This window comes from Manihot esculenta, chromosome 14, assembly GCF_001659605.2.
Source record: "Manihot esculenta cultivar AM560-2 chromosome 14, M.esculenta_v8, whole genome shotgun sequence".
Lineage (NCBI taxonomy): Eukaryota > Viridiplantae > Streptophyta > Magnoliopsida > Malpighiales > Euphorbiaceae > Manihot > Manihot esculenta.
Genome location: NC_035174.2, coordinates 9,573,660 through 9,710,038, shown reverse-complemented (window position 1 = coordinate 9,710,038; position 136,379 = coordinate 9,573,660). Strand labels below are relative to the sequence as shown.

The 136,379-nt window shown below is 34.8% G+C and overlaps 7 protein-coding genes, 1 non-coding gene and 2 pseudogenes across 23 annotated transcripts; 5 read left to right on the top strand and 5 right to left on the bottom strand.

The window, feature by feature from the left end:
- Positions 1-4,031: 4,031 nt before the first annotated feature.
- LOC110600262 (homeobox-leucine zipper protein ATHB-14) lies at positions 4,032-11,713 on the top strand. The gene is made up of 18 exons (XM_021737070.2): positions 4,032-5,008; positions 6,942-7,101; positions 7,260-7,378; positions 7,473-7,563; positions 7,658-7,753; positions 7,855-7,968; positions 8,087-8,170; positions 8,272-8,427; positions 8,514-8,588; positions 8,679-8,785; positions 8,994-9,183; positions 9,370-9,558; positions 9,664-9,744; positions 9,832-9,966; positions 10,242-10,567; positions 10,888-10,999; positions 11,107-11,256; positions 11,342-11,713. Exons 1-18 carry the CDS (start codon positions 4,794-4,796, stop codon positions 11,486-11,488), a joined length of 2,547 nt encoding a protein of 848 aa, XP_021592762.1. The 5' UTR covers positions 4,032-4,793; the 3' UTR covers positions 11,489-11,713.
- Positions 11,714-15,900: 4,187 nt separating this feature from the next.
- Positions 15,901-15,972, top strand: TRNAW-CCA. Its single transcript has one exon. It is a non-coding gene; the product is annotated as a tRNA-Trp (tRNA).
- Positions 15,973-16,210: 238 nt separating this feature from the next.
- On the top strand, positions 16,211-20,202 carry LOC110599994 (kxDL motif-containing protein 1). Of its 2 annotated transcripts, none has more exons than XM_021736652.2 (3): positions 16,211-16,371; positions 16,547-16,699; positions 17,530-17,982. In XM_021736652.2, exons 1-3 carry the CDS (start codon positions 16,256-16,258, stop codon positions 17,636-17,638), a joined length of 378 nt encoding a protein of 125 aa, XP_021592344.1. In that variant the 5' UTR covers positions 16,211-16,255; the 3' UTR covers positions 17,639-17,982. The 2 variants fall into 2 exon arrangements, with proteins under 2 accessions (XP_021592344.1, XP_043806503.1); XM_043950568.1 differs by lacking the exon at positions 16,211-16,371 and adding an exon at positions 19,577-20,202 and having other exon boundaries at positions 17,565-19,451.
- A 926-nt stretch (positions 20,203-21,128) lies between these two features.
- LOC110630965 lies at positions 21,129-24,649 on the bottom strand (annotated as a pseudogene).
- A 1,771-nt stretch (positions 24,650-26,420) lies between these two features.
- LOC110599674 (30-kDa cleavage and polyadenylation specificity factor 30) lies at positions 26,421-39,871 on the bottom strand. 4 transcript variants are annotated; one of them, XM_021736199.2, is made up of 7 exons: positions 39,244-39,871; positions 38,096-38,521; positions 34,046-34,208; positions 33,743-33,853; positions 33,224-33,292; positions 30,247-30,333; positions 26,421-27,603 (listed from the first exon to the last, which is right to left on the bottom strand). In XM_021736199.2, the coding sequence occupies exons 1-7, from the start codon at positions 39,639-39,641 to the stop codon at positions 26,710-26,712; spliced, it is 2,148 nt and encodes a 715-aa protein (XP_021591891.1). In that variant the 5' UTR covers positions 39,642-39,871; the 3' UTR covers positions 26,421-26,709. The 4 variants fall into 4 exon arrangements, with proteins under 4 accessions (XP_021591891.1, XP_043806271.1, XP_043806270.1 ...); XM_043950336.1 differs by lacking the exon at positions 30,247-30,333; XM_043950335.1 differs by lacking the exon at positions 33,224-33,292.
- Positions 39,872-42,956: 3,085 nt separating this feature from the next.
- LOC110630711 (accelerated cell death 11) lies at positions 42,957-47,003 on the bottom strand. 2 transcript variants are annotated; one of them, XM_021778259.2, is made up of 4 exons: positions 46,671-46,999; positions 46,405-46,577; positions 43,839-43,984; positions 42,957-43,302 (listed from the first exon to the last, which is right to left on the bottom strand). In XM_021778259.2, exons 1-4 carry the CDS (start codon positions 46,860-46,862, stop codon positions 43,196-43,198), a joined length of 618 nt encoding a protein of 205 aa, XP_021633951.1. In that variant the 5' UTR covers positions 46,863-46,999; the 3' UTR covers positions 42,957-43,195. The 2 variants fall into 2 exon arrangements, with proteins under 2 accessions (XP_021633951.1, XP_043805941.1); XM_043950006.1 differs by lacking the exon at positions 42,957-43,302 and adding an exon at positions 43,322-43,441 and having other exon boundaries at positions 46,671-47,003.
- Positions 47,004-49,340: 2,337 nt separating this feature from the next.
- On the top strand, positions 49,341-101,695 carry LOC110630735 (187-kDa microtubule-associated protein AIR9). Of its 11 annotated transcripts, none has more exons than XM_021778289.2 (38): positions 49,341-49,912; positions 50,591-51,429; positions 52,554-52,625; positions 52,731-52,796; positions 52,984-53,055; positions 53,135-53,200; positions 53,319-53,381; positions 53,479-53,544; positions 54,270-54,369; positions 54,563-54,664; positions 55,659-55,888; positions 55,992-56,106; positions 56,519-56,639; positions 56,724-56,899; positions 71,582-71,717; positions 71,961-72,064; positions 72,170-72,217; positions 73,802-73,986; positions 74,191-74,308; positions 74,445-74,572; positions 75,186-75,354; positions 76,212-76,330; positions 76,560-76,728; positions 76,836-76,920; positions 77,015-77,088; positions 77,176-77,295; positions 78,164-78,359; positions 78,439-78,560; positions 78,993-79,200; positions 79,439-79,512; positions 90,041-90,179; positions 90,467-90,648; positions 91,346-91,501; positions 92,850-92,981; positions 98,531-98,589; positions 100,897-100,929; positions 101,022-101,153; positions 101,296-101,695. In XM_021778289.2, exons 2-38 carry the CDS (start codon positions 50,611-50,613, stop codon positions 101,470-101,472), a joined length of 5,133 nt encoding a protein of 1,710 aa, XP_021633981.1. In that variant the 5' UTR covers positions 49,341-49,912; positions 50,591-50,610; the 3' UTR covers positions 101,473-101,695. The 11 variants fall into 11 exon arrangements, with proteins under 11 accessions (XP_021633981.1, XP_021633983.1, XP_043806180.1 ...); XM_021778291.2 differs by having other exon boundaries at positions 50,569-51,429; XM_043950245.1 differs by having other exon boundaries at positions 50,132-51,429.
- A 48-nt stretch (positions 101,696-101,743) lies between these two features.
- Positions 101,744-104,008, bottom strand: LOC110630736 (cationic amino acid transporter 1). Its single transcript, XM_021778294.2, has 2 exons — positions 103,744-104,008; positions 101,744-103,667 (listed from the first exon to the last, which is right to left on the bottom strand). Exon 2 carries the CDS (start codon positions 103,658-103,660, stop codon positions 101,894-101,896), a length of 1,767 nt encoding a protein of 588 aa, XP_021633986.1. The 5' UTR covers positions 103,661-103,667; positions 103,744-104,008; the 3' UTR covers positions 101,744-101,893.
- A 5,526-nt stretch (positions 104,009-109,534) lies between these two features.
- Positions 109,535-111,526, bottom strand: LOC110600499 (secoisolariciresinol dehydrogenase). Its single transcript, XM_021737363.1, has 2 exons — positions 111,489-111,526; positions 109,535-110,318 (listed from the first exon to the last, which is right to left on the bottom strand). Exons 1-2 carry the CDS (start codon positions 111,524-111,526, stop codon positions 109,535-109,537), a joined length of 822 nt encoding a protein of 273 aa, XP_021593055.1.
- Positions 111,527-111,662: 136 nt separating this feature from the next.
- LOC110600498 lies at positions 111,663-117,511 on the top strand (annotated as a pseudogene).
- Positions 117,512-136,379: the final 18,868 nt, after the last annotated feature.

Below are 136,379 nucleotides of genomic sequence, written 5' to 3'. Positions count from 1 at the left end.
TTCATTATAAGCTCCATCTTTCTCTTAACTAATTACATATTAATTAATATAAAAAGGGTAATTAAGCATATATAGATATCTATCATGAAGCCTTCAAAACATATCAAAAATGGGTGTTTTAGGGTTTGCATTCACCAACTCCTAATTAATACTTTTTCTGAACAAACATGAAGATAATGTTTCTCTCTATTATCTCTCCATAAATATACAGACACATAGAAAAAGAAAAAGACAACAAAAATATACATATGGTGATGTTGTCATGGAGACAGCTAGGTGATTAAAGCCATCAAAGGCCTTAATTAACACCAATGTTGAATCTCACTCATCTCCAAGAAATCTTCTTCCTTTTTTTTTTTTTCATAAGGTTTTGACAAATAAAATTCATATACTTTAATACCACTCCTAATCATAGCATGTATAACATATTGTGCCATAATTAGTAGCAAAGATATCAAGATTTTGCCTCACATGAGAGATGGGATTCTTGCTATCTATCCTTATCTACCTTTACACCTCCTATCATGCATGGACCCCAACACCACTTCACAAAATCACAAGAACGAGAGAGAGAATGAGAAGAGAGAGAGGTGTAAAATGGAAGCAAAGCTAGCAAAGCAAAGGCTTGCAATGCTAGAGTGAGAAATGTGCATGGTGGGGTCAAAAAATAGGTTTTTTTAAAATTTTTTATGGGAGTGTAAACAATCTTTTGGTGCATGACAAAAAATGGGGTCACCTCTTTTCTCTACCCAATAAACCCAATTGGGTCCCTTTTGGAGATGAGAATGGAAAGAAACTTTCTTTCCTTCCCTCCTATCTCTCTCCCCCCATATGTATATATTTTGTGTTTGTGAGGAAAATTTTGCAAAATCAAGCAATGTGATATGTGGGAAACATGGGTGAGTGACCTGTCCCATTGGTGGGGTTTTACTGTCCAAAACCCTAATTTTTGTAGGTAATGAAAAATAAAACCACAAGCAAAGAAGAGAAGAGCCTCTCATCATATCACATTCACACATATAGCTATGGGAGACAAGAAGACACCAAGCAAGTCTGTGTAGCCATTGACTCCTTCCTCCTTGAGAGCCTCTCATCATAAGCCATTAATTATATATAAAAATTATATTTGCTCCTATAAATTAAATAGTTATAATGATTTTTTAAATGTATAAATATCATAATTAAATAATTTTTGCAGCCCAGGTATCATAGATGGGTGAGAAAAGCTATTGACTTTTTATATATCACAAAGGTTGACATTTGCCTGTAAAGTGTTTTTTATTTTTCATTTAGCATAAAGCATCCAAAGCTTTAAAACACTCTTTGAGAGGATGGATCCTCTTCTGTCTTGGTTTCTCTCTCTTGAATTCTTATGAATGAAGGGATGAAGCTAAGTGGGAAACACTCTCAATTGGAAACTAAAAGGAGTGCTTAATTGGTTGGTGCTGATCAGATCTACCTTAACACCAAAGTTCAAGTTTTCAGCTTTCAATTTTGAAACCCTAGTTCTTCTTTCATTATATCATAACTTTCTTAGACATTTAATTAAATTTTTATTTTATTTTTATTTTTAGATGTATATATAATCGAGGAATTATTATTATAATATTGTTTTCTTTACGTTTAATTAATTGATGAGAGATTTTTTTTAAAAATCTAATATACAGTGATAAAAACCCTAATTTAACAGAATCTTGTAACCCTAATTAGGATACACAATGTTGGAATGGTTTATTTTAACTTAAAAGTCTCATACTTTATATTTAATTATTATATTTTAATTTTTAATCTTATACGATAACTTTCTTTTTTTAAAAAAAATATTGTAATTATTGTCTTTTCTTAAAATAATTTGAATAATTGAAGATAAAAATCTAAATATTTAGATTTAATTACAATTATACCTAAAATTTTAAACTAAGAATTAAGATATTTAAGTTTAAGTTTACTCATAATTATAGTAAAAATTTTAAATTAAGAATTAGAATAATAAAATTTTGATTATAACTGTGATTAAATATAAAAATTTATTAGACTCTATTTTCATATTTTGTTTTAATGATAAATAGTTATTCCGCATTCACAAATAATTTAGTGGTAAGTATATCTGAGTAAATTTAAAAGGTTTTAGATTTTACTCTCTTAATATTTAATTCTCAGTTTTAAAGAAAAAAAAGGCTATTCCATTAGCTCAAAATTTTTTATTTTTTAAAAAATACTATTTAATTTATATAGTAAGTTGAAATTAATTAATTAATTTATGTGTTTTAAAAAATATAAAAATAATTTTAAAAATTTAAAAATTTAATTAAATATTTCTTGCTATTAATATTTTAATATCAATCTATTAGTATTTTAATTTTAATATGATCTAATTTTATTATATTATAAAAAATAATATATTATTATTTACTAATTAATTTGATTTTATTAATTTTTTATTAATTAAAATCAAATTCAACTCAATTGAAATAATATAATTTTTAAAAAATAAAACTCGAATCAACTTATAACAATAAAAAATTATATTCAATTAAAAAATAAAAAATTAAACTAAAATTTTAAATTAATTTAATTAATAATATTTATGAAGCTTGTCCCAGCTTGCAGCCATTGGAATGAATTGTGGTTTACAGAGAAAAAATAGAAAGAACGTAGTGTTAATGGTAATGGTAGTCCATCAATTAATCATAGTTATGAAAGCGTGTTAAATATTTTCAATCAAAGTCAACAAACCCCACTTTTTTAATTGTATTATTTTTATTTCTTCTATCCTCTTAATTATATCACTTAATTTTCTTTTTATCTTCAAATATTAGTATATAATTTCTTATAATATTAATCTAAATTTAAATAATACAATATATAAATATTTCAAACCGGTATTTTTTTAATATAATAAATATTAATTTGAATTTTTTTAGATTTAAATATTGGATTTAATAGTATAAATTTGAAAATTATTAGAAATTTTAATTATAATAAATAATGAATTTAGTTATGTTAATTTGAATATTATTAGAAATTTTTAAGTTTCAAAATTTTAATTTTTAATAGCTGAATTTTATTTTATATAATTAATTTTAATTAAAATTTAAATTCAACATCTCTCAATTTTACATAAGTTTATAGCAGCTATACTTTAAGCATTAACTTATGTGATTTAGCTCAGAAAAAAAAATCATTTAGGTAGTCTAAAATTGAATATTTTTAATAATAATAATAATTTTATGAAATTTTTATTTTTGTGAGAAAAGAAAATAATTAAAAAAAGTTAAAAAGGGTATATTAATCAGAAAAATTATTGTAAATTATTGAAGTATTACAATAATTTTGTTAAAAATCAGAAATAGGAAATATATGAATCACTGAGTATTTTCAAGGAAAGTTATCTATAATTAGGTCTCACTTAATTATGATTTAATTAATCTTTTATTAGGATCTCAATTGACAATTGGTGCTGCATTACAAAAGGGCCAATGCTCAATGATCCCTTTTTAATTGGATGACTTTTTTAATTAATGAGATTTCGGGTCTGATCGATAAATCCTCATTTTATGATTGTATTTTTGAATTGATTATTTTTAAAATTTAATGAAATTTATGTTTTATTTAAAAAAAATAATAATAAAAAGAATTTATTTTATGGGTGGAAGCTCCCATGGAGGATCCAAGTTGAGGGGTCCAACTCGGGCAATTTCAATGAACTCAGCACTTCCTGTAAAGACTCATAATAATGGCAGTGCAATCTTTTGTCCATATGCTCCTTCTCTTTCTTCACGCCTCTCATCCAATGCACGATGATGCTCACAGCTCATCACATTACATGCATCCATCCATCCATTCATCAGTCAATCATCATGCATACTTAGCCCATAACACCATAGCCTCAGTGGAAAGAAAGAGCTCCAAAGGCTATGCACAGTAGCAGTGATGAGTACTGTTCATTATTATTATTATTTTAAAAAAATTATTTATAATTTCATGAGAGAGAGAACTCATTCGTCAAAAACGTCTCTGCTATTGTCAGATTAAAAGATATCAAAGCCCATCTGCCTGCTGCCTGCCTGCCTCTCATTTATTCTCTTCTTTTCCTTTGTTTTTTTTTTTTGGCTTCTCAAGATAATTTTGCTTTTGGGTTTAGAGAAAGAAAAAGTTTTGAATTACAATACAATCTATTTGGCTTTTTCCATTTATCATTGGCTGTTGTGTTTGTTTCTGTTTGCTTTTCTTTTCCATGCCACACTAACCTCTATCTATCAAATGGGTTTGGTTTGGTTTTGTTTTCTCTGTTTTATTTGCTGTTCCTTTTCCTTTCTCTTTCTCTAATAACAAGCAAGAAAGAAGATCCTCGAGATTGGCGTCTGAGATAAAGACCACAGGACCCTATATTCAAGTTCATTTTAAAGTATGGTTTTTTCAGATAAACAGTGAAGAGTGAGCGTGAGATACAGAGAGAAAACAAACCGCCACTATCATTCTGATGAAGGAGAGAGGAGGCTCTCTTGGAGGAGAGAGCCTACCTGATACCACCACCATCAACAGTAAAGAAGAAGATAATCAAGAACCAAGCTCAACACAATCACCTGTCCAGGAGAACTGAGCTCATTTCTTACTGCCTTAAAACCCAAAAACGTCACCTTGGTTTCTTGTTTTCTTTTGGATATTTTTTTTTTCCTTTTGGTTGTTGATAAGACTAAGCACCCAAAAACACTTTCTGGGTCTGTGCCTTTTTTGGCGTTTTCGATCTTTTAGGTGTTCCTTTTATTTTTGGGCTGTTGGTGGGTGTATATATGGCACTTTCTATGCACAATAAGGAAGGAAGTAATAAGCAGATGGACACAAGCAAGTATGTGAGATATACACCTGAGCAAGTGGAGGCATTGGAGAGGGTCTACACAGAATGCCCAAAGCCCAGTTCTTTGAGAAGGCAGCAGCTCATCAGAGAGTGTCCTATCCTCTCTAACATTGAGCCCAAACAGATCAAAGTCTGGTTTCAAAACCGCAGGTAAATAAACTTTGTGAACATGTTCAACAAGTACGAAGCAACAAGACCTCATATATCTCCCTCTCTATATCTCTCTTTCTCGTGTGAGTGTGAGCATATGTTCCACATCCTTCTTTATTTTTAAATTTGATAAAATGGGGATTTTTGTTCTTTCCATTAATTAGTTGTTTTTGTGTCATATCACAATATTTCATACTTGTGCTTTTTAGGTGTCATTTTGTTTTTCAGTTTATATTTTAGGAGAATGAGGGATTTTTTCACTATGCTTGAACAAACTAGAAATTTGTTTTTTCCTAAATGATTTGTTTTCATAGTCAAATCTTTTTTATTATAAAACTAAAAGGAGCAGCTGTGTTTGGATTGGAAGAAAATTTAGTCTGCCTTTTATGAAAGAGATGTGGTCTATTGTGAGTTTTGGTAAATTGTGGCCGCCTTCTTTCGGATTTCTTCTTCTTCTTCCTCCACTTCTTTGAGTATATCTCATTTGAAGAAAAGTAAAAATTTTGAAAAGAAAAGTCAGTTTCTTTATTTTGTTTAATATTTCTTCCTTTCTCTTGTTTTTTACAACTTTCAACTTTTTTTCTTAGGTTAGACTGTACGACCTCATGGATTTGCTGAGATTAAACTTTTTAGTGGTTTTTTCCCCCTTTTCTGAATAGTGATGAGTTGGTTTCCTTTCCTTTTTATGCTTCTTGTACTTTTTCATTGTTTGGAGGAAATAGCTTTTGTTTTATTAAATGGCTTATGTAATGTATTTGCTATTATTATTGTCTTCTTTGAACCTTCCGTTGAGGGTTTTTTATTTTCTCTGAATATCTCTTGTAAATGGAAGATAACGATGGCTAATCATTTGCTTTTGATGGTTGTAATTTTGCATTATTGGATTTCTACTTGTATGCTTCTGAGTTTACATATTTATGTTTCAACAGAAGATGTTTGTGAGAAACTTTCATTTGTTTTTGTGGATGATAATGACAAATAAACAAGTCAATTTTGGTAATGCATACACTTATTTCCATTTTCTTCACTGGTTTTGCCCTTTTCTTGATAAATGCAAAGGAAGAATAGCCTTTTACCTAATTTTTTTTAATAATCCCCTTGCAGCAGAAAGATCAAGAAATTAATCTGTTGACTGGGGTCAATAATGTTGTTCCCCTCTCCATTTTGGTATTTATTTTTAGGCATCCATCTTTAGTAATATGATAAATTAGGTACTTGTTTTGAATTAGAGATGGAATAAATTATGAGTATTTGAAATTGCCTACTTTGTCAATGCAATGAGTGTTCAAACCTAGAAATTTCATGATGCAATTATCATTAAGGATTGGTTTGATACACCTTAGTTACTGATCTTGAAGAACTCATATTGAATTTGAATTTTGACTATTATTTAGATGATATTAATGCTTTGATGTGTTTGAAATAGCTTTCTTTTGGTACCTATTAGAAGTGCAATTTCATTTCTAAGCATTTTAAGGATAATCTTGATGCTATGCTTCCTTTCTTTTTTTGTTATATCTTTTATTATTATATGGTAATCTCCAAAACCTTAGTAAATGTGACTAATAAGTAAATGAATGGTAGAATAAAACTATCCTAACTTGAGTAGAAGGTTGCAGTTGCAGTCAGTCTATGTTAAGTTTCTAGCATTCATTTGTTTTCATGTCTCCACATTGTGCCACTGTCCACCTCCTCTTTTTTCCATACCTTGAAGATCTTTTTTCTGCCTTTGCTGAAAATCATACCAACAGACATCCTCTATTCAAATCATAATTAATCTATTCTGTTCAATGTAAACTTGTTGGAAAGTGAAATTAGGCTGATTTCTTAGATTCTACATTTGTTAGTGGATTGCCTTCTATTTTGGGTGTGTTTTTTAGAGAGAGAACTTTGGTGTTTATCTCGGATTTTATTTTATTCCTCCATCATGCAGGTGCCGCGAAAAGCAGAGGAAGGAAGCATCCCGTCTCCAGACGGTGAATAGGAAGCTGACTGCCATGAACAAGCTGTTGATGGAAGAGAATGACCGGTTACAGAAACAGGTCACGCAGTTGGTTTATGAGAATGGATACATGCGCCAACAACTGCAGAATGTAAGCTTGTTCACCTTTATTGACCAGCTCTGATTTTTAGATTTTGTGTTCTGCAGTCAAGAGAAAATATCTCCTATACCCTCCGTTTTACATATATCAATTTATTTGCATGTTTCCTATGAAACACATAAAAAGATTTTCTGTTGTATTCTAATCAGGCTTCAGCAACGACCACAGACAATAGCTGTGAGTCTGTGGTCGTTAGTGGTCAGCAACAACAACAGCAGCAAAACCCAACACCTCAGCGTCCCCAGAGGGATGCTAACAACCCAGCTGGGTAATTAATTAACTTCGTTTAATCCATTTGATCTATTTGTTGCATGCCACAATATAATATTTAAGTGGCTTCTAAACATTGTATTGTTTCTTAGTCTTCTCGCAATAGCTGAGGAGACCCTGGCAGAGTTCCTTTCTAAGGCTACTGGAACTGCTGTCGACTGGGTCCAGATGATTGGGATGAAGGTAACAACTTTTGCAAGTTTCATGTTATTTGAATTGTGATTTTTAAGTTCTCTTTCTAATACAAGGTGTTGCTTTCTTAATAATACCTTTGTAGCCTGGTCCGGATTCTATTGGCATCGTTGCTGTTTCCCGCAATTGTAGTGGGGTTGCAGCGCGAGCCTGTGGCCTCGTGAGTCTAGAGCCCATGAAGGTACTCTCTCTCTCTACACACACACACACACTTGTATATATAAACTATTCCATTACATAGTGCTAGTTTTACTGCAAAGCACATGATGAGTGTTCCCACAGGTTGCAGAAATCCTCAAAGATCGTCCATCTTGGTTTCGTGACTGTCGATGCCTTGATGTGTTGAGTGTAATTCCTACAGGAAATGGGGGCACAATTGAGCTCATATACATGCAGGTTTGTTGATCTTTTAACAATAGAGCATATCTAGTTTAGCCTTTCGAGTCTTTGACCTTCTAATTTTGCGCTGTATAGCTTGCATCATTCTGAAATTTTTGGTTTCTTTCTTTACCAGACTTATGCACCAACAACCTTGGCCGCAGCACGTGACTATTGGACACTGAGATACACAACAACTTTGGAAGATGGCAGTCTTGTGGTAAGTCATGTTGCTGTTCCCTCTTCCTGTAATTTGCCTTTTAGTTCAATGTGTTTGAGATCTAGAATTGGTTAAAAAATATTGTCTCAAAACTTGTGCAGATATGTGAGAGGTCATTAACTACTGCTACTGGTGGCCCAACTGGACCACCTGCTTCAAGCTTTGTAAGAGCTGAAATGCTTCCTAGTGGCTATCTAATTCGACCTTGTGAGGGTGGTGGCTCCATCATTCACATTGTTGATCATGTTGATTTAGATGTGAGAATTATATATCATCAAGTTCTCCAGTAATTACAGTCTTGATTTTTTTTGCTTTCCAAATATATTAGTGTGATTTTTTATAGGCTTGGAGCGTGCCTGAAGTTCTGAGGCCCCTGTATGAATCATCCAAAATTCTTGCCCAGAAAATGACCATGGCTGTAAGAATTACATCATAAATTTTCCTTTGATTTGGTCAATCATGTCTGTTTTATTATAATTATTTTTATCTTGGTATTCTAATCATGCAGGCCTTGCGCCACATTCGACAAATTGCACAAGAGTCTAGTGGAGAAATTCAATATGGTGGTGGTCGGCAGCCTGCTGTGTTAAGAACATTTAGTCAGAGGCTCTGTAGGTAAGTTGGTTTGGGCAGTGTCAAGTGTTTGAATAGTCAACTAGGAAATGCTGTTATCTCTGTTTAGGCTGTTATCTTTTTAATTGCCAATTCCCCTTTCCTTGTATTTGAATATAAGAGCCTGGAGTTGATGAGTCCTTGGGCTTGCATCAATCATATTTCTTTCTTTTCTGTTTTCTAACTATTTGTTTCTGTAATTGGGTTGCAGGGGTTTCAATGATGCTGTCAATGGATTTGCAGATGATGGTTGGTCGCTTCTTGGTGGAGATGGTGTGGAGGATGTGACCATTGCCATAAATTCATCTCCAAATAAATTTCTGGGGTCTCAATATAATGCTTCAATGTTCCCAACTTTCGGTGGGGGTGTGCTGTGTGCAAAGGCATCAATGTTGCTGCAGGTTTTTCCTAGAAATCAAAAAGATAATTTTGTTTCATTACCTTTCTGATGTGCTCAAATATAACTAATATGTTTTCCTTTCAGCATATTGCTTAGCCAGTTATAAAGTTTTACTTTCACAATTTCATTATTGATTCCTTTATAGTTAACAGTCATATCAATAATAGCTATTCTTGCTGGTCTGCAGAATGTTCCCCCTGCTTTGCTTGTTCGTTTTCTGAGGGAACATCGATCAGAGTGGGCAGACTATGGGGTTGATACCTATTCTGCTGCATGTCTCAAAGCTAGTCCTTATGCAGTTCCCTGTGCAAGACCTGGCGGTTTCCCGAGTAGCCAAGTCATTTTACCTCTCGCCCATACCGTGGAGCACGAGGAGGTGATAGCTTTCTAAACAAATTCATAGATTTTTGTATTCTTCTATCAAATACTTGAAGCATATTGATATAATACCAATTATATTTTGGATTCTCCCTGCATTCAGTTCTTGGAGGTGGTTCGTCTAGAGGGCCATGCATTCTCCCCTGAAGATGTAGCTTTGGCACGGGACATGTACCTGTTGCAGGTTAGTTTACTAGCCAACATGGTGAACTTCTTTTTAACCGTTGCAAATGTCTTTTACTAGTATTTTTACAAAATTCCATTTTGACAGCTTTGCAGTGGAGTTGATGAAAATGCTATTGGTGCCTGTGCCCAGCTTGTTTTTGCACCTATTGATGAATCCTTCGCTGATGATGCTCCTCTGTTACCATCTGGTTTCCGTGTGATACCACTAGATGTGAAAACAGTTGGGTGACCCATCTTATTCTATGTTAACTGATATTGAAAAAAAAAAAATCAGTTTGGAAGTTATGCACGACATTTCAGTGTTTATCTTGACATCGTTAATAGAGAGTTAATAGTAAAAAGAAGGGATGTTGTGGTTGTGCCATTGTTCATGAGCCAATGCATGGTGACAAGTTCAAGAATGTGTTGCATGCTGAAAGATGGAATGATTTTTTGTTGCTTTTATTTCACATCCTCTTTGCTGATGCTTAATTTGTTGCATTGGTTGTGATGTAGGATGGGCCAGCTGCGACTCGAACATTAGATTTGGCCTCCACGCTTGAAGTAGGTGGCGGTGGTGCACGTCCATCTAGTGAAGTGGACACCAACAATTGTAACCTTAGGTCAGTCCTGACAATTGCATTCCAATTTACTTTTGAGAACCACTTGCGAGACAATGTGGCTGCTATGGCTCGCCAGTATGTGCGTAGTGTTGTGGGTTCTGTTCAAAGGGTTGCAATGGCTATTTCCCCTTCATGGGTTGGCTCCCATGTGGGGCCAAAGTCCCTTCCTGGCTCCCCTGAGGCTCTTACTTTGGCACGATGGATTTGCCGAAGCTACAGGTATGACACTATTATTCCATTAAACATTAAAATTTATCCACAAGTCTAATTTAGGGAAAAAGATAAACTTGAATTTTGCTTAACCGTTATTGATCTTTCCTTGGTTGGTTTGTCTGAAAGGGTGTTTAATAACTTTTATGATTCCTAGTGAACTGTTACTGATTTGGAAGTTTGACCGTTAAAGATGTTCTCCATTGTTGTATGGAAGTTGGGTCATTTCTAGTTTCTTTTTCATTCCTTCTTTTGGGTTTTCTTTCATTTATTGCCTCTTAATTTTTGCTTCTTGTTTGGTCTGCTGATTATTATATTTTGTATTGCAGGATCCACACTGGGGGTGATCTCTTTCAGGTTGATTCCCAAGCTGGTGATTCTTTGTTGAAGCAACTCTGGCACCATTCAGATGCAATTATGTGTTGTTCCTTGAAAACCAATGTAATTTCTCTTTTTTCAGTCCGATAGAGGACTTTCATGCCCTTATCTTATGGTCATTCTTTGTGCAAGGAAAATACAAGTTAATCAGCAGAAGAATATACTTGCAGGCATCTCCAGTATTCACATTTGCAAACCAGGCTGGACTCGACTTGCTCGAAACAACTCTTGTTGCACTTCAAGATATTATGCTCGACAAGATTCTCGATGAAGCAGGCCGAAAGACTCTCTGCTCCGAGTTCTCCAAGATCATGCAACAGGTAAAGTTTCTCAACATCCATAATCAACATCTTTAAGTAGATCCAGAATATAACCAGTATGACCTTTTGGCGTTGTAAATTTCAGGGATTTGCATATCTGCCATCGGGAATATGCGTATCGAGCATGGGGAGGCCAGTCTCCTATGAGCAAGCCATTGCATGGAAAGTCCTGAATGATGATGATTCCAACCACTGCCTGGCCTTCATGTTCATGAACTGGTCTTTTGTGTGATGATTAAGTAAAATACTTACCTATCTATTAAGTTATACAATATCCTTCTACTTAGTACCTAATAAACTATGACATTTGAATTTTAGTATATGATGAATGAGTTTGTCTTAATGTGCATGGTGATGTATTTTGGTTGATGGGTGTGGTTCCACTGTCTACCTCTACCCATCAAAGTGTTTTTCTGAAAGTTTTCAATCAAAATGGAAGAGGACCCACCTTTTGTTAGGGTTGTTGGCTTGGTTTGATTTTACTAGCTTAGCTCATATAGTTGTTTACTTCTAGATGATTGATTATCCAAATGGGTCATATTCACATCAACCCCCCCAATAATTTATGGTAATATTCTTAGTCGGTTATCATGCTGTTTTTCTTTGTCTTTGTCAGTGAAAGTGTTGTGTTCCCTAGTCAAATACTTCAGCACTAAACTGTTACAGAAGTTGAAAACTATACCTGTCAATTATTTGATATCATAAAATATTATTTTGAGAAATGAAAATTAGAGATGAAAGTCCGGTCAATAAATAAAAAAAAATTTCTTTTAATTTGATCAGGTATATATAAATTCAAGTCATGGATTGCTTTTGAGAAAAAAAAATAATTTCAGTCATAGGTTAGTAGGGGCATGATGGTCTCCTCGGCAGCATTTAAGACCGAGATAGCCTATTGCCATGCAATTATTATGCATTATCGTCCTTAAATCAAGTGAATCTTTTAGGTAAGGAGCATCTAATATAACTCCAAATAAAAATAAATTTAATAAATGTTTATATAAAATTAATTAAAATATAATAATAAATTAGTTTAGATATAAAATTTTAATTTAATATTATTATTCACATGAATGACATCCATTCTATTTAAATAAATTATTTGGAAATTAGAAGTACTAATATTCTTTTAATACAAATATAAACTTAATAAAAAAATTAAATAAATTTTTCATAAATGTCTTAGTACCAAATAGGAAATAAATTAAATTATTGCAAATTTTTTTATTTTAAACAAAGATATAAAAATTAAATTCAATTTAATTTAAACTATATAATTAACAAAAAAATTAGCACTCACGGACTAAATTTGATGGTAGGTGTATCTGAGTGAATTTGAAAAGTCTCGTATTCTAACTTTTCAATTCCTAATCTATATTTAAAAATAAAAATTTAGCAAAAATATTAAAAAGTAAATAGAACAAATAAGTTAAAGTAGTTAGTTTTATTAAAATAAAAGCCTAATAATTTTTTATCTAAATTTTATTTAAGAACAACAAACCAATTTTTAGGAAAATTGGAAAACGTAAGGGAAAAAAAAATTGGTGTCATTTTGCAATCCCATGGAAGAAGACAAAAGTAATTTTGATGCCATAGTGGAAATAAGAGAATGGGAGGGGACCACGAGAGCGGACGAATCGTTATTTCAGTTGGTACAGATGGGTCATTGCCTGCTGAGGGACCAATGGAATCTGCCACCCGTTTCATGCCACGTCAATCTCAGGCCTATTCCCCGTTACGATTAAAAGTCTGGCCAGGGTGATGCCATTACGGCCCACGTCACCATTATGCTCCTGCTCAAATTTCCACGAGCCCTTTTTTGCTATTACGGCGTCGTCTTGGTGCTCCTCTATACGACACTGTCGTAAGCTGATTATTACTAATACTCGCTAGTTGTACTTGCGACCATCCAAATTCTGAACCACAATTGGTCTAAGGATAACTCGCTTAGATTGGACAGAAAATATAAAATTATAAAAATCTACATAAAAACTATAAAATTAATATATTTATTTTTTGATTCACATCGATTTGATCATTATAAGAATTTTTTATTGTTTAATATATATAAATAAAATATAGAAATATTTTCAATTTATAAAGATAGACTTATTTTATATATTTTTTAAAATATAGGTAATTATATTTTTGACATAATTAGATTTTTAATATATTTTTATTTAATATTGTTGAACTAGTAAAATTTATATATGAAATTAACTATAAATATATATTTTTACGGGACAAAAAAATACAATTTAATTTCAATTCATTCATTAATTATATGTCATAATTGTAAAATCTATGAGTATAATTATCTTGTTTCTAAATTTCGTTTACATACGTAAATATACATACCGTACAAATACAAATAGAAAGAGTACGGAGACATGCATGGATGGTATAGATGAATCATGATGAGATGACATGAGAGTCACATCCCATGCATGCACACATGATAAAGAACAGACTCAACTGAAGATGATGTGAGAAATGGACCCCACGGATAGGCATAGGGTATAGAAGGCCTAAGAATAGAGAGGGCGTAGGGTATGCCCTTTTCAGCGTTTGAAATTCGAGGCGTTTTAAAGGCATTTTCTCTCTCTGTACAAAATCTTCGAGCCTCGTGTTCGTTTGGCAGCTCTGTGTGTTTTTTTTACTATTAATAATGAAATTTTCACTGGTAAATATTAACTATCTCCATCTTTTAAGGCGGAGAGAAGCCAAAAAAAAATAAATAAAAAAAGAAAAGAAAAGAAAAGAGAAGAGAATAATAAAGAGAGGGGTTCGCGTGGAGTTTCTTTATGGTTGGGTATCGACTTTTGTGGATGGTAGAATCATTTCATTTCATGCTTAAACTTTACTCTGACTATAAAATTTTGCCTTTTCCAGTCTCAAAGATTCAGATGACCAGCTTCAGGATATATCACCATGCCTTTAGATTTACATCCTTTTCATCTCTTTCTCTCTCTCTCTCTCTCTCATCACCACCCTACAAATTTATTTATTTATTCTTAATTAATTATACATTTAATGTAATCATTTTCTTTTTCTTTAATATATATTATTATAACAATATTATTATAATTTTTTATTGGCTAAATATATAGAGCAGAATTAATTCTAAGCTAGTACGTAACAGTAATTAATTACCAAAGCATTTAGGGCTTCTACACAAGTTTGGTGAAAGCAGTGTAGTTCTCTCATCTGTGACTGAGGGGTGGGTAAATGGGTGGCTGCAAGGTGAAGGAGGAGACGGTCGCGATTTAAATTCATTTAATAGGAGTCTCAAGAGCTATAGACTTCTATATGCATTAAAGGAGAAAAAAAATTATTTAGTGAATATCTCAATCTGTTGAACACCAAAACAAAAGTTAAAAAAAAAAAAAAAAAAGAAACCCTAGCAGGCTAGTGGGAGATATAGGAGTTTTTAAGTTTTGTTTTATTGTTGCGTGTATGCATGTGTAGTGTAGTAAAGACAAAGGCATATTTTCTAGGTTTCAGGCTGTGAGATTTTCCAGCATGCTATAGACAAGGTGAGGATATATAGACTATCATGGCCTGATCAGAAACTCTCAACTCTTTAATTTATAATCCTAGGGTGTTTGACTAGTCCTTTGGAATTTTTTCTGGTTTTGTATATGGATAAAAAGGAGATTTAGGGTTTTGGGAGGTTTCTGTTTCAGTGGCATTTGTGTGCAGCGAAGAAATCATCATGGCATGGCGAGCATTTCTGCTTTTTATATATTATTTGCATGTCGTTGTTGACGAGGAAGGTATGGGGAAATCGTAGGGTTTAGGGCTTTTAGGTTGATGGGGTATCGTCTCTGTATGGGAAATTTTTGGGGGTAGAGATGAGAGAGTTGATGATTGATGCTTTTTTTTTTTTTTCGATTTAGATTTTGTGTTGGATGAAATCAAGATTTGAATTTTTTGGGATTTACACAAGATTTTGAATTTTTTGGAATTTTCAATTTAGAATTTGTTCCTTTTGGAAATTTGCTGTCAATATGGTTTCATCCTTCCCTCTCTTTTCTCTTTTCTCTTTTCAAATGAACTAATATTATATTATTATACACGCTAAAATATTAGCCCATGGTAATAAGAACTAGTTTAATTTAATTTTTATTATCAAATAATAATTTAATTATAATTTTTAAATTATAAATAATTTAATTTTTGCACCTTAATAACAAGGTGTTTTTTATTATTTTTTTTCTAAAGATGATTTTTCATTAGAAAAGAACGTCTAAGGTTCATTATAATATACGACTCAGTCCACAAGCAAGCCATGGCTACCGTACCAAGCAAGTTCAGCCAAAGGGAAAACAACCCTAATTACAACAACATCTTCAACAAACCACCATCATCTTCGCCCTTCCGACGAGATAAACGCCGCTAATGAGATCATCATATCAACTTGCATGTAAACAAACAAAGAAAAAGAGTAATATAGAAGCATCAAGGGTCTAAAAGCAGGGTAAGAAAATCACAAATTAAAGCGCATAATCATGGAGAGAATTTTCAGAACTTCTAAACACTAGAGACAGGTAGAAGCAGTAGGGCTATTCTGCCCGACAAGCACAAATCATCCTTCTTCAAGTTTTAATTATGTAAATTTAGATTGATCAAATCCTCAACGGTGGATCCGTGGCGCAATGGTAGCGCGTCTGACTCCAGATCAGAAGGTTGCGTGTTCGATTCACGTCGGGTTCAATGGTTGAATTATAAATTTTTTAGTTTTACTTTAATATTTTTTTATTATATAAATGATGTATTATAATCTATTGGTTTGAATTGTGAAGCCAACTAACTCAATGGTTGCAACTGAAACCGGCTCGTCACAAGGACTATTTTTTGTTGGGTTAAAAGTAATCGTTTTATTTGGAGGCTCAAAAGGCCCGGAACCAGGCCCATAGGCTTGCATTCTGTTCACGCTACATGTCGTCTACCTCTCCTCTTCTCTATTTCTGGCTGTCTATCAGTGTGCAGAGTCGCGATGGAGCAATCGGAGAAGGAGTCGACAAGAGAAGCTTCGAAGGAGGCATCAGCAGAGTTCAAAACCCTAATCAATGAGGATGATTTGGATTCCCTCAAGCAATTGCAGCACCTCATGTACACCAATATATATCTTCGCTTCTCTATTTTTTTTTTCGCTGCATTTTACTGGTTTCAATCTAGGCTTTCAATTCAGATGGTTCTACAGACTCTGTAGTTAGATTTATATTGAATTACTGTGGTTTCTGCGATTGTGTTGTGTTTTTTATAATCTTTGGTGCTTAATTGGCAGATTGGGAAGGTTGCAGGATAGTAACGCTGTCTTGTCTCATTTTAACCAGTATTCTGAGCATTGTTTCGCTGAGGTTTCTGGTGATTTTTCGAGAAATACTCGTCTCTTGAGGTCTATGAAGTCTGATCTAGATTACATATTTCAGAAGCTAAGGTATTTTAGGTTCTGCTCTTGGTTTTGGTCAATTATTATTGTAGTTGCTGTTGTCTAATGAATGATGTTATTAGTTGGCTCACTCTCCAAATTCCTGTATGGAATTTGTGATTTCTAGCAACAACTGGTTATGTATTTAATTGGCAGTTCAAAATTTTCTAATTTAATAGCCAAGATTAGAGATTTATGCAATCGATTTGAATGGGTATTGAAAATGGAGAGTTGGTGGCAACCTTGGTGCGCATTACTGGAGCTGCTGCAGCGCCAGAACTGAAAGAAAATAGAGATGGAATAATTGAAGGGTGGTGCACTCACAGTAAAAACAGAAAGAGACATGTTGGATGTAAAAAAAATTCTAAATTCTTGTTCTATTTGCAGCATCAGTTAGTTAAAAATATCTGAAGAGTAATTTAAGAATCTCAGAAATGGCTGATTCAAGTGAGTCTGTTCATGAAAATAGCATCATTTTGATTGCACGTTTGAGTCCAGCAAATATGAAATCGAAGAATTTATATTCATAGCTTTCTCACTTTCTCTCATTCTATGGGAGCACACTAGAAATCTTTCTTCTAGGTAACCAAAATTGTGACCTAGGATAGAAATCCTGTAACACCACATAATGTGACAAAGGACAAGATTTAGATGAAGTAGCAAATGGTGTTTTCACTTCTTCTATCAGATGTTCTTATGCGCTTAGTTTTATTTTTTTGCCTTTCTTTTTTTTCTGATTTTGTGTTCGAGTTATGTCCTATTTAACTTCCTCTTTGAGTCTTGAATTTGTTGCCATTTGGAGCATGATCCTCCTCCTTTTCCTTTGAATTTCTTTTTAGGAGCATGAAGACTAAAATTTTGGCTACATACCCAGATGCATTTCCGGATGAATCCACACAAGAAGTACTCGATAGAAGACCTGACCTTGAAATGCCTCAAACTCAATAGCATTCAGTGTTTCCACATATATTTGTTGATGGGCACGCTTAGTGATGGAAAATTTCAGGAGAATACACTAGATTGAAAAGTGTGATGTCTCGTATCCTTATTATTATTCACGAGGATATAAAAATGTTTAGTCAGTATGCATGAGATGCACTGCCATTTGCCTGATTATGGTTTTATTTGTTACATACAATTATGGAAATTGAGAATTAGACCCTGCATTTCCCACAGAAAAAAAAAAAGAACTAATACCCGCTGTAAATTATGGAAATGGAGGGATTGCTGTGTGGCATTTACCCTTATTTTCTTTTGTGTATTTGTGTGTATATAAATTGCCCTTGTGTGCATCTATCTCGTTTCATTTTTTAATGGACGGTCCTACAGTGATTCCTGTTCAGTCATCGCCTTACAACTTCCACTTATTCAACCTACTGGTAGAAGTGATCAATTTTGTTGGGGAAATTTTCATTGCGGGCTCAAATTCACACGAAGTGGCCTTAAAGTTTGTACAACTTGATAATTTGAGTGACTTTATTTCAGTTTCTTCTGCTTTGTGCTCTGAATTTGAGGCACTTTGCAATGCCATTCTACAAAACTTTTGGTGCCCAAGTGGGATCAGGCATGTATACATTCGTGAGATTCTGATGCATTGTAATGTGCTTGTCATTACTAATCAAACCTGTTCTTAGAAGAAGATTTTTGATATCTAGGGAACATGAGGCCTTCTACTATCTGTCCCAAACTGGAGACGGAAATGACACCAAAATATGGTTGATTATTGTCAAAGCCCATAAAATACAGCAGGCAAATGTTTATGATGCAATTTTGCCATTATTATCTACAATTTTTGCTGTCATAACGTTATCTGCTATCAGCTCATTTTTTATGAGTCGGGTGTTGTTACAAGCTAATTAGAACATAATTAACCAGAATCAGCATGAGAAGAAAGTGTAATGTATGGTTAGCAGTTGCTGATCGAGTATCTTCTGTGTTAGCTGGTGCTTGGTAAATCCAGAGACTGGTTCCCAAAGGAAAAGCAAGTAATCTCTTCACCGCACACAGAAAAGGGTACGTTTTCTTGCACATTCCAAGAAAAACAAGCAACCTTCTCTAGTTTTTACCTGAAATAATTTTTATGAAAGTTTAGTCTAATAAATTCATTAGCCGATTGGTCTAAGTTAATTTTATATTGCTAAATGCATTAATTGGGGACGAAAAGTTTTTCTAGAGTTGCCAATTGGCTTGTTCTTGAAAGAACGAAAGAAAAGAATTCTCCAATGGGATTGTTATAAAAATTTCTTCAAGAAATTAATCTCTGAAAAGCATATACAGAGAGAGTGATAGAAGTTGGTGCATGTCATAGTCAGTCCACTTCTGAGCCATAAACGTACAGAGTGTCATCTGATTCTACTCATCTAGCTTCCTTTTTTCTTCCTGTGATCCATTCCTGTCCTTGCTAAAACCCCTGGAGTCACGCGTTCTCTCCTCTCTCTGTCTCTCTCTCATGCAATTGCCCTCCTTTCTTTATCATGCAAAAAACATATATAAACAAACCAGTACTATGCCCACTTACAAGAACCCAAAAGAGAGAACAAAAATGGTGGGGGGTTCATCAACAAGGAGTGAGAGTGAGAAGGAGAAAACAAAGCTCAGAGAGAGGCAAAGGAGGGCAATCACCACCAAGATCTTCCATGGCCTTCGCAGACATGGTGGCTACCACCTCTCTCCTCGCTCTGATATCAATGAAGTCCTCCGTGAGCTCGCCAAAGAGGCTGGCTGGGTTGTTGAGCCTGATGGCACCACCTACCGTTACAAGGTACGTAGTTAAGTACCCTTTCAATATGTTCTGCTAAGCTTGAGGATTTAAGGGCAGACATTAATGTCGACTACTGGGTAGTGGTTAATTATCTTTTTTCTTATGTTTATGTTTTGTTGTCTAAGCTTCTGAACCGCTGCCCAACTTGTGGTACGATTCCATTTCCACATAATACCACTACAAGCACCACCGCCACACCCACCACCAGTAGCACTGTCTTTGTGGGCGGAGGAGGAGGAGCTGGAGCGGGAGGAGAGTGCTCAACCACCGCATCCCCTCGCCGGGTTGATCACGCCATGATATTGACTGGGAGTAGCAGTAACAACAATAACGTTGGAGAGCCCACTACCACCGCCACCTCAACCTCCTCTACTCATATTTGCAGTGATGGCTTTGGTGGTACTGACGTTGATATCCCTCTTGCATTCTACATGTACAGAGGACTCACAAGTAGTGGGCTCAACCACCCGTCTACCATGGTGGCCGGAGGTGGAATGAAGGTGGCCGGTCAAAGTCAGCTGCAGCAGCAGCAGGGGACGTACATGCAAGAAGCGAGGGCATCTAACCAGAACACGCCCGTGGGATCACCTCTGCATCGTAACAACTAGAGTTTGGATAATTTTTAAATTACGAATTCGCCCTCACCTGACCAAAATCACGCATTTATAAACACCAATGTTTTATGTTTTCTTAATTTCAATTACTTATATATTTATGTTTTTCTTTCATATTAAAGAATATTTGCAAAACATATTTACATTCTTCTGCATATATTTATTGACACCAAAATTAAGGCCATTTTCTTAAAAGAGAAAGGGATTATTATTATGAAGTATATTGAATATTACTTCCCTCTTAGCGCTCAACCTTTTATTATTAATTTTGTATTCATGTTGAGATTTAAATTTTAAATTGTATTTATCATTTATAAATTATAAACGAATGATAACACTTCAAAAAGTTTTCATTTCAATTATAGTTTATTTTTCTCAAATTACTTATAATATTTTTGTATAATCAAATTAAAATTATAACTAATCAAAATTTTATTCATTTTTAAAATATTAAGAAATTATAATTAAGTATATTAATCAATAAAATATAGTTATTTCGATTAGTTGAAATATTAAATTAAAAATAATTGAACCCATAATTGATAAGCAAATTTTTTAAAAATTGTTAACCGATAATGAATCGAAATGAATATAATCTACTAAAATAATCAAATTTTAGAATATATTTTTAAAATTTTTTACTAAACTACATTTTTTTTATACAATTAACTTTTGACTGAATTTAATATTTTACAATCCCGGTGAATAGCTAAAATCCATTATCCATTAGTTATGTTGAATCATTCATAGATATAATACACCACATATTAATTTGTCTAGTTATTTTTTAAAACAAATATACAATATAATAAATAATGACACGAAATATATTAATCCCTTGATACATAAATTTGTCTTTTGTGCTATTAACCTATTGTTTTGGCGCCTATACACATGAAATTATCCATAATTCATCTAAATTTAGTGATTCAGATTTGAGATTGAAACTTTTTTTCCATTAAATGCTGAATTAATTGGATTATACAAAGCTAGGATAAAAGAAACCAAATGTATAAACATCCCAAGTTATCACAATTCACGAACTGTTAAATACCAGGGCGTAAGAGAGCGGCGAACATTTCAAAGCCAATTGTATTAGGGAAAAAATTTAATGCATCCAATCAATGAGTTGATAATTAGAGCTATGAACATTTTGAAGCCAATTGTTTTTTTTTTTTTCGAAAAAAATGACGGCAGCCACAACTTAAAACTTCACTGCCAATCTGAGGGAAGGACACTATCATATCTTTAACTTGATAATCCACCATGAACACATCATTTATGAGCAGAAAATGGACAAATTATTCTCGTGTATATGATCGTCCACTCATGAATTAATGGTTAATTTCGTTAGCAGCTCTGACAACACAGCTTAATAAGTGTGGAGTTAAGGGAACTTAGCAAACTATTGAAACAAGCATATGTCAAAAACCTGGGAGTTCACCGGGCATGGGAGCCAATTCGTTCTTGCTGAACCTTCCTCATCATAGAAAGTTGCACGAACCACATTACCTCCGAAGTACCGACCATCAAGATCGACCAAAGCTTTTGTTGTTTCTTCTGATCTCTCAAACTGTACAAAAATTCTTACTGCTTCTTCACTCGGGAAGTTTGACTCTGTTATCTCGAAAATGAGAACCCTAGTCACGGTTCCGTACTTTGCACACTCAGATCCAACCACCTCTTCTAGCTCATCATCTACCTCACCAGGACCTACCTGCCACAGAAAGAACTCTCATTTCTTCATCAAACATCAAGCACAGAAACAGCATTTGATTTCAATAAACTTATCATGCAATGGTATTTCTCAAAGAAACAAAAGAAAGACCAAGAAAGTGTAAGAAAATGCAAATTACATTGAAAAATCTACCTCAGTGGTCGTTGTAAAAATAAATTGGTAAATGGGGGGCAGATAATAGGTCATAACAGATTTATTGTTATGACTGCAAAAACAATCAAGACACCAAAGAGAAACCAACTTGCTAATCATGCATAAAGTTTAGCACTACTTGACCCAAAACTGCAGGTTCTGACACCAAAGAGAAACCAACTTGCTAATCATGCATAAAGTTTAGCACTACTTGACCCAAAACTGCAGGTTCTGAACCTGGCCCGACCTAGAACTGGACCATCATCATGCTTACTCTCAAATGCATACAACCAATTTGTCATAAATAAGTGAGATCAAAAGCTAGCCACTTATTCAATCAATCCTCAATCATATTCTTCTCTTAAACAATGACATAAGTCCCTGCAAGCATTTAGAAATTATTTTATGTTAAAAAGGAAAAACTGTTTTCAATGGAAACTGATCTCTTGTCTAGATAATGAAACATTAAAAATTATAATGAATGCTTCAAATAGGTCACCTACTTAAGCCTTGACATAGGCAATATATGGCCTACCAAGAACAAGAAGTCAGTTGATAGCAACACCAGACTTTAATTCTAAGATTATCGCAAGGATCAATACCTACTGACCTGCTCATATAAATAGCTGAGTGTATATAACACTTGCATTACAGCTCTCTAAAAAAAACAGCTGACAATAACCACCATGCGCCTTTCAAGTATCAACAACCTACTTAATACTTGAGACAAATGCAAAAAGTATAACCTAGGCAATGCCCTAATGTTTACTCTACCAGGTGGACGCTACACCTGACCTGAATGAACACAGCAGCAACAATATCATCACTTATCGAATTACCAATTCACATAAATAGTTGAACTTATGGTATCACACTCTTATGCCATACCATCCAACCATTACCCAAAAAAAATGATAACCATTATGCACTTTATTGAATTACCTGACTACTTAGGTCTCAACATGGACACAGCAAAGGAAGCTGGGCAAATCCCTAAGTTTACTTCCCAGATGGACACTATGTTTGATATCAGTGAACTACTTAAAACTACAGCAAGAATAAAAACTGCTGATTCCATTATCAAATATGCTTTGATGCTTACTAAAGAACAAAATTGACACAAATATGAAACATATTAACAGGGTGCAAGAAAGCAGAAACTGCAAAAACTATTACTATGTTTTCTTTAAAAAAAGGGCTAGGCCTAAGTCAAATCTAAAATCTAGCTCAAGGGAGGAGCATCCAAGGCACTACAAGGGGTATATTACTCCTATCAAACAAATGTGAGAATTTAACATGTTTCAATTAGTTTCTTTTCATTATAATTTCATTACAACATCCATGCTACTTGCATATTCACAAATAAAAGAAAACAATATTCAGAATAACTACTTTTTACTGAAATCCTAATTCCCCACAATTTAGAAAAGTTGATTTTCAAACACCTGTACACCAAATAAAACTGAACATAGGCACATACCATGTTCCTGAGCATCAAAACTCGAGTAGGTGGGCCATTGAAATTCACACTCTTCACTTTTTTCTCTGGCCTTCTCTCACTGGCATTCACGATCACTCCAGCTCTACGATCAATATTCTTCGCCATCAATGGTGTTGTAATCCCCTGCTCCTTTTTCCCAAGCCCTGGTCCCTCCTTCCAACCCATCTTTGCCATCATCCTCTGTGCAGCAGTCATTTGTCCACCCGCACCAACCCCCAACCCACCAGTTTCTGACTTTCCAATAGTAAATCCATCACCATTACTTGAGGGTGATGGCGACCTTGGGACAGCACTGCTCATCACCGCGCGCCTCCTCCAAGCCTCTTCTCCAGAAATATTGCTGTCCCTCTCTCTTTCCCTCTCCTCTTCCTCATGCCTCCTCCTCTCAAGTTCCCTCATTCTCTCGGCCTCCAATGCTTTCCTCTTCTTCTCTCTCCTATACTCTTCATAATCGTTCGGCCTTGCTGGGTCATACTCCTCGATTACCACAGAAGTAAGCCCCACAAGCGCCGGTGGCCCAGGCTCCTCCGAAAGCACCGAGGGAAACGTCGTTCCTGCTGGGAACGTTATGGTTTTGGATGCAGAATTTTGTAATTTCGTCTTGTTTTGGGACTTTACAATGATCTTTGGCGTCGCCAAGGCTGTGGATGGTTTACGGAGGGTCGGCGGCGCCATCAAGGTGCTGCCCGACCACATCGTAGAGGACTTGGTAGTGGATTTATCCTCCTCCGCCGACGATGGAGGAGGAAGGTCTCCATACAACCCACCCAACATATAGCCAGGCGGCGGTTCCCCTACTTGGTAGAGGATTTATCAAACAACAATTTCATTAATTGAGGCAATAATGGAACAGCAATGCTGAACTGGTGAAAATTTTTAGGGCTTTAGACGATAAAGATCGAAATTTGAAAGGGGAATTGAGAAGAACAAGCAGGAGAAGATGGTTTAGTTCTGTACATCTGGTGAAGCTCAAGCAGATGATAGGCGAGCAGCCCGGCCGGCCATTGTCCAGTTCCGGTCCTAAATCCGATTTCAGTATCAACCTTAATTTTCAATTTTCACTTGAAATAGAAGTGATGAGCCCAATTCACTCGTTTCTATTTTGAAGGAAGATGAAGATTAATAGCCTTTGCCTCGGCTTTTGACGTTTTACTGGTTTTGAAAAAGCTGAACTATTATACAGGGTTTGACACAAAATTTATTTTCAAAAGAGTATTGAGTTGAAAAGATTAAAAATTCAATTACTAATACTTAAAAATCATGAATAACTATTAAAATTTTTTAAATAGTTAATATTTGAAATGGCAACTAACTAAAAAATAATTTAATAATATCACAATTAAAAGATATAAAAAGAAAAAAAAAAAAAAAAAAAAAAAAAAAAAAAAAAAAAGCTTAGCCTCTATTTTGGGTAGCAAGTGTCAAATTCTTAAAGAATACAAGTTATTAGATTAGATAAAAAAAAAAAAAAAAAGAGAGAGAGAGAGAGAGGAAGTTGGGAGATTTCACTTGAGAAGTCAGAGAATGTCTCAGCGGTTGGCTCCTCTGTCTGTCTTTGTGCAGAGAAGTTTGTTGACGAGTCTGTACAGTTTTTGTTTAGTTTTGGTTGAGTCTTTTTTTAACTTTTTTAGTTGTTGATTTTGTGATAAGTTGCGCAAAATTTTTTTTAGCCGTTGGAAAGGATGTTTATCGGCAGATATTAAACGTCGATATTAAAATTTATTGACTCCATTGAAGAGGCTGCTCTATGATTTAATGAGATTGAAATTGTCATGGACGATACCTCTTAAAATCTGCATTAATAGCCCTTTAAATTATAGATTATGCAATTATAGTCTTTTTCATCCTTGTGTTTGTTCTTATTGTTGGGTGGTTTTTCCTTCCTTGTTGGACTTGATATTGTGGGCTTAGTATTGTCGAGTTCTATCTTCTTGAATTATGTTTAGGCCATTTACTTTTGTTGCTTTGTTAAAATATTGTGCTGTTACCCATTGAGCTTTCTAATGCAATTTCCACATCAAATTCTGGCATTGTATCTTCAATTTTTACTTATTCTTAATATTTCAACATTTTTAAATCAGACATTTTTTTGTTCATATTCATAACTAACTTTTGCACTCTTTTTTAGTCACAAACTTTGAATCTAAATCTTTATAGCTTATGAGTATTTAGGAAGTACGTACATTTTTTAAACCTTCAGCATTGCGTTGCTTGTTTTTATGAACTCCCCATTAAAAATCATTTGTATGGTTTTCAAAAATTTATTTGCATGTGTTCATGTAGATGTAGAGTCCATTCTTTTATTGATAGATTCACATATTATATTATTTTTATTAACCATTTAATCTAACTAAATAAATTAATTGAAAACAAATTAAACCAAGCAATACCAGCTATAACTTCAAAATAAACAAAGCATCACTGAAAGTTGAAGAGTAGTAGTACAAGTATAAAAAAACCATCTAAATTAATTTATTAAAAAAATAATCTATGAAAGTATAAAATTAAAAGTAATAAAATAACATTCATCTAAAATAAATATGAAAGCAAACTATGATTTTTTGAAATTATACAATAAAACAACAGAACATATAAATAAATTAATCGAAATTGCAGAGAAATAAAAAGAGTTATTGCCCCTCATTGAGGGTAAGAATAGAAGAGAATGAGAGATGAGAAGAAGAGGAAGAGAAAAGAGACAAGAAACAAACAAAAAGAAAAAGTACTACTGGCTAGAGGTGCGGCTGCAATGAGGGAGATAAAAGAAGAGAAGACGAGAAGAAAAAGAAAGAGAGGTAGGAGAAAGTGAGAACAGCGCCTCACTAGGGTAATATAATCATTTAAAGCTTTTCTGATTTATTTGACCACTGAAAACAATAAAACCAACGGTATTCAAATTTTTAACTTTAAGAAAGTTAAATATTAGAAATTAAATAGTTGAGTTTTAATTACAAGTTAAATAAGAATTACCACCAAAAACATTATTTGCACTAATCACCAACATTCCATTCATTTCAACATACAAAATATACACAAATTTGGCTCTCATGTTAACTTCAACAAAATCATTGAGAAGAAAAGTGACAAATGAAGAAGTCCAACAGCCATTGCCTTCTTCATCGCCCACGATTTTCAAATAAGAAACGCAACTCGGGTGTGGGGAGTAAAAAGTTTAATTGGATTCACATTAAAGCATAATGACTGAATGTGCCTATAACTTGGCCTTACGAATTAGCTATACTCCACTATTCTTAAGCTCAGTCAGTAGTGGTGTTAGTGATCAGAGCCTGGAGTTACGTCTCCTTCTGAGCCACGTTGCTTCTTTTTCCCTTCCCCGTGCCTTGATCGCCTTGGTGCCTCATCCTCGCTTTCACTCTCGTCATTTCTGAACCTGTTTCCTGCGCCAAATTGATCTTCATGGGCACCCTTTATTCCTTCCTGCTGGTATTGTCCATCATCGTCAGGCCCCCCAGCTGTACCCCTTCCTTGCTCTGAACCTGCACTGTACCTGTCATTCCGATCATTACCTGCTATCCTCTGATCTCTCTTAACAGGTCTGTTGCTGTTTTGAGTAGATGGTGCATGGAGTGGTGGAAATGGCATACCACCAGGTCGACTACCTCGAAGTTGATTTGCGGCAGTGGGTCCCATTGCCCCAACAAAAGGAGCACGTCCTGGACCCATCATCATGCCAAATCCACCGCTTGGAAAAACCGCCCCAGGTTGGGAGGGCCTCCCAGGAAACATCATGCCAGATGCAGGACCTGTAAAATCACCAGAGAACCTTGGACCAAATGGTGTAAATCCACGGGGTGCCACACCAAAAAGATCAGGCATTCCAAAACCATCAGGCGCTACTGGTCCATAAGAAAAGCCATCAGCACCCATCATCATTGGGGGAAAACCACGCATCCCAGGGATGGGTCTAGCACCACGGGCCAGTGGCATGTGAGGCCACATGATTCCCCTGCCTCTCCCTCGCCCTTGCCCTTGACCTGCTGCCCCAAGAGCCTGACCAAAACTCTCTTCCTCCTCTTCACTTTCCTCCTCTTCCTCCTCTTCATTGTCCTCAAATGGAACAATGTCTGGATTCTCTCCACCATTATCTGGATTAACTCCCTTGGCTTTTTCCTCTTCTCGTTTTGCTTCTGCTGCAACTGAGATTGCCTGTAACCAAGGAGATAAATAACCAGCAATCAGATTTATTTATCTCTTAATGAAGTGCATAGATGCAAGGCTTCAATCTATACGGTACCATGCAAAATTGAGTCAGGCAATACCACCATTATTGAAGTAGCCTATTATATCAATATAAACAGGAACCAGTTCTAGCCAAAATCAAATATGACTATTAAACTTTTGAAATAAAAAATCTTGCATTTTCACAGCTTTCCATGAGCAATGAGAGAGTCAATCTTAAAGTCAGTGGTAATAGATAGGCAGGAGACACCCAGACACAACACTGGACACCACAATAAATAATAAATTAGCAATAAATATTGGTAAAATAACAGAGAAACCTGTCACCTGATTTGAGATGCTCATAGCATGAACAACATTTAGTGGAAAGAAATAATAATGCTAAAAAATTCCTTAAAATCTTGAGAACAGAGCATAGGATAGGAAGGAATGGATAGCAACCCATGAAATCCGCCCTACCCAACCGTCCTCAGACCCAATTAAAATACATTCTAAATTACCTAAACCAGCCACAAACCCGATTGCCATTACCCGAAAAATACCCAACTCATTTATACTTTAATTAATAATCCATATAAACATATAGTTTCATCAATAGTTTAATTTTAAAATATCAATAATTTAATTTCAAAACTTAATACTTCTGTAAAATATTTAAATTCTAATTTTAAATATATATAAGAAACAAGTTATTATATATATATATAGTTATTTATTTATTATTTATGTAAACAAGCTTAGAAAATAAATGTTATACACATAAAACTTGAACCCAACCGGAATCTGCCATAAGTATTAATATATAAACTCAAACCCATGCCACATCTATCCCAACAGGGTTTGACTGGGTCAGGTACGCAAAAATACCAAACTCATAGTTATCCCTATTAAATTCAAACAATTAAGGTTGTGCAAACGATCAATTGGTTCCAAATTGAAAATGTGATTTTATTAAAAATCAAAACCAAACGACCAAATTATATTATGTTAATTGGACCAAACCAAACCAAAATTTATCAGTTTGCTCCAATGAATCAGTTGTCCTCCCAAATTCCCATTCTTCATTCCCTAGTACTAAACCCAGAAAGAACATAAAATTTTCCCTTCTCTCTTAATGTTTAATCAACCTCCATTCTCAAACCTCAATTACAACCCATAATAATGATCTCATCCACAAAACAAAAAATTGACATCAACACAATTTGAAAAAAAAAAGAGCACAAAAGAAAACATCTGAACATCAATTACAACCAATCCACAAAACAAAAGGTTGCCATTATCACAGTCTAGAAGCGGGGAAAAAAGCACAACAGGAAACGTCCAAGCTAAGAAAAAATAAGAGTAACCATGTCAACAATTGTTGCATGATAATAGTTGAAGGCAAGGAGGAATTGAAATGGGAGGCAACAATCAACATCATTCTTTATGGAAGCTCATGCTGCCTAAAATTTCGGAGGCTGCAGGGGAGCTCAGGGATGCCCAAATTTCCAGAGAAGATTATTGTTGGCAGGAGTTTCAAGCCAAAGTATTTTGTGTTTTTCTTGCTTAAGGTGCTCGCGGGGTTTCAATGGAGACTGGAGAAGATGGGAAGTGGTTTGGGCCTCTTGGGGAGGCCGACTGGAAATTGAAGAGCCAAAAACATTTTTTGGATTGACTGAAGGTTGAGAAACAAGACGTACAGCGATGTGATTATCAAGTACAGAGCTTTGGACTGACTAGACTTTCAAATTTCTATGGAAAAGAAATTTCGCTGTCTAGGAGACTGGGCAGTGCAATTATCAAGGAGGACAGCATATTGTTAAACTCCTCAAAAGGTAATAAAGGCATATTACTACCATTCTCAAAAGTGAAATACTATCGTCATTGCAATTATTTCTGGATTGAATAAAATCTCTTGTATCATTAAAAACTGGAAGTCTCATACCAATAAATAAATAAAACTTCGGTCAAATTCACAACTGTGACTATTTTTTAATTGTCAATTATATCCTCAATGTTGAGAGGTTAGATTCAATTGTGGCCATCCCAAGGATATGCATGAATATGAAATTTCACTTAGGATTGCAAAATAAAAATCTTATATAAACCAATCTCGATACGTAGAGTTAACAGATTTGGGTTAGGGATTGTGTATAAATTGAGATAAATTACTGATTTCAAGTTCTAACATTCAGAAAAGCAATTAAAAGCATGCAATTGCTGGACATGTATACCCCAATTAAAGGAATTTTAAACTGTTGCACCATTCTTAGTGTCAGTTTTTACTAGGTAGATGCTATCGATTCTGTTTTCATTTCTTTTTAATCACAATTTATTGCTTTACAATATTAAATTAGATATGCATGAAATCCTAAGGGTTGTTACAATTCAAATGATATGCAGAAGTTGGGGATATAATTGATAGTAAAAGAACACATATTGACCAAAATGGCAAAGTTCACCACCACAATTAGCCCAGAACTAAAATCAGAACAAAAAGCTTCTAAGAATTGCTCCCCAAAACATGCACTCGTCTACTTTATAATCTTCTCTTCATTTTCTCTCCATTAGTTACCTAGATTAAAAAGAGGTAAGGAGAAAAAGAGAAAAGGATAGAAAAGAAAAACATACCATGAGTTCACTATCAGGCTCGAGATAAAGTAAGGAAGCTAACTGCTCACCAATCGAGGGTTCAAGCTCCTGACAATCTCTACTTATCTGCATTCATGCAAAGTATCAGCGATAATCTAAAAAGCGATAGGTCCTTCCCCCTAGACTCTAACTATAGCACCAAATAAGCCTAATATACCCACAAACAATTATTATAACTAAAGACGTGCAGTAAATTGGTATTGATGTAGAATAGCTAAAAAGAATCTTATGAAAGAGATCTGAATTTGTAGAGTTGGGGAATTATGGCTTAAAAAAGGACTGCCAATTTTGTCACTTTATCAAAGGAAAATTTAAGCAAACAAAAATAAACTACCATTCTCACATTAGCAGGATCTTAGGAGTCATCCTATCAAGAATGCCAGGTAAATCAGGTAAATTTCATATTGAATTGCATCAACACCTCAGAAACATGATTGTGGCTATTTACACTACAAAATGAAAGACCTAGAAGCTTAGGCACTTACATACTCTAATTTAGTCCTAACCCTTCAAGTGCTTGAACTTCATAATACAAATAAGATCTGGACTAATACCAGACTAATTTGGTGATGTAGAACCAGGGGAACAAACGAAAATAATGAGGTGAGATATTTTATTATTATTATGGAACTAGTGTCTTATTTAGGAAGTTTAAGTTTTGAGATTCCTACGATTTAGTATTTTCTTATTTTGGATTTCTAATCCTAGTAATAGTAGTAGGATTCGTATGCTATGATTTTATTAGAGTTATATAAACTTCCAAATTGATAGAATCCTAAAGTTCCTAATTTTGCAACAGAAGATTAAAGAAAATAATTTATAAACATATGCTTTCTATTCTGTATCATTTTCTCCAGTTGAAGAAAACTCGTCCACAAGTTTTACAATGCAGAAGTTTTAAGAATTGAATTTGGAGAACTAGGAACCTTATCTTTTTTTATGGTAGCAATAAGATTAAGAGTTGCTCCAATTGTACCCTGTACTATTAGTCTTATGTTTCCAAGAATGCAAATAAAAGGTGATGTTCTTCCATTAATCTTAGAGTTAATGGCAAAAAAAAATTTGTACTCTTAATTTTGTTGCAATTACATCCCGTACTTTTTTTGCCAATTAAAACCTGACTTTTTAAATTGCTCCAATTGTGCTTGTTGTTAACGAAATTACCACGTCGCTTGCCACATCAACACCATGTCAACAACCTGTATTTTATTTACTTTATTTTTGTTACAATTCCAACCTATACTTTTATTTTTTGCCAATTAAATTCTGTCTTTTTAATGTCTAACCAAATGCACTCTATCGTTACTTGTATAGTTAGAGACTTACAAAATTATCAAGTTACTCTTTTTCACTATTAAATATATTTAAAAATTACTATTATTATTATTCAATTTTTTAAAATTTTTATCAATAATTTTATAATAATAATAATTTATCTTGATCTTATTTTGATTAAAATCATTATCAACCGATTTTTTTTTAATCTGTCTAATATACTTACTATTTAGCATTACTTTTAAAACTATCGTTAAGAAAATAACCTTATTAAATATATTAGTTATGAAGTATTAAAAAATAATTTAAAATAATATTTAACATGATTCAGTTTGAAAATATTATAAATCATAAAATAAATTTTTAGGATGTTTTTTTTAATTAATCTTTTAACTCTCAAGTATAATACTAATCCATCACTTTTTTTTTTCTAAATTATAACTAATATTTAGAGTGGATTTAAAAAAAATTAATAATATATGGATTAAGTATTTGATTTTCTAATCTGACTTGGTTAAGTGACTAATAAAAATATGTAATTTATCTGAAATTATAAATTCAATTTCCATTCCTCCATCTCTTAAAAAAATATTAATAAAATAAATAATTGCCAAAAAAAAAACTGTACTTTATGTTTTGTTGCAATTCTACCCTAAACTTTTTAATTATTATCAATTTTATCGTGCAATTTGCTGACGTGGCGAGTAACGTGGCAATTCTATTAGGTTTTAATGGCACAAGTAACGGCAGTGTACAATTGGAGCAACTTTAAAAAGTCAGATTTTAATTGACAAAAAAAAAGGACAGCGTATAATTGCAATAAAATCAAAAGTACAGACTTTTTTTGGTCATTAACTCTAAGATTAATTGAAGAACATCACCTTTTTTTTGCATTCTTGGAAACCTATGAATAAGGATACTATGTAAACTAAATATGGGACTAATAAAATTACAACTCAGCCCATCACAGCACAACCATAAAACTACAATACTCCAGCTAGTAATTTGCAACAACTAACAATCTAATTACCACATGACCTCGCATGAAGAATTCTCACAGCCAAAAAGAAACTAAAATTTCAACCTTCAGAGGTCCTCAACTACTCATCCCCATATTTGTGAAGGATTTGTTTTCTTCTACAGTTTATTGTCAAAATTAAATTAGTCGTGCATGAATATTTTCATAAGATATGATCAATGCTACAGAAGCATACTTCATTAATTAAAATGAGTTAAGGAATCCATTTTGAGCATGTGAGCCAAACACCTTGCAAGTCGGTGATAGGACCCAACTGGAACTTGTGCAGTGTAAAGAAGCCCCATATAAATGAAAGTCTAGAACAATCTTTAAATCAGAAGAGCCAGGACAAGATGCTATATGCAGCCAAAAAAAATAAGCTTAATTCCATTTTAAACTCAACTCTGATAAGCTAAAATAATCTGATGAAACAGTTCTACCCACATAATTGTATGAAGGTGTTTTCCATTAGCAATTTCAAAGCAATATAATCACCAAGTTAAAACTTTAATATGAGCGACAATATTATTGGTTTATGTATTAGGAATGAAGAAGCTTAGCATGGACAAACTATTGGAAAAGCAAAATGAGAAATAACACAAAAATCATGAGAACAACCGTTGATCATAACATATAGCAGATGTTGAAAATCTGATACAATACCTTCACTGGTAAGTTCTCATTGTATGGGTTCCTCAAGTGCCGAGTTTTGTGGAATGATAATTCACATAACTGGACAAAGAGAATTGCTATTAGCTGAAGAATACATCTGGGCTATATAAGAATCTGCCTGTAAAAGAATCTACATATGGAGCTACTTAACAAGCTCTATGATTATCCTAGATAGAGTTTCCAATTCACATAAAAAAGAGCATCTAATGCACAAAACCAATATTATGGAGAAGGCACAATTGGCTACTTTAGCAAATTGACATGAAATTTTAGACCTTTTGGTTTTGCATTATAATAGGAGACATCAATAGCTCATTTCTGCAGAATTTGAGTGTCTCCTCTCATAAAATTAGCATCAAATATGGAAAGCCATCAATGTGGTAGAGTTGCTAAGTATCCTAGTCCTGAACTCTAAACTTAAGTTCAAACTAGAACTAAAAGTTTATTAGCCAAAAGAAAGAAGGAAAAAAGTTAAAGCATCAGGGGAAACACACCCCAAGAAAAGGGTACCTTCAACCATTTGACTGAGAAATTTCGTCCATAGTGTGCAGTTCCATGAGCATATTTCCAATTCCCCCCAACAGCTGAAGCACCAATTTTGGATGTCATCTTTGCACATCCCTACCACCCATAGATGATAATCAGGTTTAGTACCTCCAACAAAGCAGATAAACGTAGCTTGGATCAACTTGATGAAGCTTAGAACCCAAGTAAGCTAAGGGGAAGCCACTCAACAAAACTAATGCAAACTTACTATTTATCAGGCAAGTTAAGGAGTCACAAATAGAGAAGGATATCAGATCCCAAAAGTACCTGGAAATGTCGAGTTCGATTGACCGAGAAAATTAAAATCACATTTTCAGCAGAGTCAAAGGCTTCATTCAATTTAGCTTCATTGCTCCTTTGAGTTGCCCAAACTCCTTGTTGAACAGACAATTCCAAATTTTCACGGTTGCAACTTTTAACAATGAAATACCTAAGTTCCACATATATCAAAGTGAATAAGTAAACCAAATTGTTAGTAAAAGCGAATTCAATACTAACTGAAAACAGCATGATGAGTAGTTGAGAAGATTAACAGGCATCAAATATGTAAAACTTTGTAATGAGTTTTTTTTAAAAAAAATTATGAACTTGTAAATTAACAGCCATTGGAATAAGGCTAAATAGTAGCTCTACCTAGCAACCAAAGGAAATCCATGTATAGCATGTCTTGATATCCAATACACTGGGGGTGCAAGGAGTTCAAAGTTGAAAGCTCAAGTTGCATCAGTAGCATACTTTCGTAATACCTATGTTTCTAAAGAGCTAGTCCATAATCTCACTGGTGAACTATGAAATTTCAGTGAGAGTCATAAGCATTAAGGAAATTACGAGTATGCTCCAGGAAAGGACTTGTGACTAGGAAGGATTCCCTAATCCTCTTTGGGCACATTCTAATGAACGGATTTATTCATACAGAAAAAGTAAAGAAGAGAAATGTTAACATTTCAAAAATTAAATTAAGGAAATTACGAGTATGCTCCAGGAAAGGACTTGTGACTAGGAAGGATTCCCTAATCCTCTTTGGGCACATTCTAATGAACGGATTTATTCATACAGAAAAAGTAAAGAAGAGAAATGTTAACATTTCAAAAATTAAAACAAGATAAATAATATGCATATCTTAAATTACAGGATAAACAGTCATGTTTTTTCAAACGCTCCCAACATGCATCATCCTAGAAAAAGACCAACTGCTCATCTAGGGACTTGGGCCTGATCTGATCCATCTATCCTCCATGGGTTCCAAAGCAAATGATGCACTTGAGTAATGCAAAATAAAATTCCAACAATCAGCATATAAATTACCTCAAAACAGTTTCTCAAGAGCATGTTCTTCATAACATAGTGGGGATCCACCCCACCACAGACACACAAAACACATTACAAGCACAAACTTCATTTTCAATGTTTTTTTTACCACTGCTAGAAGTTGATAACATACCAAGCAGGTACTAACACTCATAATCTTGCAGGAAACACAAATCAGACTATAATTCACTATAAAATTTTGTAAGGAATCATCATATCCAGGATACTCCATTTCCCATTAGAACATATCTAACCATTCCTTGCTCATGCCTGAGATGCAAACATTACACCATAAAAAGATTAGCCAACCCCCAGTAAAATCACAAGGCAACATTGATCCTGTCATACTACAATATCAGATTACATCTTCCATCTCTTTCCACACAGACTGAGGCCTTCAAAGTTCAAACTCCACAATAAAGCAATAAACAACTTGCCTACTACAATGCTTACCAAACTATGCCCACTGCTGCACAGAAGTCTTAGTGGTATACAAGTTATGCAAATACTATGATAGAGAACACGTAGATCAATAAGTAACCAATTTGTGGACACCAATGGACACATGCAACCACATTCCACACACTTAATGAAATAGCTCCAATTGAGATACATGAGAGAAACGGAAAGCTCACAATGCTAAATGATCAAATCTAAATCTCTACATCCCAGTGATATCTGACCCACAAGATCTTTAAACATCAGAAGCATCCCCTAATGTCAAACTACCCCTACTCACTGCACGAAGCTACAGAAAAAGAATCACTCACAAGTGCCAAATTCTAACCTCCACTGGAAAAAGGCCAATATTCTATTGCCAAATATTTGAATGAACAAATACCAGTATTCTGAAGCAACAGATAATAGAGGAAAGGAAAGGATATTTGATTCCAAGTTCATGATCTACTATTCCTCCTAGAGCTTGCACATGGTATAACTACCAACTCTATTCCCAGTCATTATCATCTGTAAACCATGTGTATAAATCCTACTATATTCAAAAGGATCATCCTCTAAATTCTTAGTTATCATTGATTTTTGCTCAAATAACCTCATTACAGAGGTAATCTGGACTTCCAAAATAAACTATTAGTGAGGTATGCAACATCCTGAACTTAAGAATACAGGCTCTCTAAATTGTACTAATAGCATCATTACAATTTTCTTCCACGCAGAACACTATATCCTCTCAGTACTTCCAAATCAATTGTATTCCAGGTATAAGCAGCTTGTATTTTGAATATTCTTCATCCAAATCATATTATGTCCAATGTTGCAAGCCTATCAGATTCTTCACATGCTTCATTTCTTATTTAATTTCAAGTTCTCTCATCTAGTTCACATGATTAAAACTAACGAAATAAATTTTACCACCCTTAGTTACTGCAAAATTGCATAAGCATATCTTAAAGCATCCTGCTTTATAAATTATACCATCAACCGACAGTTCTACATGTCTGTAGCCTGCAGTTCACAATTAAATCACTTATAACCAACTGATAAAAGGAACATGGTATCCAATCATAAGTAAAGGAAAGGCTAACTTAATGTGGTTTGCCACCTAGCCCAAAATGGAATGTATATGTACACATATACACAAAGAAAGACAGATTTAACCAAGCAAAAAAGTACCAAACTCAATGGACATAACGTAAGCAATCAGGCTTATTGGGGAAATTAGCCTGTAGGCCCTGTACTTCAAATGAGCATTTGCAATATTGTTTAGTTCCTTGCATTCATCAAATTGGTGTACAAGAACCAATTTACATGCTTCTAAATGCAAGTAAAAATAATTTCCAGGACTTCCTATTTGACATCTCATCACTCCAAGCACAGTTGACTATTGTGTGCTACCAAATGTATTAACACAATAGAACAACAGTTCCATAAGCAGTATCCGTTATATGCACCTCAACTAAGGAAAATGCAATACGTGTTTGCATATTTTCTTTAAGTAATCTCATTGTAAGTATTAGATACTGAGATGTGAAGGAGTTAGATAACTCTCAACATACGACATGACTGAGAAAAAACAAAGTAATAATAAAGAAGAAAAAAGTTATCCCAAAACATTCAGCATAACTTTTCACCAATGGCGTGCATCACATGTTACACCCACAAGAATATTATATTGCAGATGCAGTGAGGTATTTCTAGTTTTCTACTGATTATCATGTGAGGCACAGACTTGAATCTAATGACTCTCATGTCTTAATACATACACTAATAGAAGAGGACTAGGAAAAAAAAACATTGCAAGTTAAATGGGGTGGGGGAGGGGGGAATAGTGCTTAAAAGAACAAAAAGAAACGTCAAAAATCTTTATGCTCTATACATGCATAAAGATGACATATCCTGATAACTGGAACTATGAACACTGTAAAGCATATGATGCTAATTTAAAAAATCAACAAAAAGAACAGTGTTAAACTAAGATTTGGAAATGGTTAAAAGACCATGACCACGTTCATATAATGAAGTGAGATAATCAGTCAAAACTGCACAAGAACTCTGTGTCAATCAAACAAAAAGACCTTTATGGACAATGGACAACTCTGGGTGAAAAGGTAACGTTAAGGAATGATGCCATTATCCATGTCTAACATCCTTTTTTGAAATAAATTGATGTTTGATGCCCTCTGAGGCTAAAGTTAGAGATATTAACTCCACCATTAGTATGACTCGGTGAAAAAAGCATTATTAATTGCTAAATACAGTTTTGGGGATGTTTAAAGCAGCATTTTACATCCAAATTCCATAAAATATGCCAAATTCCAAAATGAAAGAAGAAAAAGAGGGCAAACAATATAATAAAGGTTCATTTGCCTCTTATATTTGAGGTAATAATGGGCTTTATTAGATGATCATAATCTAAATACAAAAAGAAAAAAAATCCACCTCAACCATTCCATTTGTTTCTATAGGCTATAGCTTTAATAACAATATCCAAACAAAATACAAAAACTGATTTACATAACCCAATTAAAAACCTTAGAACTCTGAACACACCTAGATAGTCCTTGAGGCAAAGGTGTTGCAGTTCTGTTTGCCTGAACTGGCTGACCATTTGGAATACTTTGTGTCTGGGCCTGAGGGGCTTGCTGTTGCAACTGATGTTGTTGTTGTTGTTGTTGTTGTTGTTGTTGTTGTTGCTGCTGCTGCTGCTGCTGCTGTACATTAGCAGACTCTGTAGCTGAGGGTTTTCCAGTTACACCTTGACCGATACTATTAGGACCTTGTAAAAACTGAGATTTATCTGTGTGTTGCTGAAAACCATTACCCCTTTGTTGAAAAAATTTGTTTGAGGATCCATAGTTGTAAGAATTTAATTGCTGAATCTTTTGAAGGACTTCTTCCACGGGTGGTGGAGGTCCAGGCAATTTTGCATGCCTGTACCGACAGTCAGGACCATTTGGACAAAACCCTAACTTGTACCTGCAAATAAAATATATCCTTAGCTGTGATACTCATTAAAAGCTCATATTTGCATGACAGTGCTACTGGCACTCCACAAACAAAATTCCTATATCCTATAAATTTCCAGTCCATTAATAAATTCCAGAATTGAAGTGTCTAAGTACACCAGAATAAAGTTCATTGCTCTGATTGTTTTATGGATTGCATCAGAATTAGAAAGAAAAAGCATACTATTTCATTATTGTTTCAACCTTTATCGAATATAAAGAAGCAAAAAGTGTATCTAATAAACAATAGTTTACAGCCATTGCTGAGTTTTGCAATTTCTCCATTTCAGACGTTCATCAGTAGTGAATTCATATGAGGCATCACATACCAAATTTTAGAACATTAAAGGCAATGCTAGATTTCAGAAAATAAGCATAACCAAATCAGCTAGTGCAGCAACAATAAGAATATCACACCAAGGCGATTTCAGTCTTGTTCACTAATCACATCTGAGACTACCGCTAATTCTCTTACTAATAAAAATAGATAACTACCATATCATAAATCACTAAACACCACAAACTCCTCAATTAGTTCCCCAATCCCCACAGAATCCACATGACCATTAGTACAATACAAAACCTAAATGCATCATACACGAACTGAGAACAAACGAAATCGCCGACACATAATCCAACAAATATAATGAACATATTAGTGGAAAAAGGGATAATACAATAGTTGAGACATACATATTGCACTCCTTGATATCCTCATTGGTGTGCTTGTACACGCAGTCCTGCTCTCGGCACTCTCCATAAAGCCTAAAAAAGCGGCAAACTGGCATCCGAGATTTGTCATACTGGTGTAGAAAGCCGCAGGCATCGCCCTTCATACAGAGGCTGCGGAGCCAATGCCGACATACAGTCTGCCGGAAGCTCCGCCGCCCCGCCTGGTTAGCGCCAGGTGCAGAAGGGTCCACAGAAGATGCAGGTGGGACGGCGGAGTTGTTATTACCGGCAGCAGCAGCAGCTGCTGCGGCGGCGGGATTATCGGAAGGGATGGCGGGGATGGAGGCAGTGGGATTAGTGGAGCCTAATTCGAGGCCTCCCTCGAAGTCGAAGCTGAGACCACCGTCTGTATCGTCCATTTGTATGCGGATGAATTGGCGTTGGTATTTAGCTTTGGAATTAGGGTTTTCTATTAGGAGATCATTCACACTGCTACTTTTGCGATTGATAGAGACTTAGGCAGGGGGATGAAAAAAACCTTGCTGTGCGCCTGTGCCTGTCCCCTGGGTTTTGGACGAGCCGACCTCTTTTGGGCGTTGCTTAAAATTTTTTTTTTTCCTCCATATATTGGGGGTGTTTGGGACTAATAAAAGTGTTTTTTCAGGAAAAAAAAATATATATATATATATATTTTTTAGGTACTGTTGAAAGAGGTAGTTTGGAAAAAATAATTCTGTTATTTTAGTGTCTTATCGCTAAATTATATTAAAAATAAAAGTATTTTCTCAACAACGGTTTTAACAATAATATTAAATAAATAATTGTTATAATTTTAATATTTAAAAAATTATAATATTATTGTTAATATATAAAATAACTAATATAAAATAAATCAATTTATTATATTAGTAAAATAAATATAAAAATATTAATTTATTATAATATATATATATAATTAAAATAAATATTTTTTTTTAAAGAAAAGCTACCAATTGTATTAATAAAATTTCATCAAACAACGGGATATCATTCTAAACAGAGACAATAGTCAAAGTATGAGTAGTTAGAGTAGCATTACGATGAATTCATTTAATAAAAATATTGATTATAGAGTTTAACAAATATTTACAATTATTCAAAATCAAATCCCTGTCTGAGATAATTTGATAAAAATATTTTTCGAGTGACTGTCTAAATCCCTACATAAGATAATTTGGCAAAAATATTTTTCATTCTTTCTCATTTCTCGAATATAAATCATTAAAATCTCCTGAACAAAACCATGAAAGAGAACTTTTACGAGATAAAACTCGAATAAGGTTGCAAGATTGACATGGTCGCTGCGATTCTGAAAATTTATAATAATTAGTAAACCTCCATTAAACATTACATTCCGAAACAACCGAATTAATAAAATTTGAAGAAAAGCCAACCACGTTCATGAAATATCTCATCCCAATCCTTATATATTGACTGAGAATCAACTATCAAAATGTAAAAAATTACAAAAAAATTTCATACGACAACTAAAAGTTTTTGTTTTCATAAAAAATAAAATGTTCGGCTTGTAACTAGAAACTAAATCTTTCAATACATTAACTTTCCGATAATTATCGCCATAAATATGCAAAAAAATCTTTGTATATTCTGAAAATTGATTGGATTGCACATGAGAAATATCCCCACCAAACAGAAATCATAAGTGACAATCGAAATATTTCTAAAACTCTTAATAGGCACAATATTTTTTTTTTCGTTTTTCATTTCTCATTAAAGTCGATACAAATATAGAAATTTTCATTTTTTCAACTAGTACCGATTGATAGAGACATATGTGGATTAGTATAATTCTTGGTAGCGTCATATTCAAGATCATCGATAGTCAATTGACGCATATTGTCTTTTATGGGAAGGGAAAAAAAGAAGTTAGATTTAAGAAATAAAAAAAATACAAGAGCATCAAGTCACGAAAGAATTACAGAGAAAAACTTGCGTCAATGTAAAATTATATTAAAAAAAAATTAAATATAAATATTTCTTATTCATATATATTATCATATAATAATAAATATCATAATTGTAAATAGTGAAAAATGATAATATAATTTAAATAAAATAAAATAGCCACTATTGACTGGAACAACTCTAAAATTATAGCCGATATGAAATGTATATTTCATATCGAATATTTATCAGTTATTTTTTATCTTTTTAAAATTTTACCAAACACTTGATTTAAGTATGAAAATATCTATTAAATACAGTGGCATACTAGTACTTAAATGTTTTGATTTTTTATAAAATAATTCTAATTATTTATTTTTATTTTAATTTAAAATATAAAATTTCATATTATATTGATTAAATGATATATAATTAAAATTTTATAAACCAAATAAAATAAATATCTAAAATCACTATTAGTTTTTAAAAAAAATTAAAGAGTTTAATTTCAGTAGTATGATTTAAAAATAAATGCATTAATCAAATTTCTATATATTTTATAGTAATTCTTTTATTACACATCGAATTGAATTATATTTTAGTGAGTTAATGTTAAAGATATTAAAATTTTAATTAAATAATATTAAATTAAATTTTAGAATTTCTTAATTATTGTAATTAATAAAAATGTAAGATTTTATAAATGATATCTTAGTCCTTAAAAAATTTAATGCAACCTATTATTTGATCTTTATATTTTTAAATTTAATTTTAAGCTTTTATTTTGTTAATAAAATAGCTTCTTTAATTGTAACTCATCTTTTATTTTTAAAACTTTGATTTTTAAATATTATAATTATTTATAAACATGTGATTGTATTTTTATAAACCAACACTAATGTTTATTAAAATTTTAATATTGCATATTTAAAAAAATAAAATAAAATAAAAATTAAGTAAAAAATATAACCACAATATGCATTCAAATTTAAACTCAAAAAACCTTTTTCCTATCTATTGATTTATTTTTTTGCTGGGAAAAAAGAAAATAGTAATATCTATATTTATTTTTTTTACATATAAAATATTAAAATTTAATAAACACAATACATTAATTTATAAATATAAGACTTTATTTATAAATCATTACAATAGACTATAAGTCTAAAAAGTATACGGATTAAAAATTAAAATAATAGATTACTTTGTTAATAAAATAAAATTTTAAAAATTAAATAAAAAATGCTAAATTTTCATTAAATACAAAGTATTAAATTATACTGTATATGGATTATTTAATGGTATTAGAATAAAAGTCTAACTTTTATTAGAAACATGAAACCACAAACATTTTCATTACAAATTAAATGACAATACCCCATGGAAATTTTTTTCTTTTTAATTTCCCCTAATTAAACTGAGGGTTAGCATATTCAATATTTTAACTGTCGCAATTAAATTTTATCGGAAAAGGAAACCATAAACGGTTACTTTACTTTTAAAAGAAATTGGTTAATTATTTTTATTTTTATTTTTTTTAATAGCAGAGACCATAATTTTTTAAGTTCTTTCTCTTCCGTTGTAATCTTTTATAGAAAGCATACATGGCAATACAAAGTTTAAACAAAAACTAGTAAACCATCGACCGATTTTTATATACTGTAAGATTTGATACTAATTTAAATTTAATTGCTAAAAATGAAAATCAAGTTTAAAATTACGTCAAAATTTTGGATAAAATTTTTTCAACAATATCATGCAATCCTTATATTTTCAGCTACAACTTCAAATACAATAAAAAAAAAAATAAATATTATAATAAGCTCTGCATGACACAATTGTTTGTTCGGCAGGATTTGATATTTGAGTTCTAAATATCATGTTTTTGAAAATAAAAAAGCCAAATAAATAATATCCATAGGTCTCATAAAAAATATGAAACCTGCTGGTCTGGTACAAGAGAGAAAGAGAGAAATAAAAGGGAAAAAGACGATTGTAATACATACATATCAATGGCAAGCCAGACAGTTCACCAATCTATGCCCAATTCTCTAGATAGGAAGAGTTTGTCAATGTAAAGAATGACTTGCGCAGATGCAGCAATATAATTCTCCATTTGAATCCTCGCTGAGGTTTCTGAAAGCCAAAACAACAGACATTTATACAACCAAAAATCTTAAAAAGCCAAAGCGCCAGTGTCTTAGCTTTTGGCCCCAATAAGTCCCTTCTAAAAGATGTTATGTAGCGTTTGGTTAGCTGCTGAAAAGCGCTCTATCTGGATAGTTTAAAGGCAGAAGTTAAAAGGATTTCTTATTGGGATGAAAGAAATTAGGAAAAAAACGTTACTACAAGCACCAACTTGAAGTAATAAATGCCCAGTTGCACGATAAAACAATATGTTTAACGAAAACTTTTTACAATAACCATCAACTCTAAACCCGAGTTCATCTGGAATCATGGTTATCACATCACACACATTCAAATAAAAGTTCCAAATGGCATGAGGTTTTAGTTAACCAAAGGAATAACCGGGTATATACTAGGTATATAAGTCAGATTTCTATGCAAATCGAGATAGAAGGTTTAGCGTTTAATTTATATATCTTGCATGCAGATCAAGAACTTATTGAGAAATAAATCTCAGAAAAGCATTTATTGGTGCAAGCACTCACCATCTTCATTCAGCTTATTTAAAAGTTGTGCTTTTGTAGGAAGGGCATACATCCCTGCAGCAACAGCTTTTCTAATAGCCCACCCATGGTGAGGAGCAAATACTTGTGCATAAGCCTTGGAAGCTGGGTCCCTCAAAGAATTTCCCCTGCCATCAGAACATGAAATGTTAACTTCGTCGCTCCAACTGTAACCTCGAAACAATCAACTTCACCATCAACATGAACCTGCTTGATGTTGCAACTAACATTTGCACTTACTGCCTCTTAGAAAGGGAAAATAAATCATCTGCTTAATTTAATAACATGATCACTCTGCTTAGCCTAAATTTTTACAGTCACTTCAGTTCATCACATTAAATCATTCAACTTCAATATGTGCTTAAATAAGGTTATTACTGCCAAGTTTCAAACTTACAATAGCTATTCATTAGGATTTCTGAAGTGGCAATTTTTAGTTGTACAAGGTGGACTATAGGACTTAATTACTTAGATACCATGCAAAATATGACCAAATTCTTATTGACATACAAAATATGACATTATTAGAAATGAATTAGAGTCGAGTAAGAAGTTTAGCAATTACAAATTAAACCAGCAGTAAATAAACAGCAAAAAAGGGGCAGTTAAATAGCTAATAGGTCAAGAGATATTTGAGTCAAGGCATTTGGCAAAGGCTAAAATCTAAATATTCAATTTCACCTCTATGAGCTTTTAGCCTATTTCAACTTTTTGTCCAGATTAGCCAAGAAGCTACAGTTTAAGCAGGATTTAGCCTTTTTTTTTTGGGCTAAATTTCTTGATTTATAGATTTAGATAGAAAATCAAGCTGTTCAATTTTCTTGATTTTTGGGCTAAATTAACCTTAAAGTGAAAATTATGAGCTAATTTGAATAAAAAGTTAAAACAATATGCTAATTTGAACTTTCCAATAAGCATAGGGGTGAAATTGAGCATTAATCTATTCGGAAATGGCATTAACAGGGTTTCTAATCATTCAAAATAACTGTTGTAAGTATAATATTTGAACCAACTAGGTTCTAAAATAATTTAAAGACATATAAGTCCAACCAATTTGTATCACATATATATTACAATTAATTTGCAGTTGAAGGCTAATTTTGAAAGATAATTCATGCCTCTAAATCAGAAGTCTGATGTCCTTTCGTGTTTAGGGTTTTAAGCATCATTTTGACTTTAGCGTCAGAACATAAACCAAGCACCAGAATCAAGCTAGCCTAAGACTGCATTGAGTTCTTATGGTCAACAATTTATAATAGTGGATGAGCTGAAAACAATATCAAATAAAGCTTCTCTGGCTCACGGTAGGACCACATTTACAGATAATGGCTTTCTTTCACTTTCCAATACTGATTAGAAACAAGCATGTCAGACAGACATGGAATCTTGAACTCAGGATACAAGTACATGTCCTTGGTAATTACCAAAGACATATATATAATACAAAGAAGAAAATATCAGCAGCACCTCCCAGCTAGGAAAGGTTTTGATGATCAAACAGCACAGGATTTCCTATATATATAGTGTAAATGAGGAATCACAGGCAAGTTTCTTTGGAAATCCTGCCCCAGGAGGATTGGGGGTGGAGGAAGCTGCGAGTATAGATCCAAAATAACATTTAAACATATTCAATCTAAATATTATTTTCTTCAAGTCCATCTAAGTTTCCCTTTCTCCCATGCTTATGGCCAAAGCATTTTTAGGTTAGCCCCAATACTCTACATCAAACATACTGTTAGGGTTCATTTTCCCTGCACTCTTCACAATTTCGCACATTTTCGCTTTAAGCTTCACCTCATTAGATTGTAATCCAAAAACACATATTCTTCTCTGCAGTTCTGTTTGAACTGCAGATATTGCAGAACTCCCCTGACCTCCAAAAAGAGCAGGTTACTATAAATTTTCATTTGGCTAACAGATTCCAAAGTAGGAAGCAACCGCAGCTGATTTTTGTCACAAGATATTTTCACCAAAAGTACATCAACAAATTTGTGCTCGATGAGGTGATTAGAACATATCGATTCCTAAATTTTAGGCACAAAGAAAAAGACCAGTACTGCCTAGTTTAAACCACAGAAAGTCAATATTCACTGGATCCTCCAAGATCATCTGAAAATCCTTCCATGCATCAAAGGTTTGATTTATCAGTTCTGTTGAAATAGACCATTCTATTGTGTTGCTCCTATCATTATATGGATACAGTAAGCCACAAAATTGTGGATGCCAGTTGATCCAAGACCATGACACTAGAGACCAATTTACCATACAGTTTAGTATTAAGCAAAGAAGCAACCATTCAGCCCAGAGAGGACATGCAATAATATTAGTCAAGCAGCTTTCACAAAATCAATATAGCAAGCAAAGGCATCATGAATCGTCGAACATAAAAAAATAAAGTTAATACTGGTTAATTAAGCCTTGGATTGTTTAGGCTTTTCAAATAGTTGAAGTCATTCACAGCATTAAGTTATTAATAAAGATATGGAATCTGAATCAACTGGAAACATCAGATGAAAGCAGTGAAGTAAAGACTAGTAAATAGACATACTCTGTAACAATAATTTGCTCAAATAGAACCTTGACCATGTCAAGTCCACGCTTTACCCTCAAAAGATTTCTTGAATGACTACCCGCTTTTCTCACAGTGTTTTGTTCCATATCCCTATCCAGCAAAGCATCTAAGGTTACAATCAATTTCGATGCGTCTGCAAGATCACGAACCTGTTATAGTAAAATCAAAATCAAAATCAAAATCAAAGCCAAATCAAACACGTTGAATTCAAAACAAATATAGTCAAAAGGAAGCAAACTAACCTTAGCAACATAATCCATCTCGGCGAACTTGAAGGCGATGCCTAAGCAGCCAAATAGAGGAGAGACGAGAGAGCAAGCGCGAGAGAATGAAGCGACTTCAACAATAGCAGATTGTGAGTTTACAGTAGCAGCTAACTCCTTAAACGCCTCCGATATCTTCCTCAGCGGCTTTTCAGTTTCGAAATCCGTCATTTCCAAATGTACTGAGCTTTGATTCAATGATTCCGTCGATATTGTCTCCGGGAAATAAAGTGCTGATGGATCAGAGCCAGAGTATGAGAATGTTCTTTGCTGCGAAACGACGCGACCAAATTCGCTCTCCGTGTTCAAACGGTAAATAGTCCTATTGATTAGTGGGCCATCGGAGACCTTTCTTCTTCTAGCCCATGTCCAAATGAGCATTAATATTATTATTTGCTTTTTGAAATTTCGAACTAAAATAAAAAAATTATTTAACCCACATGTAAACTCGAGTTATATGATCTATAAATTTACAAAGATTAAATAGTTAAATTTTTATAAAATTTAAAAAGTTTAATAATTATATTATTAAAATTCAATAGTTAAATAATTATATTTTTATAAATATTAAGTGTGAAATTTAATAATATAAATATTAAGATACTACCTAATAGTTTATATAAAAAAAAAGACTAAATTATATATTTGGCCTAAAAATTATATTGAATTGAAAAAGAAAAACTATTTTTAAGAATTAGATAATGAATTTAGTTATATTATCCATTATCAAATTGGAATGGTCTGAGTTCAAAAAAAAAAATATTTTGTAATATGTATTTTGAATGTGTTTTATAATTTTAATGAAATTGTATGTATGTATTTATATGTAATGTATATGTATATAACTTAATTTATCTTTAGCTATAAATATATAATTTTACCCGTAAATATATTAAGTAATCTTATAATCCTTTTATTATATGATTGCATCACACGTTAATTATATAATATTTTTTTAATTAATATTGTTGAAAATATGTTTTATAATATTTTTTTAATTAATATTATTAAAAATATTTTTTATATAATATGTCAATATGTAAAGAAGGAAAATAATGTGTTTAATTATCATAAATAACCACTCCGAACACTCGCATACTTAGTCTGATAGTAAAAGTATTTCAGTAAATTTAAAAAATATTATTTTTTTAATTTTTATCTCCATTTCAAAAAAAAAAATATTAAGCAGTGAACGATGAGTAGTTGAATGATATGTTGAACATATATCCTTTATGATTTTTATAATGCAAAAAAATGAATTAGTTAGTAGTTTTTTTAAAGAATTTGATTTATACTAACCATTAGATAATGATCCCTAATAATTGAAATTTAGAAAAATTACTACCCTTGACTTTTAGCAAAATTTACTAATTAATCATTATAATTTTTAAAATCAATTAAAATATCATCAATTATCTCAAAATACAACTATTTGATCATTCTGTTAATAATTACTAACACATTTCATTAGTTTTGACTAAAAAATCATAAATACTTTTACTAATTGAAAATTTAAATTAAGGGTGAGTAGTTAAATTCAAAATTGAACCATACAAATCAAACCAAGCATATATATATATATATATATATATATATATAAATATATATATATGACATTGAAGAAACTCCACTTCCATCAATTACCACACAACTTACTCTCAACTCTCTTATCGTGTAGTTCTTTCAATCCTCATTTTTTTTTCTTAATCTTCAATTATGAAGCATCTAAATATATTTGATGAGTTGTCTTTCATCTTTTTTATTTATTTGTCTCTTTTAGATCTATTCATCTTTATTATTATTAAATTCTCTAAATATTTTCACATTCATCATTATCTTTACCACTTAGTTAATGATTGATAATTATTTTATTTATCGATTGTCGGCCTCATGTTATTCTCTTATGATGATTAATAATGTGTTTCATGTATTTTGTATTTAATTTTTGAAATAAATAATGACACTAAAATGATTGATATATTATTAACTTGTTCCGAATGTCATGTGAGAATAAAGGCATATCATATTATTTTGTTTTTTTCAAACATTTGATTAAAATTCAGGCTAAATATAAAAATTATTGAAAATTTAAAAAATAAAATACAGTAAAATCCAAAAATAAAAACCCATTGAAAGAAAAATAATTTAATATATGCCTTTATTAGAACTTATTGGGAAAAAAAAAGCAACTGATCGCTGATAGATGAGGAAACAAATCGAGGGAAAGGGCAAAAACTCAAATTGCACTTGATATCCAAAATGAAATTCTAGGAGTCCCATTTACAGTATCATTGCATGTTTGCCATTTCAACATATGTCTAGTACTTGGTCACTCCTCCACTTTGGTGCTAATGGTGTTTCTCCATGTAAAAAATAACCCATTTTAAGTATAATAAAATGTATAATTTACATGGTATTTAAGTGTGTATGTTTTTTTTTTAAAACATCATATTCCAATTTACAATAATATTTAAAAAAAATAAAATTTGAATTATTATATTATATAAATCCTAATGGGTTCCAGAAAACGAGAGCGGAAAAAGCCAAGGAGTCAAACTCACCAGATTTTTAAATATATATTTTTTAAAAACAATGATGCGAAATGTCACCTTCCATTCTACCATTTTCCGCCGTTTCTTTTTCACCAAAATGAATGAAAATCTTCATTTTTTTTTCAAACTAATCAGTTAAACGACAAAAAGAAATCCATTAAACGACAATCCGCTCACTCCATCCTCTGTACTCTTCTCCTTCCTCCATCCTCTCTCCATTCCTCCTTCCCTCATCTCTCTCTCTCTCTCTCGCTTACTTTATTCTGCTCTTTGCCACGCTTTATTCTGCTTTTTTGCCACGCTTTCACTCTCTCTCGCTTTGGCATTTCTGTTGCCAGTTTTTTTAAAGCTTTAAACAGAGGCAATGCTGTTTCTGTTTTTGTCTTTCGATTTCTGTCGATTCTGTTTCAGTCTCTTTCTTCGCTAGATCTACTTAATTCTTTCCTCTGGGGAAAACCCTGTTCCCCAATTTTTTCACTTTTCAGTGATTTCACTGTTTTCTGTTTCTTATGTCAATTCACACTGTTTGCACTTAGATTGAGAGTGTGGTAGTTTGGATTCTTGCTAAACAACCCGCATGTTGTGCTAGATCCAAGCGGGGTCTTCTAACTCAAAGTATACATGTTCCGGCTCTGAGAGGGAGCTTTAATTTTCTTCCGTTTTGAGACTGTGAGTAACTATGCATTTGTTTGTTTTTTTTACTTTTTGTTGTTTCTTTTATGGAATGGCTTTACGCCTTCACCTGCATTATACTCTGTTTGGTGGTTGAAATAGTGAAGTTGAAGATGATATAAAGTTTTTAATTCGCAGTTGGGTTTGCGTTAAATTATTATTTTTGGTTTCGGCTAGTAGAGACTGAAAATGACTGCTTAACTAAAATTAATACAGGTGGTAGCAGCTAGCATGAGCTGTATTACTTAAGAATTGTGGATTTCTCCTAAAGATTAAACGCGTGAAGATATTCAGACAGAGTTGTTTTGTTTTATTTTTCTTGGCTTTGGCTTTTCAACAACCCCCCAAGCTCAATTTTGCTTTACTTCTTTGCTCTGAAAGCTGGAAAACAAATTTAGAAAAAGAGGGTTTGTCTTTTATCCAATTTAAGTACATTGCTGTTTCAGTAAGAAACTAGCCACTCCTCTTTCCCTTTTGAGTCAATTTTAATTAGCTTCTGTAGGGCGATGACCTTAATTTTCTCGTTTTACATTTTTAAGATTTGATTCTCTTAATTCCTTGTACTTTCAACTTTTTTCTAAGCTGAGAAACAATGCATTACAATAATATCACTTGAAACTTTTGGTTTTCTTGTTTGTGCTGGCTGAATCAAGTTTCTTATGCTTGAATTACAAGGACAAGTTCTTTAACTTACAATGGAGGAACCATCAGTGTCATCTGTTGAAGAGCCAATGAACAAGATCAAAACTTCTCATAAACAGTCACCTGTGAGCTCAGTGGAGGCTGGAAAAACCACGAAAGCTGCTATTTCTGCAACCTCTAACCTTTTACCAACCACTGGTTCTATTAGAAAGAGAGGTGAACCAAAGAGCAGTTCAGATTCAAGTTCAAATGTGAACAAACCAACTATAACTGCTTCATCTCGCAATTCAAATTCGATTCCAGTGATAAAAAGAAATGGCGCTGGAGGAGTGCCAGGGAAATCATCTACAGTAAAACGGCAAAATAGTGTTATTACTGTTGCAGGCAAAAGAACTACTGCTTCATCAGACCCAGTTAAGCGGTCTCTTCCAGAGCTTAGAAGAAGTTCCTTGCCTTCAGCTGCTACAAAACCTGTAACTCGATCAAGTGTTTCAGAGGTTAAGAAGTCACAATCTGTGTCTGCTACTGATAAGAGTTTAAGGTCATCAACAGGGTCAGATGTAAGTAGGCCAGAGACTATCAAGAAACCTTCAGTGAAGCCAGTATTGTCAGTCTCTTCCTCCTCAAAAAAACTTTCCTCTACGTCATTGGACAGTACGGACAGTAGTGTGGGTAGGAAGACAGTTTCAAAGGTTAATTCACCATCAGCTCGTTCGCCTTCAGTTTCTAGTGCATTGAGAACTAATTCTTTGTCAAAATCTCTGGATAGAAGTTCTAATTTGTCTGGACGTAGGAGCATGGGAACTCCTGAAAGCCGGGATTCTCGTTTCATTGTTCTTCCACGGGTGGAGATTAAAGCTGGTGATGATGTGGTAAGTATACTATTGCGTTTGAATCTTTAAATGCTAATTGTACTGTAGTAAGCCTTTATTTTGATGTGATGATCGTCCAAGAATGCTTGTGACGTGCATTATAGTAATCTTTTTCTTCTTGTGGGGTTGTAAAATTGAACAGTAACATGTCTTCCATATCCTTTATGTTTTCTTTTAAGTGCTTAGGGTCCAGAATAAGATTATTTGTGTAAATAAACTATATCAATCAAATTCCTAGTGATTCTGGACCTAAAACTTTTTGAAGCCTCCACTACTCAATGTTGAAAATGGAGGGGAAGTGGTTGAAAATGCATTGTCTGAGAAATTTCATTCAGATCGTTGCAGTTAAAAGGATATTCCCTTGAAAGTCTTTTCTCTGGTGCTTCTCTAGGTCTTTTATTGTCTTTTGAGGCTTATGGCCATAATGAACTTGAGTTTAAACACAGAAGAAATGGAAATGTAAACTATTGAATATGGACTGGTTATACCTCTCTCATGGAAAATGAGAGCAACTTCAAATTCGTATACTAGTCTCTATCAGGAACAAAATTTCTTCATTTATGGCTCTGGATTGGGTTCTTGGAGTACCAAGAGAAGCTTAATGAGAATAAAGACAAAATAAATGCAACTATTTAATAAAACTTTATCAATAGATATACAAAGAATTGCTACAGTTGTGATATTTAGATATTGTGGCTTGAATTTGATTCTGGCGGTTCACATATGGAAAATATTATGTTCCAACTTCTGCTGGTCTGTTTGGCATTATTGAAGTTGCTGTTGAAAAAAGTACCTTTATATGTTACAGGGTACAGAAATTAGTTTAAAAGTTAAATTTGACATGTTTTATTAATAAGAACCCCAAAACAACTTGGCAACTCTTTTCAACATCATCTAAAACGGTGTTTTCTGAAAAGCAAACTTTCGTCTACCAATCACAATCTCAAACAGCATGATATCAGAGCCTTTAAGTGCTATCTGAGATTCTGAATTTTTCATGCTTTGCAAAGTTTCAAGTATTTGACTCAACCTTAGTGGTTTGCTCCTTTACTTTTCCATCCACTTCCTGCTTATCTTTTCCAAGCTTGTATTCTTTCATCATTAGTGCATTCTTCTTGGACCAGAGATTGGATCTTAGGGGTCACAGAGTCCGCAGTCTTAATGCTGGTGGGTTGAACTTGTCGCCAAATTTAGAGGTAAACATTTTTCATGTGGTTGCATCAGTGCTGATGTATGCTGAACTATGTAGTGAATTTTTTTTTTGCTATTGATCCCTTTCAACTGATACTCCAGTTTGGCAGTTTGTTTATCTCAGAGACAATTTTTTATCTACATTGGAAGGAATTGAGCTACTGAAGAGGGTGAAGGTTTGTTGTGTCATAGTGCATAATTATTCCATTTCTTTCTTTTCACTCTTGACAATTTTTTCATGAATGTAACAGCCTTTTAACTGATGAAGTTCAAGTTGTTAAAGCCATTTGTTAGGCATGTAATTATGTTTAAATTTTAATAACAGAATTTCAGTAATTAATCATTCATACTGGTTTCTGCCAGGTCCTTGATTTGAGTTTCAATGAGTTTAAGGGGCCTGGGTTTGAACCTCTTGAAAATTGCAAGGCTCTGCAGGTTTGTTGTTAAAATTTGAAAATATGCCTTAGCTTGTAATTTTGTATACAATAAGGTGCTGAACATTTATCACGTGTAGCAACTTTATCTTGCTGGTAATCAAATCACGTCACTTACAAGTCTTCCTCAGCTTCCTAACCTGGAGGTGAGCCCTTGAAGGCTTGAATGGTTTGACCTGTGCTGATCAATTATTTTTGTTCATGATTTATCACTGACTTTTAAGTTTGTACTCAAAATGATTATGCTTTTATATTGTCCTCTAGTTTCTCTCTGTTGCTCAAAATAAATTAAAGTCACTTTCAATGGCAAGTCAACCTCGACTGCAGGTTTGTTTCGTTTTATAAATGCTTGCTTTGGCCTCTTCATTATTTCATAATTAAATAAGTATTTTAAATATTTTCCCCTGTCCCTTCCCTGTTTCAGGTGTTTGCTGTAAGCAAAAATAAAATAACAACTCTAAAAGGTTTCCCACATCTACCTGTCCTTGAGGTTAGTTGTATTTATTGTAATGCTTTGTTCCAGATGTGGCATATGCCACATGGTTACTGAAATAGTCTTTTATTTCATATTTTTCTGATTTAGTCTTATGTGGGTTGCAACTCAGTAGCTAGTCATGTGGTATAAAATGTTTGTTCACATTGGCCCAGTTAATTGTCAGAGTTTTAGCAAAATTGGTTTGCTTATTTAGATTTTTTGACACTGTAATTAAGAAATCGGATTAGGGTTTGGGGCTATCTATGCGCCATGTTGATCATCCTGACATTTTCACCAATAATATAACTGAAATATTTGATGACATTTTCATCCTGACATTTTCACCAATAATATCACTAAGATATTTGATGACATTGTTAAAATTGTAATTCCTTGCCTTCAATGTTAACCAAGTGAATGCAAGATGTAGACATCAAGGAGTAGTAAGATGATAATGCAAATGGATAGAGACTAACGATGCTTTCCAGAATATTGTGCGCGGGTGTTAATGCTCAAGGAAAGTGAAGGAAACTATTAAACTATGATTACACATTCAGTTTATGATTTTCAAGGTCAAAATTGAAAAGGATTGGCTTGCAATTACTTTATTATTGTTTTCATACTTTGTTTTGCATTTACCTTCTTCTGGTTGATTATTGGGTGATATGTGCAAGGCATACCTTCTAAATACCTACAAGCCAACACTTGCTAATGCCATTAATTATTGGGTTGTGCTGCAGCATTTACGAGTTGAGGAGAATCCGATACTTAAGATGCCCCATTTAGAAGCGGCATCCATTTTACTTGTTGGTTCAACTCTGAAAAGGTTTAATGATAGAGGTAGTATTTAGTTTTTTCTTTACAATAGTATTTGACTTGTGTTTTTGGTCATTTGGCACAAAATTGAGTGGTTTATTAGTCACTTTTTTTTTGGCTTGGTTCACTACTCTGTAAACTAAGGTACTCCCTTTATCAGGTGACTTTCTGTGAAATTAATGCTTTTATTTTTCTTTGTTGATGGAAAATCTGATAGATCTTTCCCATGAAGAGGTGGCAATTTCAAAGCGTTATCCAGCATGCACAGCCTTGTGCATTAGAGATGGTTGGGAGTTTTGTCGTCCTGAGAATGCACCAGGTAAGAACTCAGCAAAATGTACTTCCAGTTGTGCCTGGTTTGAAAATTCATTTAATCATAGCATCTACAATCCATGTTGACTTGTGAACTGACTGCCCTTAGACATGTCCTCTGTATATAAATGGGTTTGCATCATTGTATGATGTTATTGTGTAGCATAAAATTTATTTACAAGACAAGTTCCTAATATGCTTATGAGCCTATTGAACATCATAATATATCTAAATGCATAGGAGATGGTACCAAACTACAATGGTGAATGCCATAGCCATGAAGTCTCCTGCGACTGATGGTAATTAGATGTTATGAATGAAGGTATACTTTTTCCTGAATATGAACATGTTACTGGGTATTAATCACATATGCATGTATAGGCTGTCATATATGCATATATGGTTTACCAATGGAACCTACATTTATACCACTGACTCTGGCGCATTAGTGTCAGTTTCAATGCCTGGAATCTACCAACATACCACTCAATCTATTTTATGTTTTGGCTTTTGATGCTTGGATTGCCTTTTGAAGGTTATGAAATATTCTTTCAGTATAGTACATGGTCCATGGGTACAAGTTGTTAAAATATTCTTGGGTTCTTTTGGATTTGCACCAACAATATTTATCGTGCTGCTGATTTTTGTATATAGATGAAACAATATTTACAATTCTTTTTGCAGATATCAGAAGTGTTATGAGTATTATTCATACATGGTGATTGGTGACTGATTTACTAGTAATCTAACTCTAATGATGTTTCTATTAGGGCGTAAGAGTTTTAACTCCAAACTCCCTCCCTGCGACTTCCAGGGTGCAATGTTTTCATAGTTCATGTGGAAATAGGATACTTCATTTTAGCTTTGGATTGATTCAAATTATTGTGCAATGTTTAAGTTTGAGATTGTAGGTGGGAACTCTTTGGAATGTGATGAAATAGTGTTTGACATTACAAATTCTCTGCTAAAGGTCTGAACTTAAATCATGGTCTCTTGAACAGATTCAACTTTGCGCTTTCTTTTTGAGCAATGGAAAGACCATTTCCCCCCAGGCTATCTGCTTAAGGGTGCCTCTGTTGATCAACCCTTTGAAGAAGATGCTTGTCGCAGCCACTTTGTTTTTATTCAAGACACTACAAGTGTTGATCTGGAACTTGTCTTAAGATATCAATGGTTTGTGGGAGAGAGAGCGCTTTCAAATTTTGCTGCTATTCCTGATGCTACTGGACAGGTAACTGATTCATGCAGAGATATTGGTAATTCTAAATTTCCCAGTCGATATTAATGCACCTTTTTAATCTTATCTAATGCTGATAGCATCCCACAATTATCAGGCATACTGGCCAAAGCATGAAGACATTGATAAATTTCTGAAAGTGGAATGCACTCCTATACTAGAAGAGATACAGTATCCTGCTATTTTTGCCATATCTTCACCCGTTTCACGAGGTATATTTACTCTCATTAGAAAATTGAACGGTTTCTATTAGATTCATTCTGAATTCAATCTAGCATTGGATCTTTAATATTTTCTTATTTAACTTTAGCTGGTTAACAATATGGAACGTTTAGTTATCCATATCTTCACCCGTTTCACGAGGTATATTTACTCCCATAATATATTTGTTACTTCAATAGAAAAATACTTAAAAGATATGGGCAAAAAGACAAATTTGGAAAATTCAAACTTGTGGCTGGGATGATAGTTTCAACTCTTTTCAATAAAAAAACAGGAGGCTTTTAGAGTCCAGACTTTAGAGCCTAGACATACTTTGCAATATTTCCATAAGCTGATGGCTGTCCCCATTCTTTACTATCTGACTTGGATAGTCTTTTGATGTTGCTTTTCCATCTTGCAAAGGAAGTGGAATTCCAAAGGTCTTGAACCTTGAAGTGCGTGGGGAATTAGTGGAAGGAAATGTCATCAGAGGCTATGCTGAGGTTGCTTGGTGTGGTGGAACTCCTGGAAAAGGTGTTGCCAGGTGAGATGGCTAAATACTGCAGTCTGCAGCATATACACAGTTATGCAGTTATCTTTCAAATGTTGAAAAAAAAAATTTTTCCAGTTGGTTGAGAAGAAGATGGAATAGTAGCCCTGTGGTTATTGCTGGTGCAGAAGATGAGGAGTATCGGCTAACTTTAGATGACATAGGTTTGAGTTTGGTTTTTATGTACACACCAGTCACAGAGGAAGGTGCCAAAGGGGAGCCTCAGTATAAGTATACTGATTTTGTTAAAGCAGGTGTGTGGAATGGAATTCATCTTAAAACTTTTGCTTAATTTTTTATTTTTTCCCTTTCTATTTTCTTGAATTTATCTTTCTTGTTCTATATGCTCTTTAATTATTAGTAAGAGGAGAAAAACTTGGCTTTCTTTATTCTAGATAATTTTCTTTGCAAATGTGTTTGACTCTCATTTAATGAGGGGGGAATCCCAAATAAATATCTCGATCTTCCTCAATACTTAGTGTTAAAACTTTTCAATCCTCAGTATTAAAATTTTCTTTTTGGAGATTTGCTTGGGAGATGTTTTTTATGTTCTACATAGACACATTTCTTTCCGTCTCATTGACTGTTGCAATAAGAAAGGGAAACCAAGTACAATGAGGAGGAATACGCTTCCTCTTAAGCAGTGGGGAACTGAAAAGAAAAGAAAAAACTATTAATACAATTGCCATCTTTAATCTTACTGTCTGTTAGCTAGTGAAATCCCCAATAATATAACATAAGTAGAGAGTACATTTTTGCACAAGGTTGGCTAGAGGCACACATGAGGAGATTGTATGGCGAATTGGCAGTATGCTTTTAAATCACCTAAATTGATGAAGTAAATTTGAAGGATAACCGTAAAGTAAGAGAAATCAAAACAATAAATATCCAAATTTCTAGTGTTCTTTGTTAAAGTATGAACATAATCTGTATATAATCATAGGAGATTACATAATCATAGGCTAATTGATTGATAGAGGATTTTTAGGAGCTGCCTTAATAAGGCCTTGTAATCTGTATATATACAAATTTACTTTAATGGAGAAATATACTGAAATTGCCCAATTATTTCTTATCTTATTACATGGTATCAGAGTCTCTCCCGTATAAATTTGATTTTTTTTTTTTTTGGTATGTTTGGAGATTTAAGACTCCTGTTCTTTTAGATTACCCATATAGGGTAACATTTGTCTCTCACCGCCCATCTAAGAAGGACACCGGAGCGCCGACAAAGTTGCCCTGAAGAGCTGACGGTTGTCCGGCCATTGAGTGAGCTTCACGCGCCGCGATAAGGTTTCTGACGCAATGATGTAGGACTATTTAGACTCCGTCAGGAGTTTTAACCAATATCGTTTGGTTAAGACGAAATAAGAGAAAAGATAGGCTGAAAGACTAAAAGTCTTATTGAAATTCCTCAAAGATTGAAAAGTGAGTTTCTAATAGCCAAGGGAGGCTATTTATAATAGAAATAAAATAATCCTAATCCTAATAGGAGTCTAAAATCCTAATAGCCAAGGGAGGCTATTTACAATAGAAATAAAATCCTAATATGCAAAAATAATCCTAATCCTAATAGGAGTCTAAAATCCTAATAGCCAAGGGAGGCTATTTACAATAGAAATAAAATCCTAATATGCAAAAATAATCCTAATCCTAAAAGGAGTCTAAAATCCTAATAGCCAAGGAGGCTATTTACAATAGAAATAAAACCCTAATATAAAAATACCCAAAATATCCAAAAATAATTAAAAATATAAAAGTTAGCCCCGGTCCAAATCTGCCGTAAAATCCAAGGCTAGTTGCCCCGTGTCACGCAATCCCACTCGTCGGCTCGTGGAGGCGTGTCACGTGTCTATTGCTGCTCTGGTCACCCTTGCCGGAGTCGCCTCGAAGCCGAGTCAGTTGGCTGGAGTCGCCTCAAAGCCCCTTTGTCAGTTCTGTAGTCTGTTTGCTGTTTGAGTGTTGGATGGAGGTGTTTTTGGTTTGGATCTCATTCTAGTACTATTCACGTCCTGTTTCTTCAGTGTTAGTGTACTGTTCACTGGGTTAGGTTTTGTTATCTTCCTTTAATCCATTTGAAGGTATAGGAGTATAGGGTTTTGGTTGAAATGGTTTCTAACAGTAAGACTCATATTATTAAAGTTATCTCAACGTCTTCAGTAGCGGCTGAGAGCCTGAGACAAGTAAAACGTGTCTTATTTCCTCTTTATATAAATGGGTCATTGATTCTGGTACCACGGATCACATGACATGTAATCCTCATATTTTTACTAGCTTTCGATCTCATAAAGCACATTCTCCTGTTATTATAGCTGATGGGTCAACCTATAATGTCGAGGGTTCTGGGACTGTTAAACCTACTCTTTCTATTACTGTATCATCTGTGGTAAGTTTATCTAATCTTGCCTTTAATTTAATCTCTGTGAGTAAGCTTACCAAATACTTAAATTGTTGTGTTTCCTTTTTTCCTGGTTATTGTCTCATTCAGGATCTTGTGACGAAGCAAATTATTGGTAAAGGACATGTATCTGGGGTCTCTACATTTTGAATGCATGGGTGCCTCGGTCTGTTGCCTGCTCCAATGTCGTGTTTCCGTTTGAAGCACATTGTCGGTTGGGACATCCTTCTTTACCGGTTTTGAAGAAGTTATGCCCTCAATTTCATGAGTTATCTTTATTGGAATGTGAGTCATGTCATTTTGCAAAATATCATCTGTTGAATCCCACATCGGTTGTGGAAAGGGGTAATGTGCCCCTTATATGGACCATAGGCACTCCTCTCCCTTGAGCTAGCTTTTGGGGTGAGTTAGGCCTGGCCCAAATTTAACATCATCGAAACTCTTTAAGTCCAAGAGTCAATAAAGGAGTAGAGTCTGCTTTTGAATTAGTTCATTCAGATGTTTGGGGACCATGTCCAGTTGGAAGTGTTTTCTCATTTTTTTTGCCTTTTGTGCTGAAATCAAGACTCAATTTAATATTTCTGTGTAAATTTTGCGGAGCGACAATGCTAAAGAATATATGTTAGAATCATTCTAGGCTTATATGACTCAACATGGTATTCTTCACCAATCATCGTATGTTGATACACTCGCTCAAAATGGGGTAGCTGAAAGGAAGAATCGACATCTTTTTGAGACTGCTTGAACTCTGTTGTTTTAAATGTAAGTTCCTAAGCAATTTTGAGCCGATGCTATCTCTACTGTATGCTTCCTTATTAATTGCATGCCCTCCACAGTACTAAATGGTAATACTCCTTATAATGTCCTCTTTCCTGAGAAGCTATTTGTAGAAAGATAATATTTGTTGTATTTTACAATAGAAATTACAACCTGTTTATACATGAGAGACTGTATCTAAACAGGAAGAAAAATCAAGTCTATGATTATATAATTCCTGAGATTAAGCAACTGACCCATCTATCAATATTTACTTTCTATATTAACATATTTACTTCCTATAACTTATAATACTCCCCCTCAAGTTGGAGCATAGATGTTAATCATGCCCAACTTATTACATATATAATCAACTCGAGTCCCATAAATTACAGCCATCAATTAAGATAGGTAAGGCAATACAGATGAAATAGGAAGCATATCACAATTTCGGCCACATCAAGATAAATAAGGCAAAGGTGAATTTTTTTTTTTGCCAAACAAGAGTAATCCTTGGAATTTCCTCTTTTTTTTTTATGGATTTCGAATTTTTCTTTCAAAAGATATTATGTGATGATTCATTATCAAGAAGGTGCAGCTATGGACACACAAACTTCACCGAAATCAATAAGGAAGAAAAGAAAAACTCAAAAACCCTAGAACCTAAGATAAATCAGAATTTACCTCACTTTGGCTCTGATACCAACTGACGTGAAACCCTATGGCACAAGCCTCAAACCCACACACACAAGTAGATATGAGATCCAAAGATTTGATAAACCCACCTTCTATGGCACCCCACACTTAGAGAAGCTGAAACACCAATGATCGAAGGATTTAGATGAGAATCTGACAAACGCCACAACGAATAGTTGATAAGTTAGCCAAGATTCTTGGTGCAATTGATGAAAGCAAATCCTCATCCCACTTAAAGCAATACACGCCAAAACATTAAAAGAATTCTAAAAATTTAGATTCAAAGCTCCTCTTACAAGTGTTTCTTATCCTTATATAGTAAGGAGAGAAAATAAAACCCTAAGATACTCTTCTTAGGCCTGGCCGGACCACATACAGGACTCAAGCCCAATCACACACTAAAATAATACATCAAACACATAAGTTTTAAAACATAAGCCCAAAACTTAGAGAAGCTGAAACACCAATGATCGAAGGATTTGATAAACCCACCTTCTATGGCACCCCACACTTAGAGAAGCTGAAACACCAATGATCGAAGGATTTAGATGAGAATCTGACAAACGCCACAACGAATAGTTGATAAGTTAGCCAAGATTCTTGGTGCAATTGATGAAAGCAAATCCTCATCCCACTTAAAGCAATACACGCCAAAACATTAAAAGAATTCTAAAAATTTAGATTCAAAGCTCCTCTTACAAGTGTTTCTTATCCTTATATAATAAGGAGAGAAAATAAAACTCTAAGATACTCTTCTTAGGCCTGGCCGGACCACATACAGGACTCAAGCCCAATCACACACTAAAATAATACATCAAACACATAAGTTTTAAAACATAAGCCCAAAACGTGGCAGTAACGACCCGGAAACCGGACCGCTACCAGCGCTAGGATTCAGATCGACTTAAGGTCGCCGGAACCCGTAGCAAGCCTAACATACATCCTGTACATCTGATAAAATCCCATACATGATCATTCATTTTCATAAAAACTTTAAACTTTTCATATACCAAGCTTGACCTGTGCATGTATCATAACTGCATACATAAAACCCCTTACTGGAGCCCTCATCAAATGCTCCAGTTGGGTCAACATCTCATATGTCAAGCCTGGTTCAACATATCTCATCATTAAAACATTTACATAAAGATCATGTACAACAGGGATTTACAATAAACATTAGGGCCAAGCACAACGCTAATCCTCATTACATTACATTACATTACATGTCTACTACAACTCTATTACATGACATAACCATTACCCTTGCTGACTTCCTGCTATCTCTGACCCTGCAAACCTGGGGATTAGGGGAAAGGGGTGAGCTACAAAAGCCCAGCGAGCAGAACAGTAGAAACAATTTAATTAAACATATGCTTTCATGAAATGCATCACAACACAAACAATTCACATCACGGATGGACTTGTCACCAGTAACCCTCAACATAATCCAATGCATGCCCGGCCCTCGACGGAGCTCCTCAAGACTTCCTCTTAAACATAACATAACATGTCCAACTGTGCCGGGGCGTAGAATGGGCCTCGATCTGGACTTTCTCTTACATCGTGCCAGGGGCATAGAATGGGCCTCGACCTGGACTTCCATATCATATCATATCATATCATATCATATCATATCATATCATATCAAGGGCTAGTGGGTCATCCAATATCCATCCACAACAACATCAAATTATGCAATGCATCATATTCGTGAATTTTAATGCAAACAACCTATTGTATAACATGGCATTCATGATGCATGAACATGCTTAAAAGTTTAATTGCTTTGAAATAAAAAGAGTTGTGTTCTAACATGGGATAGACTGCCAAGTGATTTCCGGCTTAGGGCATCTGCCACAACATTTGCCTTACCCGGATGGTACTGAATTTTGCAATCATAGTCACTAAGCAGTTCTACCCATCTCTTCTGCCTCAAGTTCAACTCTCTCTGACTCAAGATGTATTGCAAACTCTTATGATCTGTAAAGATCTCACATCTTACCGCATTAATCCACATCTTGAGTGCAAAGATCATAGCTGCCATCTCTAAATCATGTGTAGGATAATTCAACTCATGCTTCTTCAGCTGCCTAGAAGCATAAGCAATTACCCTCTCATTTTGCATTAACACACAACCTAGTCCCACTCGGGATGCATCGCAAAACACTGTGAAGTCTTCATTACTGATAGGCAGAGCTAGCACCGGTGCTGACGTCAATCTTTTCTTCAGCTCTTCAAAGCTTTCCTCACACTGATCTGACCAAACAAACCTCTGATTCTTTTTGGTCAGCCTGGTTATAGGAGCGGCAATTTTTGAGAAGTCCTGGACGAACCTCCTGTAGTAACCTGCCAAACCCAAAAAGCTTTTAATCTCTGTAACTGTAGTGGGTCTGGGCCAATTAGCTACAGCTTCTACCTTCTTGGGGTTCACTTCAATTCCTTTTTCTGACACAACATGCCCCAAGAATGAGATGCTCCTCAACCAGAATTCACACTTGGAGAACTTGGCATACAAGCCGTGTTCCCTCAGGGTCTACAAAACTATTCTCAGATGATGGGCATACTCCTCTGCGTTTCTGGAATATACTAAGATATCGTCAATGAAAACGATAACAAAGTGATCCAGATACTGGCTAAAAACTCTGTTCATGAGGTCCATGAATGCTGCAGGGGCATTGGTAAGCCCAAACGGCATCACTAGGAACTCATAATGCCCATATCTTGTCCTGAACGCTGTCTTCGGCACATCTTCCTCTCTAATTCTTAGCTGGTGATACCCGGATCTCAGATCTATCTTGGAAAAACAACCCGCTCCTGCTAGCTGGTCAAATAGATCATCAATCCTGGGTAGAGGATACTTATTCTTGGTAGTGACATTGTTCAACTGCCTGTAGTCTTACAAAGTCTCAAGGATCCATCCTTCTTCTTTACAAACAGCACTGGAGCACCCCAAGGTGAGGTACTCGGTCGGATGAAACCCTTGTCTACCAACTCTTGCAACTGCTCTTTCAGCCCTTTCAGCTCTGCAGGTGCCATCCTGTAGGGGGGATAGAGATCGGTCTGGTTTCAGGCATCACTTCTATTTCAAAATCTATCTCCCTAGCAGGTGATAAACCTGGCAGCTAGTCTGGGAAAACATCTGGAAACTCTCTGACTACGGGCACTGAGGCTGGTTTCCTGACTTGACTGCTAAGCTCTCTTACATGAGTTAGAAATCCCTGACAACCCCTCCTGAGCAACCTATGAGCCTATAGGGCTGATATCAAACCTCTAGGCATTCCTACTCTGTCCCCTCTGGAGATAACCTCTGACCCATCCTGTTCTCTGAACTTGACTACCTTGTCTCTGCAGTCCAAGGTAGCACTATGAGCAGATAGCCAATCCATCCCTAGAATGACATCAAAATCCGTCGAGTCTAGAACCACAAGGTCAGCTGGAAGGCATATACTCTCAACAAACACTGGACTGAACCGACAGACTGACTCTGCCACAGATGGATCACACTTGGGCCCACTGACCCAAAGAGGACACTCTAACCCAGAAGCTATCAAACCCAACCTCTCTACGGCTCTCGGAACAATAAAAGAATGAGAAGTACCAGGGTCCATAAAAGCATACACATCAGAACATCCAATGGTGAGATTACCTGACACCACAGTGTTTGACGTGTTAGCCTCGTGCTGGGTCATGGTGAAGATCCGTGCTGGAGCTGATGGACCTTCCCCTCGGAAACCTGCTGAAGAAGAGGCTGACCCTCTCCTTCTGCCCCGACCACTGCCCTGAGTCATAGCTGGAGCTGCTGGTTGTGCCACACTGCCTGAAGCCGTCTGCTGGGACTGTGCCAACAAGGTCGCAGTGGGACACTCACGTGCCATGTGCCCCTCCTGTCCGCATCTGAAGCAGGCTGTAGTCCCAAACCGACAAACCGCCTTGTTCGGCTTTCCACACCTCATGCATCCTGAACTGTCTGAACCAGAGCTCGAGCCACCCCCATTCCCAGACCTGATTTCAACCTGTTCCAGAACTTGTTTTTCTTAGGCTTGGCTTTGCTCCACTTTTTACTACCTGAGGCTGCTGCACTTAGAGAAGAGAGATCAAACTTTCCTGAACCTGGGGTCTTAGAACCCGAGGGCTGTGCCACCTGCTGCTTCACTGTTCCCTGGATGATGGCACTAGCCTCCATCTTCCTTGCTGCATCTACAATAGTATGGAAACTCTCCCCCTCTGCTGCTAGGATCAGGGAGGAATACCTAGGATGGAGCCTCATGGTATACCTCCTAGCTTTCTTCTGGTCAGTATGATATGCCTGACCCACATACTGCAGCAACTCCAGGAACTTATCGATGTACTCATCGACACTCATATTCTCTGTCTGCCTCAGCAGCTCAAACTCAACAACCTTCAGCTCCCTAGAACTGTCTGGAAAAGCCCATCCAGCAAACTCATTGGCGAACTCTTCCCAGGATAGGCTATCCAACCTTGGGTCCACATAGTTTTTAAACCACTCCCTTGCTTTCTTACATTTCAATGTGAACGCCGCCATCTGAATGGCTCTACTGTCACTGGCCCCTAGCTCATCCGTTATCATTTTCACCGTTTTGAGATTTTGCTGATGGTGCTACCTTGGACTGCAGAGACAAGGTAGTCACGTTCAGAGAATAGGATGGGTCAGAGGTTGTCTCCAGAGGGGACAGAGTAGGAATGCCTAGAGGTTTGATATCAACCCTACAGGCTCATAGGTTGCTCAGGAGGGGTTGTCAGGGGTTTCTAGCTCATGTTAGAGAGCTTAGCAGTCAGGTCAGGGAACCAGCCTCAGTGCCCGTAGTCAGAGAGTTCCCAGATGTTTTCCTAGACGAGCTGCCAGGTTTACCACCTGCTAGGGAGATAGAGTTTGAAATAGAAGTGATGCCTGGAACCAGACCGATCTCTATCCCCCCTTACAGGATGGCACCTGCAGAGCTGAAAGAGTTGAAAGAGTTGAAAGAGTAGTTGCAAGAGTTGGTAGACAAGGGTTTCATCTGACCGAGTACCTCACCTTGGAGTGCTCCAGTGCTGTTTGTAAAGAAGAAGGATAGATCCTTGAGACTTTGTATCGACTACAGGCAGTTGAACAAAGTCACTACCAAGAACAAGTATCCTCTACCCAAGATTGATGATCTATTTGATCAGCTAGCAGGAGCGGGTTGTTTTTCCAAGATAGATCTGAGATCCGGGTATCACCAGCTAAGAATCAGAGAGGAAGATGTGCCGAAGACGGCGTTCAGGACCAGATATGGGCATTATGAGTTCCTAGTGATGCCGTTTGGGCTGACCAATGCCCTTGCAGCATTCATGGACCTCATAAACAGAGTTTTTAGCCAGTATCTGGATCACTTTGTTATCGTTTTCATTGACGCTATCTTAGTGTATTCCAGAAACGCAGAGGAGCATGCCCATCATCTGAGGATAGTTTTGCAGACCTTGAGGGAACACGACTTGTATGCCAAGTTCTCCAAGTGTGAATTCTGGTTGAGGAGCATCTCATTCTTGGGGCATGTTGTGTCAGAAAAAGGAATTGAAGTGGACTCCAAGAAGGTAGAAGCTGTAGCTAACTGGCCCAGACCCACTACAGTTACAGAGATTAAAAGCTTTTTGGGTTTGGCAGGTTACTACAGGAGGTTCGTCCAGGACTTCTCAAAAATTGCCGCTCCTATGACCAGGCTGACCAAAAAGAATCAGAGGTTTGTTTGGTCAGATCAGTGTGAGGAAAGCTTTGAAGAGCTGAAGAAAAGGTTGACGTCAGCACCGGTGCTAGCTCTGCCTATCAGTAATGAAGACTTCACAGTGTTTTGCGATGCATCCCGAGTGGGACTAGGTTGTGTGTTGATGCAAAATGAGAGGGTAATTACTTATGCTTCTAGGCAGCTGAAGAAGCATGAGTTGAATTATCCTACACATGATCTAGAGATGGCAGCTGTGATCTTTGCACTCAAGATGTGGAGGCATTACCTATATGGGGTAAGATGTGAGATCTTTACAGATCATAAGAGTTTGCAATACATCTTGAGTCAGAGAGAGTTGAACTTGAGGCAGAGGAGATGGGTAGAACTGCTTAGTGACTATGATTGCAAAATTCAGTACCATCCGGGTAAGGCAAATGTTGTGGCAGATGCCCTAAGCCGGAAATCACTTGGCAGTCTATCCCATGTTACAGCAGAGAGAAGACCGATGGTGAGTAGAACACAACTCTTTTTATTTCAAAGCAATTAAACTTTTAAGCATGTTCATGCATCATGAATGCCATGTTATACAATAGGTTGTTTGCATTAGAATTTACGAATATGATGCATTGCATAATTTGCTGTTGTTGTGGATGGATATTGGATGACCCACTAGCCCTTGATATAATATGATATGATATGGAAGTCTAGGTCGAGGCCCATTCTATGCCCCTGGCACGATGTAAGAGAAAGTCCAGGTCGAGGCCCATTCTACGCCCTTGTCACAGTTGGACATGTTATGTTATGTTATGTTTAAGAGGAAGTCCTGAGGAGCTCCGTCGAGGGCCGGGCATGTATTGGATTATGTAGAGGGTTACTGGTGACAAGTCCATCCGTGATGTGAATTGTTTGTGTTGTGATGCATTTCATGAAAGCATATGTTTAATTAAATTGTTTCTACTGTTCTGCTCGCTGGGCTTTTGTAGCTCACCCCTTTCCCCTAACCCCCAGATTTGTAGGGTCAGAGATAGCAGGAAGTCAGCAAGGGTAATGGCTATGTCATGTAATAGAGTTGTAGTGGACATGTAATGTAAAGTAATGTAATGAGGATTAACATTGTGCTTGGCCCTAATGTTTAGTGTAAATCCCTATTGTACATGATCTTTATGTAAATGTTTTAATGATGAGATATGTTGAACTAGGCTTGACATATGAGATGTGGACCCAACTGGAGCATTTGATGAGGGCTCCAGTAAGGGGTTTTATGTATACAGTTATGATACATGCACAAGTCAAGCTTGGTATATGAAAAGTTTAAAGTTTTTATGAAAATGAATGATCATGCATGGGATTTTATCAGATGTACAGGATGTATGTTAGGCTTGCTACGGGTTCCGGCGACCTTAAGTCGATTTGAATCCTAGCGCCAGTAGCGTTCCGGTTTCCAGGTCGTTACAGTGGCCTAACACTCTAAAACTTAAAAGATAAAATATGGCCAGAATACAAGTCCAAGCAAAGCCAAAATTAAACAAGTGTTTAAATAATAAGACATAGCAAGCCCATCATAACAATGCCGAATAAATTAGGCAGCGCTATCTCCATTACACAACTCAAGTAAGGTGAATAGCTTAGGTGTGTCTTCAAGCTTCGCGAGACATTTGCCAATGGCAAGCTCAGTCAATTATTGTGTTACTTGTTCTTAAATGCATAAGTTCATAGCTGCTTCAAGCTTCTTAGCTTTGCTCCTTGTCACTGGTCCACTAGAAAGCGCCATTGGATCTTTGCTTCCTTGATTCTCATGTGATTGTGCTTGCTGGTTTGTATCATTCACAAACCTCAGATATGACAAGGGGACGGTGCGACGACTCCAGTGATGGTGACCAGAGCTGGGATGCGCCTTCACGCGCTGGCGCGTAGAGCTGCAATAGGTTGTTGTGGCTGCGCGTGAGGCCTATTCGCCGGCCGAACGCTCGTCGGCTCTTCTGGGATGTGTCGCCGGTGCTCTGATGTCCTTCCTGGGGGGGCGGTGAGATCCAAATTTTACCCTATATGGGTAAATCAAATGAACAGAGCCCTAAGTCTCAAAAAAAAAATTTAAATCTCTATGGGTGAGGCTCTGATACCATGTAGAAAGATAATATTTATTGTATTTTACAATAGAAATTACTGTATCTAAACAGGAAGGAAAATCAAGTCTATGATCATACAATCTCTAAGATTAAGCAACTGATCCATCTATCAATATTTACTTCCTATATTAACATATTTACTTCCTATAACTTATAACACTATTATTTTCTCTCGAACCACGACTGTTTGGCAACACTTGCTATATTCGGGATGTCAAACCTCATGTGACTAAACTTGATCCTAAAGCTTTGAAGTGTGTTTTTTTGGGATATTCTCACCTTCAGAAGGGGTATCGGTGTTACTTTCCAGACCTCAACAAATATCTGGTCTCAATAGATGTAGCCTTTTCTGAGCAAATTCCTTTTTATCCTGTTGCACAAACCTCTCCTGATCAAGAGGAGGACGATGAGTGGCTCATCTATAGAATCATATCTGATGGTGAGACCTCTTCGAGTATGCCTTTTGCTGTACAATATGATAGTAACATTCCTTATAGTACTCAGCTTCTTGTTAAACCGTCAGTTGTTCAAGTTTACTTTCAGAGACCAGTACCTGATAATACATGTCTTGCACTAGAATCTTCTTCGCCATCGGATCCCCACCGAGTGATCTTGACCTTCCTATTAGTCTTCGTAAAGGTAAATGTCAGTGTAAATCTACATATTTTGTTGCTAACATTTTATGATCACCCGTCTCCTTCTACTTCCTTAATTGTCTCTCTAAATTCCATTTCTTTGTCTAAGACAGTTAAAGAGGCCCTGACTCATTTTGGACGGCGTGATGCAATATTTGAGGAAATCAAGGCTCTAGGTGAAAATTATACTTGGGAACTAGTTGATTTACCCTTTGGCAAGAAGGCTGTGGGCTGTAAATGGGCTTTTGCCATTAAAATCAATTCAGATGGTTCCATAGCAAGGCTTAAGGCCCGCCTTGTTGCCAAAGGTTATGCCCAAACCTATGATGTTGACCATTCTGACATTTTTTTCTCCTGTGGCAAAAATGACTTCAGTTTGCTTGTTCATCTCCCTAGCTGCTTCTCAGTATTGACCTTTACACCAGTTAGATATTAATAATGCATTTTTACATGGTGACCTCCAAGAGGAGATGTATATGGAGCAACCACTAGGGTTTGTTGCTCAGGGGGAGTATGGAAAAGTCGGCCATTTGAAGAAATCTTTGTATGGTTTGAAGCAGACTCCCCGTGCATGGTTTGGCAAGTTCAGTGAAGTTCAAAAATTTGGGTTGGGAAAAAGCAAGTGCGATGATTCTTCTATAGAAATTCAGATATTGGTATTATTCTCCTTGTTGTATATGTTGATGATATTGTCATACCAAAGACTTGGGTCAGCTTAAGTATTTCTTAGGAGTCGAAGTCTTGAGGTGTAAAAGGGGAATTTTCCTGTCTCAAAGGAAGTATGTCCTTGACTTACTTGCAGAAACTGAGAAGATGAGAGCTAAATCATGTAGTACACCAATGATTCCTAATATGTGTCTTACAAAGGATGACGAAGACCCTTATGATGATCCAGAGTGGTACAGGAGTTTGGTTGGAAAGCTGAACTACCTTATGGTGATGACTCGGCCAAATATTGCTTTTGTAGTAAGCGTTGTAAGTCAGTTCATGTCTGCATCTACGGTGAAACATTGGGCCGCTCTAGAACAAATTCTATGTTATCTAAAAGGGACTCCTGGACTCGGTATACTCTACAGTGATCATGGACATACTGCACTCGAGTGTTTTTCTGATGCTGATTGGCGGGATCTAAAAGTGATAGAAGGTCGACTACAGGCTACTGTGTATTTGTTGGAGGAAAGCTAGTGTCTTAGGAAAGTAAGAAGCAAAATGGGGTATCCAGATCCAATGCCGAGTCAAAACACAGGGCCATAGCTCAATCCACTTGTGAGATTCTAGGGATAAATCATTTGCTGAAGGAAGTTGGTATGGATGTTGCGTTACCTGCGAAACTTTATTGTGATAATCAAGCTGCTCTTCACATTGCTTCCAATCCAGTATACCACGAACGAACTAAGCATATTGAAGTTGATTATCATTTCATCCGTGAGAAGATTCAAGAAAATTTAATCTCTACTAATTATGTGAAGACAGGAGAGCAACTGGGTGATCTACTCACCAAAGCTTTAAATGGGCCTCGAATAGAATATCTTTCTAACAAGTTGGGCACGATAAATATCTATGATCCAATTTGAGGGGGAGTGTTAGAGTGTGAATATAATCTGTACATAATCATAGGAGATTACAAAATCATAGACTACAGAATCATAAGCTAATTGATTAATAGAGGATTCTTAGGAGTTGCCTTAACAAGACCTTATAGTCTGTATATATGCACATACTTACTTCAATGGAGAAACATATTGAAATTGCCCAATTATTCCTTATCTTATACATTCTTCATGCAGCTTGTATCAGTTGTTTACAACTTCAATTTTTCATGAACCTAGGTAATGCCAAAAGGGAAATAGGCTCCACTTGACAGTTGACAGTAACCTTGACAGTTTGGAGTTTGAAGCAAGTATAGTAAGGTGTATGCATTCCACTCTTATGGAGAAAGTAGGCTTTTGATCATTTACAGTCTATGATAACATCAAAATGACAACTTTTGAAGAAGCTAAGCAGTTCTAGAGTACCTTAACTAGAGGGAGACCTTGCTTGTTGCACTAGGATCTTCAGTGGATTAGGTGGGTGAGATTTGATCTTGTGGAACAAAAATGGCAAAAGAAACATTTGCCCCTTTAGGCCATTGCATTCATTCTCTTCTTTAGTGCTTCTAAAACTTGCAAGATGTAATGTTCTTTAAACTTTAATCGAAAAATACTACATTGAAGTTAAAAAAAAAAAAAGAAAGAAAAGGAGAGAAAAACTGCCTTTTCATCGTTAGGTATCCCTGAGGGTTGGTGAGCCTCTTTTGATGTAAGACTATATCTAAAATATTTCCCTTTTTTTTCAAAATTATTTTTAGAGTGGATGTAAATTTCCATCTCATATTATTTAATGATTTAACTAGATTCTATCCTTTGAAATCTGCTTGTCTTGTACCTAGCTCTGAATCGATGTGGAATCTTCTTAGCTTAAACAATTATATTGGACTTTGTTAAGATATAATAGAAGATGCATGATGCATATGCTCATCTTCTATATTTTAACAACTGGGCTAGTCATTATTCCATCTCTTTTAAACCCAATAGTATGGTGTTGGATCCTGGATGCTAAAAGTTATGTTTTGTGGTTGCAGCTCCTCCATCAGTTACTGATGTCAAAATTGTTGGAGATGTTGTTGAAGGAAGTATCATAAAAGGAGTTGGGGAGTACTTTGGGGGAAGAGAAGGTACTAGCAAGTTCGAATGGTTACGTGAGAATAAGGAAACTAGGTTAGTGTGCTCTAATTGGCTCTTGGGGAAAGAAATAGGCCAAATGTTTTTTCTCAATTTGTTTCTTTTTTCTCATTTTCTTTAATCCTTACAAGTTACTCCCCTCAAATTTGATACTGATCATTTTAGAGTTGAGGTCTTTTAACCTGTTGTGACTTGTGATTTTTAACTTTTGTTTCATTCTACATAAATTTCAATTCCCATGCCGCTCTTGCCTTGTTTTGATCTTGTGGCTTCTTCTAGCAGAGACTTTCTGTTGGTATCAACGGGCACATCTGAGTATACTTTGACTAAAGAAGATGTGGGTAGACGCATAGCTTTTGTTTATGTACCCATTAATTTTGAAGGTCAATCCAATTCTTTTTCCTTGAGGAAAAGTAACTTGCTTATTTTTTTTGCTTTCTCATTGGCCATCTTCTAAATTGTAACATATTAATTGGCATATGTTGCAGGTGAGGAAGGGGAATCTGTATCAGTATTGTCTTCTGTGGTGAAGCAAGGTAAATGGAAATAGGCTTTGTTTGGTTCATGAATAGAATAGTTACTCATCACCATGAAATGGTTATTCTTCACTTGCATGATAAACTGAAAATTCTAAAAATTTGCAAAATATCCATCCATATAATGCTATTGCATCGAAAAAGGATCTGATAAAAATTTGAGATTGTGGAATAGCAATTTTGTAGAATTACTATTCCTCTATCATTGAACCAAAGTTAAGAATAGTTATTCTATTCATTTCACAGGCTATTTCATGACCCAAATGATTTTTGGGGGCTACTTTTTTTTGTGTCATTATGTTGTGGGATTAACATTGCTTTTCTTTGTGCTTCTCTTCCTTCCATTTGCAATAATTATAATAGAAACATTTGATAAACAATATTACGAGATTCCAATTGTTTAAAATTGTCTTTAAATGGTTCATTAGAGGAGTTGAAATGATTATGTTAAGCTATTATGCAAGTTCATCAAGGATTTGAGAGTTGGTTTATTTTATTTTCTTTTTTCTTTTTCAGTTGCTTGAAGCATTACAAGGCCTCAAGGGCTTAACGGTTTATTTATATGTCTATTCAAAGGTTGATTGAAAAAAAAAATTTCAATAATAATTAGTCTAGTAGGAATTGTTTAGTAGTATTAAGTACCATAACTGATTCTGTTTGAAAATTATTGATTAGGATTGCACACAGATTTTCCAATAATTTGTCCTTGATTAATTGTTTGTGACAAAATTTAGTTGAGATTGGTCAGGATGTCTGTAAGGGGACTTTGAATGGTTGATATTATCCTTATTTTCTCTAAGAGGTTGAAAAGGGGGTTTGGAATTTGTTGTGCTCTGTCGAGGAGTGCTATTCTTCAAAGGTAAACTCAAATCAATCTCAAACAACTTGAGGTTAGCTACACAAAAGTTTTCCTCCGTCCACCTAGTTTAGGGTTATCTTTATAGTAAGACATAGGAGTAGTCACATTGCATCATGTAGTTCTAGTTCTATTCCTTTCTTTCCTTTCCACCTGCAATGTCAATTTGCTCTTCACTTGTATTTGCTAGTCTATGTTGTATATTTGTCCAAATCATCTCAATCTTGTCTCTTTGAACTTTTTCTCAATGGGTGTGGATAACAAAATAGATCTGGAGCTAACTCACCCCAAAAGATTACTTAAAAGGGATTCTCCAAATCTTTATAAGGGTCACATTATCATCATATGTAAATCGATGTAGGATACCTAACAGGGGCCACTTCTCCTATCATGCAAATGCTTTCATTCCTTGTTCTGCTCATATTTTACTTCCACAAACCTGTCTTGGAACTCTCATTTAAGTCAAACTACAATTTTATTCTTGTGTACATGTTTTTTTCTCCACTCAGCATTTAGTGTTATAACTCTTTTTTTATTGATATTTTAGTCAATGCTTTCTTTCATGCGGAGTCTTCATGCTGAAAGTACCATATGAACTAACTTTGCGCTGCACTTACTATCATCTGTAATGGTGATGTGTATTAAGTTGTTTTACTGTTTGAGTAACTTTCCTTTATCATTGTGGTTTCATCACATGATGATGGCCCTTCTTTTGGCCCAAATTCCAGCACCTCCAAAAGTAGCAAATGTTAAGATAATTGGTGATATGATGGAAAACAATAAGATTACTGTAACTGGTATTGTTACGGGAGGAACTGAAGGTTCTAGCAAAGTTCAGTGGTTTAAAACAAATTCATCAACACTGGATGGGGAGAATGGTCTTGAAGCAGTTACTGCAACCAAAATTGCGAAGGTAGGCATTAGGCAATGTTTTTATGTTGAATATTCACATGCAAAATCATGAAGCAGCGTTTGACTTTTCTTTGTATACTTGATGCACATTCTTAGTTGAGCTTTTGCCTTTCTTTAGGCATACCATTACCTGTAGGAGCAGTTGGCTATTCTTTGTTTTTTTCACTTGATGCATGTTCTTACTTGAGCTTTTGCCTTTCTTTAGGCATTCCGCATACCTGTAGGAGCAGTTGGCTATCACATTGTTGCAAAATATATTCCTATGACTCCAGATGGTGAATCTGGTGAACCTGCATATGCTATATCAGAAGAAGCAGTGGATAGTAAGTTTGTTCTTTTCTTTTCCGTTGCTATATAGCTTGACTTTGGATTTAATAGGAGGAAAAAGTATATTTTTCTTCTTCAATAGTCTGTTTTAACATAGCTTAGTCTCCTAATTCACAATTTCTTTCCTTTCAGCTCTTCCCCCAAGCCTAAATTTCTTATCTATTACTGGTGATTATGCTGAAGGTGGCATGCTGACAGCATCATATGGCTATATAGGAGGCCATGAAGGAAAAAATGTGTATAATTGGTATATTCACGAGGTATGGACTCTTAAGCAATCTGTGCATTAATAACCTTTAATTTTTACATGGTGTCAGGTTTATTTGTTTGAAATTTTCTAGCCAGTGGCTAATGGCTATACCCTTCCTACCTGTTTTATAGTCCATGTTGCCAACATGCTGTTCAAGGTTGACTTTGTTCCCTAAGTTTGTCTTATGGAACCATTTTAAAATATTAAATAACAAAATATAATTAATAACAAAGAATAAACGCAAAAGGTTTTATGCAAGTTTAGTCAATTGATCTATTATATAGGAGGAGGTGATAATTCTTTGTATTATGTTGTTAACCCTGGCAGATAGGCTCCCTAGAGATAAGATGTTACCATCTTTTGTTAATCCTATATCAAATTATCAATACTTAATCATATCAGTTATCCAATCTAAAGTCTTGCCTCTCTAACATGCCTTTCATGATCATTCTTTTAATACAAGTTCTTATTTATGACATTCCCCCCCTTCTCCCACCCTCTATATCTAGTTAAATGTTTGTGTGTTGATGTTCTCTTCCTTCTACCTTAAGATATCCAGTGTATTTGTCCAGTACTTATATATATATATATATATATAGTGATCAAATGCTAAAAAATTTCAGGCTGAAACAGACTCTGGTACTTTGATACCTGAGGGTTCAGGAGTTCTTCAATATTGTATTTCAAGAGATGCAATAGGCAAATTCATATCCTTCCAATGTCTCCCTGTGCGTGATGATGGGATTGTAGGTGAGCCAAGAACTTGCATGGGACACGAACGGGTTCTACCAGGTTATTTTTTTTTTCTATTTTAAGCTTTTCCAATTATTTAATTATTAACTTTTAATGTGTGTGCATGCAAAGTACTAAAAGTAAGATTCTGCAGTTCCAAGGATAGAATTCTAGTGCTTCTAAAGTTGGTTTGTTTTAGTGAAATACTAACCAGTAATTTAAGAGTATAGATCATTGACATTGGGAATTTTGCAGTTGACAAGTTTCATTAAGCAGTAATTCGAATATGATCCCAGCTGCCTTCTCGCTTGAAGTTGATGTATCAAAGGCATAATGGCATATAAATATTCTATTACTTTTGGTACTTCAAAGCAGCTCTGTTATGCTTTCTGAGTGTGGTGCCAAATCTTAACTTTGCAAACTTGATGCTAACTAGAAACATTGTTCTAGTGCTATGAAATGCATTCCCTGCAAAATATGATTGGACCTAAAAGGCCAAAAAGGAAAACATTAGAGCACAACCGTTACCCATGATTAAATGTTCATTTTGCAATATGTAATGTGGAGACTGCAGGTCAGACATTCTGAAAGTACAAAACTCCAGATGCCTTGAGTTTTAGTTTTAGATGCAATGCAAAAGCTTGGTGTGAATTGGATTATTATAAATTAGTTCTCAACTAATTTGGTAACTGAGTCCTTTTTCTTTAAGAAAAATTTAAAAGCAGACTATTGGTGAGTTAAATTTGTGCTTTCATCTGATGATGTATCTCAATTAAATGAATACTCCAATTTGAGCGTCCTGATAGTTTTAATATTAAATTTGGTTGTCATGGATGTATGTCCTCTAACAGTCTAACTGCTTTATATTTATTACATAATGGATTCATTTCTTATGAAAAATGCTCTATGATAATTAGGAAGTCCAAGGTTGCTTTCTCTTCAAATAGTTGGAAATGCTGTTGAAGGAACTCCATTAAGTGTTGACAAAAAGTATTGGGGAGGTGAAGAAGGAGATTCAGTTTTCCGCTGGCTTCGGGTACTTTTAACTTCATGTAAACATAAAGCTTCAGATGTCCTTTCGTGCTGATATTGCAAAGTAGGGTTAACCAATTTGAATGTAATATTCAAGCACGGAGTAATAACATCACTTATTGGCTATTTAAAGCATAAATATAAATATTTCTAAATCTCTGTTTTGTCTGTAATTATAACTCTCCAACAGCCCACCCTCCATGTTAGCACTAACCAAAGTATTGTTATTGCAGACTAGTTCAGATGGGACTCAAACCGAAATTTGTGATGCTACTGCTATGTCGTACATGCTTTCAATTGATGATATTGGATTCTTTATTTCAGTTTCATGTGAGCCTGTTAGAAGTGATTGGGTTCGTGGTCCTATTGTTGTTTCCGGACAAATTGGACCTATCATACCTGGTATAAAGTTGATTTCTAATAAATGATTTAGTTAGTGGCAATATTGTTATTTAAAATTTGTTAATAAGATGGTGCCAATACTGTTTTGAAATCTTATTCCTTTACAGGCCCTCCAACTTGTCAGTCTTTAGAGTTTCTAGGGTCAATGATGGAAGGACAACGTCTTAGCTTTGTTGCTTCTTACAGTGGCGGGTGAGATATGCGGCACAATATTTGACATGTTCTAAATTTCTGTCCCACTTGTTTTAACAAACTCTTAATATTGAAATTATTCTATGTGATTTAGGGAGAGAGGAAATTGTCTCCATGAATGGTTTAGAGTGAGAAGTGATGGTTTTAGGGAGAAACTAAGTGCTGATGGTAAGTTTTTATGAGTAATACAAGACATATTTTTCAGCACAAGTTCTTTTGGAATTAGTGGATCAAGTGTTCAATTTTTTTGTACAGAGTTTCTGGATTTGACATTAGAGGATGTTGGAAAATTCATTGAACTTGTATATACCCCAATGCGCAAAGATGGTGTGAGAGGAAATCCTAGGAGCATAAAATCCAATATGATTGCACCAGGTTTGTTGTATTCCACAATTGAATGTACATTTGTGCAGATTACAACTTTTCATCATGTTATGTTTGACATTCTCTTACTTGGTCATTTTATGTGTTCAATGAGAGTTGGGACTTGATAACTTGAGGCCCATTGATGATATTCTTTTGGAATTCAGGTCTCTATTATGCTAGAACAATATCTGGTAAATATGTTTAATTGGATTACTTGCATTTATTCTTATGTTTGTTGGATAATGTGGTTGTGTAGAAAGCCAGTTATGTAGTTCTTTAGATGGAACAAGTTTATAGATCTAAATTAGTGCCACAATAACTTTGGAAGATGCCTAGACACTAAGGAGTTTGAGTTGGTTGAGGCTGTGATAAATCGTTGCTTCATTTTATTGACTCTGAAGTAGCAGTTTGAGAACTTATGGAATGGATTAATCCAAAAAGTCTTGAGGCACAACCTCTGTTCCTGATGTTTTTAGAAATAGGCCGATAACATATATCAGGCTAATTTGTTGGCAACACTGAATACTTAAGCCAGTTTTTGCAAATGACAGGGCACATAGTTTATTTTTGAAAATAGTCCATCAGGATTTATAAGTTATAACATCTAGTTCCTGCTTTTTCTGTGGCAGATATTTGCTGGGATGAAAGTTCCTGCTTCTCTATTTTGCATTGAGATTCAAGCTAACTTGATGGATATTAATTTATCATTCTTCTTGTTTAATTTTGATATTTCTGCATTGAACTTTCTGTGCTTAAAGCAAGTGAATATTTTTCATATTTTATTGTTTCATATCGATCTTGATTAGCAATATGTGCCCTATTAGATTGATATTTCATTCACTCTCGTATCCTATATCATGTTTCTAAATTTAAACAGCTGATCCTGTGGGGTTGGAACTTGTGATTCCTACTTGCTGTGAGGACAAGGAAGTGATCCCACAGAAGACATACTTTGGTGGACAGGAAGGTGTTGGAGAGTATATTTGGTATAGAACCAAAGATAAGCTGCATGGATCTGCATTGGTGGATATATGTAACGGCTGTGAGGATGTTCTCATATGCAGCAAAACATTGTAAACTTCAAAAATTAAGATCTCAGTATATTTCTCTCCATTTTAACACTGATCGCCTGAGGATGTGTTCCTGTGGCAGGACATACACTCCATCACTTGAAGATGTGGGTTCTTACTTGGCCTTATATTGGCTGCCCACTTGTGCAGATGGTAAATGCGGAAAACCATTAGTTACAATCTCTGATTCTCCAGTTAACCCAGGTATCAGTTGCTCGTTTTGTAAATTGGAGGTCTTGGGTTTGAGTTACGATTTAGCCTCTCTGCAGAAAAGAAATAGAAAGTTGTCTACAGTAGATGTCCTCAACTCCCTTTTAATGCTTGATATGAACAAGAACACTTGCTGTTTTAGAAAACCTTAACTTGTCACTGAATACCAATTGGGTTGGTGATAGTCCTTTTCCTGTAAAATTCCATTTGGGCACTCATATTTAGTGTGTTTGGAAGTCTGAACTTAAATTGGCATGCAACCTACTGTATTTTGGGGCCAACGTTTTGAGACGGGATATCATTTTTCCATTTATTTGCTTTACCAGTTGATTACTGACCCAAGTTACACCAAGAAATTTCAATTTTTAGTCATGTGCCATCTCAAATTTCTTTTTCTAACATGTTTGAAGTGAAATAATGTGGCAGCTCTTCCAATTGTTTCTAATGTTCAAGTGAAAGAGTTGCGATCTGGTGTTTATTCTGGAGAGGGAAAGTACTTTGGTGGGTATGAGGGAGCAAGCCTCTTCAGCTGGTACAGAGAAACTAAAGAGGGAACCGTCAGTCTTATTAATCATGCTAACTCTAGAACTTACGAAGTCATGGATGTGGATTACAATTGCCGCTTGTTGTTTGGGTAGCTGTTCTCACTCTTTCACAATGCTAAAGCAATTTTAAACTATTTTCTATTGAAGTGCAAAATGATTTTATATCTTCTTGACCTTTTGATGAAACTTCCTTTTTTTTTAAAAAAAAAATTTTTGTTCAGTTTGTTTAGGTTTCACATTCTAGACTCATGATTATTAATTAATTATTCCATTTTGTATGAAGCCTAAGTAGCTATACATGGATACATGTTCAAATATGTCTAATAGGTATACACCAGTTCGTTCAGATTCAGTTGTGGGAGAACTCAAATTATCTGAGTCAACCGACATTATTCTCCCAGGTAAATCAATTACTTCTAGAAATAGCATGGGCAATGTGATTTTATCATTTACTTCGTTCAAATATTTATACTTCAAGTTGTTAATTATACATTTTAGACCAGCTAATTTGTTGCGATTCTGGGAACATATGAAATATAACCCCTGAGATCTTGCCATATATATGCCCGTTTGAAGTAATACGGGTACTGGAAGACCCAGATTATACTAACCCAAGTCAAGGCACTCAACTGCACAACCAGGCAATCCATAATCAGGTCATGCAGAGCTTTGAATGCGTGTGCTATGCTAAGGTCTACAGAGTGTGCATCAGAGAAGGGGATGGCCTCCAGTCGATTGATCCTTAAAGGAGCTAACTGCCCACAATAAATGAGCTAATTGAGACATCATTGTCAAGGACGACGATGTGATCTGATAGGACATTTTGCCCATTGTACCCTGTCCGGAGGAGAGAACATAAGAGATTAGATTGCCTTAGAATACCTAACTTTCACTTTGTCAACCTCATAACTCTCTTTATTGGAGTTTTCTTAAACACTTTGAACTCAGATCAATTACTTCCCTCATTCAATACCCCTCACTCACACATTTAGACCCGATCCTTTTATACTGTTATAGGTTATAAAAAGTAAATATGTTGATATAGGAAGTAAATATTGATAGATGTATTAGTTGCTTAATCGTAAGGATTGCATGATGATAGACTTGATTTTCTTTCATTTCTAGATCAGGTTTTTCATGTATAAATATGTTATAATCTCTATTGTAATAGACACAATAAATATTACCTTTTTACATGGTGTTAGATCCTACAGAGACTTAGGGCTCCTGATCCTACAGAGACTTAGGGCTCCTGTTCTTTTAGGTTACCCATATAGGATAACATTTATCTTTCACTGCCCACCTAAGAAGGACGCCGAAGAGCCGGCAAAGCTGCCCTGAAGAGCCAGTGGTTGTCTAGCCGGCGATTGAGCTTCATGCACTACGACAAGTTTTCTGACGTTCCACCCTCCGGCTCGTGGAGGCACGTCACATGTCCATTGCAGCTTCGGTCACCCTCGCCGGAGTCGCCTCGAAGCACCCTCGTCAGTTCTGTGGTCCGTTTGGATGTTTGGTGAAAGTGTTTTTGGTTTGGATCGTATTCTGGTACGGTTCACATCATGGCACTGTTTACGTCCTGTTTCTTCTATTTCTTTCGTTGCTATTGCTTTGGATTGGTTGTTCTCATGACTGAAGTTAAAAACACCGTAGCTGAGGTAATTTCTGTGATGACTAAAATCACGGAACACAAATTAAATAGATCTAATTTTCTGGATTGGAGTAAGACTATTCGTATTTATTTACGAAGTATTAAAATGGATGATCATCTTACCAAGGATCCTCCAATTGATGACATTAGGAAAGATTGGATGAAGGATGATGCTCGATTATTTTTGCAGATCCGAAATTCCATTCATAGTGAGGTAATCAGTCTTGTTAATCACCATAAATTTGTTAAAGAATTAATAGATTATTTGGAGTTTTTATATTCTGACAAAGAGAATATTTCTTGCATTTATGATGTGTGTAAGGCATTTTATCGAGCTGAGAAACATGATAGAATTCTGACCTCATATTTTATTTAAAAGAGTGTACAAGGAACTTAATGTTTTGATGCTTTTTAGCACAGATGTGAAAACTCAACAAGCTCAATGAGAGCAAATGGTTGTTATGAGCTTCCTTGCAGGCCTTCCTCTAGAGTTTGAGACAGCTAAATTTCAGATTCTTTCTGACTCTGAAATATCATTGTTACATGATGTTTTCACTAGGGTGTTGCGTACAAAACCTTCCTCTCAAATTCCTTCACTCACCACTAGTGCTCTTGTTAGTTGCTGTTAAATTTGGGTCAGGTCTAACTCATTGCAAAAGCTAGCTCAAGATGGGAGGAGTGCTTATGGCCCATATAAGGGGCACATTACCCCTTTCCATAACCGATGTGGGATTCAACACACGAATTTTACTGGTGCGTGACATATTTATAGGAGGCCCAACATCGGATGGGAGGCTCTGATACCATGTTAAATTTGGGCCAGGCCTAACTCACCCCAAAAGCTAGCTCAAGAGGGAGGAGTGCCTATGGCCCATATAAGGGGCGTATTACCCCTTTCCACAACCGATGTGGGATTCAACAGTTGCAATGACAGTGGTAGACAGAATAATAATGGTGGGAACAAGGGAGGTTTTAATGGTGGTAGAGGATCTTAGCGTCCTGGGGAAGCAGTTCCTACTTCTGACTCTGGTGGAATCATTTGTTATTGCTGCCGTGAATCTGGACACACTAAGAAGACATGCCTGAAACTTCAGAATAAAAATCAGCGCTATTGGCGCATATGGCAGTTGAAGCCTCTTCTGATAAGGAAATTTTGATTTCTGCAGACGAATATACACAATTCACTCAATATTAGACATTTCTGAAATCCTGTAATTCTTCTATCACTGCAATTGTTGAGTCGGGTAACTCTATTGCATGCCTTGTGTCTTCATCCTCCAAATGGGTTATTGATTCTGGTGCTACCGATCATATGTCAGGTAATTCTACCTTTTTGTCCAATCTTAAGTCTCATGCATCATCTTCTTATGTTACTCTTGCTGATGGCACTAAATCTTCTGTTATGGGTTCTGGACATGTCAACTTAACACTTTCTATTTCTGTATCTTTTGTGTTATGTCTTCCTAAGTTCTCCTTTAATTTGCTTTCCGTTAGTAAACTCACTCATGCACTGAATTGTTGTGTCCCATTCTTTTTTGATCATTGTATTTTTTAGGATCTTTCGATGAAGCATATTATTGGTAGAGGGCGTGAGTCAGAGAGTCTTTACGTCTTGGATCAGTAACTACCTAAATCTCTTGCATGTTTTATGAGTTTAATGCCTTTTGATGTTCATTGTCGGTTGGGGCACCCTTCCCTCTCTGCTTTGAAGAAGTTATGTCCACAGTTTCACTCTTTATCTGTTTTAGATTGTGAGTCTTGTCAATTTGCCAAATATCATCGTTTATCTACAACGTTTCGAGTCAATAAACGGACTTCGTCCCCCTTTGAGTTAGTACATTCAGATGGTTGGGGCTCTTGTCTTATTGTGTCTAAGTTTGACTTTAAGTACTTTGTTACTTTTGTTGATGATTTCTCTCACATTATTTGGTTATTTTTAATGAAGAGTCGTTTAGAATTATTTTTTATCTTTTGTGCTTTCTATGCTGAAATCCAAAGTCAATTCAATATTTCTATTCAAATATTGCAAAGTGATAATACTAAAGAATATCTTTCTGGAGAATTTCAATCTTATTTGTCACAAAAAGGAATTTTTCATCAGTCTTCCTGTGTTGACATTCCTTCACAGAATGAGATTGTCGAATGAAAAAATCGACACCTTTTTGAAGTAGCCAGAGCTTTCTTATTCCAAATAAAAGTACTTAAATGCTTTTGAGCTGATACTGTATCCACTGCTTGTTTTTTGATTAATCGCATGTCTTCCTCCGTTCTTGGTGATATTCCCTGTAATATTTTATTTTCCATTAAATCTTTGTTTCCTATTGAGCCATGTATCTTTGGTTGTACTTGTTTTGTTCGTGATGTTCGTCCAAAGGTTACTAAATTGAATTTCAAATCACTCAAATGTGTCTTTTTTTGCTACTCTCGACTTCAAAAAGGGTATCATTATTTTTCTCCTGATCTTAATCGATACCTTGTGTCTGCTGATGTAATATTTTTTTAGTCTACTCTGTTTTTTCCACCATCATCTGTTTATGACACCGAGAGGGAGAAAGATGACCTTTTGTTATACATGTTCGCTCTTTGTCTCATTCTCATACTCTTCCTGCACTTTCTGCTCATGTGCCAAGTTGCCCTCCCATTTTTCATGTTTATTCTGGATGCTTAGAGGACTTTGACTTCGCTTTGCTACCAGCTTCATTGTTGACAGACCCTGCTCTTACTGATCTTTCACCGTCTGATTTGGATTTGCTTATTGCTTTTCGCAAAGGTAAACATACTTGCATTCATCCTATTTCGACTTTTGTTTTTTTAGGGTCAATTATCCTCTTCTCCTCGTTGTTTTGCCATTGCATTAGATTCTATTTCAGTCTCCAAAACTATTATTGAAGCTTTATCCAATTCTGGTTGGCGTGTTGCGATGGAAAAAGAAATGATAGCCCTAGACACTAATGGTACTTGGGAGTTGATGTCCTTGCTCTAGGAAAGTGGGTTGTTGGGTGTAAATGGGTGTTTGCTGTGAAAGTAAACCTTGATGGATCTAAGATTTGTAGACTTTGAAAATCCCTCTATGGCTTGAACAGCGTCTTTGGGCGTGGTTTGGCAAGTTTAGTGAGGTGGTCTAGCAGTTTGAAATGAAGATGAGTAAGTGTGATTACTCAGTGTTTTATAGAAATTCTGATAGTGGAGTAATTCAGGCATTACATCCCTAAAAGAATTTATCAAAACACAGTTTTTTACAAAGGATTTGGATTTCTTAAAATATTTTTTGAGCATTGAAGTTATGCGGTGTAAGAAAGGTATTTTTTATCTCAAAGAAAATATGTTCTTGATTTATTGACAGAAACAGGAAAATTGGGTGCTAAGCCTTGTAGTGCACCCCTAATTTTCAATTTACCACAGAAGACAGTGAGTCATCCTTAAATAGAAGATTAGTTGACAAACTGAATTATTTGACGGTGACTTGCCTTGATATTGTATATTCATATTCAATGAGTGTGGTAAGTCAGTTTATATCCTCTCCTACTGTTACTCAATGGGATACTATACTCAATAGGATACTATGGGACGGATTCTTTGCTACTTGAAAGGGGCTCTAGGACGAGGTCTCTTCTGTATAATCATGAGCACTCAAATATTGAATGCTTTTCTGATGCTTGTAGAAGGATAATATTTTGTTGTTGTATTTTACAATAGAGATTATAACCTATTTATACATGAGAGACTGTATCTAAATAGGATGCAAAATCAAATCTACGATTATACAATCCTAAGATTAAGCAACTGATCCATCTATCAATATTTATTTCCCATATTAACATATTTACTTCCTATAACCTATAACACTCTCCCTCAAGTTGGAGCATAAATGTTAATCATGCCCAACTTGTTATATATATAATCAGAGTTTCAGCTATAAGAACAACCAACCCAAAACAATCAAAATAAACAAAGGATCAGAAGAATAGAACCCGTGAACAGTAACCGATGAACAATAGTCGTGAACAATACCCGATGAACAATGCCCGATGTTTCTAAATGTTATTCTTTATGGGTAACCCAAATGAACAGAGCCCTAAATCTCCAAATGTTACCCTTTATGGGTAACCCAAATGAACATAGCCCTAAGTCTCCAAATGTTACCCTTTATAGGTAACCCAAATGAACAGAGCCCTAAGTCTCCAAATGTTACCCTTTATGGGTAACCCGATGAATAGAGTCCTAAGTCTCCAAATATTACCCTTTATGTATAATCCAAAATGAATGGAGCCCTAAGTCTCCAAACGTTACCTTTTATGGGTAACCCAAATGAACAGAGTCTTAAGTCTCTAAATGTTACCCTTTATGGGTAACCCGATGAACAGAGCTCTAAGTCTCCAAATATTACCCTTTATGGTAACCCAAAATGAACGGAGCCCCTAAGTCTCCAAATGTTTACCCTTTATGGGTAACCCAAAATGAACGGAGCCCTAAATCTCCAAATGTTACCCTTTATGGATAACCCAAATGAACATAGCTCTAAGTCTCTAAAAAATTTAAATCTGTATGGGTGAGGCTCTGATACTATGTAGAAGGATAAAATTTATTATTTATCACAATAGAGATTACAACTTATTTATACAAGAGAGACTGTATCTAAACAGGAAGCAAAATCAAATATGTGATTATACAATCCTAAGATTAAGCAACTGATCCATCTATCAATATCTACTTCCTATATTAACATATTTACTTCTTATAACCTATAACAATGCTGATTGGGCAGGTTTGAAGGTTGATAGGACGTCAATCACTAGATATTGTGTTTTTGTGGGAGGTAACATGGTCTCATGGAGAAATAAGAAGCAAAATGTGGTCTTTCGTTCTAGTGTTGAATCTAAATATCGAGCTATGGCATAAGCCATGTGTGAAGTCTTGTGGGTGCGTCAATTGTTGGAAGAGGTTGGGCTTACAAATTCGGTGTATGCTAAGTTGTGGTGTGATAATCAAGCAGCTATCCACATTGCTTCTAATCCGGTATTTCATGAGATGATTAAACATATCGAGATCTATTGTTATTTTGTTCGTGAGAAGGTTCGACAAAAGATAATTTTAACTGGACATATCAGAACCGGAGAACAATTAAGAGATATCTTCACTAAAGCTCTAAATGGGACTCGAGTTGATTATATATGTAACAAGTTGGGCATGATTAACATCTATGCTCCCACTTGAGGGGGAGTGCTATAAGTTATAGGAAGTAAATATGTTGATATAAGAAGTAAATATTGATAAATGTGTTAGTCCCTTAATTTTAGGGATTGCATGATCATAGACTTGATTTTCTTTCCTCTCTAGATAAGGTTTTTGATATATAAATATATTGGAATATCTATTATAATATACACAACAAATATTACCTTTCTGCACATACATCCCACGTGTATACATCTTATATCCTCGCGGATCTTAGAGATATCACTACCTAACTAGTGTTATGCATGCATGTTGATTTAATACTTGGATGGAATGAGAAAATTAAAGATAAAATTTTCTAGATTGGGGAGTTTAGACTTTAGTAAACAAAGTAAATCTCATGAATCATTTCACCGCTCTGAGTATAATACTTTGAATATGTTCTTGGAACCTAGTCCAAATTTAATATTCTTGTGGTATGACTTGAAATGTGCAGAAGATTAGAGGGTGGGTTGCTAGTTTTCTTTATTCAAAATTTTACCAGTGAATCAACAAATCCTATAGAAACTGTCGTCCTGTCAATCCTTCTGTGTTCCCTCTTTTCTCTTGCCTTTGTCCTCTGGGCTTGTCTCTCTGACAAGTAACCAGCTTATCTAAAGGTATGTCTAGATGCTAAACCCTTGCAAGAGTTGCACATGCATTTTTTAAGTTGGTCTTCTATCACAGTTAAAGTAATGATCTCTTAGCAGCAAGTTTGGTGAGCCTGTTTTCTTCTGCTCGTTGTAGGTAGAGGTGGCATAGAAGCCGAACTCACTTGATCCAATGTGACCCTTAAACATTTTCAACACACAAAGGCTGAAATTTCCCGAACCTGAATGACCTGCAAATTTGAGGTTCAAACTGATAACCTGATTTGAGGCTGACCTCTTTGGTTGACCACAATCTGCCCAAATCTTGACTTGAAAATTATATTATTATTATTATTGTTTTGAAAGTTAACTTGTTTGACCTGAAACAACCTTCTACCCGCCAATTGACTTGAAATCCTTTCTGCATAGTGACATGATGGGAACTTGTATCTGCAACCCAAAATGGCCTAACCCAAACCTGCCAGAAGATAGACAAGACCTGAGTGACACCCAATCTGGAATAACCCAAACTGAAACCTGTCCAGCCCAACCCACTTGTGACCTCTATTTGTTGGAAAGTGGGGGAAATATGCATGGTTTTGGTCATTTTCCCCCTTGGTGCTTTTTTGCCGCTTTGCTTTCTTCACTTCCACCTAATTCATGTACAAAGATAATATTTGTTATTGTTATTTACAATAAGATTACAACCTATTTATACACGAGAGAGGTATCTAAACAGGAAGGAAAATCAAACCTATGATTATACAATCCCTAAGATTAAGGGACTGACCCATCTATCAATATTTACTGCCTATATTAACATATTTACTTCCTATAACCTATAACACTCCCCCTCAAGTCGGAGCATAAATGTTAATCATACCCAACTTGTTACATATATAATCAACTCGAGTTCCATTTAGAGCTTTAGTGAAGATATCTCCTAATTGTTCTCCAGTTTGGATATATTCTGTTGATATTATCTTTTGTTGGACCTTTTCACGAACAAAGTGACAATCAATCTCGATGTGTTTAGTCCTCTCATGAAATTCTGGATTCGAGGCAATGTGGATAGCTGCTTGATTATCACACCACAACTTAGCAAGCACCGAATTTGTGAACCCAACTTCTTCCAATAGTTGACGTACCCACAAGACTTCACAAATGGCTTGTACCATGGCTCGATATTTAGATTCAGCACTAGAACGGGAGACCACATTTTGCTTATTACTTTTCCATGAGACCAAGTTACCTCCCACAAAAACACAATACCCAGTAGTTGACCTCCTATCAACCTTCGAGCCTGCCCAATCAGCATCAGAAAAGCATTCAATATTTGAGTGCCCATGGTTACCATAGAATAGGCCTCGCCCTAGGGCCCCTTCAAGGTAACAAAGGATCTGTCCCAAAGGGCAACAGTAGGAGAGGACATAAACTGACTTACCACACTCACTGAATATGCAATATCAGGACAAGTCACCATCAAATAATTCAGCTTGCCAATTAATCTTCTATACCTTTCAGGATCTGCAAATGGCTCACTGTCTTCTGTGATAAATTGAAGGTTGGGGGTCATTGGGGCACTACAAGGCTTAGCGCCCAATTTTCCTGTTTCTGCTAACAAATCAAGAACATATTTTCTTTGAGATAAAAAGATGCCTTTCTTACACCGCATAACTTCGATTCCCAAGAAATATTTCAGTGAACCCAAATCCTTTGTATAAAACTGTGTTTTAAGAAATTCTTTTTGGGATGTGATGCCAGGAATGTCACTTTCTGTGATAACGATATCATCCACATATACTACAAGCATAATTACTCCACTATCTGAATTTCTATAGAACACTGAGTTATCACACTTACTCATCTTCATTCCAAATTGTTGGACCACCTCACTAAACCTGCCAAACCGTGCCCGAGGATTTTGTTTCAAGCCATAAAGGGATTTTCGAAGTTTACAAACTTTGCCTGACTCCCCCTGAGCAACAAAACCAGGTGGTTACTCAATATAAACCTCCTCCTGGAGATCACCATGAAGAAAAACATTTTTAATATCCAGTTGATGCAAAGGCCAATCATATGTATGTGCCAAGGAAATAAACAATCGAATAGATGCGAGCTTGGCAACTGGGGAAAATGTATCAGAATAGTCAACTCCATAAGTTTGTGCATAACCTTTAGCCACTAAATGGGTCTTGAGGCGAGCAACAGATCCATCATGATTTACTTTCCCTGCAAACACCCATTTGCACCCAATAGCCCGCTTTCTTGGGGGCAAGGACATCAACTCCCAAGTACCATTAGTGTCAAGGGCCATCATTTCCTCTTCCATTGCAGTACGCCAACCAAGATGGGACAAAGCCTCAATAACAGTTTTGGGAACTGAAATAGAATATAAAGTAGTGACAAAACAACGAGAAGAAGAGGATAATTGATCATAAGAGACATAAGCTGAAATAGGATAAGTGTAAGTACGTTTACCTTTGCAAAGAGCAATGGGCAAATCCAAATCAGACAGTGGAGGATCAGTGGGAACAGGATCTGTCGACGAAGAAGCGGAGTCAGAGTCCTTTAAGCGTCTGGAATACACATGAAAGATGAGAGGGCGACTTGACACATGAGCGAAAGGTGTAGGAGTAGTCTGAGGAGACAGAGAGCGAACAGTGTATAACAAGAGGTCATCTTCCTCTCCCTGGGTGTTATAAACAGATGATGGCGGAAAAAATGGAGTGGACTCAAAGAATGTTACATCCGCAGACACAAGATACCGATTCAGATTAGGAGAAAAACAACAATACCCTTTCTAATGTCGAGAGTAACCAAGGAAGACATATTTGAGTGATTTGGGATCCAATTTAGTAACCTGTGGACGACCATCACGAACAAAACAAGTACACCCAAAGATACGTGGCTCATTAGGAAACAAAGATTTAGTGGGAAACAAAATATTATAAAGGATATCACCATGAAGGATGGAGGAAGACATGCGATTGATAAAAAAAAAGCAGTGGATACAGCATCAGCCCAAAAACATTTAGGTACTTTCATTTGGAATAAGAGGGCTCTGGCTACTTCAAGAAGATGTCGATTTTTTCTTTCGGCAACTCTATTTGGAATATTATCTTTCTACACCCCGCTCTGATACCATGTAGAAAGATAATATTTGTTATTGTTATTCACAATAAATATTACAACCTATTTATACACGAGAGACGGTATCTAAATAGGAAGGAAAATCAAACTTATGATTATACAATCCCTAAGATTAAGGGACTGACCCATCTATCAATATTTACTTCATATATTAACATATTTACTTCCTATAACCTATAACAATTCATATGACTTGACTAAATTGGCTGTATGCTCATACTTGATAACAGTGTAATGCTTGTTTGCAAGAGGCATAAATTTTAAGCTGGTGGCCTTCCTTCTTGATGATAAATTCTTACCAACAAAGTGTTTTTTTGTTTCCAGAGCTTCCTAGAGTCGAAATTCTCTCTCTCAATGGAAAGGCTATAGAAGGTGGTGTGCTCACTGCAGTTGAAGTAATACCGAAGAGTGCAATACAACAATCTGTTTGGAGAAAGTACAAGAAGGATATCAAATATCAATGGTGATAGGCTAATTCTCTTGATCTACCGCATGGTTTAAGTTAGATGCTTCAGTAATGACAATTGCTTTTTCCTTTTTCAACTACAAGGAGAATCTTATTTGTATATAGTACCAGTGTGTAATTTCCTACAGGCAAGTTGTAAAGTAAGATGCATAACCATTAGATGACCGATTCTATTTGAAAGCTTGTTCTTACCTGAAAATTTCAGAAATCTATTTTGTCTCTTAGATGCATTCCATTGTTGTCATTTTAATCTCCCATTTATATTTCACTCGATGATGCTGCAGGTTCTGTTCATCAGTAATAGGGGACAGGGACTCCTTTGAGCTCCTACCTTCACAGTGTTCCTGCTCTTACAAGGTGCGACTTGAGGACATTGGTAAATGCTTGAGATGTGAATGCATAGTGACTGATGTGTTTGGAAGGTCAAGTGAGCCGTCATATGCTGAGACTGCTCCTGTATTGCCAGGTCTGTTATTAGCACTGTTGTACAATTGTGTTTAGCTCACCTTTGATTTGATTTGAGATATTCTACATTGTTGAATAAGCTAATATTGAATGTTCAACTTTCAGTTATTTCAATTGGAAATATTCTAGATTTATCCAAATCCATGTGTTTGTCTTCGTTGCGCTTGATGTAGTTCTTGAGATATGACAGCTAGCCTGTCCATTTCCAAATTGACTATAAACCTCTCATTAAATTTTTGCAAGCATGTTATTCTATTATTCCGTATTGCAATGTGATAGTTTCTTAGTGTTATATTAATATTCTTCCATATATCTGCTTTCTCTACTTATTCAAATAAAATTGTTCTACTTCTTTGAAAAATCCATGCTATTGAAAGATTTTACTGGCAACTGTTTTTGCTTTCCTGTTTGATTTCTTTCTCTTCATGAATTATTGAAATAATGCATGAGTTTGACACTACATTGGGTTTTAAGATTATCTTTACTGTTTGGAGTCTTGGGACATTTTTCTTCTCCTTTAAATAAGTTTGATTTGTTTTTTAAATTACTGCTACTGTTATTCTCGTTTCTGAATAATAGATGTTTCATAATTTTTAGCATTTACCAATGTCCATTGCTAATAATAATTATTATATTGGGAAGCATAAGCGCCTTCTATAAGCCTGTTCCATTGCTAATAATAATTATTATATCTTTAGGAATTCCTCGAATAGATAAACTAGAGATTGAGGGAAGGGGTTTCCACACGAACTTATATGCCGTTCGAGGCATTTATAGTGGAGGAAAGGAGGGAAAAAGTAGAATACAATGGCTTAGGTCGATGGTTGGTAGTCCTGATCTGATCTCTATACCAGGTATGTTAACTAATATATTAATTGTTCTTTATCCACAAAAATTTGATTCCTCCTTGATTAACTTACATGATCATGTTTGCTAACAAATATTTTTCTGTCTTTTCATTTTCATCCGTGTTAACTGTTAAGTGCATATTTCATATGATGTAGGCAATGACAGTAGTATAATTAGGGATCGTTACCATTGCGGTAAAATTGACATTGTTTAAACTTTTAATTATTAAGTCCAGACATTACTCAAGTTCTTTTCTTTAGACTTCGAAGATCTTTATTTTGTTAATCTTCTTTCTTTACAATAAAAGGACAAGATTTTTGAAGGATGACGTATTCATTGATATCCTGAACCGAAGATGGCAAATTGAGATTGTTGGATTCCATGTGATGTAGATATCAATTTTGGGGGATACCATGTGAATTCTAAATTGTCATACATTGAAAATTCTACTTTCTGATAGTTCAGAAATTAATACAACTAGCAAAGACATAACATTTTTGTTGAATTTTCTTCTTGAATACTAATCTTTTGCAGCGTTTCTTATCCACGATTAGATTCTTCAATTTCTTTCATCAACTAGGCTCATCTTTGTGCATCTATTGAATGTGTGATTGGGATACCATTTGAGATTTATCCACATATATGCGTGTGTTGCATGAAATGTTATGGCTGGTGAAGGGAAATGCTATTCTCTTGAGATGGTTTGTATATAGTGGCACGTTGACTTGAATTCATGGTTTATCTTTAGTTGATCATGGTAAAATTAAATTGTACAAAGAATCTTATCATTAGTCAGATTCGAGTATTTAGCATATCTTTTCAAATTGGGAAAATTACTATTTATTTCTTGTGGTTTAGTGAAACTAATTTTTTAGTCCCTCTATTTTCAAGAACACACTTAATGGCCTCTATCTTTTCAAACCGTTAATTTAGTCCTTTTTGTCTATTATAGAGACTAAATAGTTATAAATTTGAAATGACAAGGACCAAATAGTTAATTTTGAAATTATAGATGCTAATTAGAAACAAGAGCATTTTAGTCATTCCACACATACTAACGGCTTAGACAGAAGGACTAAATAGTTGATGGTTCAAAAAGACAAGTTTTGTGTAGTGTACTTTTGAAAATACAGGATCAAGTGGTTAGTTTCACACCACAAGGACTAAATAATAAATTTCCTTTTAGAATATGAGGGATAATTTTCATTAGCAATTTTAAAATGTTGATTAGCAAATCAAATCCCCCAAGTGTTTATCCTTATGAATAAATCTGCAAAAGTGAAGATATTACTGTATGATCCTTCCTTTCCCTCTTTTTGAATATTTGACTTCAAAAATTGAACAATATTGCAGGAGAGATAGGAAGGATGTATGAGGCTAATGTTGATGATGTGGGGTATAGAGTGGTGGCTATTTATACTCCAGTTAGAGAGGATGGCGTTGAGGGACAGCCTGTGTCTGCATCCACAGAGCCCATTGCTGTTGGTAAGAAGAATCCCTTTATCCTACTTGTTTCTAGCTTTTCTTTTATGTTATTGAACCACTTGTTTGTGGAACGATTTTTCACATAAAATTCTTCATGGTGCTTCACTAGAGCAACTGGATGTGAACCTTTTTCTTGTGATATTGTTAATGTCCACAATTGTTCAAGTACCATGACCGAGGGACCTTTAATTACCATCAACACATGTAAACGAATATTTGCAGCTTTTGGTTTTTTGAAATTCTAATCCAAGAAATCAAGTAGAACGAAGGGGAGGTTGTCTTTATTTGTATCTGTGCACATTTCAGATGACTTTTATATCCAATGAAGTTAAAATTAATATTGGATTTCTGTTTATATCATGCATCTCTAAGGCACTAAAATTACCTTTCTTTTTCTACTGTATCAAACTCTAGTTCTAAATCTATGAGCAAATTTAGTTGAAATGCCTACGATTTTCCTTATTCTTATTGGTCTAACAACTCGTCTCGCCTGGATGAGGCGAGGCACTGCCTCTTGAAAATAATGTGCCGAGGCCTTTTTTTTCTTAAACACCAAAACCTAATCTGTGGTTTTCTTTTGAAAGAGCTGATTGGATAAATAAATTTTAGGTACTAATTAGGAATTTATATCCTATAGTTATGCTAATTAAATAGGAATATGTATCCTATAATTATGATAACTAATTGGGGGGATATATCCCTCTAATGTGCTAACTAATTAGGAAGAGAATACTATAATATCTACATAAATATCGGCATGGTTGACTTCCTATACCATATATACATGCATGCATACATACATATATCTGTGTGCATGTGTGTATTTCAAATATATTCCAATGGCGAAAAGAATTACATATTTATATATAAGGATGCCTATAATTAAGCTAACTAATTAGGGAGTAGGACAATATCAACATAAATATTATATAGTTGACTTCCTATAAACCGATACATGTGTATGTAAATATGAATATTGTTATAAGTTATAGAAAGTAAATATGTTAATATAGGAAGTAAATATTGATAGATGGGTCAGTCCCTTAATCCTAGGGATTGTATAATCATAGACTTTATTTTCCTTCTTATTTAGATACCCTCTCTCATGTATAAATAGATTGTAATCTCTATTGTGAAATACAACAAATATTATCCTTCTACATGGTATCAGAGTCTTTCTCGTAGAGATTTAATTTTTCTCTCCCGTCAAAGTTTTTTTTTAAGAAAAAAAAAAAAAAAAATTTTTTTTTGGAGACTTAGGGCTCTGTTTATTTGGGTTACCCATAACGGGTAATATTTGGATCTCACCATCGCTGGAGTCGCCACATCGTTCCCTTGTCAGATCTGAGATTTATTTGTCGTTTGGGTTTTGGGGGAGGTATTTTTATCGGTACTGTTCATCGGTACTGTTCACGGGTACTGTTCACCGACACTGTTCACGGGTACTGTTCACCGACACTGTTCACAAGTACTGTTTACGTGGTACTGTTCATTGGTACTGTTCACGCCGGGTACTGTTTTCTGATTCTGTGTTTCTTTTGTTGCTGTCGTTTTGGGTTTGTTGTCATGGTTGAAGTGAAAACCACCACCGTAACTGATGTGATTCCTATGATGACTAAAATCACGGAACACAAATTGAATGGATCTTCCAATCAAGGAATTTTGATATCTGCAGATGAGTATGCACAATTCGTCCAATACCAGGCATCTCTAAAATCCTCTAATTCCTCCTCTATCACTGCAATTGCCGAGTCAGGTAACTCTACTACATGTCTTGTGTCTTCATCCTCAAAATGGGTTATTGATTCTGGTGCTACCGATCATATGTCAGGTAATTCTACCCTTTTGTCCAATCTTGAGTCTCGTACATCGCCTTCTTATGTTACTCTTGCTGATGGCACTAAATCTTCTGTCATTGGTTCTGGTCATGTCAACTTAACCCCTTCTCTTTCTGTATCCTCTGTGTTATGTCTCCCTAAGTTCGCATTTAATTTGCTTTCCGTTAGTAAACTCACTCGTGCATTGAATTGTTGTGTCTCATTCTTTCCTGATCACTGTATTTTTCAGGATCTTTCGACGAAGCAGATTATTGGTAGAGGGTGCGAGTCAGAGGATCTCTACGTCTTGGATCAGCAACTACCTAGATCACTTGCATGTTCCACGCGTTTAACACTTTTTGATGTTCATTGTCGTTTGGGGCATCCTTCTCTCTCAGCTTTGAAGAAGTTATATCCACAGTTTCATTCTTTGTCTGTTTTAGATTGTGAGTCTTGTCAATTTGCCAAACATCATCGTTTACCTACACTGCCTCGAGTCAATAAACGGGCTTCGTCCCCCTTTGAGTTAGTACATTCAGATGTTTGGGGTCCTTGTCCTGTTGTGTCTAAGTCTGGCTTTAAGTATTTTGTTACTTTTGTTGATGATTTCTCTCGTACTACTTGGTTATTTTTAATGAAGAGTCGTTCAGAATTATTTTCTGTTTTTTGTGCATTTTATGCTGAAATCCAAACCCAATTCAATACTTCCATCCGTATATTGCAAAGTGATAATGCTAAAGAGTATCTCTCTGGGGAATTTCAATCTTATTTGTTACAAAAAGGGATTCTTCATCAGTCATCTTGTGTTGCCACTCCTTCACAAAATGGAGTTGCTGAAAGAAAAAATCGACATCTTCTTGACGTAGCCAGAGCTCTCTTATTCCAAATGAAGGTACCTAAATGTTTTTGGGCTGATGCTGTATTCACTGCTTGTTTTTTGATCAATCGCATGCCTTCCTCCATCCTTCATGGTGATATCCCTTATAACATTTTGTTTCCCACTAAATCTTTGTTTCCTATTGAGCCACGTATGTTTGGTTGTACATGTTTTGTTCGTGATGTTCATCCACAGGTTACTAAATTGGATCCTAAATCACTCAAATGTGTCTTCCTTGGCTACTCTCGACGTCAGAAAGGATATCGTTGTTTTTCTCCTGATCTGAATCGGTATCTTGTGTCTGCGGATGTAACATTCTTTGAGTCCACTCCATTTTTTCCGCCATCATCTGTTTATAACACCGAGGGGGAGGAAGATGACCTCTTGTTATACACTGTTCGCTCTTTGTCTCCTCAGACTACTCCTACACCTTTCGCTCATGGGCCAGGTCGCCCTCCCATCTTTCATGTGTATTCCAGACGCTTAGAGGACTCTGAATCCGTTCCGCTACCTGCTTCTTCGTCGACAGATCCTGCTCCCACTGATCCTTCACCGTCTGATTTGGATTTGCCCATTGCTCTTCGCAAAGGTAAACGTACTTGCACTTATCCTATTTCATCTTGTGTCTCTTATGATCAATTATCCTCCTCTTCTCGTTGTTTTGTCACTACTTTAGATTCTATTTCAATTCCCAAAACTGTTATTGAGGCTTTGTCCCATCCTGGTTGGCGTGCTGCAATGGAAGAGGAAATGATGGCCCTTGACACTAATGGTACTTGGGAGTTGATGTCCTTGCCCCCAGGAAAGCGGACTATTGGGTGCAAATGGGTGTTTGCAGTAAAAGTAAACCCTGATGGATCTATTGCTCGCCTCAAGGCCCGTTTAGTGGCCAAAGGTTATGCACAAACTTATGGAGTTGACTATTCTGATACATTCTCTCCAGTTGCCAAGCTCGCATCTGTCCGATTGTTTATTTCCTTGGCGGCTACTCATGATTGGCCCTTGCATCAACTGGATATTAAAAATGCTTTTCTTCATGGTGATCTTCAGGAGGAGGTTTATGTTGAGCAACCACCTGGTTTTGTTGCTCAGGGGGAGTCAGGTAAGGTTTGTAGACTTCGAAAATCCCTTTATGGCTTGAAACAGAGTCCTCGAGCATGGTTTGGCAGGTTTAGTGAGGTGGTCCAACAGTTTGGAATGAAGATGAGTAAGTGTGATCACTCAGTGTTTTATAGAAATTCTGATAGTGGAGTAATTCTGCTTGTAGTATATGTGGATGATATCGTTATTACAGGAAGTGACATTGCTGGCATCACATCCCTAAAAGAATTTCTAAAAACACAGTTTCATACAAAGGATTTGGGTTCCTTGAAATATTTCTTGGGAATTGAAGTTATGCGGTGTAAGAAAGGCATCTTCTTATCTCAAAGAAAATATGTTCTTGATTTGTTGGCAGAAACAGGAAAATTGGGTGCTAAGCCTTGTAGTACCCCAATGACCCCTAACCTTCAACTTACCACAGAAGACAGTGAGCCATTTGCAGATCCTGGAAGGTACAGAAGATTAGTTGGTAAGCTGAATTATTTGACTGTGACTCGTTCTGATATTGCATATTCAGTGAGTGTGGTAAGTCAGTTTATGTCCTCTCCTACTGTTGCCCAGTGGGATGCTCTGGAACAGATTCTTTGTTACCTTAAAGGGGCCCCAGGACGAGGCCTATTTTATGGTAACCATGGGCACTCAAATATTGAATGTTTTTCTGATGCTGATTGGGCAGGCTCGAAAGTTGATAGGAGGTCAACTACTGGGTATTGTGTTTTTGTGGGAGGTAACTTGGTCTCATGGAAAAGTAAGAAGCAAAATGTGGTCTCCCGTTCTAGTGCTGAATCTGAATATCGAGCCATGGCACAAGCCGTTTGAAATTTTGTGGGTACGTCAACTGTTGGAAGAAGTTGGGTTTTCAAATTCGGTGCCTGCTAAGTTGTGGTGTGATAATCGAGCAGCTATCCACATTGCCTCCAATCCAGTATTTCACGAGAGGACCAAACACATCGAGATTGATTGTCATTTTGTTCGTGAAAAGGTTTAACAAAAGATAATATCAACAGAACATATCCGAACTGGAGAACAATTAGGAGATATTTTCACTAAAGCTCTAAATGGGACTCGAGTCGATTATATATGTAACAAGTTGGGCATGATTAACATTTATGATCCAACTTGAGGGGGAGTGTTATAAGTTATAGAAAGTAAATATGTTAATATAGGAAGTAAATATTGATAGATGGGTCAGTTGCTTAATCCTAGGGATTGTATAATCATAGACTTGATTTTCCTTCCTATTTAGATACCCTCTCTCATGTATAAATAGATTGTAATCTCTATTGTGAAATACAACAAATATTATCCTTCTCCTATAAACCGATACATGTGTATGTAAATGTGAATATAAATAAATTTAGGCTATCATGCCTAACTTCAAAAAGGTCTTTGCCTTACCTCTTGCCTCTCACCTAAGGCTATAGGATTTCCCGTTGCCTTAGTATCACTTCTCGCTTTAATAACATTAGTATAATAATGAAAAAAAATGTTGGAATAATAAGGCTAAAGCATATGGAAGAAGAAAGAAACTTACATGTGGAATGCTACACATGATCAAACAAGGTTTGATTAGAGTTAATTTTGCTTTTGAGGATCAATCAGGGCAGTACTTTTCATACTTTGTACCTATTTTAGCTTCTCTTTTTTGGTTTCGCTTCTCTCATTTTGGCAAATGGTTACAAACTTTGTATCTATATGAAGTCATGTTTGAAGTCTCTAAGTTTCATTTTATTTTGCCATGACTAAAATTGCAGAGCCTGATGTTCTTAAAGAAGTGAAGCAAAAGCTGGAACTTGGGTCTGTGAAGTTTGAGGTGTGTGTGCTTTGGTCATTTGAGTTTATATTTATTTTAACCTTTCTGTTAAAAAAATTGAAAGTTATACTAAAACAAGCACGTTAGGATGTCTTAGCTATTAAAGTATTAATTCTGTTAAAGGACTATGACTGGGCTCATTATCTAGGATTTTTAATCTTTTACTCTTATATGCATGTAAATGTGCATGTCTTTATTCAATCTTTATTGGCTTCTTTGTCTTTATTCCATCTTTATTTGCTGCCTAGTAGGAAGACTAGGAGTGTGCAAAAATGGTACTTGTTCCATAGTAGATTATCTACAATATGTCAAATCTCTTGCCATATTGGTTATCTTCTTAATCTTACTGTCAATGTTAGAAGAATAGAAGAAAGAAAATAATAAGAGAAGATTTGAGATTTGTGTGGTTTGGCTATGATAGCATAACGGACGCAAAAACCTCAAATTATTTAATTGTATTTTATGTCTCATAATATATAAGTTTCCCTAAGCATGATACCATAATTGTAGATATGTGTGTGTGCGTGCCTCTAGATAAGAATATATAAAGGTATATATTGTTTTTTTATGACCCCTTAATTTGGAGGAAAGAATCTCATCAATTCAATACTACCCTTGATGAGATTCTTATTTAAACTAGTAACTTCTTCGCACCAGCTCACAAATAGTATAAGAAAAAGAGGCAGCTCACAGATCAAATTCCGAAACATTTACACAGGCAGGCACACAAAACAACAAGAAGCAGAGCAACCTTTAGGGTTGCACTTCCCTCACCAAGTGAGACCGGCAAGAAAATATCAACATAAAGCAATTCACTAGGTTGTACTTCCCTCGCCAAAAGCAATGACAGTGAAAAAATATCAACATAAAACAACCACTCTCAGGATTGCCCATAGCACCAATCAAACACAAACTTAATTGTGAACAGTGCCAATAAATAGTACTTGTAAATAGTTTTGAAGAACAATGTTCATAAACAATGCCAATGAACACTACTAAAGCCTCTATGAATAAAAAATTTTAATAACATGTTAAAGTTAGAAAAATAGGAAGAGAAAAAAGAAACAAGGGGAAAAGATTAACATGGTTCGACTACAGTAGCCTACATCCACAAATGTAAAATCTCAAAGGGCTATGTCTTTATTTAATTATATTTTATGTCTCATAATAAATAAGCTTCCTTGTTTGTGATGAAAGACCCAAGACATGTATCACATGATACTATGAATTAAGGAATTTTCCAACTATATATATGTGCCTAAATAGGAACATATAAAATACATTTTGTCTTTCCATAACACTTGCATAAGAATATTCAGATGTTATCACTATCATGTCCCATCCTTCATAGAACTGCTATCTTTATTGTTATCATGAGTCAAGATGGCTGCAAATCCCTGCCTGCAATCATTTATAATGAGTCCTTTTAAGCTCTTGTTACGTCAAGAACTTGAGGTTGTAATATGATTGTGTCAAAAGACGTAGCTTCTCCTATTTTGGACATGGAAATCCGTTATTAAAAAATTCATATTTTACTGTTAAAAGAGCAAGTGGGGATGATTATCAGGTTATAGTACAAGTTTAACCAATGTGCTTTTGGAGAAGGGGTGCAGGGATTATACCTTTTTGTGCTTCAAAGGTATAGTGGTCTATTGAACTCTGACTTTGGTCTATATGAGAATTGATAAATAGAAATATTCTGGCAAGAGCTATCACGCTTGCAATTTATAGTTATTAGACATGAAGTGCATCCAAGTGACTTATAGTTGTTGGCTGCTTTTATGGTGGTAGATTGCCACTTCTCTTGTCTTGCACATGTAGAAAAATGGATGAATAGTGCTTGTGCATAAATATTTGTGTGTTTTTTGTATTTCATTTTTATTTGGGTAATTTACAGTGCAGTCATTCTGGTTTATCTAAACTTATAAATTAGTCCCTACTCTTTTAATAGAAAATAATTTAGTTCTTGAGCTTCTATTTATTAACAAAATAGTCATTCTTTTAAATTTATTATTAATCAACCATAAATTGGAAAAGTCAACCTAATTGAATGGACTAAATTATTACAAATATTAAAACTATAAAGACTAAATAGCACTATTTTGTTAGTGGAATGAAACTTTTGGGACTAAACTGTTTCTCATTAAGAAAGCAGGGATTAAATTGTAGTTTTTGTCAAATCTCAGGGATGATATTGTAAATGGCCCTTTTATTTCAATATTTTTCTCTTTCTATCATATGAGATAATCTATTTTCTTGACACATAACCTGTTAGAATCAATGCTTTAACGAAGTCTTTGCAAACAGGCATTATGTGACAAGAACCGTTCTCCCAAAAAGGTTGCCTCTCTGCATCTGCAATTTTAGATTTTTTTTTTTCTGTAATATTAAACGAGAGGAAATGGCTTATCATTGCTATTGTTAATGTGTAGGCACCAGGAGAGGGGAGCCTTGAGAGAAGAATTCTAGAAGTTAATAGGAAAAGGATTAAGGTAGTGAAGCCAGGTTCTAAGACTTCCTTTCCTACCACTGAAATTCGTGGAAGTTACGCTCCTCCTTTTCACGTAAGTTTCTGGTTGAACTTAGATGGTTTCATTTTAGAGTTTTTCTGGTTCACTAAATATGTTTGTGCAAAAAGTTATTCAGCAACTTGAAGCTTCATATTTTGTTTTTTGACAGAATATCTGATTGTCATTATTGTGCTAGGTTGAGCTTTTCCGGAACGACCAACATCGGCTTAGGATTGTTGTGGACAGTGAAAACGAAGTAGATCTAATGGTCCACTCCAGGCATCTGCGTGATGTTATTGTCCTCGTGATTCGAGGTGTTGCTCAACGATTCAATAGTACATCTCTCAATTCTCTCCTCAAAATAGAGACATAGTATTTGCCAACTATTGTAAAGTGAATCGGTTTGCAAAATATATTCATTTGTAGGTTTTTAATTCAATTAGTCAACAATTTGTCCCACATTAAACTCCTATGTTTCGCTTGTCATTATTTTTGGTGGTGTCATTGTTTGCAAGATACATTGTGCAGTGCTGGAAAGGCTGGAGGTTTTAAACTCTGTATATTAGTATATGAATGAAACTGAATCATTTGAGAAATGTTTGGCTTCCTACCTTTATATATGTTTCTGTAGTTGCTTAAACCTTCATCTACTTGCTTGACAAGGCTTGCAGTATCATGTATTTTGGGAGGATGGTTAGGCAATGACCAAGCTTAATCTCTTTTCTAATCCTGATATACAATACAACTAAAGAAAAACCAAAGAAAATAAAAAAGTTTTCACAGTAGCCTCTCATTTAGCAGTTCTCTTGTGTTGTCATCTCTGCTTCAAGGTTAGTTGTTGCATCAGCTATTCTTTGTATCTCTTTTGCTGCATCATATGAAGCGTGTAATGCCACAAGCAGATAATAGACGATCAATATTGCTGTCCAAATTGTAAATCTAATGACTGATTCCCCATCAACGGATCCCATAATAAACAGATTCACAGCAATGGAGGCTGATGGCAACCAAGGTACTAATGGCACTCCCCATAGTTTAGGCTTCTTTGCTTGCTTCAAAGTCAGTTGTATCCCAAGTGTGGATAGAAACCAAATTGGTAAGGTTACTGCGTAACCAATCCACCCTTCAGAAACTGCAAAGTAAACAGCTGTTCCGATCGACGATCCTAGGATCAGCACCAATAATATGGTGAGCTTCTTTCTATCATAATCCGATGTCTCTCCAGCAACATAGTATCGTCTCACTAACAGTGCAAGGGCTACAAGAGAAAAGATGAAAAGTGTGGCTATAGAGAGAAGGTTTGACAAAACATCAAGGCTTGTGAAGAAAGCAACAATGGAGTTTGCAACAGTCATAATAACTGTCGCATTCACTGGTGTACCGGTTTTTCCATTTATGGCAGCAAGTAGAGGAGGTGCCATATGGGTTCGGCCGATGTGGGTGAAGTATCGAGCTTGGCCGATAATGTTAGCTAATAAAACCGTTGTCATCCCTTTCAAAGCGCCCAAAGCAACAACAAACTTTGCCCAATTCAATCCCACAGCTTGAAATGCCAGAGTGAATGGTGCATTAGCATCAATTTGTGTATAAGGCTGCATAAATATCAGAGTTGCTGAAAGAAGGCAGTAAACTGATACAATAATCAACATGGAACCAATGAGTCCTACTGGGATATCTCTACCTGGATTTTTAGTCTCCTCACCTAAAGTTGCTACTCCATCAAATCCCACATAAGCAAAGAAGAGCATAGCTGAACCTCTCAGAATTCCCCTGATACCAAATGGGGCAAAGGTTGCGAAATTGGCAGGATTCGCCTTTGTCAGACCGACGATAACGATGAAAAACAAGACAAAGATGTGGATTACTGAAGCTATTGAATTGAACCTTGATGATCCCTTTATGCTCCAGCATGCACAAATGCAAACAACAACAGACACCGCAATAGCAATTGGATCAAAGTAGTTGTAGTCTTCAGGAAGAGACGGTGCGTGTATGCGAAAACTGTTGGGTTCGCGGCTGCAGAGGGTGGCAAAATAGGAAGTCCAAGCCCTAGCCACACCAGCACCACTGATAACGTATTCAAACAAAATATTTCCGGCAGCTATATATGCTACAAAGTCACCAAGCTCCACTCTCAAATAGGAAAACGATCCTCCGGCTACCGGTAATTCGACTGCGAATTCACTATAACATAAGACGGATAACATTGCAGAAATACCTGAAATGAAGTATGAAACTATAACTGCAGGACCAGCATCATTTCTTGCAGCTTCACCTGTAAGGACAAAGATTCCTGCACCAAGAACTGCTCCTACACCAAACCATATAAGATCCCACCAATTCAGACTCTTCTTCATCTCATGCTCGCTACAAGCTCGCAATTCCTGCAGCTCTAAACTATCGAGGGATCGCGTCAGAAGCCGATCTTTGAGCCTTGTTTTTATATTAGACAATGCATTAACATAATTTCGCCAGCTCTGGAATGATTCTTCCGGCAAGAAATCTTCTTTTCTCCACATACATCCTCCCTTGCGGATCCCATTAGTATTATCTATCATCATTGTTGCCCTGCAAAAACAAAAACAATAAAATGAGAAGAAAATATTTAGGGATCAGAATCAGGCTCATGGGGAATTTGGCTAACCTTTCAAATGATCAAAAGAAGAATGTTTGAAGAAGATTTGATTATAGAATTATCAGAGTTGTGATTCTGAGCTCATCAAAACAAGAAAATGAAATTGTTAGTAATCCAAACATGTGGGATTCTGCATACGAAGATCTGTTTTTTGATTCAATGAAGCATTCCAACTGCAGAGTGTATTTAGGATAAAAACCGGATCTTAAGAATTTTTGTAATTCAAAATCAACGAGTCATTTACCAATACTTCAAAATTCCAACATCCCACCACCTCCACATATATATAATATTTGAAATCTGTCTTAAAATACAAAATATATAATGTATCTACATTTTCTGATTATTTAAAATATATTTCAATTTCAAATAATAAAAAAATTCTGTTATTATTATTATTATTATTTTATTGTTATTAAATTTTAAAAGATTTTGAGTTCAAAATATAAAAATGTCAATATTTAAAGCAACAAAAATAAAGATTTGAAAAATTATAGCAATGTGTTAAAAAATAGAAGTCTTAGAAAATAATATTAATCTTTGTTTAATAATTCTTTCTAAAAGACAAATTTAATGCATTAAAATTATGTATTAGTACGATTTTTACTGTATCTATTATTATGAAAATATTCTACTCAGATTCCCATTAAGTAAATACTATGCTCTAACTATTTATTAAATAAGTTAAAATTAATCTTTTAAGTTGGTCATGTCATTGTAAAAGATATATATATATAAATATTATAATATTACTTTTATCTAATATTTTTATTAAAAAGAAAAAAGCAAACCAAATAGTTGAAATTAAGTCACGTGCATAATAATACTGTTACAAAAACTTTCCAGCGGTATATAATTTAAAAATAATGAAATTTATTTATTTATCAATTTATTATTAAATGGTACATGCACACGCTAATTTAGTATAAATCTGTACCCAAAAAACTTAAGTCTCAATTTTATTAAAACTCAACAGTTAAATTTATCTCATATATAAATTTAGAATTCGTGTTGACAAGCCGAATTGAGTTCGAATTTATGCGTAGAAGACCTGATTCTATTCATCTTTTTAGCCCGTGAGATAATAAATTTCGTAAAACTCGAAATTATATTCATATAATATTAGATAAAATTAAATAGTCGTTTGACGATAAAAATAATATAATATATCCATATGTATGATCAATATGATTATAGTATAAGGATACAAACGCAAAACAGCGGTTACGCGTCATTATCATCATTTAGAAATAAAAGAGAAAATAAATAAAGTAAGCAAGAGAGGGGCACGCCAAACTCACCAATATATACTTTTGAATCTATTTTATTTTAAAATATTAATATATATCTTTATTATTTTTTTAAAAATATATATTTAACCCTCAATTTTAAAAATTTTTTTTATAAATCATTCGATCTACGAAATTTATTGGTTCGATCAATTTGAATTCACACCTACAAACCCATTAAGAAAACAAAATGCTCCCTCTTAAATTATAATAAGTTACAAACTAAAATGGAAAGATAGAAATAATAGTATTTTTTTAATAATGAATATATTATTATAATGAAAAGATTAAATTTGATTGTTTATTAAAATTAATTTAATTTAAATTAATTGTAGAGTTTATATAAATTTAAAATTTTTATTCCTATTTCGATTTAAATTCTTTTTATTATTTTTTATTAAAATTCTAAATTTTTTGAAAAAAACGTTGTTCTAACCATTTTGAAACTATAAATATCTAAATATGTTTTTGGAAAAATAACACAAAATTAAAATTTTTGTTTAAGTTAATGATGTGCTGAAAAATATTTAAAATGTTTATACATGCTTAATTTGGATGATGTATTGTGCACAAGTCCTCAATGTTTTTTATTTGCCAATATATAGTTGGCTATGGGGAGTGAGATTTAGCTACTTGCTTGTACCGCGTCTCATATCGGCTGGCAAATTAAAATAGTATATAATAACTAGTAAAAAATTATTAAATAATTTGAATTAATTATTTTAAACCAACTAAATAGTGAACTTGAAAATTATTTGAGTCATCTGAATCAAACAAATTGTGCGGAATTAATGCATCTGCAAGGAAAGGACTACTCGTATGAGATGGAATGGAACCACTCAAAGTACTAGCGAACCACGCTACCAAAGATTCGATACTGATTTAACAATTATATCCGATTCAGTTACGAGATAAATTAAAATTATATATAATAGTTAGTACAAGATTATTAAACAATTTAACTATGGAGTTAAACACACGTAGAACTTTACATTAATTAAAATTTATGTATATCTAAATTAATTTTGATTGGTTGAAAAATAATGTAAAATTTTATTAATATTTAAATAATTTTTTATTTAATTAGTTGGATTAACTTTTATGTATTAAATAAATATTTTAATTTCCAAAAAAATCATATTTTTAATTAATAAAATGTTAAAAAATAATGAATTTTTTTTCACATGAAACTTTCTATGTTATTATTATTTTTATTATATATATATATATAAATCATAGTTTCAAATTAGAATTATGATTTTATTTGCAGTGCAAGAACACGATTCCATATTTGGATTTATCCTATTCAATCAATTATTATATTAATTATTATTATTTCATCATATAAAAAATAAAAAAAAATCATCTGAAAACTTTTTCTTTCTTTTCTTATATGAAGGTATAAAATTTCTTAAAATCCTATAAAATTATTGTTAAAGTTAATAATTCTAAAATGTTATAGATTCTAATGCCACATTAAATTCTAAATAAGAAAAAGAATGATATTTGTAAAATTATTTAAATGCAAAAATCAAGTTTTTTAAAATTTTTTTTTTCCAATTAATGTATAGGAAAGGATCTTTAAAACATTTTATTATAATAAAAACTAATTTTAATTGGTTATATAAATTAATTTTATGATAATAAAAAAGTGAATTTTAAACTGATAAATTGAGAACAATCAATATCATTTTTGTTGATTTAAATAAAATTAATAGTTGAAAATAAAATAAAAAAATTATTAATATTTAGAATTTCATTAGAAATTTGTAAATAGAATTTTTAATTGGAAAGAAATTGTGTTTGAAGAATACTTTTTAAGTTTATTATTTTATGAGTAAATTTATTGTAGAGTAAATTCTACGGTTACACAATCCTTAGCGGATTTCGACTTCCATGACCACCGTCCTGCTGTCTTGATCGACCAACACTCTTTATGGTTCTAGGTTAACGCGTAGTTGGGCACCGTAACTCGATTTTCGATTCATCCCGCATCGTCAGTTCTAGTAAACAGGGACAGTGGAAATCTCGTTAATCCATTTATGCGCGTCACTAATTAGATGACGAGGCATTTGGCTACTTTAAGAGAGTCATAGTTACTCCGCCGTTTACTCGCGCTTGGTTGAATATTAAATTTTGTATTATTTTATTATTTGTGAGTGATTATTATAATAAATTAATATAATACGAAATACAAAATTTTAGAAAAGACTTACCAATTGTTTCATGATTGAAATTTTTGTACTGTTTTCATTTAATTTTTTTAGTTTTAATAATTTAATCTATTATTCATATAAATACTATTTAATTTTATCCATATTTATGATTTTATTTTTTAAATAAAAATAATTCAACTCATAACTTATTAAATTCATTTTTTGCTAGATTTATTTTTTTATATCTAAATAATTTATGAAAATATTAAATAATCTAACTAATGCGTATAATATTTTTTTAAAAAAATTAGAATTTTATTTTTATAAATTTAAATAATTTAATATATATTAAATTATTTAATTTTAATATATAATTTCAATCGCGTAAATAAAATAAATAAATAAAATTATTATTAATTATCACTAAAAAGTTGTTGTAAAAAATAAATATAAATAACTTAATTTATAAATATTTTTAAAAAAGAAAAATATTAATATATTTAAAAATAAATACCGAAGATTAAAAATAAATTTTTTAGATTGAAATAAAACATTATATAATTTATTTCTATAAAAATAATATTTGATATTGCCATTTTATTTCTGAGAGAATAATTATTAAATTTTTGAGTTTTTAAAAATTTACTATTTAAGTAGAAATATCTTTATATTTTATAAAATTAAGTTATTTAGTAATATATTAAAAAATTATTAGTAAATGTATTTAGACTTTGATTAAAAAAAGTTAAATAGTATGGATATTTAAATTTATAAGAATACGTATATTTAAAATTATATAAATTAAGAATATAAATATTCAATATAGGTTAATGATATAGTTTTCAAATAGGATAAACTAATTAAATTTTTTAAATATGAATTAAAAATATAAATATTCGATATAGTTTTCAAATAGGATAAACTAATTAAATTTTTTAAAAATTAAAAAATTTAATAATAATTATCTCTCCTCTCTTTATTTAGAGTTAAAAAAAATTACCTAAACACACCTAGATAATTTAATAAATTTTACATCAATGGGTATTAAACAATGTGTATATTTAAAATTAAATGGATTAAAAATATAAATATTCAATATAGATTAATACTATAATTTTTAAATAGGAATAAACAAATAAATTTTTAAAAAATTTAGAGACTTAATAATAATTTTTCTTTCATTTATTTAGAATTAAAGAAAAATTACCTAAACACATCTAGATAATTAAAAAACTTCAAGGAGATTAAAATTATATAATTAAAAACAATAAATATACAATTTAAATTAATAGTATAATTTTCAAATAGGAATAAACTAATAAACTTTTTAAATTTAAAAGTTTTATAATAATTTTTTTTAAGGATAATTATCTAAATAATTTAAAAAATTTCAAGAATTCATAGTCCCATAACTCAACGTGAATTTGTTAATATTTGAAATCATAAATAAAATAAATAAAGAATATTTTTATTATCATGGCATAGATAATAGTCAGTGCACGTATAATAAGATGAAAGTAAATTTTGCATAATTTAAACAATTCAAAAAAATTTGTGTTAGAAAATATTTTTGTAAGATTAGCTATAATTAATCGTTGCGTATACAATAATTGCATATGATAATTTTTGCTATTGATGCACTGTCTATTTATTCATTTTTATAGTTAAAAGTCAAATTTATCTGTTATATATATTAAAAATATTAATTTTTTAAATATATTTTTAAATTATTATTAAAAAATTAAATAAAATTATCATTTATAAAAATTTAAAAATATGACTACCACTCTATTTAGTTTTATTTAGGAATATTTAGCCGTTTAATAATAATTCAAAGATATTTTTAGATAAAAAAATAAAATTTATTATTATTATTTTTTTTTTAAATAGGGGATTGGGAGAGTCGAACCTTAGATCTTTCAAGTTATATGATGTACTTTCCATCAGACTAAGTCTTGGAGTGCTAAAATTTATTATTTTTAACTTTTATTGTATATTTAAGGGTAAATTTAATAACTTTATTTTTATCACTGTATGTAATTAGCTTTTTTTTTTTCTATATTATTAAATATTAAACCAATCACATGTCAATAATAAAAAAAAAACCAATCATTTAGTGACATCTCAAAAGCGATATCAAGTCTTTTATTACAAACAAATTTTATTGTCACAAACAAACTTCCCGTTAATCAATTCCGTTTAAAAAATCATTTACGATCTTATCGAAGAAATTTTATTACATGTATAATAATTATAGTATAATTATTGATAATAAATTTTATATAAATTTTATTATAACTAATAATTAATATATATATATATATATATAATGATTACATGAATGTTTTTTTTTTTTTATATTGAGCGAGAGAACACGCCAAAAGCTGGATTAATGGTGGTAAAACCTCCATCCAAAGCTAAATTATGCCCGCTTACATATTTAGACTCATCGCTCCCTAAATAAATCGCAGCTTCAGCTACATCTTCTTTTTCAAGTTTAACCCCTTCAAGATTTGAGTATACAGTACCTCTACAGACTCCATCCTCATCCATTTTGAAGAAGTTCTTCGCCGATGGCGTTGCAATGAAGTAAGGTGACAAACAATTCACTCGAATCCCAAATTGACCAAGTTCTGCGGCAACATTCTTTGCAAGACGCACAGTAGCATGTTTTGTGCTGGTGTATGCGTGAGTAGCAACCCCACCTATGCTAGAACAAACGCTTCCTATTGTAATTATGCTACCTTTGCGAGAAGGAATCATCACTCGAGCAGCATGTTTGGTTCCCAGGAAAACTCCTATCAGGTTAACTTTCACCACTCGCTCAAAATCGGCTATGTCATTGTTGACAATGCTAGGTTTCCATGGATCAATTGCAGCTGCATTGTTCACCATTATGTCGAGCTTTCCAAATGTGGAGATTGCGATGTCTACTGCCTCTTCAACATCAGATTCTATTGTTACATCACAATGCACGAATACAGCCAAATTGGCTCCGAGTTCTCTGCACACCGATTCACCTAAATTGTCTTGGATATCAGCGATTATTACTTTAGCTCCATGTTTGCAAAAGCTCCTGGCTATACACTCGCCAATACCAGTAGCCCCTCCAGTGATCAAAGCTACCTTCCCTTCCAACCTATAAAAATTTAAATATCAATTAATTCATGTATTAATTATTAGTTAAAAATAAAAAATTTAATTAAAAATAAATATACCTTATTTTCAAAGCAAAATTTTAAATTATATTAATTACGAAATAGAATATCGCGTCTCTTCTCTGTTAACAAGAGATGTCAAATTCAAATTTTAAGTATGAAATACCTTTAAATATTTTAAAATTATTTTTTAAATCATAATTAATTATTAAAAAATTGAAAAATTAATGTGAATACAAAAATTTATTTTTCCAGTTGTTTTAGAAAAAAACTTTCAGAAAAATGTTCCAATTTTCTATAAGTGAAGAGGCCCTTAATTAATAAGACTTTTTAAAAAAAATCTAATATTTATTCTTTATAATTAAAATTTTTTTTAAAAAAATACAATTAAATAATCATTATTCTATTATTTATTTAAAGACTAATTTATCATATGTATTTAAATTTTATACTAAATTATTGAAATATATGAAATTATAAGAATAAAATTATGTATAAAACAAAGGAATCTTAATTATATTTTCACAACAAAAAGTAATTTTTTATTTCTTAAAATTACAGACATTAAATAATTAATGTTTAAAAACATACAGATTAATTTGTAAAAGCTAAATTATAGTTTTCTCTTTAAAAACTTATATCTTATCTTTGAAAATTTCTTTTTAAATATAGTTTTAATGAAAAAAATATACAAATAACAAATTCATTTTATTCCGCTTGATTTAAAATTGAATCACATATATTGAAAATTAAAATTTTAGTATTTATAAAAATTAAATCAAATTGATTTTAATCAAAAATCAAATCGAATTGAATCGATCTGATTTAGTTTGATTTGAATTTTTAATAATTTTTTATTTTTTATTTTAAAATTTATTTAAAATATTTTAAGTTTAATATAATATAATCTCTCTATATTATATTATATGAAAATAATATATTATTATTATTAATCGGTTCGATTTGATTTTTTTAATTTTTTTTTATTAAAATTGAATTCAATTGAAATAATTAAAAATTTTAAAATTAAAAATTAAACTAAATCAAATTAAAATGAATAAAAAAATTAAATTGAATTAATTTGATTTGATTAATTTTTTCAATTTGAATCAAATATCCGCTTACTGAGTAAACAGTGTCAATGAACGTACCTTCGAGCAACAGCTGGGAGAAGACAGCTGCCTGCCATGATTGCTTTGAGTCTTAGAAAATTGAGGAGCTAAGCAAAGTGTTTTTCCTGAACAAGAGCCAGCTTGTTTAAGAATTAGGATGAGAAGAATTGGCAGCAAGTATCCCCTCTTTTCTAGAGGCAAAAGATAGGAATCATGGATTGGGACCTAGGTGGCCCCTTAATTACAACATTTTATTAGTTAATACAATATTTTTTTATATTAACTATGGAAATCTCCAGACGGATGTATATATAAAATTAAAATCATAAACGATTTTTAGAGATTTCAAAAGTGAATTGGAAAATTATATCAAACTTTTGAATTTTTAATAAAAATCAAATGGAATTGATTTTATACACATATTTTTTTATAATTTTATTAATATATTATATGTTATAAATATAATTATTTTTATTTATTAACATTATGATATACGAAAATAATCGTATAAAAATTATATAATATGTGTTATAACACAATAATATAAAAATAATTTTAAATGTATTATAGTGTATGATATACAAAAATAATCATATAAAAAATTATATAATACATCAAATATATCACGTGTTATAATGAAGTAATATTATATGAGTAACTATTTTTTTAATAAATATTTTAATTTTATTGGTTAAAATTACCGCATCATTTATACGGTGTGGTAGTCCAAAAACACGGAATAATCTCTCCAGTTATATTATCTTTTAGTACATGCATGCGAGTCGTTATAGCGTGTTTTTCAGATATCTCACTCTTCTTGTCGTTTTGTGTGCAGCTTCGAATACAACTATCTAATTAATTTTACTTTTATTTAATTGCATAACTTCTAAATTACACCACACTCCTCACTCTCCCTTATATCTGTTGTTTGAAATTTTTATACACAATTTAAAATATCAATAAACATAGTAATTTTAATAAAAATAAAATGATTTTATTATCTTTCAATTAAAATTATAAATATTAATTCTTTTAAAATAAATTATTATAGTAAAATAATGAAAGAAATAAATCAATTTAAATTTATTATTAATTCAATTAAATTGTATTATCTTAAAATTTATTCTAAATAAATAAATTGAAATATATAAAATTACCATTACATCAATGAATTTAAGACGGTGGCTACAAATTAGTATTAATATATATTTAAATTATAGTCGTATATTAAGAGTAATAATTTAAAAATTATTACATGTACATCTAGAAAATAATATATTTACATAAAATAATAAAAATTTAAAATTATGTAAAATAACAAAAACAAGAAATTTTCATAAAATAAAATAAATATTTAAATAAAATAGCAAAAATAATTAACACAAATAAAATATTTATAAGAAATTTAAATAAAATAACAAAAACAAATAACTCACATAAAATATTTTTACTATAATAGTGTTGACCATGGGCCTTGTAATCTTTTCTATATTAATGAAATCTTTCTATTTTTGGCATAAAAAAACTTCCCATTGTGAAAAATGATAAAAATAAATATTAAATAAAGGTCTAATTGCACAAAAATCTTTATTTTTAAGCATTTTTACATTTTAATCCTAAACTTTCAATTTAATATTTTAATCTAAATATTTAAATTAAAAAAAATCAATTTAAAGAAAAATAATTAGAGAAAGTGTAATTTTATATATGTGATCGCTCATGTGGCAATTTTTAATATTTCCTCAGCTTGGCATATCATCTTTATTGAAGCAGCTAGGGCTCAGCATTCGGTCGGTTCGGTTTTCAAAACCAAACCGAATCGAAGAAACTGAAAACCGAAATTTTAGTGTTTATGAAAATCGAACCGAACCGATTTTGATCAGAAACCGAACCGAACCGAACCGGTCTGATTCGGTTCGATTCGATTCGGTTTGCTCGGTTTCATTTTTAATAATTTTTTTATTTTTTACATTTTATTTTTAGTATTTTAAAATTTAATTAAAATATTTTAATTTTAATATGATTTAATTTCTCTATATTATTGAAAAAACATATTATTATCATTAATCGGTTCGGTTCGGTTTTTCTGATCAAAATTGAATCGATTCGAAATAACTGAAATTTCTGAAATTAAAAATTGAACCGAATTGAAATATATAAAAAACCGAACTAAATTTTCAAATCAGTTCGGTTCAATCGATTTTTTTATTTGAACCGAATACTGCTCTACTTAAAATGCTTTTTAGTTTGTTTGATTCTTCAATTTCTTTTCTCCGTCTATTAGCATTAGAAAATATTAAAAAATGTATAAAGGTCCGAATTTTATTATTATTAGTCTTAAATAAAAAGTCTTAAATAAATTCCTTTAAAGTCTTATCATTTTCTGTTTTGACCGGTTTCACAATCGTCATTGTATACCAGCTGAAAAAGCTACCAAATGACAGTATAATCTTTTTTATATATAATTTGCTTATTATTTTGAAGAATATATTTATTACTTTTATTTAAATTATATAAAATAAATCATTTGAATATATGAAATTATATATACTAAATTATGAAATGACAGTAAAGAATAATTTATATTTTATCACGTAAATTAATTATAGTTTACAAAACAATTATTTTACTTATTTTTTATAAATTAATTAATTTTTTTATACTCAATCATAAAATAGAAAATATTTAAGGTTAAAATTTAATTTTCATTAATTTAATATATTTTCTACAAAATAATTACTTTGAAAAAGAAGAATCATTTTACATAAATTTATTATAAAAAAATAAACAATTTATTGTAGTAATAAAGTAAATTTACTTGTTTTTATATCAAGTAAAAATTGAAATCCTCTATAAAATTCACTAGATTAAAAAGATTATCATTTTTATTCTATTATTGGACTTAATGATATGGTAAAATAATAAACAATAATTTTTTTATTTTTAATGTGTATGTATTAGCCCAATAGTTTGTGCTATTTAAAGCATTCCATCAAACATAATTTGCCTTTTTTAAAAAAGGAAATAAAATGAAAATTTGTTATTCTTGTAGAAGAATGGTGCACTGTTGTTTCACGTTTTTCTTTTTTTAAAGTATTATTTATTCGAAAGGTTTATTATTTAATTTTTGAATATTATTATTATTAATAAAATAATATCTAAATCGAATGAGAATAGTATAATTTAATTTTTTTACTATATTTTTAAAAAAATTTTATTAAGATTTTTATGTATAAATTTATTAATAAATTTTATTTTTAAATTAAAATTACACTCACATGGTTAGCTCCTTCTAGTTCTATAATTTCAATCCCCAATTCTTATTTAAAAAAAATTAAAATTAAATAATAAAAATAAATTATTTTAACAGAAAATATTTTTAAATATAAATTATTTTTTAATTAAATGGAATTTAAATTTTATTTAACTCCAAATCAAGAAAACAGAAAAAAAAAAATTTATTTTTTTAATTTTTGAATTAATCCATTCAGGACATTGGAGTTTTGGAGCAAGATTTCGTGAGAAACAATCAATCTTGGCTTACTTGCTAGCTACACAAAAAACCATTGGTGAGTGAAGAATTTATTTATTTATTTTAGAGAATTAACTCTCAAATTTGAATTCATTATTAAATTAATGGAGATTTATAATTGACTTCCTGAATATTTTTATTATTAACAAATCAATCCCTATATTTTCAAAAATCTATTAAAACGTTCTTATCTTTGCTCTACGTTAATAAAATAGTCCTTTTGTAGATTTCTGTCGTTAAAAATATAACAAAAGTATAAATTACCCCTTTCTTTTTCTTCTCCTTCTTCTTCTTATTTAATTCTTCTTTTTCTTCTTCTTTTTTTTTAATTCTTCTTCGATTCTTTTTTTATTCTTCTTTGAGGAGGAGGAGAGATTTTTTTTTCTTCTTTTTCTTCATCTTCTTCTTCTCCTTCTCCTTCTCCTTCTCCTTCATCATCATCATCTTCTTTTTCTTTTTTTCTTTTTTTTAAACAAGAGGAGGAGAGACTATTTCGTTAATAAAAAGAAATGATAAGAGCGTTTTAATAGACGTAAAAAAAGACAATGACATTTTAATAGATATGAGAAAAGATAAAAACGTTTTAATACTGACTTGTTAATAATAGCAATATTTAAGGACTAAATAAAAAATTTTATTTGAGAGTAAAATTAAATTTTAAAAATATTATCTTTTATTCTTTATTTATTTTTAATGGAAAAATGGATGGAATAAATATTTCGTTGATAAAAAAACAAATGTTTTAATAAATTTTTAAAAATGCTGAGACTGATTTGTTAATAATGATAATGAGTATAGATTAAATTATAAATCTCAATTAAAGATAATTTCTAAAAACTGGTTGCTGTATTTTGAATTAAAGTAATTGATTGGTGAGTTAATATTTTTATTTAAAAATATACTTTTGCAACTCATTAATTATTAATTTATAATTTTATTTTCTGCACAACAAATAAAAAAGATTCCACTCATTGATGGTATTGTAATGGGAGGAGGTGCTAACTAATAATATAATTCTTATATTTTTATGGTAATTATAGGATTTACCATCGATGGAAAATGCTCTGGAAAAGCTAGTGTCGTACGAGACAACGACAATTTGTGACGTCATTAATAAATTTGCCAAAAAACCAAGTATAAAAGAAGACAGCATTTACCAAAGCCAAAGGTGACAATTAATTAAGACTAATTTAAATTTTATTTTCATTTATTACATGATTGGTTAATTATTAACAACATCATATGTTTATTATTATTATTAATTAGATTGGAAACTATCAACCAATGTTTCTCCAAAGACTCCGTTGAGGAAATTTTGCTGGCACTTGTAAGTATATAAAATTATTTTTTATTCTCTCATAAAAAATTATTATTTAAATAACTTAAAAATTAATAAAAATATAATATTATTTAAAAATTTTAAAAATGACACGAGATGAAATTTTATTTTTAAAACGATAATTATTATGGATGTGATAATTATTAATTATGTGATATATAATTTTAGGAAAAAGAGGCGAGAAATAATGCAGAAATGTGGATCAGAGAAGCAATAAATTCCATGAAGGCGGCTAGTCCAACAAGCCTCAAGATTTCCTTTAGATCGGTAATTTATTCTATTAAATCCAATTTTACTCTTACAAAATTAATGAATATATATGTAAAAATTATTTATATATAAAAATATTGTTTTAATTATTTTTTAATAAAATAATTTATTTTTATTGTTTTATCATAATATTGAAAAGTAAAGTGCATATATAAGTTTTTTTTTCCAGTAAAATTTTTCAAAATTTAGGAAATTACTTTATTTTTAGAGAATTAATATTTTTCTTATTATAATGAAAAATATTTTCAGATAAGAGAAGGAAGAATGCAGAATCTAAAACAATGTCTTATTGGTGAATATACGATTAGTTGCAACATTGTTCGAGCAGCCGTTAGCTATGATTTTTTTGAGGTAAATCATTATTTTTTTAAGAGAAAATTCAAATGATGTATGATTAATTAATTATTCATGCATTAATTCGATATATATTTTTTAATTATTAAATAATTATTTCCAGGGTTCAAGAGCTATGATAATCGAAAAAGACATGAAACCTAAGGTATGGTATAATTAATTCTTGCATTTATTAAAAAAAAAATCATTTTTTCCCTAGAATGTAAATATAATAAAACGTAATATGTATTATATAATTAACTAAGAATATTACTTATTAAAATTTAAAATATGAGTTATATTTAAATATATTTAATTTTTAATAATAATTTATAGATAATTTTTATTTAAAAAATAAAATTTAATATTTTTTTACTGTATAATTCGAATGCAAATTTGACATTATTCACCGATCGATTTGACACTTTCTAAAATGTGTAATTTGAACAGTGGGAACCATCAAAATTGGAGTTGGTAAGCAATGATATGGTGGATCGCCGTTTCTCAGAAATTGATGAAGATGACTGGAGATGCCTCCAACTTCCTGATCGATCTAATCCAACGGATGGATTGAAGCCTAAACTTTGAACATAATCTAATATAAAAATAAATAATTTTGTATAATAAAAAATATAAATAAATGAGGGCCATCAAATATATATATTTTAAATGCAATATGTAAAAAATAGCTATTGTATTTTGGACATTTGTGGAGGGAATTAATTTGCAACAATAATGACTTTATCATATTTTCACTGTAAGATTAGTTTACTGTTTTTTTTTTTAATAAATTGAGTAAATAGTTATAGGAATTAATGTGTAGATTTTACTAAATTAAGGAATTAAATTATTGTTTATTGTAATAATTAAAAAATAAATATTTTATGCATTTAAAATTCAAGTGGGGTTTGAGGGATTGTCATCTACTTCACCTGGTCCAGGTGTGAACAGTATTCAGTTCAAATCGAAAAAATTAATCGAATTGAATCGATTTAAAATTTTGGTTCAGTTTTTTTATATATTTCAGTTCGATTCAGTTTTTAATTTCAAAAATTTTGATTATTTCGATTTGATTTGATTTTAATAAAAAAAAAACCGAAAAAACCGAACCGAATCAATTAGTGATAATAATATGTTTTTTCAATAATATAGAGAAATTAAATCATATTAAAATATTTTAATTAAATTTTAAAATATTAAAAATAAAGTGTAAAAAATAAAAAAATTATTAAAAATTGAAACCGATCAAACCGAACTGAACCGAACCGAATCAGACCGGTTCGATTCGATTCGGTTTCTGATCAAAATCGGTTCGGTTCGGTTTTTATAAACACTAAAATTTCGGTTTATTCGGTTCGATTTGATTTTGAACCGAACTGACCGAATGCTCATCCCCTAACCTGGGCTTGATTTGAACGGAAAGATTGGTCCAATTCATTGACTAGGCCATGAAATATGTTTCCCCAACTGCAAAATAAATAAAAATTATATAAAGTAAGGTCAAGCTGATAAATTCCAGAACTACTTGTTCCAAATTGGAAGCAACAATTTTGTTTTACGAATTCAAGAGAATCGGGATTAAATCGTATATATATATATGTATATAGTTATCGTCCTATTTTTAGTGTTGACTTCTAACATTTAATTTTTATAAAAAATTATAATTTTTTTAAAAAATTATAATTTTTTAATCATTGAATATTATGAAATATAATTATTAAATTTTATTAAATAAAACTATTTAACTTTTAAAAATTTAGAACATGTGTAATTCAATTACTTAAGTAAAGATTAAATAATTATATTTTTATAAAAAATTAAATACTAAAAAATAAAAAATAAAAATTGACTTTTTAGATAAAATTGCAAGCAAGGCATAAAATATTTCTAAAAATTTTTTTTTTTTTCTAAAATAATAAAAATTATTAAAATTTAAAAATCATGACGTAATCATAATATATATTTAACGCATAAAAGTTCTCTTACATGAGCTTGATAAAAGCATAATTTTAAATTAAAATCAGTCTTGTATTTATCTTTCTCTTTAATTATTTTAGCTGATATATATATTTAAATCAGTCTTGTATTTATCTTCCTCTTTAGTTATTTTAGCTGATATATATTTGTCTGAACTAAAAAATAATATGCAATAATTCTTTCAATCATTTTCCCTTTCTCCTTTTGCGTTATCATAGTATCATAGTCACGCTCTAACTTTTCTTTTTGCTATCCACTTCAATCATCCCTCTTTCTATCTCATTAATAATGGCTTCCTCTAAAATTTGATCTAACATATCACGACTGTTTGATATTATTTTAAATGATAGTAATTATGTCATATGGTCTCAAGCGATGACCAGGTCCTTGAAAGGTATAAAGCTTTGGAGAATAGTCACCAAGTGATATCACTGCCTTTGTTAAAATAGATGAAAATGATACCAAGTATATCGAGAGACTAGAAGATTGGGACTACAGAAATCACCAAATCATCACTTGGTTTCACAACATTGCTGTGCTTTCCATCTATGAAGAGTTTGGATATTTTATAACGGGTAAGGAAATCTGAGACATGCTTAAACATCGGTATATAACTAATGATCTTGATTTCCGCTACTATCTTCACAGTACTTTGTATCAAATAAAACAAGATTGTAGACAATCAATCCATGATTTTTATGCTCATATGAGATCTATTTGGGATCAAATTGCTCTTTCAGATTTTGTTTGGGAGAATTCTATTGATGCACAAAAATTTCAAAAATACAGAAATGAAGACAAATTGATCCAATTTTTGATGGCTTTAAAAGATGAATTTGAATCCAATCGAGCTTCTCTTCTCCATATGATTCCGTTGCCTACTCTTGATCAAGTTGTTTTACAATTGGTTTCAGAAGAAACCCGCCTTGGCTCTTTATACATTCAACGGACTGATATGGTTATGGCTATTAGTAACATTTCTTCTAATGTCATTGATGTTGTTGCTCCTTCATCCAAGAATGGTCCTATAGAGTGTCGCTATTGCAAGAAACCTGCATATCACATCTCTAATTGTCGCAAGTTGGCCCGTAAAATATCTTCTAGGATCGATCAATCTAAATCACATCAAAATTCACGCCCTGTTGCTTCAGTAACTCCAGATTACAATACAACACACAGTTACTTTCAATCCTCATTCACCATCTTTTTCAATTCAAGATCTTCAAGACTTTCTTCAACACCGATCTATCGTTATGGGTAATCTTTTCTCACCTGCCATGTCTGTTACCATAGGTACAAATTCTTGGTTCTTTGACACTGCTTGCTTCAATCATATGACCTCCAATCCTGATTTATTCGTCTCAAAACAATCTACCTCCTCTTTACCTAACATACATACTGCTGATGATTCTCAAATGTCTATCACATATGTTGGTCATATCTCTACTCCTTCTTTATCTCTCTCTAAAACATATCTTGTTCCAAAACTTAGTCTTAATCTTTTGTCTGTTGATCAACCGTGTGATATGGGTTATGAGGTTCACTTTTCTTCTTTTGATTGTGTTGTTTAGGATCCTCAAACAAAGCAGACCATTGGGATAAGGCATAAAGTTAGCCGCTTATTTGTGCTCAATATGTATGCTTGCTCCACCACTGCTACTTCAGTTTCTCCTCTATCTTTATTAACTCTATGGCATTCATGGTTAGATCATATCTCCCTCGGCCGTTTACAGTCTCTTGTTTCCAAAGGATGTTTGGGAAATGTAAAACATGATATTGTTCATCGTCATTCATGTCAACTTGCTAAACAAACATCTTTGCTCTTTTCTCTCAGTGAGTTAATTTTTATCAAACCTTTTGATTTAATTCATTCAGACATTTAGGGCTTTACTCCTGCACATACCTTTAGTGGCTGTTGATATTTTGTTATTTTTATCGATGGTTACTCTCAATTTACTTGCATCTATCTCATACATAATCGCTTTGAGTTACCTGCCATTTATTCTACTTTTGCTCAAACGATTCAAATGCAATTTTCTTATTCTATTAAAATTCTTCGAACTAATAATGCAATAGAATACAAAGAGTAAAATCATCTTAAATTTCTAGAAAAGCAAGGCACCATTTTACAACACTCTTATCCAGGCATATCTCAACAAAATGGTAGACTGAGAGGAAACCTCGGCACATTCTAGAAACTATTTGTGCCCTTCTCTTTTCTTCTTCATGTCCTGAACATTTTTAGGGAGAAGCTGCTCTCATAGCTGTTCATATCATCAATCGCATTCCATCACCTACTATTGGTAAGCAATCTCCCTATCAGATTTTGACACTGTCCTGGAATCGTGTGGCACTTGGTTTGAACTTTTTTCAAGCCAAGTCAGCCAAGCTCTTTACGCGTTCACCTGGACAAAGAAACGTAAAGGTTAGGACCTCTGCCCTATTCTCGTAAAAATGGGGAATACCACAGTTATCATATGAAAATATCATGATCGGATAATTATAGCAACACAAGCACATCAATAAGCAACCAAGCACAGAGATTTATTGAATAGGCTACTTATTTTATTCCAGGGGCAAAATAGTCATTACACAGTCATGTCAAAGATCCATTCCCAACTTGCAGACAGGGGGAAACGCTTGCAAGAAGAGAAGGCACAATCCAGGGACTCAACAAGCCTACGATGGCCAGTCGGGCCCAGTCCTTGCTGGTGGCCAACGAGTCACTCCCCCCTAAAGAGCCTTAAGAACAAGTAGAACTATGGTGGGAGGAGACATCAATATGTCTGAGGTGACACCCCCCCTTTTATAAACAAATAAAAAAGAATTACAAGAAACTGACACATCCCTTTTCTTCCTACTAATTTCTACCAACTTATCCCAATATTGTTTTCTAAGAATTCCAATATTTGTAACCTCCCCCAATTATAGTCTTCTCAAAGTTTTTGGTTGTGCTTGCTTTGTGCATTTACAGCCACACAAATATAATTACAACCTTGATCCCACCTGTGTTATTTTCTTGGATACTCCATATAACATAAGAGTTATCTATGTGATCCCATCTCTCAATGTCTTCGAATTTCTCGTCATGTTGCCTTTTGGGAACATCGCAAGTTTTCATCCTTTTCTATTACTCCTTCTTCTTCTTTCTTTACCGACCTTTCCATTGAGTTGTTTTCAGATGATCTCTATAATTCTGCAATAGGTACCTCTTCAGTTGAGCTCAATCAAGCACCTCCTATTACATCCTCTCCTAATATATCTGTTATGGATGAGGCTCCCCTTCTTCCACTAATCTTGTTCGCTGTTCCACTCGGGTAAGGAAAACTCCTACTTATCTCCATGACTACCATTGTTTTTCAACAGTTAGCTCCCTTTATGAACCTCGTACCTACCAGAAGGCATGTACTAATCCTCTATGGCAGCAAGCCATGATTGAAGAATTACAAGCATTGAAAAAAATGGCACTTGGGATTTAGTTGATTTGCCTGCAGGAAAATCCTTGGTTGGCCGTCGATCGATTTACAAGATCAAGACTCGTTCCAATGGTACAATTGAATGTCACAAAGCACATCTTGTTGCTAAGCGGTATACTCAAGAATACAACATTGATTATGAGGAGACATTTGCTCCAGTTTCCCGCCTTACATTAGTGCACAACTCAATTGCTATCGCTGCTGCTAAACAATGGTCCCTCTCTCAGATGGATGTCAAAAATACTTTTATTAATGGAGAACTTTCTGAAGAAGTATACATGCAACTTCCACCAGGCTATGATCATCCACCAAATAAAGTTTGTCATCTTCGAAAAGCCTTGTACGGTCTTAAACAATCTCCCCATGCTTGTTTTTCTAAGTGTAATACCCGGCTAGACTCCGGTATCGGAATCCCTACCGTCCGGTGGGATCTCGAACGTCGGAAATCTCTAGAAGGGTAAGAACATGTTTTTATAAAATGTTTTCATGTATTTCAATGTTTTAAGTATGAAAAGAAAATGAGTTTTTACATGAAAAGTCTTTGGAGGAAAACCCAGGTTCGGCCGCCGAAAGTCAAGTTCGGCCGCCGAACATGCATGCGCTTTGGAGGCACGTTAGGCCCCGAAAGCATGAGTGAGGGAAGTCCAGGTTCGGCCGCCGAAAGTCAAGTTCGGCCGCCGAACATTGCATGGATGCGGAGGCACATTCGGCCCCCGAACGTGGTCTGGCCAGCCACTATAAAAGGGTCCCTTAGCCGAAAACGGGCGAGTTTTTCCCCATTTTTGGCCAAGGTGAGCTTTCCGCCGCCCCTCACCCATTTTTGATGTTCTTCCTCTAAATCTTTCAAGATTTTCACTTGTTTTCCCTTGGTTTTGAAGATCTAAGCTTTTGAAACAAGTTTTTGGAGCTTTGGGAACTCAGGAGCTCATTTTCGTGGATCTCCAAGTTTAGGTCGTCTCCCTCTCGATCTTCAAGAGGTAAGAGCCGATCTTAAGCTCCTTATGTGTTTTAACTAAGTTTTATGCAAGATCTATGGGTAGAAATGCATGTTAGGGTATATGTTGAGTTTATGGGTTTTGATGCTTTGATGAACAATGTAGCTTGTTTATGTGTTGTTGGAAGTGTTGTAGATGGGGTATATGATAGCTTGAGACCCCTAGGTGTAATGTATGTGAGGTATGCATGTTTTAGAACTAGTTTTTACATGATTTGAGCTTGGGAGGCAAAATGTGCATAGAGGAGCTGAGTTTCTGCCCTTCGGGAGAAGCTCAGGTTCGGCCGCCGAAGTGACTTTCGGCCGCCGAACCCTCTTTTGTGGAGGCAGCATTCGGCTGCCGAAGTTGCCCCCGAAAAGAGACTTTCGTCTCTGTCTGGGACTTTCGGCCGCCGAAGGTGCCGCCGAAAGTGTCTGACTTTCGGATCTGTCCAGGACTTTCGGCCGCCGAAGGTGCCGCCGAAAGTGCCCTGTTCAGCCATTTCATGCATACTTCTATGTGGTGTTTTCATGATGTTCTAGGGGGTTTTTGGGGAGTTTATTAGAGTTATGTTTATGTATGTTCGGTCCCTCATTTGAGTCCACCTGTGTAGGTTCGGACCCGAGAAATCAGGGACCCCAGCAGTGAGATAGCTGCTTCAGAGTCTGTAGAGCTTCAGCCAGAGGTGAGTGGAATAAACCTTAAGTTTTTGAATAAATGAAATATAACTTTTTGAGCACGTTCATGCATCATATATGCCATGTGATATTATAGGGTGTTTGCATTAGTAATCACGAATATGTTGCATTGCATAATATGATGTGGATGCGGATTGGCTATTGGATGATCCTTTAGTCCTCCTATGGTATGATATGATGATGATACGGTATGGATTGCCAGTGAGGCCCATTCTACGCCCCTGGACTATGTTAAGAGAAAGACCAGTGAGGCCCATTCTACGCCCCTGGCATATTGGAATGTTATGTTATGTTATGTATGTAAGAGAAAGACCAGTGAGGCCCATTCTACGCCCCTGGCACGATTAGACTATGTTGAGGACTATAGGTGACAATACCATCCTTATGTGATATGTTTGTGATGTGTTGCATTTCATGGAAGCATGAAATATTTAATATATGTTTTTCTCTATTCTGCTCACTGGGCTTTATAGCTCACCCCTCTCCCCTAACCCCAGATGTACAGGTGCAGGGTAGATCAGGAGGTTAGCCAGAGTATGGAAGATATGTTTATGTAATAGTTAGATGGTGGACATGACAATTGTATTATGATGTAATGTAAAAGTGTTTTAAGTTATGTTATGTAATTTGAATATTGAGGATAGAGTTGTGCTTGACCAATACAGATTGTTAATCCCATTTGTATGTACATGGTCTTTATGATAAGAGATATGAGGTTATGTTTCAACCAAGCTTATGTATGATGAGATACCCCATTGGAGCATTTGATGAGGGCTCCAGTGGAGGTTTATGTTATGTTTATGTTTATGTACAGGTTGAGCTTGGTTGTTATATGAAAATGTTTACAGGTTTATGAGTTTTGTTGATCATGTATGGGATTTACAGGTTTACAGGATATATGTTAGGCTTGCTACGGGTCCCGGCGGCCTTACGCCGATCTGGATCCTAGCGCCGGTAGCGGTCCGGATTTCCGGGCTATTACAGAATGGTATCAGAGCCCTAGGTTCATATGGTCGGACCTAGAGTGTTGGGTTCATAGATGTTATAGAAGGTCAAGCACAATAGGAAAGATCATGTCCACTAGGATAGGATGTTGAGTCCTGTCTTGCATGATGATGTGATATGCCATGATTATATACATGTGCATAAATGATATGATATGCTATGTGATGTATGCGATGAGGGTTCATGTGTGCCCACATGAACCATATGATGCTAATGTTGCTTGTTATGAGCTGTTTTTCAGAGAATAGGATGAGAGGAACTCGTCGATCAGCAAGATTGACTGGAGTACCACCTGAGGATGAGGGCACGAGCGCCCGTCCTCCAGCATTGCCTAGGGCAATGTCTAGCAGGTCCAACAGGGACCGAGCAGTGAGAGACCCTAGAAGGTCTTTAGATCTGGGAAGAAGCAGATCAGTACGAGGAACAGTTCAAGGTGGTATGTCAGAAGATGTGGGAGATGACATGGATGTGGACCAGAGGAGGGATGGCAGTTTGGGGATTAGTATGTCAGAAGAGGGAATGGGAGAGTCCCAAGGAGGCACTCAGGCCTCGGGATTTGTTCAGCCACCCCACTACCCACATTTCTCGCAACATCCCGGGTATTCGATGGGAGGTACATCGGATTACCCTAGTTTTAGCCCTTACCCCACACAGATGCCATACCCACCATACTACCCACCATACCCACAGTATCCTATGTATCCACCACCACCCTATCACCCAAATCCAGAAAACCCTACCACAGAAAATGTTGCCCCACCTCCACCACCTACAGAACCAGCAGCCCCAGTTACTCAACCTCCTAACCCTAGCTCATCCAGAGGGAGCAAGGTCAAGATGACCGACTACATGAAGCTGGGTGCTCCCCAATATGATAGTGGTGATGACCCATTTGCGTATTTGGAAAGGGTCAAAATGATAACAGACGAGATAGGGGCGGATGACAGTAGAGCCATTCAGATGGCTGGGTTCACCCTAAAATGCAAGAAGGCCCGTGAGTGGTTCAAGAACTACATCAAACCGAGGGTGGACAGTCTTCCATGGGAGGATTTCGCAAATGAGTTTGCAGGATGGGCTTTCCCTGATAGTTCAAGGGAATTGAAGATAATAGAATTCGAGCAGTTGAGGCAGACTGATGACATGAGTGTAGACGAATATACTGACAGGTTTATGGAGTTGCTGCCATTTACTGGGCAGGACCTTAGCACAGACCAGAAGAAATCAAGGAGGTATATCATGAAGCTCCATCCCAGGTATTCCTCCTTGGTACAGTCAGCCGATAGAGAGAGTTTTCACACCATAGTCGATATGGCTAGGAGAATGGAGGCTAGTGCTATCGTTGAGGGAAAAGTCAAACAGTCAGCAGCACAGCCTTCCGGTTCCAAAACCCCAGGTAGGGGAAAAGTGGATCCTTCTTCCTTAAGTTCAGGTAGTAAGAGGTGGAGCAGTACCACCAAGAAGCAGAAGAAGAACAAGTTCTGGAGCAAGATCAAGTCAGGTCTGGGATTAGGAAGTGGCTCGAGCTCAGGTGCAGACAATGTAGCATGTGTGAAGTGTGGTAAGCCACACAGGGGAGTGTGCCTCTATGGGTCCAGAGCCTGCTTCAGATGTGGGCAAGAGGGACATATGGCTCGGGATTGTCCTAGAGCAGCTGTTATGGCACAGTCCCAACAGACAGGTTCAGGCAGTGTAGCTCAGCCAGTAGCTCCAGCACCAACTCAAGCCAGTGGCAGAGGTAGAGGGAGAGGAGCAGCCTCTTCTTCAGCGGGTTTCAGAGGTGAAGGTCCGTCAGCTCCAGTGAGGATCTTCACAATGACACAGCAAGAGGCGAACACATCCAACACCGTGGTGGCAGGTAATCTCATCATTGGTTGTTCTGATGTGTATGCATTGATGGACCCTGGTGCATCTCATTCTTTCATCGCTCCGAGAGCCGTGCTGAGGTTAGGGTTGATGGTCTCTGAGTTAGAGTGTCCCCTATGGGTCAATGGACCCAAGTGTGACCCGTCAGTGGCAGAGTCAGTCTGCCAATGTAGTCCAATTTTTGTGGAGGGAAGATGCATGTCCGCCGACCTTGTGGTTCTAGAGTTGACTGATTTTGACGTCATTCTAGGGATGGACTGGTTATCTACCCATGGTGCTACCTTGGACTGCAGGGACAAGGTAGTTAAGTTCAGATGTCAGGATGGGTCAGAAGTCGTCTTCAGAGGAGACAAAAGGGGTACACCTAGAGGTATGATATCGGCCCTACAGGCTCGTAGGCTGCTCAGGAGGGGTTGTCAGGGTTATCTAGCTCACGTGAGAGAGCTAGACAGTCAGGTTGGAGAGCCCGCCTCAGTGCCAGTGGTCAGAGAGTTCTTAGACGTGTTCCCAGACGAGCTTCCAGGTTTACCACCTGCTAGGGAGATAGAGTTCGAGATAGAGTTAATGCCTGGAACGAGACCGATCTCTATCCCTCCCTACAGGATGGCACCAGCTGAGTTGAAGGAATTGAAAGAACAGTTGCAGGAGTTGGTAGACAAGGGCTTCATCCGACCGAGTACCTCACCTTGGGGTGCTCCAGTACTGTTTGTGAGAAAGAAGGATGGATCCCTTAGACTTTGTATCGACTACAGGCAGTTGAACAAAGTCACTACCAAGAATAGGTACCCTCTGCCAAGGATCGATAATCTATTCGACCAGCTAGCCGGAGCGGGTTGTTTCTCCAAAATAGATCTAAGATCAGGGTACCATCAGCTAAGAATAAGGGATGAAGATGTGCCGAAGACAGCTTTCAGGACCAGATATGGGCATTTTGAGTTCCTTGTAATGCCGTTCGGGTTAACAAACGCCCCTGCAGCATTCATGGATCTCATGAACAGGGTTTTCAGACAGTATCTGGATCACTTTGTTATTGTCTTCATAGATGATATCTTAATGTATTCCAGGAATGCAGAGGAGCATGCCCATCATCTGAGGATAGTTCTGCAGACCTTGAGGGAACATGGCTTGTATGCCAAGTTCTCCAAGTGTGAGTTCTGGTTGAGGAGCATCTCATTCTTGGGGCATGTAGTGTCAGAGAATGGAATAGAGGTAGACCCCAAGAAAGTGGAGGCTGTGACTAACTGGCCTAGACCCACCACAGTGACTGAGATCAGAAGTTTCTTGGGTTTGGCTGGTTATTACAGGAGGTTCGTTCAGGACTTCTCAAGGATTGCAGCTCCTCTAACCAGATTGACCAGGAAGAACCAGAAGTTTCTGTGGACCGACCAGTGTGAAGAGAGTTTTGAGGAGCTTAAGAAAAGGTTGACTTTAGCACCAGTGTTAGCTCTGCCAACTAGCAATGAGGACTTCACAGTGTTCTGTGATGCATCCAGAGTAGGCTTGGGTTGTGTGTTGATGCAGAATGGCAAGGTGATCGCTTATGCTTCTAGACAGCTGAAGAGGTATGAGTTGAATTACCCCACACACGATCTTGAGATGGCAGCAGTCATCTTTGCACTCAAGATGTGGAGGCATTACCTCTATGGGGTAAAATGTGAGATCTTCACAGATCATAAGAGCCTGCAGCACATCTTGAGTAAGAGGGATTTGAAACTGAGACAGAGGAGATGGGTAGAACTGCTGAGTGACTATGATTGCAAGATTCAGTACCATCCGGGTAAGGCGAATGTTGTGGCAGACGCCCTAAGCCGGAAGTCACTAGGCAGTTTATCCCACATCACGGCAGAGAGGAGACCGGTGGTGAAGGAGTTTTACAAGCTCATGAATGAAGGTCTACAGTTGGAGTTGTCTGGTACAGGTACTTTGATTGCACAGATGAAGGTGACACCCGTGTTTCTGGAGCAGGTGGCTCAGAAACAGCATGAGGACCCAGAGTTAGTGAAGATTGCCAGGACGGTTCAGTCGGGCAAAGATAATGAGTTCAGATTTGACAGTAAGGGGATCCTCCGCTATGGGAGCAGATTATGTGTACCAGATGACATAGGGCTTAAGGGAGACATTATGAGAGAAGCTCATAATGCAAGATACAGCGTTCACCCCGGAGCCACCAAGATGTATCAAGATTTAAAGAAGGTTTATTGGTGGCCAGCGATGAAGAAAGAAGTGGCACAGTTTGTGTCAGCCTGCGAAGTATGTCAGAGGGTGAAGCTGGAACATCAGAAGCCGGCTGGAATGCTTAACCCGCTACCTATTCCAGAGTGGAAATGGGAGAATATATATAATACCCGGCTAGACTCCGGTATCGGGATTCATACCGTCCGGTGGAATCTCGGTTGTCGGAAACCTCTAGAAGGGTAAAACTATGATTTTATGAAATGTTTTAATGTATTTCATGTTTTTAAGTAAGAATTAAATGAGTTTTTGCATGAAAAATCTTTGAGAGGAAAACCCAGGTTCGGCCGCCGAACATGCATGCTTTCGGAGGGACTTTAGGCGCCCGAAAATTTTGAGTGAGGGAAATGCAGGTTCGGCCGCCGAACTCCAAGTTCGGCCGCCGAACCTTGCATGCATGCGGAGGCACTTTCGGCCCCCGAACGTGGCCTGGCCAGCCACCTATAAAAGGGGCACTTAGCCGAAATGGGGGAGTTTTCTCCCATTTTCGACCTCAGCGAGCTTCCGACCTCCCTCTCCCAAATCTTGTGTTTTTCCTTCAATCCCCACCATTTTCTTTGGGTTTTAAGGTTCCACAAAAGTTTTTGAGTGTTTTTAAGCAAGTTTGGAGCTTGGAAGTCTTGGAGCTAAATCCCTCCATTTTCCGAGCTAGGGTCGTTCTTCCTCTAGATCTTCAAGAGGTAAGCTTCGATCTATGCTTCTTTTATGTTTTATGAAGGTTTTATGCAAGTTGATGGGGTAGAATGCATGTTTAGGCTTGTTGTTAGGTTTATGGGTTTATGTTGTGATTTGAACAATGTATGTTGGAAATGTGTTGTTTGAAGTGTAGTAGTTGGGGTATATTATAGTTTGAGACCCCTAGGTGTGGTGTATGATGTGTATGTACGTGTAGAAACAAGTTTATGCATGTTTTGAGGTGTTTTGGAGGCTGTGGACACAAGGGAGCCAAGTTTCTGCCCTTCGGCAGAAACTCAGGTTCGGCCGCCGAAGTGACTTTCGGCCGCCGAACCCCCTTGTGGAGGCAGTTTCGGCTGCCGAAGCCTGCCCCCGAAACTCAAGTTTCGTCTCTGTCTGGGAGGTTCGGCCGCCGAAAGTGCCGCCGAACCTGCATGACTTTCGGCTGCAGAGGGACTTTCGGCCGCCGAACCTGCCGCCGAAAGTGCCCTGTTCAGCCATTTCTTGCATGTTTTCATGTGATGTTTTCAGGATGTTTTAGGGAGTTTTTGGGGAATATTTTAGAGTCATGTTCATGTATGTTTGGTCCCTCATTTGAGTCCACCTGTGTAGGTTCGGACCCGAGGAACCGAGACCCCCAGCAGTGAGCCAGCTGCTTCAGAGTCTCTTCAGAGCTAGCCAGAGGTGAGTGGAATAAACTTTAAATTTTAAAGCAAATTAATGAAATGTTTTAGCATGATTCACGCATCATGAATGCCATGAGATATGTTAGGTTGTTTGCATTAGAATTCACGAATATGTTGCATTGCATACTTTGTTGTTGATGTGGATGAATGTTGAATGATCCATTAGCCCTTGTATGTCATGATAGCCTATGTGAGTCCAGGTGTGCCTGCTACGGCTCTACGCCCCTGGCACTATGACTGATTATGGAAGTCCGGGTGTGCCTGCTACGGCTCTACGCCCCCGGCATGTATAAGTAAGAAAGATAGGGGCTAAATGGTGACAAGTTCATCCTTGTTGTGAAATGTTTGTGTTATGGCGCATACATGAAAGCATGATTTAAATTTATGTTTTATTATTCTGCTCACTGGGCTCTAGTAGCTCACCCCACTCCCTTTATCCCCAGAGTTGCAGGTACAGGATAGATCGGGAAGTCGGCTAGAGTGAAGTTAAATCATGTATGTTGTAATAGATAGTAGTGGACATGAACATGATGTAATGAGTACTTATGACCATGTAATGTAATGAATGATTTGATGATGTATTGAGGATTATAGTAGTGCTTGACCTAGAGGTGTGTGAATCCCCATTATGTACAGAGTGTTTAATGAGTAATGATGTTAATGACTATGATTATCCAAGCTAATATGTATGATGATGATACCCCATTGGAGTATTTGATGAGGACTCCAGTGTGGGGTTTATGTATGATGTTGTGCATGCACAGGTTTCGCTTGGATAAGAGGAAAGAAAATTTTTTATAGATCATGTATATGTTGTTTTGTATGGGATTCCACAGGTTTACAGGAGGTATGTAGGCTTGCTACGGGTCCCGGCGGCCTTAAGCCGATCTGGATCCTAGCGCCGGTAACGGGTCGGATTTCCGGGTCGTTACAATATAGCTATGGACTTCGTAGTGGGGTTACCGGCAGCGTCCAACAGATTGGACTCCATATGGGTGATTGTGGACAGACTCACCAAATCTGCTCACTTCATCCCTGTCAGGAGTGGCTATTCTGTGGACAAGTTGGCGCAGGTATATGTAGATGAGATAGTCAGACTGCATGGGGTTCCTGTTTCAATAGTGTCAGATAGAGGGCCCCAGTTCACCTCCAGGTTTTGGCAGAGTCTGCAGGATGCCATGAGTACCAGGTTTGATTTCAGTACTGCCTTCCATCCACAGACGGACGGACAGTCAGAGAGGACCATCCAGACCATAGAAGATATGCTCAGAATGTGTGTGTTGGACTTTGGCGGTTCTTGGAGGCAGCATCTACCTTTGGTGGAGTTTGCCTACAATAACAGCCATCATGCTAGCATCGGGATGGCTCCATATGAAGCTTTGTATGGAAGGAAGTGCAGGTCCCCTGTTTGCTGGGAGGAAGTTGGAGAGAAGGCTTTAGCAGGGCCTGAGTTAGTTGAGATCACCAGCAGGGTGGTACCCATCATCAGAGAGAGAATCAAGACTGCTGCAAGCAGACAGAAGAGTTATGCAGACGTCCGCAGGAGACAGTTAGAGTTTCAGGAGGGGGATCTGGTTTTGCTCAAGGTGTCTCCAATGAAGGGAGTGGTTCGCTTCGGGAAGAAGGGTAAACTAGCCCCACGATACATCGGACCCTTTGAAATCTTGCAAAAGATTGGGAATGTGTCGTACAAGCTGGACTTACCTGCTACTATGGCAAGAATCCATCCGGTTTTCCATGTTTCTATGTTGAGGAAGTTTGTGTCAGATCCGAGCAAGGTTCTTAGTGAGCCTGATGTAGAGATCCAAGAGGATCTCACCTATGTTGAACAGCCAGTACGGATCATAGACACCCAGATCAGAAAGTTAAGAAACAAGGAAATCCCGATGGTGAAAGTCCTTTGGAACCACCACAATTTAGAAGAATGCACTTGGGAGACACGGGAGTCTATGCTCCAGCAGTACCCTCATCTCTTTTAAGGTTAGTCCCTATGTGTTTTATATGTATGTATGTATGTTATGTTGTTGTTAGGCTATGTACTAGTCGAGGAACATTCGGGGATGAATGTTCTTAAGGGGGGGAGAATGTAATACCCGGCTAGACTCCGGTATCGGAATCCCTACCGTCCGGTGGGATCTCGAACGTCGAAAATCTCTAGAAGGGTAAGAACATGTTTTTATAAAATGTTTTTATGTATTTCAATGTTTTAAGTATGAAAAGAAAATGAGTTTTTACATGAAAAGTCTTTGGAGGAAAACCCAGGTTCGGCCGCCGAAAGTCAAGTTCGGCCGCTGAACATGCATGCGCTTTGGAGGCACGTTAGGCCCCGAAAGCATGAGTGAGGGAAGTCCAGGTTCGGCCGCCGAAAGTCAAGTTCGGCCGCCGAACATTGCATGGATGCGGAGGCACATTCGGCCCCCGAACGTGGTCTGGCCAGCCACTATAAAAGGGTCCCTTAGCCGAAAACGGGCGAGTTTTTCCCCATTTTCGGCCAAGGTGAGCTTTCCGCCGCCCCTCACCCATTTTTGATGTTCTTCCTCTAAATCTTTCAAGATTTTCACTTGTTTTCCCTTGGTTTTGAAGATCTAAGCTTTTGAAACAAGTTTTTGGAGCTTTGGGAACTCAGGAGCTCATTTTCGTGGATCTCCAAGTTTAGGTCGTCTCCCTCTCGATCTTCAAGAGGTAAGAGCCGATCTTAAGCTCCTTATGTGTTTTAACTAAGTTTTATGCAAGATCTATGGGTAGAAATGCATGTTAGGGTATATGTTGAGTTTATGGGTTTTGATGCTTTGATGAACAATGTAGCTTGTTTATGTGTTGTTGGAAGTGTTGTAGATGGGGTATATGATAGCTTGAGACCCCTAGGTGTAATGTATGTGAGGTATGCATGTTTTAGAACTAGTTTTTACATGATTTGAGCTTGGGAGGCAAAATGTGCATAGAGGAGCTGAGTTTCTGCCCTTCGGGAGAAGCTCAGGTTCGGCCGCCGAAGTGACTTTCGGCCGCCGAACCCTCTTTTGTGGAGGCAGCATTCGGCTGCCGAAGTTGCCCCCGAAAAGAGACTTTCGTCTCTGTCTGGGACTTTCGGCCGCCGAAGGTGCCGCCGAAAGTGTCTGACTTTCGGATCTGTCCAGGACTTTCGGCCGCCGAAGGTGCCGCCGAAAGTGCCCTGTTCAGCCATTTCATGCATACTTCTATGTGGTGTTTTCATGATGTTCTAGGGGGTTTTTGGGGAGTTTATTAGAGTTATGTTTATGTATGTTCGGTCCCTCATTTGAGTCCACCTGTGTAGGTTCGGACCCGAGAAATCAGGGACCCCAGCAGTGAGATAGCTGCTTCAGAGTCTGTAGAGCTTCAGCCAGAGGTGAGTGGAATAAACCTTAAGTTTTTGAATAAATGAAATATAACTTTTTGAGCACGTTCATGCATCATATATGCCATGTGATATTATAGGGTGTTTGCATTAGTAATCACGAATATGTTGCATTGCATAATATGATGTGGATGCGGATTGGCTATTGGATGATCCTTTAGTCCTCCTATGGTATGATATGATGATGATACGGTATGGATTGCCAGTGAGGCCCATTCTACGCCCCTGGACTATGTTAAGAGAAAGACCAGTGAGGCCCATTCTACGCCCCTGACATATTGGAATGTTATGTTATGTTATGTATGTAAGAGAAAGACCAGTGAGGCCCATTCTACGCCCCTGGCACGATTAGACTATGTTGAGGACTATAGGTGACAATACCATCCTTATGTGATATGTTTGTGATGTGTTGCATTTCATGGAAGCATGAAATATTTAATATATGTTTTTCTCTATTCTGCTCACTGGGCTTTATAGCTCACCCCTCTCCCCTAACCCCAGATGTGCAGGTGCAGGGTAGATCAGGAGGTTAGCCAGAGTATGGAAGATATGTTTATGTAATAGTTAGATGGTGGACATGACAATTGTATTATGATGTAATGTAAAAGTGTTTTAAGTTATGTTATGTAATTTGAATATTGAGGATAGAGTTGTGCTTGACCAATACAGATTGTTAATCCCATTTGTATGTACATGGTCTTTATGATAAGAGATATGAGGTTATGTTTCAACCAAGCTTATGTATGATGAGATACCCCATTGGAGCATTTGATGAGGGCTCCAGTGGAGGTTTATGTTATGTTTATGTTTATGTACAGGTTGAGCTTGGTTGTTATATGAAAATGTTTACAGGTTTATGAGTTTTGTTGATCATGTATGGGATTTACAGGTTTACAGGATATATGTTAGGCTTGCTACGGGTCCCGGCGGCCTTACGCCGATCTGGATCCTAGCGCCGGTAGCGGTCCGGATTTCCGGACTGTTACACTAAGTTCAGCAATACTGTTACTCAACTTGGCTTTCATCAAAGTTCTTATGATTATGCTTTATTCCTCCACAAATCTGATAAAGGTATTATTCTATTATTACTTTATGTTGATGATATGATCATCACTGGTGATGATGCAAATGGAATCACTGCACTCAAGCACCATCTTTGTCAATCTTTTGAAATGAAGGATTTAGGATTGCTGACTTACTTTTTGGGACTCGAGGTTACTCAGTCTTCCAATGGTACTTATCTCTCAAAAGCTAAGTATGCATCCAAACTCATTTCTAAGGCTGGTTTAACCGACATTAAAATCACCTCTACTCCTCTGGAGTCGAATGTGCATCTCACTCCCACGAATGGCACTCTTCTATTTGACACTACTCGGTACAGGCCATTAGTTGGAAGTCTTGTTTATCTCACTGTTACTTGCCCTGACATAGCACATGCTGTTCATATAGTAAGTCAGTTTATGTTAGCCTCGTTCAACTCATTATGCATCTGTCCTTCACATCCTTCGTCAAGGGTACTCTTTTTCATGGCTTGCATTTCTCAAATCAGTCTTCTTTGCATCTACGAGCCTATGATGATGCTGACTAGGCAGGTGATCCTACTGATCGACGATCTACTACTGGCTTTTGTTTCTTTCTAGGTGATTCTTTGATTTCTTGGCGAAGTAAAAAACAAACAGTAGATTCTCATTCGAGCACTGAAGCAGAATATCATGCTTTAGCTGATGCCATTGATGAACTCATTTGGTTGCGATGGTTACTTACTGATTTGGGTATTGATCGCTCTCTAGCCATAAATCTTTACTGTGATGATCAAAGTTCTATCCAAATTGCTCATAATGATTTGTTTCATGAATGCACCAAACATATCGAAATAGATTGTCATTTTATTCAATAGCACACCTGTAATGGCATGGTTCAACTTCATTACATATCTTTTATTGATCAATCGGCTGATCTATTTACTAAATCTCATCTTTCCGAACGTTATCACACTTTGCTTTCTAAACTCAAGATGGTGTCTACTCTACCCTCTTGAGTTTGAGGGGATGTTAACGTAATCATAGCATGTATTTAAGGTATATAATCTCTTTGTCATTAGCTTGATAACAACGCAATTTTATTCTGAAATCAGTCTTATATTTATCTTCCTCTTTAGTTATTTTAGTTGGTATATATATTTGTCTGTACTCAAGAACAATATACAATAATTCTTTCTCTCATTTTTCCTTTCTCCTTCTGTATTATCATTATAAAATTATATTTTAAAAATTATTATTTTATTTTATTCTCTCTGTTACACCAGTGAGAAACTAAGATGCCAGAGCGGATGAGGACTTGACACCGTGAGGTCTCACCAAGTGAGGTTCTTCTTCACGTTACGCTCACTGCAGTGGATCGAATCAATAACATTACTGAAACCTTAAACCTCATAGGAACCTTGTGATGCTAAGTTATTGAAATAATTTCTCCAAATTTGAAAAGACTCCTCCAAAAG

What these genes read in the sequence shown, in the direction of transcription:
- LOC110600262 (XM_021737070.2), top strand. Translation starts at nt 4,794, where the DNA reads ATGGCACTTTCTATGCACAATAAGGAAGGAAGTAATAAGCAGATGGAC. An exon ending in TGGAAGATGGCAGTCTTGTG is followed by an intron (nt 8,171 to 8,271) that starts GTAAGTCATGTT and finishes AAACTTGTGCAG; the next exon opens with ATATGTGAGAGGTCATTAAC. An exon ending in TTTAGTCAGAGGCTCTGTAG is followed by an intron (nt 8,786 to 8,993) that starts GTAAGTTGGTTT and finishes ATTGGGTTGCAG; the next exon opens with GGGTTTCAATGATGCTGTCA.
- LOC110599994 (XM_043950568.1), top strand. Translation starts at nt 19,140, where the DNA reads ATGCAATTGCCCTCCTTTCTTTATCATGCAAAAAACATATATAAACAA. An exon ending in GCACCACCTACCGTTACAAG is followed by an intron (nt 19,452 to 19,576) that starts GTACGTAGTTAA and finishes TTGTTGTCTAAG; the next exon opens with CTTCTGAACCGCTGCCCAAC.
- LOC110599674 (XM_021736199.2), bottom strand. Translation starts at nt 39,641, where the DNA reads ATGGACGATACAGACGGTGGTCTCAGCTTCGACTTCGAGGGAGGCCTC. An exon ending in TTGCCTCAAGGACTATCTAG is followed by an intron (nt 34,209 to 38,095) that starts GTGTGTTCAGAG and finishes TGTGGAACTTAG; the next exon opens with GTATTTCATTGTTAAAAGTT. An exon ending in ATGAGAACTTACCAGTGAAG is followed by an intron (nt 30,334 to 33,223) that starts GTATTGTATCAG and finishes GCATGAATGCAG; the next exon opens with ATAAGTAGAGATTGTCAGGA.
- LOC110630735 (XM_021778289.2), top strand. Translation starts at nt 50,611, where the DNA reads ATGGAGGAACCATCAGTGTCATCTGTTGAAGAGCCAATGAACAAGATC. An exon ending in CTCATATGCAGCAAAACATT is followed by an intron (nt 78,360 to 78,438) that starts GTAAACTTCAAA and finishes TTCCTGTGGCAG; the next exon opens with GACATACACTCCATCACTTG. An exon ending in AATTGCCGCTTGTTGTTTGG is followed by an intron (nt 79,201 to 79,438) that starts GTAGCTGTTCTC and finishes TATGTCTAATAG; the next exon opens with GTATACACCAGTTCGTTCAG.
- LOC110630736 (XM_021778294.2), bottom strand. Translation starts at nt 103,660, where the DNA reads ATGATGATAGATAATACTAATGGGATCCGCAAGGGAGGATGTATGTGG.
- LOC110630711 (XM_021778259.2), bottom strand. Translation starts at nt 46,862, where the DNA reads ATGACGGATTTCGAAACTGAAAAGCCGCTGAGGAAGATATCGGAGGCG. An exon ending in AGATGGATTATGTTGCTAAG is followed by an intron (nt 46,578 to 46,670) that starts GTTAGTTTGCTT and finishes TTACTATAACAG; the next exon opens with GTTCGTGATCTTGCAGACGC. An exon ending in GAGCAAATTATTGTTACAGA is followed by an intron (nt 43,985 to 46,404) that starts GTATGTCTATTT and finishes TTCTGATGGCAG; the next exon opens with GGGAAATTCTTTGAGGGACC.
- LOC110600499 (XM_021737363.1), bottom strand. Translation starts at nt 111,526, where the DNA reads ATGGCAGGCAGCTGTCTTCTCCCAGCTGTTGCTCGAAG. An exon ending in CTCCCAGCTGTTGCTCGAAG is followed by an intron (nt 110,319 to 111,488) that starts GTACGTTCATTG and finishes AAATTTTTATAG; the next exon opens with GTTGGAAGGGAAGGTAGCTT.